The sequence below is a fragment of the Pleurodeles waltl genome, chromosome 6 (assembly GCF_031143425.1).
Source record: "Pleurodeles waltl isolate 20211129_DDA chromosome 6, aPleWal1.hap1.20221129, whole genome shotgun sequence".
Classification (NCBI taxonomy): Eukaryota; Metazoa; Chordata; class Amphibia; order Caudata; family Salamandridae; genus Pleurodeles; species Pleurodeles waltl.
In genome coordinates this window covers 153,173,478-153,317,656 of record NC_090445.1, presented here as the reverse complement: position 1 = coordinate 153,317,656, position 144,179 = coordinate 153,173,478, and the positions used below count along the sequence as shown (strand labels likewise).

General features: G+C 44.9%; 1 long non-coding RNA gene across 1 annotated transcript; it reads left to right on the top strand.

Moving 5' to 3' along the window:
* The first annotated feature begins 39,671 nt into the window (after positions 1–39,671).
* Positions 39,672–99,610, top strand: LOC138301887 (uncharacterized). The gene is made up of 3 exons (XR_011205141.1): positions 39,672–39,798; positions 95,610–95,770; positions 99,406–99,610. It is a non-coding gene; the product is annotated as an uncharacterized lncRNA (long non-coding RNA).
* Positions 99,611–144,179: the final 44,569 nt, after the last annotated feature.

The window sequence follows — 144,179 nt, the reverse complement described above, 5'->3', positions numbered from 1 at the left end:
GATGCTGTCCCACCGCGTTGACCCTGTCCACGATCCGCTGCCATAGCTCCGCCTTCCTAGCTATACTGGTGTGCTGCACCTGCGAGCCGAAGAGCTGGGGTTCCACTCTTAGGATTTCCTCCACCATGACCCGGAGATCTTGGTCCGAAAAGCGTGGGTGCCTTTGGGGTGCCATGGGGTGGTGTGGGTGAGGTGTGGGGTGGTGTATGTGATGATGAGTATGTTGGTGAGTGGTGCTTTGTGCTACTATGTGGTGTGTGTGATGGTGTAGTGTGCCTCAGTGTGTCTTGCTTTGGATTGTCTGCTGTGTCTCTCTCTCCTTCTCTCAGTAATTATGGTCGCAGGGGTTTGTGGGTGATGTGGGTGTGTGTTTTATAGTTGGTTGATTGTGTGGGAGTGGTGTGTGTATGTGTATCAGGTGTGTGTATTTCAAATTGTCCAATGTGGCTGTGTTTTGGTGATGTGTGTGTATTCTGACCGCCGCGGTGTGTACTGCCAATGGAATACCGCGTTTGAATGACCGCCGTGTGGATTCGTGGGTCAGAATGGCATGGGCGTATTTCTGTTGGCGTGACGGTGGAGGTTTGGTCATCTCCAGTTTATCGCTGCCCGCTGATGTGGCGGGCTGCAGTGGAGGACGGAATTTTGGAGGTTTGGCCGTTGTGGGTCAGAATGACCGTGGCGGTTAACCGCGGCGGTGTTATGGCGGTCTTCTGACCGGCGGTAAGGGCCTTTTACCGCCGAGGTCAGAATGACCCCCTTAATATAATAAAATATATATCACAGTTATGAATGCTCAATTCGAGATATAAATAAATAAATATATATATATATGTACAATTCCAGTCCAAAATGTCCTTTTCACTATCTTAGATTGCAAAGGAAAAGTATATACAACGAATACAACCATATGCATGTGAAAGCTATATGAACGAGTTACTTACCTTCGGTAACAACTTTTCTGGTGGATACATTAGCTACCTGTGGATTCCTCACCTCATGAATACTCCCATGGCGCCAGCATTCGACGGAAATCTTCTTACTAGTCTCTGCACGTCGACGAGGACGTCACTGTCTCGCACGCGACGCCGTCTGACGTCATACAGGCAATAAGAGGTCCTCGACGACGTGCAGACGTCAGTACCAATCATTTTTTACGTGCATGAGAACAACCAGGCAATGCAATGAAAGAGCAAGGCAACATCCATTATATTGTAAAAATACACCACATTGTACGAATAACTGTAAATCTTTTTATGTACATATATATATATAACTCTCTCTTTTCAAAATATATACACACACCAAGTATATACATAAAAATATATACACATATACATATATATATATAAATATATTATATATACATCTATTGCACCCTCAAAGACCAAGAGGAGCGCACTCAAGGATTACTTGGCAAGACCATAAAGGCAACGGGGAGGCGGGTGGGACCGTGAGGAATCCACAGGTAGCTAATGTATCCACCAGAAAAGTCGTTACCGAAGGTAAGTAACTCGTTCTTCTGATGGATACAACTACCTGTGGATTCCTCACCTCATGAATAGAGTCCCAAAGCAGTACCACGCCCGGCGGTGGGTGCCTAAATGGTCAAACCAAGAAATCCTGCAGCACTGACCGTGCAAAATGACCGTCCCTTCTAACCTCAGAATCTAAACAGTAATGTTTTGCAAAAGTGTGAAGGGACGACCAAGTTGCGGCCTTGCAGATGTCGACCACAGGTACACCTCTGGCTAAGGCCGAAGTGGCCGACTTAGCTCTGGTGGAATGAGCTCTAATGCCCTCAGGAGGATCCTTCTTTGCCAAAGAGTAACATATTTTAATGCAAAGAACAACCCACCTGGATAGTGTTCTCTTGTGGACTGCCTTTCCTCTCCTCTTGCCCACGTATCCAATAAACAGCTGATCCTCCAGCCTGAAATCCCTTGTTCTATCGATAAAGAAGCTCAACGCTCTCTTTGGGTCCAGACGGTGCAGTCTTTCTTCCTCTTTGGAAGGATGAGGCGGAGGATAGAACGTGGACAAAGTAATTGCCTGAGCCAAATGGAAGGGTGAAACAACCTTCGGGAGGAAAGCAGCCTTGGTCCTCAACACCACCTTATCCCCATAAAAAGTTGTATAAGGGGGTTTTACTGATAAGGCCTGCAACTCACTCACTCTCCTTGCTGATGTTATAGCTATCAGGAAGACTGTTTTTAAAACCAAAAACCTCAAGGGGCAAGAATGCATAGGTTCAAAAGGGGACCCCATAAGGAAAGTCAGGACTAAGGACAAATCCCATTGCGGCATAACGAATGGCTTTGGAGGATATTGATTTAGAAGACCTTTCAAGAATCTGATAACAATAGGGGATTTAAATAAAGATGGTTGGTCTGGAAGACATATGAAGGCTGACAAGGCCGATAAATAACCTTTAATGGTAGCCACTGCACAACCTTTCTGCGCCAGAGATAGAGCAAAAGACAAAACGTCCGATAGATGAGCATGTAAAGGATCAATCTGCCTCTCTCCACACCACGCAACAAATTTAGACCACCTATTAGCGTAGATAGATTTAGTGGAGTGTCGCCTGGCCGCTAATATAACATCCACTACATCAGGCGGGAGAGAGAAGGAACTCAGGTTGCCCCATTCAATCTCCAGGCATGTAGGTGCAGACTCTGGAGGTTGGGGTGTAGAACCTGCCCCTGCGACTGTGAGAGGAGGTCTGCCCTGAAAGGGAGACGGAGCGGCGGGCACGTTGAGAGTTGGAGAAGGTCGGAGTACCACACCCTCCTTGACCAATCCGGAGCTATTAAGATTACTAGAGCCCGGTCTTGGCGAATCTTCCTCAATACTCGAGGAATCAAGGGTATGGGAGGAAACGCGTAAAGCAACTGGCCGCACCAGGTCATTTGAAACGCGTCCCCCAACGCTTCCTGCATCGGATACTGAAGGCTGCAGAACAACGGACAATGCGCGTTCTCTCGAGTGGCGAACAGATCTACCCGAGGAAACCCCCACTTCTGGAAGATTAAACGGACTTGATCTGGATGGAGACGCCACTCGTGGTTTCCCGAGAAGTGGCGACTGAGACTGTCCGCACGCACGTTCAAAACTCCGGCCAGATGGTTTGCTATCAAGCAAATCCGATGGTCCTTTGCCCAGGACCATAGTCGAAGAGCTTCTCTGCAGAGAAGGTACGACCCCACTCCTCCCTGCTTGTTTATGTACCACATCGTGGTAGTATTGTCCGTTAGGACCTGTACCGACTGACCACGAAGGGAAGGGAGGAAGGCCTTGAGAGCCAGACGTACAGCCCGTAACTCTAACAGATTGATGTGAAAAATCTGTTCCTCTGGAGACCAAAGACCTTTGATCTCCAGATCCCCCAGATGAGCTCCCCACCCTAGAGTGGAAGCATCCGTTATGACTGTGGCCACTGGTGGCGACTGCTGGAACGGCTTTCCTTGTGAAAGATTGTTGCTTGCAATCCACCACTTCAAATCCACAGCAGCATCTCTGGAGATCTTGACAGTACCCTCTAGATCCCCTCTGTGTTGAGACCACTGCCTTCGGAGGCACCACTGAAGAGCCCTCATGTGCCAGCGAGCATGCGTGACCAACAGAATGCAGGAGGCAAAAAGACCGAGCAGACGAAGGACCTTGAGGACTGGAACTACCGCTCCATTTCGAAACATTGGAACCAAATCCTGAATATCTTGAATCCGCTGAGGCGGAGGAAAGGCCCGACCCAATGTTGTATCCAGTACTGCCCCTATGAACAGGAGGCGCTGAGAGGGCTCTAGGTGAGATTTGGGCTCGTTCACCGAAAAGCCCAGGTCGAACAACAACTGGGTTGTTGACTGCAGATGACGCAACACAAGCTCCGGGGACTTGGCTTTGATCAACCAATCGTCCAAGTAAGGGAATACTGCTATCCCCTTCCTTCTGAGCTCTGCCGCAACCACCGACATCACCTTCGTGAAGACTCGAGGTGCTGAAGTAAGACCAAACGGAAGGACCGCAAACTGGTAGTGTTGCGATCCCACCACAAACCGGAGATACTTCCTGTGTGACTTGAGTATCGGGATATGAAAGTAAGCATCCTGCAAGTCGACAGACACCATCCAGTCTTCCATGTTCAACGCCAAAAGCACCTGTGCTAGGGTCAGCATCTTGAACTTTTCCTGCTTGAGGAACCAATTCAAGATCCTCAGGTCCAGAATTGGTCTCAAACGACCATCCTTCTTGGGAATTAGGAAATACCTTGAGTAAACTCCTTGACCCCTTTCCTGCTCCGGGACCAACTCCACCGCGCCCTTTAAAAGGAGGACTTCTACCTCCTGTTCTAGCAACAGGAGATGTTCTTGTGAACAATACGAAGGGCGGGGCGGGATGAGGGGCGGAAACTCCCGAAAGGGAAGGGTGTAGCCTTTTCCCACAACACTGAGAACCCAAGTGTCCGACGTAACAGTCTCCCATTTGGTGAGAAAATGCTGTAATCTTCCCCCTACAGGAGAGGAGTGAGTGGGAAATGGTGGAAGCCTAAGGCTGCTTCCCCTGCTGCACCCCGCCAGAGGATGAGGAAGAGGCAGAGTGCTGCTGAGAAGCTCCCCTGGTGCGGACCCTACCCCTCCCCCTAAAAGATCTATAGGGATGGGAAGAGGCAGGTTGCTGATATCTTCCCCGAAAGGAAGAGGAGGAAGAGCCACGCCCAAATCCACGAAACCTCCTGAAGAATCTGGAAGAGGCCGTGGAAGAAGGAGCTTGGAGTCCCAACGACTTAGCCGTGGCCCTGCTCTCCTTAAACCGTTCCAAGGCCGAATCAGCCTTAGCCCCAAACAGTTTGTCCCCATCAAACGGGAGATCCAACAATGTGGACTGTACATCTGCCGAAAAGCCCGAGTTACGGAGCCAGGCCTGTCTCCTTTCCACCACAGTTGTGCCCATTGCTCTGGCTACCGAGTCGGTGGTATCCAGTCCCGTCTGGATAATTTGGGTCGCAGCAGCCTGGGCATCAGAGACAAGATCCAAAAGACCCTGGGGAAGCTCTGTAAACGAAGAGGAGATGTCATCCATCAGAGCATGAATATACCTCCCCAGGATACAGGTTGCATTGGTGGCTTTTAATGCCAGACTGCAGGACGAAAAAATCTTCTTCGACTGCGCCTCCAGCTTTTTTGAATCTCTGTCCCCAGGCACCGTCGGAAAAGAACCAGGCGCTGACTTGGACGAACAGGAGGCCTGCACAACCAAGCTCTCCGGCGTAGGGTGCCTAGATAGGAAACCAGGATCAGTTGGAGCCGTCCGATACCTCCTGGCCACGGCTCTGTGAACTGCTGGGGAAGATGCCGGCTTCTTCCACACCTCTAAAACCGGATCCAGCAGAGCGTCATTAAAAGGTAATAGAGGCTCCGCCGCGGCTGAGGCCGGATGCAACACCTCTGTCAAAAGGTTTTGTTTCGCCTCCACCACCGGCAAAGGCAGGTCCAAAAAACTAGCTGCCTTCCGTACCACTGTATGAAAGGAAGCAGCTTCCTCGGTATATTCCCCCGGGGACGAAAGGTCCCACTCAGGGGAAGTGTCCAGCCCACTGGCCGACTCCAGTCCACGCAGCCCATCACCCGAGTCCTCTAGCTCTCCTTCCTCTAGGGCTCGTTGGTACTCCTGCTCTTCTAGTACCCGGAGAGCACGCCTCCTTGAATGCAGTCGTTGCTCAATCCGCGGAGTCGACAATACCTCCGCCGAAGTCGGAGATCGGCGCCGATCTTCCGAAGCCACCGACGCCGCATCCGGCGCCACAGGTAACTTCGGCGCCGACTGAAGAGCAGTTGAAACGGATGGACCCACCGGAGTCACAGGCCGAAATCTCGACGTCGACGGGATGGAAATCCCTGGGGCCAATCCTTCCGAAGCCACCGGAGCGGCCACCGGCGCCGACACTGGCGCCGAGCCCACGTTCCCAAACGGGAGAAAGGGCATAAAGGGTGCTGGCCGAAGAGGCGCAGGATCACCCAAAGAAAAGGCCAAAGGCCCAGCCGGAGCACCCCCTGGAGCCATCTGTTGGAAGATGGCATACATCGCATTCAAGAATGCGGAACTATCGGCTCCAGGGGTGGGAAAAGCCGGATACTGGGGTGCCTGACTCGGAGGCGACCCCGACGCCGGCCTCGGCGTCTGCGCCGGAGAAAACACTTGAGGCTCCAATACCTCAATCACCGACGCCTGTCCAGGCGAAGTTGGAGACGCCGGAGAGGGCAACGGCGTCGAAGGATGCAGCGTCACCGTGGGGCTGACCTCCCATGTCCTTCGGGGCCGATCCGGAGACCTGGAACGAGCCTCCCTTGAATGACGCCGAGATTCTCTACGGCGCCGGGAGTCTCGATGACGCCGATGTCTTGGAGAAGACTTTTTCTTGTGATGCTTCTCCTTTGACTTGGCCATAAACAGCTTCGCCTCGCGTTCTTTAAGGGCCTTCGGATTCATGTGCTGACATGAATCACAAGTCGAGACGTCGTGGTCGGAGCTCAAACACCAAAGGCAATCGGAATGAGGATCCGTCACCGACATCTTGCCTCCACACTCACGACAAGGCTTAAATCCAGACTTTCTCTGCGACATTATTTCCACAGAGAAAGAGTACGCAGCAAGATATACACTGTAACCGCAAGAGTAACAGTTGCTCCCTCGAAGATAACCGTTTCGAATGCACGGAAAAAAGGGAACTGACGTCTGCACGTCGTCGAGGACCTCTTATTGCCTGTATGACGTCAGACGGCGTCGCGTGCGAGACAGTGACGTCCTCGTCGACGTGCAGAGACTAGTAAGAAGATTTCCGTCGAATGCTGGCGCCATGGGAGTATTCATGAGGTGAGGAATCCACAGGTAGTTGTATCCATCAGAAACATATATATACAAGTCCAAGGATGTGCACCCAAAGAGATCCTGGTTTGACCAGTCAGGCAACGGGGAGGTGGGTGGGACCGTGAGGAATCCACAGGTAGTAACTGTATCCACCAGAAAAAGCGTTACCGAAGGTAAGTAACTTATTCTTCTGATGGATACACCTACCTGTGGATTCCTCACCAAAAGAATAGAGTCCCCAAGCAGTATAACCTCCGGTAGTGGGTGCCCGAATGGTCAAACCAAGAAATCTTGCAGCACCGAGCGAGCAAAATGGCCATCCCTCCTGACCTCAGAGTCCAAACAGTAATGCTTGGCAAAAGTATGGAGGGATGCCCAGGTCGCTGCCCTGCAGATGTCAGCCACAGGAACACCTGTAGCCAAAGCCGATGAAGCTGCTTTGGCCCTGGTGGAATGGGCACGAAGCCCCACAGGTGGATCTCTCTTCGCCAAAGAATAGCAGATCTTAATACATAGAATGACCCACCTGGACAGCGCTCTCTTGTGGACCGCTCTACCTTTCCTCTTCCCCACGTATCCAACGAAGAGCTGTTCATCCTGTCTGAACTCTTTCGTCCTGGCGACGTAGAAGCTCAGTGCTCTTCGCGGATCCAGCCGGTGGAGCCTCTCTTCCTCCTTGGATGGGTGAGGTGGAGGGTAAAAGGAAGAGAGAGTAATTGACTGCCCCAGGTGAAAGGGTGTAACAACCTTCGGTAGGAAAGCCGCCTTGGTCCTCAACACCACTTTGTCCTTGACGAAGGAAAGGAATGGGGTTTCTACAGTTAGAGCCTGAAGCTCACTAACCCTTCTGGCAGATGTTATGGCCACCAGGAAAACAGTTTTAAATACTAGAAACCGTAAAGAACAAGAGTGCATGGGTTCAAACGGGGCCCCCATAAGAAAAGTTAAAACCAAGTTAAGGTACCACTGAGGCATAACGAATGGCGTGGGCGGATACTTATTAGTGAGTCCCTTTAGAAACTTTAAAACAATTGGTGATTTAAAGAAGGATGGTTGATCAGGAAGGCACAGAAAAGCAGATAGTGCAGACAGATAACCCTTAACAGTGGCAACTGAAAAACCTTTCTGTGCCAAATAGAGCGTAAATGACAAAATGTCTGATAAACCAGCTCTTAAAGGATCTAAACTATTCTCTCCACACCAGCTTGTAAACTTAGCCCAACAATTCGCATAGATTGACTTGGTGGAGTGTCGCCTGCCCGATAGAATAACTTCCACCACATCTGGATGGAGAGAAAAGGAACTCAGATTGCCCCATTCAATCTCGAGGCATGAAGATGCAGGCTCTGGAGGTGGGGGTGTAGAATCTGCCCCTGCGACTGCGAGAGGAGGTCCACCCTGCAAGGGAGACGGAGCGGAGGGCACTGAGAGAGTTGGAGTAGGTCCGAATACCACACCCTTCTCGGCCAATCCGGAGCTATTAAGATGACTTGAGCTCGGTCTTGGCGGATTTTCCTGAGAACTCGAGGAATCAAGGGTATGGGGGGAAACGCGTAAAGCAACTGACCCTTCCAGGACATCTGAAACGCGTCCCCCAGAGCTCCTTGCACCGGATACTGGAGGCTGCAAAACAGCGGGCATTGCGCATTCTCTCAAGTTGCAAACAGATCTATTTGTGGATATCCCCACATCCGGAAGATATACAGAACTAGATCTGGATGAAGACGCCACTCGTGGTCGACCGAGAATGTCTGCACGCACATTCAGGACTCCGGCCAAATGATGTGCAATCAAGCAGATCTTGTGGTCCTGAAGCCAGGACCAGAGTCGAAGAGCTTCTCTGCAGAGAAGATACGACCCCACTCCTCCCTGTTTGTTTATATACCACATTGCGGTCGTGTTGTCCGTTAGAACCTGGACTGACTGACCACGAATGGAAGGGAGGAAGGCCTTGAGTGCCAGCCGTACTGCCCGCAATTCTAACAGATTGATGTGTAATTTCTGTTCTACTGGACTGGAGACCAAAGGCCTTTGATCTCCAGGTCCCCCAGATGAGCTCCCCACCCTAGAGTGGAAGCATCTGTTACCACTGAGGCCACTGGTGGGGGTAGCGAGAACGGCCTTCCTTGAGACAGGTTGTCGACCGCTGCCCACCATTGAAGATCCACTGCAGTGTCTCTGGAGATCTTTATCGAGTCCTCGAGATCCCCTTTGTGCTGAAACCACTGCCTGCGGATGCACCACTGGAGAGCCCTCATGTGCCAGCGTGCATGAGTGACCAACAGTATGCAAGAAGCAAACAGACCGAGCAGACGAAGGACTTTGAGGATTGGAACTACCGCTCCATTTCGAAACATCGGAACCAAAGCCTGTATGTCCTGAACCCGCTGTGGCGGAGGAAAGGCCTGATTCAATGTCGTGTCCAATACTGCCCCTATGAACAGGTGAGACTTGGGTACATTGACTGAAAACCCCAGGTCGTACAACAATTGAGTCGTCGACTGGAGATGGCACTGCACGAGCTCTGGAGTACTGGCTTTGATCAACCAATCGTCCAGATAGGGAAACACAGCGATCCCTTTTCTTCTGAGCTCTGCCGCTACCACCGCCATCACCTTCGTGAAGACTCGAGGTGCTGAAGTAAGACCAAACGGGAGGACCGCAAACTGATAATGTTGTGATCCCACCACAAAACGGAGATACTTCCTGTGCGATCTGAGGATCTGAATATGAAAATACGCGTCCTGCAAATCGACCAACATCATCCAGTCTCCTTCGTTCAACGGCAAAAGAACCTGTAAGAGGGACAGCATGTTGAACTTTTCCTGTTTGAGGAACCAATTCAAAATCCTCAAGTCCAAAATCGGTCTCAGTCGACCATCCTTTTTGGGAATCAGAAAGTATCTTGAATAGCACCCCTAACCCCTCTGTTGCTCGGGAACCAACTCTATTGCACCTTTTTGTAATAGGGATAATACCTCCTGCTGTAACAGGAGAAAATGGTCTTCCGAACAGAAGGATGGGCGGGGAGGGAGGGTGGGAGGAAATTCCCGAAAGGGAATGTCGATGACCCAGGAGTCTGATGTTACGACCTCCCACATTGGAAGAAAAAGGGTAAGTCTCCCCCCTACTGGAGACAAATGGACAGGGAATGGTGGAGGACTACGGCTGCTTTCCTTGCTGCACCCCTCCCGAGGAAGAGGAAGAGGCAGAGTGCTGCAAGGTGGCTCCTCTTGTACGGACTCTGCCCCTGCCCCTGAAGGATCTGTAAGGCAGGGTAGAAACAGTTTGTTGTGGTCCTTGCAGTCTTCCTCGAAAGGAACCACGACCAAATCCTTTAAATCTCCGAAAGCCTCTAAAGGTGGATGAGGCCGACGACTGGAGTCCCAAGGATCTAGCTGTCGCTCTGCTCTCTTTAAAACGTTCTAAGGCTGAGTCAGCCTTAGAACCAAAGAGCTTTTCCCCATCAAACGGAAGATCAAGGAGCGTAGCCTGCACGTCCGTCGAGAAGCCCGATGATCTAAGCCAAGACTGCCTCCTAGAGACTATGGTCGTGCCCATAGCCCTAGCAACCGAGTCCGAAGTGTCCAAACCAGACTGGATGACTTGCGTCGCAGCCGCTTGAGCATCCGAAAAGAGTTGCAGCACCTCCTGTGATACATTAGGATGGCCCTTTGCCTCTTCCATGAGGGCATGTATGTAACGTCCCAGTATACATGTGGCGTTAGAAGATTTCAGGGCCATACTGCACAATGAAAAAGTCTTTTTAGCAGTATGGTCCATCTTTTTCGACTCTCTATCAGCAGGAACCCCAGGAAACGAGCCAGGAGAGGATCTGGAGGAACATGATGCTTGGACCACAAGGCTCTCCGGAGTTGGTTGCCTGGAGAGAAACACCGGATCCCCAGGCGCCGTCCTGTAACGCCGAGCCACCGCCCTGTTGACTGCAGCAGTGGATACAGGCTTCATCCCAATATCTTTTATAGGGTCCAGCAGAGCCTCATTGAATGGAAGAAGAGGCTCAGCAGAAGCAGATGTTGGATGGAGGACCTCAGTCAACAAATTTCTCTTAACCTCCGCAGTGGGAAGAGTAATATCCAAAAAGTCTGCAGCTTTACGAATGACCTTATGGAACGTAGCTGCCTCCTCTGTGATCTCTCCAGGAGAAGCTAGATCCCACTCCGGGGTAGTGTACAGGCCGCTAGCTGAGTCTAGACCCTGGAAGTCACCTGAAGGCTCAACAACTTCTCCTTCCTCCAGATGTTGTCTTGCATACTCTTCTTCTTCCAAGAGACGGAGGGCCAGACGCCTTGATCTAAGTCTGGACTCCAAGCCTGGAGTCGACAAGGCGTCAGCCGACGCCGAAGACCTCCGTCAGTGCCGGGCCTCGGATCCGTCCGAAGCCGGAGGCTCTGGCTCCACAGCGATCCTAGACGTTGATGGGGTCCGAGGCAAATCCACCGGCGCCGTAACAGGTGTAGCCATCCTGCCCGACGTCGTAGGCATTGGCGCCGCTTCAGACGCAGTACACATAAACGGGGTGAACGGCGCCGACTTGAAAGACGCCGGAACACCCAAATCGTAGGCCAAAGGACCAGACGGACCTGCGTGACTTCCACCCGGCGCCATGGAAGCAAAGATGTTAAACATAGCGTTCAAAAACGCTGCAGGATCCGATCCCGGAGTCGGGAAAGCCGGGTACTGTTGTTGCTGCACCGGCGCCGGCAAAGCTGCCGAAGAGGGTCCGGGTAACTCCTGGCCAGGAGAACCTTCAGGCCTCTGGAGAGGCTCGACCTCAAAGACCGACCCGGGTGACGTCGGGGGAGGAGGGGTGACGGTCGGGCTTATCTCCCACGTCGGACGACGCCGAGCCGACTGAGAAGCCGATCTAGACCTGGACCGACCCTTGCTCGATCGGCGCCGAGAGCCACTATGATGGTGGCGAGACCTCGAGGATCTCGACGAAGACTCCCTCCTATGACGCCTCTCTTTCTTCTTCTTGGACCGAGCCAAGAATAACTTCGCCTCTCTTTCTTTGAGCACCTTAGGGTTCATGCGCTGGCACGAACCGCACGCCTCGACCTCATGATCTGAACTAAGGCACCAGAGGCAGTTATCGTGGGGGTCGGTAACCGACATCCGACCCCCGCATTGGTTACAAGGTTTAAAGCCGGATTTTCTAGGCTGCGACATCGTAACCGTCAGTTGGTAACAGTAGCTCCCTGTGAGCCTCGAAGAAACAACTGTTATTCGGGCACGGAAAAAAGGGAACTGACGTCTGCACGTCAACGTTGGCTTCTTATTGCCTAGATGACGTCATGTGGCGTCGCGTGGAGTCGGGCGATTGTGACGTCATCGTCGACGTGCAGAGCTAGAAGAAATTTCCGTTGAAGGCTGGCGCGAGGGGAGAATTCTTTTGGTGAGGAATCCACAGGTAGGTGTATCCATCAGAAATTGTAATTATTTAGGAATCTCCTTTGATTCAAATCAAAATTGGGCCACCTATTCAGTTTTAAGATTGCAGTAATTCTTTATGGCAGATGAAGCAGTATTTTGTTTTGCTTTAAAGTTGGGACACACATGTGAAAAAGTTATTACAATTGTAGAAAAGCAAATGTATAGAGGTGAGACTTTATTGGGTTGGAGTCTGATATTCCTAATCCGAAATCCTGCAAATGGTAGAAAACAGACCACTCTCTGTACCCCCCAAGGCACTGCCACCAATATCTGCCACGCTGAGGTAGTGCTTAGCTATTTAGTGGATACTATAAGAACCACACCCCTGAGGTTATGTCTTAAGATATGATGCTCATTGGGGGTGGCTCCTGAAAATCATTCCTAAAGGACTCCATGGCACTATACAAGTGGTTCTCAACCGGTGGTCCAGGGACCAATGGTGGTCCACAAAGCCTCCTCAGGGAGTCCATGACTGCTTAGAAAATGTCACTAATATTAGCAGATTAATAATATAATTAAATTATAAATAAAGTGGCTAAATGCACAACTGAAAAATGTAAAATTTACTGTAAATATCAAGAAATTTGAAATTGAAGGCTGAAAATTAAATTAGTATCCTCAGACTGATTTGTGAGAGCAGTGTATGAGCATCAAACATAATATAGTAGGGACAATCTGTGGCTTCAGTTGAATTTAGAAAAGCACAAACCTTCCTACTATTTTTTTTCAAAATGTATTTGTTTGCAAATTAAATAAAGTGTGTTATGATTTATGTATGTGCTTGATGGAATGCTTGTTTCTATATTTTGTGTGTATTGTTTTGTAGTTCAAATCATCAATAACGTTTAGGCCTGGGTCCCTGCCTTCCTGTAAAGGCACAGTGTGGGTCTCTGAATTCCAATAATAAGTCAGGGGGGGTCCCAGGGTTCTAGTAATGATAAAGTGGGGATCTACAGAAGTCAAAGGGTTGAGAATCATTATGGCTAACATCCCCTGGCTTGCTTATGTAAAACAGGATTTTACAATGCTGGGCATCCTAGAGTTTTCTTCTTAACCTGGAGTCCATTGACAGAAACGCAAAAAAAACAAGTTAGAATCCTGTTTTTTATCATTGCCGTAAGGTTTGTGATACTAACGCACAATGTATGCAGACCGTTGTTGCCTATTATGCTCTGTCTTAAAGTCAAAGTGTGGAGTTATATCTTGTCTCAATCCATAATTCGCAATATAGATTATACCTAACCCAACTACGTTTAAGTCATTTTAAGCCATTTACATTTTCTTTTAGCCTTCCCTCAACAGAGTGCCTGGTTCTCGAATCAGTCAAAATGCCTCATGACAATTTGTCCCCTCAAAGCACTAGCCACTTTCTGCTTTTCTGCACTTTGCGTAGATGGTGGGGCATGCACTTTTTCATTACCGATCTTTCGAGCTACCAACATCAGGAACTATAAAATGGCCATACTCTGTTAACACCGGCTAGGCTCACTCGCAGTCTGTATAGCAGTGATCAATTTTATACGAGGTGCTTTAATTGTGAAGAAAAATTATGAAGTTTCAATATAAATCATATTTTATAATATGGTTAATTCGTAATTGTTGTATTTAATGGCTTGAACAATTTTCGTATGTTTGCTCCCCTACAAATGTTTTTCTGTGTTTTATGAAATAATATGCTTATTTTACGTTATGAATTAGCTAGTTTTTATTGCGAGCCAGCTTAATTATTACGGAGATAAATAATGGTATGATTTTCTTTTATTGCCCGATATGCCCTGTCATTCCTATGTATTTTAAGTCTGTCTTAATTGTCTCATTTATGTTTTACTTTATTATTTTGTTATCTGATTCTATTACTTTTATGGCATACTAGTCGAAGAAAGGAACATTGACTTGACTTACAATGTGTGGCCTAAGGTTTGTGTAGATTTGTTAGAAGTTTGGGTTGATATAATCGGGTTTTATGCAAAACCTAAATTATTCCTTTGTTTAAAGAATGCATCGGAGTTGACATTTGTAAAATAGGAGGGAAATCATTAGTTATCTAAATTAAATATGAGGGGATATTAGTTAATGCTTAGCAATAATTTTGGAGGAGTGTCTAGTAACCATTAACACAGAAGCATCTGTACTAGTTCTGTACACACTCTTCATGCTATATACCATTCTGCCAAAAAAGTATTTAACTAATTCATGTAGCAGCTGACAAATTGTGAGTAGTATGATAACAAAGGGCTTAATTTATATGTTGGCAGTATGTATACTCAGCTGCAACTGTGACGGAGTATACATACCGCTAATATAATGGTCTGCCCACCTGATTTGGATGCAGCGGACCATAGGTTTGTCTGCAGCAGTGTCTACTTTGTCACTGACATAGCCATAGCTCTCAGACGGAGTGAGGACTGTCAGAGAAATGGCTTTATGATACCCTATCCAATCGGGATGCGGGGACATATAGGGGGTTATTCTAACTTTGGAGGAGTGTTAATCCGTCCCAAAAGTGACGGTAAAGTGACGGATATACCACCAGCCGTATTACGAGTTCCATAGGATATAATGGACTCGTAATACGGCTGGTGGTAAATCCGTCACTTTTCCGTCACTTTTGGGACGGATTAACACCTCCTCCAAAGTTAGAATAACCCCCATAATCATTTTTTTTTTTACTGTCCATCACCACCAGGCAAACTATGGCCATGAAGGAGAGTAAAATACAACAGCAAGCGGTTTATTCTCTCAATCAGTCCGGAGGCTTGTGGATGTATGGAATGTGATAAATCCATTCAATGTTGTGTTGCACATAGTAATCTTGTACCAATTTTCCTTTGAAATGTGACCCATTGTCACCGTGGACCTGGAGTGGGACTCCATAGCATAACATTAACAGGTCCAAAGTTTTAATGCAATTGTACTGAGTGGCACGTTTACAGGGGACAGTAATCATGGAACTAGAATAGATGTCCACTACTGTGCAAAGCGTATTGACACCTGCGACTAATCAGTAGTGGCCCAATGTAATCAGTTTGCCATATCTTTCCTGGTAACTTCCCTCTTCCCAACTGACCTTTGTCAGTTTGCAGGAATGATCTCTGTTGTGTGTGTTGATAAATAGGACATTGCAAGATCACAGTTTTTATCAAATCTTGGGGAATGTGCATCCCTCTAATCTCTGCCCACCTGTAAGTGGCTTTCTCTCCCAGGTGTCCACATTTTTGGTGCACCCATCTAGCCATCCCCACCAAGTCAGAATCCTGGGTCACTGCTTCTGAGGTTTTGGCTTTGTCGTCTACAAGGGAATTGAACCAGCGTTCTAGTGAATCAATGGGACAGTGAGCATCTACATGATACACAGTGGTGGTACTTTGCTCAAGCATTTCCCAAATTTCTTGCCACAATTCTTTGCCCCATACCTCCATGGAATGAATTTGCCAGTTATCTGCATGCCATTTGGGAAGCCAGGTGTCTAACCATTGGCACTGGACCAGGAAGCAGTGTAAATATGACAAGTTCCTGGTAATTCCTGCTTTGGTGCTTGATACACAGTGTACAATTCTGCATATTGACTACTCTTTCCTTCTTCCGTAGTAGTTAACAACTTTTTTGGTGACTGGGTTATATGAAACTGCTTTCCAATGTCTTTTAGCCCCCACATATTTGGCTGAATCATTGGTGAATAATGCATGCTACCTATCCTCAGGGGACAAAGATTCAAATGGCTAACCCCATCTCACTTTTGACTCTTTTATGAACGGGGGCTTGTGAAACCTGCTCATGTAGAGCTGCTGTGCCTGCTGGTCCCACTCGGACCATGGCTTGTATGTACCATTTCCAACATATGATACTAGCCTCCTGTGCATGTGCTATGCAGTGAGTTTTAGGTGAACTCATCACCCACTGCATTATTGGAATCTCAGGTCTCAAAATCACATTATGACCTAGGGTAATTTGCTCAGTATCCACTAGATCTCAGTAGCATGCTAGTAACTGTTTCTCAAAGGGAGTATATCGCTCCCCAGCATCAGGTAACTTTTTAGTCCAGAAACCCAGGGCCACCCTCGTTCTTCCCTGTTTTTGCCACATGCTCCATTGTGCATATTGCCCCAGAACGGTTACATGCAACTCAATGTTTCCTTCCTGTACTGGCCATACGTCTAATGCCTGTTGAATTGCCTCCTTTTCCAAATCAAACGCACATTGCTGCTATTTACCCTATTCAAACTCATGCTTCTTTCGTGTTACCTTGTACAAAGGGGCTAGAATCTGACTCAAATGAGGAATACGCTGTCTCCAAAAACCAAACAATCCGATGCATCGCTGTGTCTCCTGCTTAGTGCGGTGAGTGGTAAACTGTAAAATCTTCTGTTTTGCCTGCGGCAACACCTCTCTATGTCCCTGATTCACCTGAATCCCTGAAAAGTTCACATTTTGAGGGGGTCCCTGTGTCTTGTCTGGATTAATCATCCACCCTTTACTTTGCAAGAGTTCAACAACCTGCTCAAACTGAGTCTGCACCTGTTCTTGTGTCTCTTCCTGATTCATCACATCTTCAATGTAATGGGCCAGTTGCCCTCCTGGAATGACAGATACTTCATCATGGTGCTCTGCAACCAGCCGGTCACAGGTGGTGGGGCTATGTAAATGGCCCAAAGGCAAGGATAACCTTTGGAACTGTCTACCAGAATGCGAAAAACAAATTGTTCTTGACATTCAGGGGACAATGGTAGAGAAAAGAAAGCATTAGCAATATCAAAGGTTGCATACCAGGTCCCTGCATGCTTTTGAATTATTTCGATTAAAGTGATGGTGTCTGGGACCACAGCTGTCAATGGGGGTGTATGATTATTCAGCTCGTGGTAATCAATGGTCATTCTATAGCGCCCATCAGGTCGGCGCACAGCCCACATAGGATTGTTCCATTCAGTGGTGGTTGGAACTATTCCATCAGCCTCAAACATTTCTTGCATGGTTTTACTTATTTCATCATGCCCTCCTGGAATGCGATACTGCTTCAAGTGGACTATCTTGGTTGCTGGGGGCACCTTCACCTGGGGTATCTTCAGATGACCCATCCTCATAGTTGCCACTGAAATGTATATCTTTGAGCCAAATAACAACCATCATCCAAATATAAAGTTATCCCCTTTAAAATGTCAATTCCCAGTATATATTCTAGAATGGGCACAATCATTCAATGTATTATCTTTTTGGCGTTCCCCCCATTTCATTTCAACCACTGTCTGCACGGCAGAGGTTTGTTTTCCACCCAACTCTTTGATGGTGTAGTTCTGACCAGTGAACCCTTTGGGATTTCCATAAATTAAAGAGGCCTCTGCTCGTTGTCAACTAATGCTCGGACTCTTTGGACATTTTTGTGTTTCCAGTGTATTTCTAAATCAACATGGGGTCTGTTATCTTTACGAGCCCATCCCTGTACCAGAGCTTGGCTAGTTTCCTTGTCTGATTTAAACCTGTCAACTTTTGCCCAAGTCAGGTCTCGATATATGCTTTCATATCTGCGAGCTGGCTCTTCTCCTTCCCTGCTTTTAACATTTAACCCCTCGCTGCACCAATCTTCCTCCTCTTTCCCTTGTGAAGAGACATTTTTCTCCCTTTCTTTTTCATCCCACTGCTTCTGTGGCTGACTCTGAGTTACACATTTATTATCTTGCTTGTGAACCCGCCTTATACCTCCTTTTCGGTCCAGTCCTCTTTTACAGTACATCTCCCACAGGCTTTTGGTATCTATTCCATCAATCTGCTCCTTACTGACACCATCCTTCAGTAATGCCATGAACATATCTCTCGTAGATACTTGGTTGTTATCTGTGCCACCCTCAGACCTTGAGGCTCTCTCTGAGCCCCAGCTCTCCTAGCTCGCAAACTGCCTCCAGCACCTCTTTTATTCTCTGCACTGTCTGATTAATTAGGAGAGTCATTATTACTTGCTTGTAAGCTGGAGGAGCAAGACAAATGTTTTTATTTTGTACTAAAATGGTCAGCTTAGCCTCTAACAGATTGTGAGCTTCATCTAATAGAATAGCAATTTTCAAACTTTCTTCCCTAATTCTTTGCATAGCATCTCTCAATGTGTACCAAGGCTTATCATTTTGCGGCCAGCCTGATTCAGTATGGTATTTTTGATTACATCCCATGACTGCCAATTGTAATAAATTGGTTGCTCCTTGATTCCCAGAACTCCTGAATTGTTGTTGTATTAGGGGGTCAGTGCTAACAGTACAAAACTAGCTTGAATCTCCTGAATCTAATGTCACCTCTGAAGCACCTGTGTTAAATATCCTAACCATCCACGTAAGCAGTGCTTCCCCGCTTTTCTCTTTAAATCTGTCCATAACATCATTAACTTCTTTTTGAGTGTAATCTTCTAAAGGATGCATTTCAATTCCTCCCGGGTTCTGTGGAGTGCCCTGTATTTTTCATCTACATATGGGCTATGCGTGAACTACTCTTGGCTCATCTAGCTCACACTGGCCCCCACCTTTTTTAACTTCTTCATCACTGGAATTTGAAAAACCAGTACTTTCCCATATATTTGTGTCCCATAAATCCGGATTCCAATCTAATCCTGCTTTGGCAATTGCTAAATGAACTTTCTTTTGATTTATTTTACCTCTGCATTTCCGAAATTTGTTCTGCGCAACTTTGACAGCGGGTTTCTCTGCCATGGACTGATAGGTATCGGCCTTATCTTGCAATAGCTTATTCTGACAAGGCAGCATAGTTACAGTATTTTTAGTTTCAACTAACCGCCTTTTTAATTGCTGATTCTCCTCTTGTAACTGCTTGCACTTTTCATGCATTTTTCTATAAGCAGAGAGAAGTATCCACCCTCGCTGGCCTAAAATAGATAAATCACTACTTAGTTCAAAAGGTGCCTTTTTCAAACATAGAAGCACATTTTGGGGTTCTGCGTCCCCAAGACATTCATCCCAGGATTCAGAAAACCCCCAAAACAAGACCACTCATTTGACAAAACATTAAAGGTTTTTTGATCCACCCTAGAATCTCACCTGCAATATTAGGAATGGTTTGTGAAGCTGCTTTTGACTTCTTGCCAAACATATTTCACTTTTAAATCTTACCCTTTTCAACCTTACCCTCCTTTCTGACTACGCCAAAGTGTTTTGCTATACTTCAGACTGAAGAGAAAATGAAAGGAATGCCAACAATGTATCACTCTTAGTTTGAGTAATGAATTTATTAAGGCACTTCTCAAGGTTTGTACAGGGAAAGCGTTTAGGTCAAATCTAGCAACATAAGTACACTTCTGAAAATAATCACAGCAGTAGCATAATAATTATCATAGAAACAAACAAAGAACATACACTACTTCAACCATGGATAATATATCTATATATAGTGATTATATATTCATGCACAACACAAAGCTAAAAATAAGAATTAAAAATACATCACCATGGGGCTTGATAGTGACATCATCTCTTTGCCAGCTTAAAGTCGCGAACCCAAACAACCATGAAACGAGAGAACTACCCACAATGGGATCCGAGCAAGGCGTCCCCTCCCGGAAATGAGTTCTGTCTAACCCCGGTCGTCAAGCTTCCTTTTTAAATACTTTAAACAAGCTGGAGAGGAGAATTCTAGAAACTCCCCCGTTTCATACAGTAAGTTGTTGTTCAAACGCTGGCTGTACCAGGTTTGTGTTGAAAGAGCACTTTTAGAGATTGGCCACATCCCAAGGTGCGCTCCCAAGACTGAACTGTTCCCTGCCATACCATAAACATTCTCTGGTACATCCTTATCTGTCCCTCACTCCTCCATGTTATGTCCCTGCTTGTGTGAGAAAGAAAGCGAGAGGACCGAAAAACATGTTGCATAAGTTGTGCGTGGAAAAATACCTGCACCACCAATATGACGGTGTGTGAAGCTAAGCTAAGCTTAAAACAGAGTCAGTGGTCAAGATGGAGCTTGAGGTAAAATACAGATAGCATTACAGCAATTAACAAAGCACTGTAGCCTCAGGGAAGATGTGCAGCTATTCCATGAGCAATACTGAAAGAATATCCCCTTTCTCAATCTTATACCCAATATTTGAGAGTATCTAGACGTGCTGGCATAAACCAATCATCATTACCCTCAATATAAGAATTCTGATTAATGTATTTTATGCCTGCAAATGTAAACATTAGCCAATGATTTTTTCTCTTTCTTGCAACATTTTCAAAGAAAGGAATAGCTGCTTAATATGTCTAATTCCATTGATTAAATATAAATGCCACTGTTTTGGTAGTATATTGTTTACAAATGGTTTTAATCAAGCAACTAAATAACCAGTACAGTTATTTAAAGTGGGCTAATGGACTTACTTTTAATGTATGGAAGTATGTGTCAATCTATTATTCTGAATTTGAGTTTTTTGCAGGTGTTTGTAATCCAGACATGCAGTGATCAAATGCTAATAACTGTAGCCAAACAAGAAGTGTTAAACTAATCCAAAAGGCAAGACAGGCGTAAAGTGAATCTAAAATAATGTCACACGGAGTGTTTTAAAAATATTTTCCTGACAAAGAGACCTCTTTAGAAAAGGGTGATAAAACACATATCTACTGGATGAACCCTTTAGGTAAATATCTTCTGCATCACATATTTACAAATGTTTTAAGACAGATTACAAACTGAAAAAAATTATTTGAAAGAAAATGATTTCATAACCCTCTTCCAAATTTATTGTAACCTCTAACACCAATCTGAATCCTAACTCCAGTGATTTTGGAAGGCTATCATATGCCATATTGCAATCTACAAAAAGAGGAGGCACTCCCTCCCAGTTAGGTAGTAAAAGACAGTCATAACTGACAAGCAGGACATGTCACATTCCTGGGAGCACGTGCCACTGCACCTTTTGCAATAGCTATACCACTAAACTTTATCCAAACCTTAACACTAAGGGCCTGATTAAGAGTTTGGTGGCCAGAAAACCCGACCTCCAGACCCATGGTGAGGAGACACGCCGCGGACCTTGGCGGTCTCCCCATGTACCCTATTACAAGTTTTCCACTGGGCTGACCGGCGGAAACCAAGGTTTCTTCTCATCAGCCCAGTGGAAAACGTGCGGCAGCATTGTATTTGGCTCCATGTTGCACAGGGGGAGGCGATCAGCACCCTGGGAATGCCCTCTGTCTCCTCAGCATAGCTCAGCAGACAGTGCGCATTCCCATGGTGCTGGGGTGTGGGCCAGCACTGCCCAGGACAATGTCTTAGGCTGTGCATGGGCCTCCCCTGTGGTCCCCAGCACTTGTTCTCCGCCAGCCTTTTCATGGGAGTTGAATCGCCATGAAAAGGCTGTCAGAGAACATGGTTGTAATCAGCAGGGCAGCACAGGCTTCAGCGCCTCCCTGGCTGATCACAATCAAGACTGCAGTCGGCCTGGCGGAGACGGCGGCCCCCTGGCAGTCCAATCGCCAGGGTTGCAATGTGGCGGTCCGACCACCACCGTAAGTCTGGCGGTCTTGAGACCAGCAGACTCTTGAACAGGCCTTAAGTACTTAAACCTTATTCTATCCTTTAGTTCTATCCTAAACAATAATCTTAACATTTTCCCTTATGTTGCCTTTCAGCCTAATCGTTTCGTTCATTTTTAAATATTTATAACCAATCATGATAAAAATTGTTAACTTTATGAATTTGACAATGTTGTGTTGTTGAAATATTTGTCAAGGCTTCTTTGCACTGATGTAATCCAGTATAGCATTTATTTAACTCAATAGTGAGTGAACAGAAACACTACAGTACAAACATGCAAAGTTCATCATAACTCCACATTCCAGTCATAAATATATCAGAATTAAAAAAAAAAGAAGCAAATATGCCTTCTGACGTACAAAATCTCATCTTGTCCTCCTATCAAACATAAAAAAAAACACTGTGCTAAAAAAAGGGAGCACACTGCCTCACACTCCAGCAAAAAGTTGGCCCCAATGCATCTTGGTAAATGCAGTCAGATTTGTTTCACATTAACAAAAGTAATCAAAGTCTTTCACCTTAGTAGGTGCAGCAAGTGCTGTGTATCTCTGGACACGTGTTTCTGGGTTTCGCCCGTCATCAGCAGAGAGCAGCATATTTTGTGGGGTTGCTTGAAATGCCACCAAACGTCTTCTCAGGTTTATCTACCACTCTGGTGCCCAGGTGCCTCGCCAAGGCTCGTCAGCCCGTTAGCTGAAGGGAGCTGTCATTCGACACAGTGCAAACAAAAGGGAGCACACTGCCTCACACTCTAGCAAAAAGTTGGCCCCAATGCATCTTGGTACATGGAGTCAGATTCGTTTCACATTAACAAAAGTAATCAAAGTCTTTCACCTTAGTAGGTGCAGCAAGTGCTGTGTATCTCTGGACACATGTTTCTGGGTTTCGCCCATCATCAGCAGAGAGCAGCATATTTTGTGGGGTTGCTTGAAATGCCACCAAACGTCTTCTCAGGTTTATGTACCACTCTGGTGCGCAGGTGCCTCACCAAGGCTCGTCAGCCTGTTAGCTCAAGGGAGCCGTCATTCGACACAGTGAAAAAAAAAGGGAGCACACTGCCTCACACTCCAGCAAAAAGTTGACCCCAATGCATCTTGGTAAATGCAGTCAGATTTGTTTTGCATGAACAAAGGTAATCAAAGTCTTTCACCTTAGTAGGTGCAGCAAGTGCTGTGTATCTCTGGACACGTGTTTCTGGGTTTTGCCCGTCATCAGCAGAGAGCAGCATATTTTGTGGGGTTGCTTGAAATGCCACCAAACGTCTTCTCAGGTTTATGTACCACTCTTGTGCGCAGGTGCCTCACCAAGGCTCGTCAGCTCGTTAGCTCAAGGGAGCCGTCATTCGACACAGTGCAAAAAAAAAGGGAGCACACTGCCTCACACTCCAGCAAAAAGTTGTCCCCAATGCATCTTGGTAAATGCAGTCAGATTCGTTTCACATTAACAAAAGTAATCAAAGTCTTTCACCTTAGTAGTTGCAGCAAGTGCTGTCTATCTCTGGACACGTGTTTCTGGGTTTTGCCATGACGAGCACTGGCGATACACCTGTGCGCCTACTGAGTGGTACAAAAACCTGTGAAGACGTTTGGCGGCATTTCAAGCGCCCCTTCAGTTACATATGTTTTCTGCTGATGACAGCCGAAAGCTAGAAACACGTGTCCAGAGATACGGCACTCGCTGCACCTACCTTAGGTGAAAGACTTTCAACAGCGATACAGCACTTGCTGCACATACTTAGGGTGAATACTTTTTTGAAAAATTCTCACTATTTATATTTAAATGACTGTATTTACCATGATGCCTTGGGGCTATTTTCCGCTTGAATGCAAGGCAGTGTGCTCCCTTTTTCTTTTTGGATATCTAAATGACGGCTCCCGTGAGCCTCTTGCTGACGAGCACTGGCGATGCACCTGTGTGCCTACTGAGCAGTACAAAAACCTGTGAAGACGTTTGGCGGCATTTCAAGTGACCCCTTCTGTTACATACGCTCTCTGCTGATGACGGCCGAAAGCCACAAACACGTGTCCAGAGATACGGCACTCGCTGTACCTACCTTAGGTGAAAGACTTTCTACAGCGATACAGCACTTGCTGCACCTACTTAGGGTGAATACTTTTTTGAAAAATTCTCACTATTTATATTTAAATGACTGCATTTACCATGATGCCTTGGGACTATTTTCCGCTTGAATGCAAGGCAGTGTGCTCCCTTTTTCTTTTTGGATGTATAAATGACGGCTCCCGTGAGCCTCTTGCTGACGACCACTGGCGATGCACCTGTGCGCCTACTGAGTGGTACAAAAACCTGTGAAGACGTTTTGCGGCATTTCAAGTGACCCCTTCAGTTACATACGCTCTCTGCTGATGACGGCCGAGAGCCAGAAACACGTGTCCAGAGATACGGCACTCACTGCACCTACCTTAGGTGAAAGACTTTCTACAGCGTTACAGCACTTGCTGCACCTACATAGGGTGAATACTTTTTTGAAAAATTCTCACTATTTATATTTAAATGACTGCATTTACCATGATGCCTTGGGGCTATTTTCCGCTTGAATGCAAGGCAGTGTGCTCCCTTTTTCTTTTTGGATATATAAATGACGGCTCCCGTGAGCCTCTTGCTGACGAGCACTGGCGATGCACCTGTGCACCTACTGAGTGGTACAAAAACCTGTGAAGGCGTTTGGCGGCATTTCAAGTGACCCCTTCAGTTCCACATGCTCTCTGCTGATGACGGCCGAAAGCCAGAAACACGTGTCCACAGATACGGCACTCGCTGCACCTACCTTAGGTGAAAGACTTTCTACAGCAATACAGCACTTGCTGCACCTAGTTAGGGTGAATACTTTTTTGAAAAATTCTCACTATTTATATTTAAATGACTACATTTACCATGATGCCTTGGGGCTATTTTCCGCTTGAATGCAGGGCAGTGTGTTCCCTTTTTCTTTTTGGATGTATAAAAAAAAAACACTGTTTTCAAAGTACAGATCCACCTTCCTTAACCAGTTTTAGGTAAAACCATAACTATCCCGAGTTCAGAAATTTATAAATGTAGTGGAAAAAAAATTCTTTAACCTGTAACACGTTTACCTATGGAGGATTCATCATTAAGCATCAGCACTTCATATATTCTACATTCATGATTTACCCAATGTGGATAGAATAGTATATTTAGATTTCGGCATTTCGGTGAAGTACCTCAACCGATGCTGTTCCAAGCAATGTCTACTTGCTCCCACTGGTGAGAAGGGTCAAATTTTGGTCTGTTTGTATTGTTTATGTGGGCTTTTATGGCATTAACATATACTGCTAAACTATGTTAAAATTAAAACAACAAATCAATCTACTAGATCTGCTGAAGAAAATGTCTTATGCCTGGACTCAAGAGACCCACAAAAGTCACTAAATAAACATGTGCTTAACCATCTGGTAACTTGGCACAAATCAGTCAGGCTTATCTTAAAGGGCTATGTGTAAAGGACTATGCAGTGCTCAAACAGTATAAAGTGAATACACAATACAAGGAAAATCCCAAGCCAATTAAAAAAATATATATAAAGTAAACTGTAATAAATAAAATTACATAAAAATGACAAAAATCCAATAAGTAGAACGTTAGGGATAAATATTTAATGTTTGAAATAAAAATCTCATTGAAGCATTACAAATGGAATAGGAGGGAGCCTGTGGATCAGCCCCTTAAGAAATGAATCACAAAAGGTGATTTGAAAAGATTAGATCTAGTAAATGTAAAAAGACTGAAACAGGCTACAAGTAACCGTTAACTGTCACCAGAGCAAGGTGTTGCTGGGCCAATGATAAACTGAACAAGAGAATATCAGAAGGAGAACCCTGTAAGGGTCGGATATGACGGGAGGAACACCACACCAAAAACCTTCCCCTCAGTCCTGCGTAACAGTTTTGGTGGACAGGCAACTGGCTGCCAGGATAACACCAACTTCTTCACGATTCCTCATGAAAGCCATCAAATGCAGCTGCTCAATCTCCATGCATGGAGGTGTAGGTTGTGCTGGCCTGGGTATAGCACCCAACCTGTTGCTGTGACAGGAGGTCCTCTTGAAGGGGCAGCATGATTTGGGGAGATACACTCATGACCAGAAGTTATGCATTCAACACTCTCCTGCCCCGTTCGGAGCCACTAGGATGACTTGAGCCTGTTCTTTTTTTTTTTCCACTATGAGCAGGAGAGGGAGTGGTGGAATAACGTACATGAGTCCCATGCCCCAGTACAGGGGAAAGGTATCTCGTAATGAAGACTGCCTTCTGTACCGCAATGCACAAATGTCCTGACACCGTGCAACCTCTGTTGTGCGAACAGATAAATACAGGGTTCGCCCCATTGTTGGAAGAGTCCCTGAGGCACCTCCGAACATAATCACTATTTGTGATCCACTAGGCAACGTTGGCTGAGTTTGCCTTCCCTGATGTTTAAAGATCCTGCCAGGTGTTGTACAACCAGGAAGATGCCCTGAGTGTTCGGCCACTTCCAGAGGCGTACAACTTCCTGGCACAGGGTCCACAATACTACGCCACCCTGTTTGCTGCAATACCACATGGTGGTTGTGTTGTCCCATTAGCACCTGTGCCTGTTCTCCATTAATGGCTGGGAGGAATTCTTTCACTGTCAAACGAATTGCTCGCCACTCCAACAAATGGATGTGGAGGGAAGTCTCCGCCTGAGACCAGAGTCCTCTGAGTTCCACCTCTGCCAGGTGATCTCCCCAACTCAGTAACGATGAATATGTCACAACTGTTTTATCTGGGTGGAGTAGGGAGAGTGATCTGCTGCTGATCCAGTTGCAGTCCAGCAAGCCACAATACATGGATAAAATCAGACAGATTTCTTTGGTGCCTAGACCACTGAGACTTTCGGTTCCACTGCAGTGCCAGCATGTGCCACTAGCAGGAAATAAGAGGTCAAGAAGTAGCAGAGCCACTCGCACTGAGACTCAGGCTGCAGGTTGAAACATTTGGATCATAGCCCAAATGCCTGGACTTGTTGAGGTGGAAGGATAGCTTGGAAGACCACTGTATCCATTACAGCTCAGATGAAGTGGAGCCGTTGTCAATGAGTCAGATCGCCACATTGATGGAGAAACTTAAGAATGTCAACAAGTCGGCAGGCGTCTGGAGATAGTTTGCAACTGTTTGAGGCGAGCTCTCCTTCAGTAGCCAGTTGTCGAGGTAAAGGAAGGCTGGTATTCCCAACGTCCAAAGATGGGCTGTGACCACCACCTTCAAGTGTGAGAACAACCAGGTTGGAGAGCACAGAGAACTGAAAGTGCTCCTGGTCCATCTAAGCAACAGCAGACTGCCCAGTATTCTAGAGGAAAACCCGTTTAATTTGTTTTTGACAACTCGGAATTGGCCAGTTGGAGATCGAATCTCCTTTTACCTTCCTGGATGGAGGAGCGTCACTTCAGATCATTGGGTACTCTACATCCTGGAACAAGGTTACCTCCTAGCCTTCCTTTTCCAGCATCCAGATATTTCACCAGTACCACAACATCTCCCTGAGTGCACTTGTCTATATTGCACAGAGAAGTTCTAGTGCTAGAGATGGTGCTGGTTTCAGAAATCGGGACTGGTTGTTAACTCCAGTTTCTTTATGATTCCAAAAAAGGACAGAGGCCTTCATCCAATTCTGGATCTACTCCCTCTGAACTTCTTCTTAAGAAAAGCCAAGTTCATAATGCTTTCAAAAGGTGAGGCATCTAAAGATAGGAGCATCTATCAGATGTGACAACTTTCTAAAAGTGTAATTTACAAAATAGCACTGCAAAATCCGACTTTACCATTAAGTTGGATTTTAAATTACTATTAAAATGGGTCCTTGAATCTTTTTCTAGCTGCTCCCAAAAGGAAATTAAGCATTTATAAATTGTTATGATCTAACCCAAAGTTTTCCTATGGGAGAGCCAGTCTTGCTACAGTGACAACCTGACTACCTTTACTGCCAGGACAAGTAAAGCATTAAATATATATGTCCTGCTTTTTAAATACCATGCAACCTTTCCTAAGGGCAGGAAGGGCCTAACTTAAGAGTGACTTATAATTAATAAAAAGGAGGGTTTAAGCCTGGCAAAAAGTTTATTTTGCCAGGTTGAAATGGCAGTTTAAAACTGCATAACCAGACTACGGGTGGTTGGAATGGAAACATGGTTTATAGTGCTATTTCACTGGGTGGCTCAATAGGTTTTGAAGACTACTAGTAGCATTTACTTTACCGACCTTTGGGTACATATAGTACTATATATCAGGGAATTATAAGTAAATTAAATGTGTCAAATAGGAATATGTAAATTTTACCATGTACTAATGGTGAGCAGGGGTAAAGTGTGCAGAGTCCTATGGCCACCGAAAACGGGTTCAGTTAAAGAAGGCAAATATCTGGAGGAATACCGCACAAAAGATTGTCATTTCCAACAGTAACACTGCAAAATATTTTGCCACAAGGTTACTTTTATATGTGTCAAATGGTATTCAGGGTGTGCCTCCCTGAGACCCTTTCCTACTGTTTAGGTTTGTGAAATGCTTGAGATCGTAATGTCACATGCACGGTCTGACTAGTCGGGTTTTAAGAGGGTGTCGCTTCTTCAAACTGTAGCTTTTCTGATGGGTCTCTTTGATGGGGTATCAAGAATGGAAGAACTTACTCAGCTAAGCATGATCTAGATGGAATCATATGCTTTCCACTTTTCAAGAGCCACATCCATATATGATGAGTTCAATAAACTTCTGGAAACTCGATTTTGCAGGCTAAACTTTAACTGAGATTGCCTAGGAACAAGGTCTGTAGTGAAGAACATTTGAAAAGGTTACTCAATACTACTTCTATTCCCAACAGTCAACTAGAAGTGCTCTGAAGTTACCATAAGACAACATGCAGCACTGTACAAACTACAAGATAATACAAATGAACAATAATCCCCTTAACTTTGCTTAAAGTGATATGTAAAGCTGTCACATTTTTAGGCATCATCTACAGACAACTTTTAGCTTTCTATTGTAGAAGACCTATAGCTAACAATGCCCCTAATCAGAGTGGGCTTTGCTTCAGACCATTGCTTTTAATTTACAGACTTTCTTACTACTCACATTTACTTGTTTCTTATTCAATTATTCCCCTTTCTCTTCTTCTTCTAGTCCCGCCTGTGCAGCATAGTTTTTTTCTCATTCATTTGATTAGAGATCTTGTATCCGTCTATGGCTCACACAAGGGAACTATTTTTTTTTCTTTGTACACTTCATGGGGTTTCTCCTATGTGCTATTTTCACCTCAAATTGCTGCCCGCCTACTCTCTTAGGGGAGCATAAATCCACCTAACGTCACTTTGCTCAGGCCTTTGTCATCCCAAGTGAATTAAAAGACTGCAGACAGCAAAACCATGAAACAATGTAAGGATCACATGAGCCGTGTGAAGGGTCAACAGTCCCATGTCAGGTGACCATATAAAACCCAGTGGATAGCACCACTAGGTAGTAATAGTCAGGAACGAAGTTTCCATAGGAAATGCATTTTTTCTGTTGCTCATAACTTTGGCACAGTTTGACAAATCTCCATGAAACTTTAAAAGTGCTACTTTTTGACTAGTTTGAGCATGAAAAGTTTTGGGGTGATCCATCACGTGGGGGCAAGAAAAAAGGGGAGTCCCAAAATTTATTTTCCATATTCATTTTTCCATAAAAACTTTAGACAAAGCTGCATTGTAAACTGCACGGATTTACATCAGAATTGGCAGAAATCTAGATCTTAGTCCAGAAAGAGTGCTTGTTGTGATTTGGTGTAAATCCGTCCAGTAGTTTTTGAGCAATTAATGCTCAAAAACGTTGTATATTTAGGGATGTGGAGCCTCTACGGATCTGACAAATCTCCTGCCGCAATCCGATTGGCTGCCACCACCTCAACCAGGAAGTGGTGGCAGCCATTTTAGGGCTCGGGACTCAGATCCGAGTTCTTAAAAAAAAAAAAATTAAAAAAGAAAGGACAAAAGGGCGCAGGGTACAGATATCCTGACCGTCCCTATGCCTGTTGGCAGGGCTCCAGGGGGACCCGCCTGGGTTCAAAAATCATTTCTTTTTTTTTATTTTGCAGCATATTTTCCGTGAATCTGCAGCAAAATGTAAAAACTTTTTTTTTTTTTAAATAATGCGGTGTACTAGGCTTCTTTTCTAAAATCCCTGGGACGGGCCAGGGCTCATACTTTACATTTTTCTGGTGAGGTGGGGGAGTGTGGCCCCTCTTCCCAGGCTATTTTCAGCCCTAGGGGTCCCACCCCTCCCTGGGCACGATGTAGTTTTTAGGAGTACGAGGGCATGTGACCCCCCCCACCCCAGGCCGTTTTCAGCCCTAAAGGCCCCATCCCCAGGGGCCGATGTATTTTTCAGGGGGAGGGGGACACATGGCCCTCTCCTGAGGCCGTGTCTGGCCCCGGGGTTCCCATCCCCAGTGACCAATAATTTTTTAGGGGGAGGGGTGCACGCGTCCCGCCCCGCCCCTTGGCCACTTTTGGTCCCGGGGACCGCAGTCCCTGGTCCTAATGTATTGTTTAAGGGGAGGAGGGCCCTCCTCCTGAAGCCTCTAAAGGCCCAGGGACCCCATCCCCGGGGGCATTAAAGTTTTGAAGAGGGAGGGGGCTCACGTGCAGTATCCCATTGAGGCCATCTCCAGACGCAGGCATGGAAACCTATGTTTGCTACTGCCTGGCAGAAGCATTCCTAAAAACTGCCGCACGCAGGAGCAAACATATAAGTCACCCACCTTTACTGATGCGGGTCTTGGGGGAAGGGGCCCCCGGAGCTGGAAATGGCACATGGAGTGGGGCCCCATCTCCTCCCCTTTAATTTTAGTAGTGGCTTTGGAGGATGGGGAACCCGGGGCCTGACAAGGCTCAGGAAAGGGGACTACGTGGACCTGTCCCTTTTAACTGAAAAAAAAAACTGCCTTAAGGGATGGGGTCCCCAGGGCCTAATAAGGGTTGGGAGGGGTCGTCATGTGGCCCCCTTACTCTTTATTAAGAAAAAAGGCCCTGGGAGATGGGGTCTCCAGGTAAGGAGGTTTTTAAGTCTTGGCCCTAGGGTTGAGCTGCCCAGGGCCAACCACCTGCTATTCACAGCTAAAGGATGTGTGCACGTAGGATTGGCTATCTTTGAGGGGGGCGGGTGTTTGGGCACAGGGCAGACCTAGGCCCGACAGCTCAGCTTCAGTTCTCTGGGAACTGTTACTAAGTCACACATGCAATGTGTATTGGGCTGAATGGACTTTAGCCCCCACCTGATCCCCCTCCCCCACTGTCTGCCGTAACCCAGGCTGTGCAGCTTCAGATTCAACATGTCTTCGAAAGACCATTTAAAAGTTAAATAATCTTTTAACCGTTTCACTGCTTCTTATGCTCCCTGCCAGGCGTACAATGCTCATCTGGTTAAAAGGATATACAGCCCTAACAAACCCTGCACCTCTCATATGTCCTACCTTGGGCTGCTGCAGCTTCCATGACAGCCACAATTCTTCAGCTATTGAGTGCTGGGCTGCAGTAGACAGGGGGTATTCATGATACCCTCATACAAAGTATTTTGCAACTCCCTCAGAGGCTGAGTACATAAAATAGGCATGAGAACTGTTATCATGAAGGCAACGAGAACCAGAACAGCGATGTGGCTAAAGAAGAACAAAATATTCTACAACTATTTTGTTGGCTTTTCATTTTCATGTAAATAAATATGAAACACTCACGTTAAATCAAAATAAATGCAAGTTAAGGTAACCAGTTGGAAATGCATTATTTTATGTTATGAAAGCTCAGCTATTTAATGTGATGACTGCAAATGTCTACGTGCTTAACTAGACAGCCATACAACTGAATCCTAATTGATGCACCTGGGAATAATGACGTATTTATAGTGCTACAAGTTCTATTTTAAAATTACATTTCATACAGCTTAAGACCTGCTGCAGCACAATGTGTAAACAAATTTTTAGCAGGATTGACAAAGCTATTTTGAAGTTATATGCTAGTGATTTGCAAGCTCACAAGTTTTGCAACCTCCTAAATTAATTTTTTATGTAGTAAACCCATTTTGCAATTTGGTAACAGGTTACCAAACTGCAAAATGGGTTTGTAAAGGCATAATGAATCGTTATTCAGAATAAGTGATTTAGGGCAACGGTCTCCAACCTATTCTGTAGTGATCAGTGAGAAACACTGTGAGCTACGGAAGGCTAAGCAATGTGTGCATTGTTACCATACACCCCCTAGGCCCAGCTTCATTAGACTTAGAGCCAATGTCCACAGAGCCAGATACCATGGTTTGAAAACTTTGAATGGGGGGACTACAAAAGGGCTGCCAAGTGTGTCACTGAGAGCGTTGTCTTTTGGAATGTATGAGAATGTGTGCATATGAATGGGATATATGTGCACTGGTGACTATGAACTTGTGTCATATGTACTTGTGGCACAGGACATACTTTTCACCATATGTAGCACCATTGCATGTATAACACAAGCATACAACCATTTTTTTTAAGTGGGAGAAATTTAAGGTGCAGAAAAATATTCTGCAAAAAGGTTCTTAATATGGAAAAAAAATCTGCACTTTAAATTTATCCTACTTAAAACAATGGCTGTATTTCTGAGTTATAAATATGGCACTGTGTATACCAGCCACTGGGAGCAAGATATCTACGTTGTTTGAAGGTGACACTTTAAAATGGGAGAAAACTAAACTGAAGAGTTAACTTTATGTTTAAATTGATTCTGTAAAACTCATCATTTACATTTTCTCCCATTTACAAGTGTCATATTTCAAACAGCAGGCATCTTGCCTCTCAATGGCCTGTAGAAACTGTGCCTTGGAGAAGACAAATACAGCCACTTGTTTAAATGGGAGGAATTTAAAGTAAAGAAGCGTGCTTCATGTACTGTTAAGACATGATTGGCTTAAATGAATGTGGAGAAAAACGCAATGGATAAATGTGTCATAGAAATATTTACCTTCAATTTAAATTTCTCCGTTTTAAAAAAACTAGTATAGTTTTCAGTTATAAATATGGCACAGTGTCTACTGGCCACCGGGGGCAACAGACCTGCTGCTTGTAAATGTAACACTCTGAAATGTGAGAAAATTAAAAAAAAGATTTAACTTAACCATTAAGATAACCTTTCACTTTAATTTTCTACCATTCGGAAACATCATTTTGTTCTCACCTCCAATACTGAATTGACAAGGAACTTATTTATTTAAGAGTTAAATACCTCAGTGTGTAAATTCACCACTGTGCCTCAGCCTGGGTCATAAATCTGACTGAGCACTGCTCATTATCAGGCCCTGCTATCTGCAGCCTGATGATAATAATGAAAAAAAAAAGAAATAATTAAAAGCACAGCCTTCCCTTAATTTTAAAAGACAAATATGACCCTGTGCTTATTTAAAAATGAACTCAAGGCTGGTGTCAATGAGCCACTGGTAGCTCGTGATCGACTGGTTGGAAACACCTGGTTTAGGGGTTCCCGTCTAAATAGCGATTTGTTATGGTATGTATCAAACTTTTGCAATCAAAATCGGATCACAAAACAACGAAAAGTTACCAGCTCGTGAGCAAATGTGAATATAAAAAACAAACGTTTGTTGGGGAGCAGGCAATGGCTCAAAGGACCTCTGCCATCTCTCAAATGTTAAAAATGTGTTTCTTTTTTTTAAATGCAGTAAATGCAGTCCTGTTTCCTGTAAGAATAACAGGCAGCGGTAAAAAAGAAACGTTTATTTTATTTAAATGTGACTACAGACATGGTGATCTGCTGATTGCAGGACACCATCATACATTCCTGTGATGGCATCCAATCATAGTGAGCTGCAATTTGCCCCCTACCGCATGAACACTGATGAGGTAGGTCGGATTGTGACCCACAATGATTTATAATTTTGTGAGCACACCTGGTAGTGCATAGATTGGTTCACAAAATTATTTTCCATTCACAAATCGTCAGTGCACAATTTGCAACCACTATTTTTTTTAATGGATACTTAGTACATCAGGCCCTAAGAGTTTAGGATAAAACACACACATATATATATATATATATATATATATATATATATATATATATATATATATATATCAAACCAAGGCCCTTTCAGGGTTAGAGTGATGCATAAATTATGCAAAAAACAAAGGAGAACTCTGGGAAGTTCCCAATTTTAGGTGGAGAGCCGCTCTAGTAAAGAGCACCCTGCAACACCAGCGACACTCTAGATTTGCTCATCTCAAATGTCTGGTTATCTAGCAAAGTTTTTAAATTTAGGATCAGCACAGTGCTATCCTCGCCGAGCTAGATAGTGACAAAGTCTTTTGCCATTTGTACAGCAAAATCTTTGTGCTCCAAGAACTGACCCGCTACCCGAGGAGGGTGGAGCATTAACCGGCGGAGCGTCCCGGCAATAATTCCAAATCCATACACAGGGGTGTGGAATTTATTAAAATATCTACTTGTCCATGGGGCAGGTTACTTCTTAAATCTACTTGTCCTGTAAAAAAAAATCTACTTGTCCATTTGGTGTCATGTAGTGCGACGACAAATTATGGCAGCAATCTCATTATGTAAGAGCTCCGATAATAGCCTCTCTGATTATATCAGGGCTACTACTATAGTAGGGCTTGAATACTTGCAATTTCAATCCCTACTATAGCAATTTCCTTATTTTGCCACCTTTCCGCAGAGCTACATACTGGGGCTGGGGAAAGCAGTAAGCAATAGTTCCAGGGTTGGAATGCCTTTGAGTCTGCAAACCTACTAACTTGCATGTTTAAGGATTTTCACCAGCTCTTCTCTAATCTTTTCCCACAATGAGAAAGGTTGGAAATTTACTCCTGACAAGGGCAGAAGTAGAAGTTCTTCCAGGTTTGGAGGGGGAAAAAAGAGGTTAGAGGGAAAGTGAACTTGTAAACGCTCAATAGATTTTCACATGAACAAATCTACACATGCAAATTTGCTCGTGCTAAAATACAGTTCACAAATATTTTCTAGTAGTACGATTTCCTGGTCTACTTCTGTAAGTGCATGCAAATTCATGAAAGCCACTAATTCAAAGACATAGACCATGGATGTACTTTAGTGACATTCTTTAAGAATTGGGTCCCTAATTAGGTCTGGCGTTAACAATGACATTTTGTTCCAGATTTAAGAAGAGTGGTGCTTAACATCGTAAAGCGCCACTTTTCTTTCGCCCCCCCCTAACGCTACTATTTATGATAGGGTGCACCATGGTGGAAATAGGTACAATAGTGGCAAACTTTTAATGCTATTGTGGCGCTTTGCTCCACTAGTGTCAAAACTTCTGATGGTAGTGGAGAAAATTGCAAGAAGGCCTATTGAATCCAAACGGTGCGTCCTTTTAACGTCTGTTTTAAGCAGGCATTAAAAATGACACATGAAATCTTGTAGACTTCACTGCGCCATTTTTGCAGGCCTCATTGTGCCAGAACACCCCTTTGCATACATTATGCATGGCGCATGCATAACGTGGCACAAATGGTCACAAAGTGGTGCAGTGCATGCATTGTGGCACTTTGTAGAAATGGTGCAGCGTTTTTGGCAAAATAATGCACATTTACGTCAGAAAAATGACGCTAATGTGGCGTTAGATGGCGCAAGGCCATCCTTAAATTTGAGCCTTTGTTTTTAATAAACATCTATTTCCCTATCTATTGGCTGGCTTTACTGTGAGTGATTGCATTCTGCTGTTCCACAAGGAGCATATTGGCACACAAAGTAGTTTTGTGCAGTGCCAGGAACCACTGTGGCAATCAGCTTCGTAATGAAACTGGAGGGGGCCCCCTCCGCAAAGAATATGGAGGGTATCTCCCTCCGGGCTAGCCTTCGGCTGAGGGGGCTCCCTGGAAGGGGGTTGCGGGGCCTTTATTACGCCACTAGTGGCAATGTGCGCTTTTTGAGATCAAAAACGTTTTTTTCTTTTTGCGAGTGTTATTTATTATTTTTGGGCCAGGCAGCTCCCACAACAATAAAGTGTTACAAAAGCCATGTCAAAACAAGACACGCATTGACAAAACCAAAAGACTCACACACAAAAAATGTAAGATTGGTTGGCTTTGCCAGTGCTTGTTTACTTTTATGCTTCTTATAATCTTGTTGAAAATGGTTACAGTGACTTTACATTAGGAATATTTTTTGGAAATACTAGCATGCATCAACACATTTTCATACATGACGCTTCAAAGACATAGCTTCTTTCATAGAAGCAAAACGTTATTTTCCTGCTTGCATTTTTTTCAGAACATTGAATTTTGAAAGAAAAAAATCACTCTTGCTTACAAGCTGCTGCAAACATTTGCATCTAATCAGAGAGCATTCTGGGAGCATCATACTTAGTCTCATACTGTTAAACTTTTCAAACAAGTGTGTTTAAACTGTAGCCACTGCCAGTAGTGCAGTGTGACCTTAAAATGTTTATTTACAGTGCTCACCCTAATAATGAGGGGTTTTAATTAATGAACCATAAATACAAGTTTGAACAGCATTAACTTGTGGACACATATTACCTCAACTGCAGACAATTCCCTTCTCTGTAAACTGGCAGCCAAAGGGTTTGTGCTGCAGGGGGTTGGGCCCACTAGTCCCAAGGACAAAAAAAACATTCAAACTTGTTGCCCTTGACCCCAAACAATATGTACTGGGCTTGGGCACCGCCACCTTGATCACAAATATATTTGGAAAAAAAAAATATATATATATATATATACACACACACAGTAATATACAATCAGACTACCCACAGGGTGTCTTTAGAATATCATTGAAAGCATGGTTGTTGTTATTTTAACATATGCTATTAGGAAACACTCTTTGTAGGACATTCTATGTATTTTGGAGCTTGAATGAATACTTGTTTCCTTTGCATGCTAGAACACCGTTAGTTGGCTTCCGATGTAACTGTGTCATTTCACGGGACAACGGCTCAATGTAGGGTGCTAACAATAAACATTTTATTTGATTTAGACTAAGACAGATTTCTGGCAGAGTAATTAACAGGCAGTAATATTGCCAACTGACTGGCATTCACTTATTCAATCTCAGGATGAATGGAAGGTACCTTAGGAAACAAACCTGAGACTTTCCAGTCATACATCTCGAAATCAGATGTGTTAACTCCCAAGGATCTGAAACCTGTACATGTGGGTGGCCTCAAAGAAGCATAAGATGCAACATCTTCATGAGCTACTTTTTTGAACAACTGATATTTTGAACTCATCGTTGAAAGTGCTTTCGTGAGTGGTAATGAGAAAGGAATTTATGTATAACAAAACATTTGCCCAAGATCACACAATTTAAGTGGGAAAGCTGCAACTTATGAAAGTTTTCTGGTTTCACTTTTTACAAATCAGCCAGAAAATGGGAATCCGTTTGCCATTCCCTATCTCAAGGCTTAGTTTTTACCTATTTGTACACTTTTCAAATAGCGCAAACTCAACCCGAAGCTATTGAAGCTGCTTTAAATAAGCACCAGTAGCATTTAGGGTTGCAACCTCACCGGTTTTCCCCAGTGCCACCAGAATTTTGATGCCCAAGCTTGTACACAAATAAGCAAAATCACCTAAAGCCCACAGTTTTAGCCTTTAATGGTACATACTTCAAAACAGCAAACAGAAATAGAAAGCACTTTTAAATGTGTTTTAGACCTGCGTTAATTATCCCCGACTCATAATTAAAATAAACAAACACAGAATGGCTGTTTCTCCATTAGGGCTCATGGGCTGCACCCCACTGAAATTCCTACACATTCCTGCACAAACACTATTCAAGCCTTTAACACTAAGGCCAAAAACTTGGATTGATTTACGAACAATGTATGTTAAAAAATTAACGCAATGCATGTCAGCGATTTAGTTCCTCTCTTATTTCACGTTTTACTTAACCTTGCATTCCCCAAGAGTGTTGGCTATTTTATCATGTTGTGTTACAGTATCTTTTTCTGTGCATCTTATTACTCTTGAATAGTGCAAACTTTGAGCTGTGCTAGGTGTTTATGAGGGGCTTTGATTGAAAGCTCTGACACTGAGGCTGAAGCCAAAGCAAAGTGCCTGTCAGTGGGTTGGCCTCTCTGCATAGAACACATAACAGTGGTCATTATTCCACTTGCAATTACAATTCTGTGGCAATGCGTGTGAAGGGGGGTACACAGATGCCAAAATATTAACAAGTCAAAAGCAAATAAATAGTTTCAATTTCACTGAGTTCAGTGCATGTTTGGAACTGATGAAGTGAGGGCAATGCAAGGAAGTGCATTTGGGGAAAGAGTGAAAAGAGGGTGCTGAAGCGGAAAGAGAGGTGCTTGAAGATGTGCAGATGCACGTGATATACAGGGAAAAAAGGTATACATATCCAACACAAAGCACGCTTAACTGAAGGCCAAAATCTCCTTCCACAGACCTCAATACTATCTATTTCACAGACTCACAATTTCAGAATTGAAATATTTACAATGTTAATCATTTATAACAAACTGTTGTTATTACTCATTTATCCTAAACAGCTAACAGCCATTGACAAAGCCAATCTTGCTTACGGGTTTTAGGTGTATGACAGTTTTGTCATACATCTGGATGCAATTACATTTCAGACAGAAAATCAAAATACTGGTCGATGGATGTTCCTTTTTAGAAAGCCCTCACCTTTTTCATCCTAAAGAACTGTCTGCGCATATTTCTATATGACCGATTGCGGCTAGCAACTGTGGGCATTGTCCATAGCCTGGTTAGAGCATTTTCTTCCAAAGCAGATGCTGCATGCATTTCAAAACACTGGGAAAGCACACACTTTAAAGGGCTGAAAGTGTTGTGCTGTACAGTACAGTAATTGTTGAACATACTAATACAGTAAGCTATGGACAAGTTTTGAATGTGCGTAATACTTAAGACTATACGTTTCAACTGCTTGATAAGCCTTGCTTTATCACTAAGTTCATTTACTTTAAAATGCATAATTTGTCAATCTTTTTTCTCGTGAGTGGGACCCACGTTGGACAACGTTTGCTCATTAACCTTGCTCGTGCGTCGCTCTCTAAACACAAGTCATACGCGACTTTTACAGCCCACCACTTTCACATTTCACCAGCCGGCAGTGCCTGTTACAAACACATACCTACGAATTTGTTTACTGTCTTATTTTGTATCACGTCCAGGCCTGTGAAGACTTTTAAAGCAACAACTGGCTGGTGTAAGGTGGCAAAATAGTTACATCACATGAATTCTTTTTCGCCACAGATTGTGCTGCACATTCAAAGATGTTGCCGCCAACGCAGAGACCCGAATTTGCTTCGCTGCGTCTAGAGTGGGCAGCTCCAGTCGTAAGGACCCATCTTGTGGTTGAGGGAGAATGGCAGGGAGAAGCCGCATGAAAACGCAGCCCGTTAAGGACTAGAGATTCAGAAGGGCCGCGAACTGAGCAGGGCTCCAGGCTGGAGCCTTTTGAGGCTCGCTCCACCGCTATAGGTGGGGTTGTGCCCTTTCCATCACCTTTCTCTTTGGGTGTGAGATGAGGCGGTCAGAAGCTCATGATAGCAGCGACAGCCCTACTGTTCTGATTTTCTACGTCAAATTGCCCATAGCCATTGGAGAGCATTTAAACACCTATCGTTGTCTCGCGCTGACAGTTGAACATAAGGCACATGGCTAACAAGTGAGGACCGCCCACTTCAACCCCGCCCTCCTTTTCGGGGGTTGGTCAGGGACCGCGTGGCTCCCAAGAGGACGGCTCACACTGTGGCTCCGCCCTTCTCTCAGGTGGTTGGTTGAGGGCGCGTGCCTGGGAAGGAGGCTGCCTTGGCCCCGCCCCATGCCTGTGATTGAGCGGTACGCGCTCTCGCTCGTACGCACAGACTGTCAGGGCGCGCTGCCTGTACTGGAGGATGTGGGGCAGAGCGGAGCTGCCGTGCCCAGGTAAGACCAGGCTGGAGGGAGAGAGGGCAGAGCGCCACTAAAGACTCTACAGATAGTTGTGCTGCCCTAACGGCCCCAGAGCTAACAGTGACGGCAACAGTTCAGTTCCTAGTGATGTCGTCAGACCTGACGCTTACGTGTCTGTGATGTAACCATTATAGTCTGTACTCATATGATGCCGCAGGTGGCACTGCTGCTGTGACGAATTATTTGACAACTCTTCAGTGCCCGTACCTTCGAAAAAACTAACTGTGCTGCTCTGATGTTGCCTGGCTGGGCACTGCGCACGTGATGTCACCCAGGCAGGTACCATTGTAATATGTTTTGCTAAAACGGACTGTGCTGTTTTGAGGCCGTCAGAATTCGAGTTTTGTTTTCCTGTGACGTTACCAGAATTATTTGTACCCAAACAGCATAAGTACATGTGCCAGCGCTCTCATGATTCAGGAATAAATATCGGTGGTGGTGTCGTTTCATCAAAATTGGCTGTGCTGGTGTGGCTGCTGTTTTATGTACTTGTACAGGTTGTGATGGCAGGGGAAATGGAGAATGTTGACATGATATGGGCACAGAGCAGAGGTTGATGGTAACGTTATAACTTCTTACCCTGTGTTGTGTTAGCACAACCAGTGCTAGGGTTTGACATTACAGGTAGCCAGAATTGCTGAGGTTTGTCAGTTCTGAAGTGAACTGGTTATGACTTAGTATTCGGAGTTGTGAGGTCAAAGCAACACTGGAAATTGGTGTGTCATCACTGCGAGAAACCATGCAAAATGTTGGACTTGCTTTCTTTCTGAAGGTGCAGTGTGGCCTGTAGTGTATCAAGGTGGGTTAGCCAGCCTTTTGGTCACAACCTGTACAAAAGTTGCTCCTAGAGCAGGAATGTGACGGCTAGAAAATGCATGGCTCGTGACAGCGCTTATTAGGGTGGACACAGAGCTACGAAATATGCTCACAACGAATTCAGAAATCCTAAAATAAAGGTACATTTACAGATTTATTTTTGGAAACTTATAGCGGGTGAGCTTGAGAGAAAATTAACATCTCGTACCCAACCCAGTGTAATGCCGGGCTTTCACCTGCTTTTTCAGAGTTCCCAATCTTGGCTTCTACAGTGATTGACCCAATTTGCTACATAATTAAACTGAGACCCCGGGATATAAAGTGACTGACCCTCAACCACACAAATTGTAGTAGCATTCTAGTTTACTTTTTTCACAATTTACTAGTTTAATCAATAAAAGTGAGGGGTGCTGACCTTACCTTCCTTAAGAATGGATATAGATGACTGAGGCCTTTGGAATGCTACCAAGAGCTACCATGTTAAATTTAAGGACCCCGAACATCGACATAATAGCCTATAAATGTCTAGTTGGCCTTCCAAACCAAGGACCACAATGTTACCCCAGTACAGTTAATGCATTGCTGACTTAAGTTAACACAACCTTTTCACTGTAAAACAACCTTACCATTACATTACTTCCCGGGCAGTCAGGAAAGCCCTTTGTCAGGAGGGCAAAACTCAGCAGAGCTGAAACCTTGCCTGTGGGAATGGAGTGCGGTAGAGGAACGGGAAAAGGCACAGGTTGTTGGGTAAGAGTTGATTTGCTGTGAAAAGTTTAGAGCTGTTTAAAATATGTCCAAAGAAAATGTGTGTAATTGTGCATGTAGAACAAGTTGAAACAGCAGCACCAATTGCTTGCCACAAGATGTGCTGCCTCTTTTCTTTAACCCAGGTAAGGAAAATAACATTCAAATGGCCTTAAGAAAAAACTAGTACGTCTATAACGTTAGAACTACTTCTACAAATAGTTGTAGATTCACTACTTTTCACAAATCTGACATTTCAGCAGTATGCTTTGAAAGCTGTATCTGTAACACATTTCCAGGAATACTTCTGGAAAAGTCGTAACTTTTTTCAGGTGTAAGCGTTATCCCAAACGGGAACTGTATACACTGATCAATTCCACACTGGGAAAAACAAGCCTGGGTGCACAAATATACTTTTTTCACTTTGGGGAAACACCTTCTCCTACACCCCACAAGGTTTGAGGGTGTGCAGTTCCTTTTCCCACTCAGGAAGTAGAGTTTACTCCAGCCATTAGAGAAGCAGGGATCTGGCCACTTCCAGTGCTCACAGACAGACACGTTTGTAGGCATTACAAAACTCACAAGCAAACTCAAATTTGATCTGGTCACTCCTCACCCATTGCTTAGGGATTACCGTGTAATTGCATGCAGTTGTGGTATACAGTTACAAATTAAAGTATTTCTACCAGCTAGGAATCCTTTTGTGAATGACTACCATGTATGCATGCAAACATTTTCTGCCGCAAAAATACATTTATGACTAATAATGACTTTGTAAATCAGGCCCAATATATTTAATATAAATTGTTTTACATATGCAGATGTTTGCTTGTATTAATAATGGCCGTTATAGTACACTTCAGTATACTGAATTACTTTTGACATGTTGTAGAAGGTGTTATTTATTATCCGTCTTGTTGACCCCAGAAAGAGTAAATGTGTGATTTAGCCTTACAAGTATTGACTTCAGTTGAAATGTGCTTTATAGTGTTTTGTTTGCACATAGTCATAAAACTATTACGCACCCGTTACATAAATGCACAATAACTTATTTAGATTAAACAATGATACAGTAAGTAGTAATCGTTACACTAAACCTAATAGTGTTCCAGACACCCTGATAGGGTTCAAATGTATGCCTTTCTGGTTACCTGCAGATGAGTGCAGCAGGCCCATAACCCACTGAACTACTTTCTGTCATTGTGTGGCTTGGTGTTTGGATGGTTTGGTCTTGCTCGAACCATCCTCGGGATAGGGCTTGTTCTCATGACCTTCTGGCTAGCAAAGGCATTCGAAGGCATTCGTGCTGAGAAAGTGTCTGCCAGGGTAGAGCAGTAACGGTATGCGCATGTTAATGACCTCTTCGTATGCATGCCTATTTGTTAGGTATTTGTATGGCTGAATGAGACAGTGGGGTTGGGAAAGAGTCAGTCACCTGTCAGGCGATGCTTGGCATGTATTGGGCAGTGAATCTGTGCAAGAGTCACTCTGTTGCCAGATTCTTGCCTACAGATCCAGAATCAGTCACCTGTCAGGTTCTTGTTTCCTTGTTTGTCTTGTAGCGCTGTGCCAAGTCCATCTCCTGCCAACCTTTTGTATGCTGGTGGCAGTAGAGTTGGAGTGGAGTCAGTCATATGTTTATCTTACAGAGACTAGTGTGAGGCAGAAAGATTCTGCTAGAGTAAATAACCTATCTGTGAGAGCTCTTATGGCTGTGGTTTCCACCTGTTTGGTGACATGGAGAAGTAGTAGGGCTGGTAGAGAACCAGCCTCGCGTCCGGCTCGGCATCACCGATGACACTCTCCCTAGGTCCTGCCAGCCTTTCGAAAGTTTATCTTACAGAGACTAGTGTGAGGCAGAAAGATTCTGCTAGAGTAAATAACCTATCTGTGAGAGCTCTTATGGCTGTGGTTTCCACCTGTTTGGTGACATGGAGAAGTAGTAGGGCTGGTAGAGAACCAGCCTCGCGTCCGGCTCGGCATCACCGATGACACTCTCCCTAGGTCCTGCCAGCCTTTCGAAGGCCCTTACTCGCTGGGAAATCTCCCAGTTGCTCCGCAGACTAGCCAACCTCTGTGTGCGCCGCCGGATAGCACACAAAACCAGTTAAAAAAATAAAAACACGGGGCCCTAGGGAGGAAGCAATGCTAAGGGGCATGAGGCTTGGTCTCAGGATAAGCCCGAGCGCACGTGAGCTGCAGACTACTTTTGATGTACACCACTGCAGTAATTAGAATTATTATGAATTCACGCTGAAACAGCACTACAGCATCAGACATGCTGCCGTTTAGCTCCGTCTCTTCTCGTCGAGTCACTCAGCATACATGCAGGTTTCGGCCCACCCAATCCTTAGGCCCGAAGGTTCGTAAATTGTATATGTCTCTGTAAAATTACTTATATTTTGTAGTATGTTCGTGTGCCTTAGAGGTGCCTTTTTATGGTGCGATCGTTCGAGGGAGAGGTATGGGGGTGTATTGGAGCACTGGGTTTAGGAGAGCTTTCAGGTACAGACAAGGGGTGCGCAGCGTTTTTTATATCACTGCATTTTGTGTAACATAAGCACACAAACGTGTAATCTATATATAGATTATCTATCATTTATACATGATGTATTAATCCTTTATATGAGGACAATCCACCAACCCTCCCTTATTTTTTTGTATATATTTGTGAGGTTTGAGGGGAAATCCTCATACCGTAACCCTATAAGTACCTTAGCTACTGATCATATCCCTATACATTTCGATTTAATGGAGATTCTGTTTTATATTTCGTGAAATTTTAGATTTAAATCTGTTCCTTCCGAATGTTTATTTCTCCAGTTGAGTTGGTGATATGTTGGGTTTCTTAAATGTGGTTTCACGGTTTTTGTTTTTTCATTACGGCACGTACTGCAGCAGAATGCAATTGCCCGGGTTTTATTCAGGAGCTTAGAAGCAGCGAACTAGGTAATAGTTGCTGCATATAGCTACCTGTAATAGAAACATTGCAAGTGGAATATGCCACTGAAGCGGCCTACTTTTGAAATACTTTTTTTCCTTTCCTAGTTTTTATTCCTCACTCATGCTTCAGCAGAGACAGACACACCCAAGGCTTTGGTGCCTGGAGAGCAGACTTCATATTTGTTAATTTCCCTTGTGAAATGTTCACAGTACTTGCAATAGTATTGCACGGCTCTAGGAACTTGATGAACTGTTAGCTGTGTCAAGAGAAGTGACAAACGTAGGAGTAACCATGGACTTTCTCTGGTATCACGTGCAAATGAGATTATAGAGAGCATCTTTCACACAATAAAAATGATGCAATGCATCTTACAAAACCTTGGATATCAACAGAAATGAAAACCTTCTCACTCTTGTGATCCCCAAGCTCAAATGTGCTAACAGCCTATACTTTGGTGCCCCTTCCATCATTATTCTCAAAATTTAAGAACTCGAAAACACCTTAGCAAGAATCCTCCTCCATCTTCACCCTAGAGAACACACACATGACGCCAGCTCTGCAAACACGTCACTATTTGTAGCTTGATGATCAATGTTCAAAGAACTTTGTGTTGTCCACAGAGCCTCCCAAGGAAAAGACATACTGTACCTACAAATTAAATCTAAACAATACAAACAAAATAGGACACTTCCCTCAAAGTTTCCATCATGGATCACCATATCAGGTGACTATAAGAAATCCATAGGAGGCTCCCCATCCTCAAGAGATGCCAATTCAAGATTCTGATGCATGCCTACAAAGACTTTCACAACCAAGGATCAGCGTTCATCAACCACTGCCTCAGCTTCCACCTACCCTCCAGACTTCTGTACTCCACCTTGCTCTCCCTCGCTTACACCTCTGCATTCTCTGCAGCAAGGGTAAAGGCCGTTCCTTCTCCTACTTTGCTTCAAAAATCATGGAACAGCCTCTGCATCCTTTTTCAGACCTCTCCCTCCATGGGTATAGAAGGAGTCAAGGCCTGCCTTTTCGACTGAAGCTCCAGAGTAGCCTGGACCTAGCGCACTGTTACCCTCACGGGTGATTAGGACACTATACATATGCTGATTGATTGGTTGAGTGATAGGAGGCTCCTCTTTCTCAGTACAAGCTATCATGCTTTGGAACTCATAGCCCGCAAAGATTAGAAGCCAACAGGAACATTTAAGTTCGGATGAGACATGAAAATGATTCCCTAGATAATTACTTCAGAGAGAGAACATAGAACAATACCCATTCTACCACTATAAGCAAAGATGAGCGATAAGGAGCAGTTTTGACTACCCCATTGTAGCCAAGAGGACAAATATTGGCACTCTTCTCTAATTAGGGAGCACCACCCAACCCTAAAATAACCTTACAATGACCTTGGCATACAGATAGAATGTAATAACCATGCTTCTCAAATCAGTACTAGAAGTAGAAGTACCCATTCCTACTCTACACCTGAAGCCTCATGGCCCGTCTAAGGACTGTCAAATAAAAATAAAATCTTAAAGGGCAGGGCTGCGATTATTGGAGCAGGCTGAGGTGCCACAACTAACACTTAAATGCAGTATATTAAGCGTTGGAGCAGGGGCTCAAAGCGCTTGGCTATCTTTTCAGCTAGTATGAAAAGATGGAAAGTCCGTCATAAAAAAACGTCTTTGTCCTGTCGATTCTATTCCACTTTGATATGTACATCGTAAAAGGAACACAAACGTGTACCTGTAACATGAGCAGAACGTTACCGTAGGAAACAGTGCAGCCCTTTCACGGCCAGGAAACGGGTTAATCTTAATGATGGTAAATACAGAACAGCCAGACCAGTTCAGAGCTTTGATTCCGAACAGTTTCATACATAGAAACCATTCGCTGTCAGCGGACAGGACTGAATCGTTAACAAAGGCATTTGTGTGCAGAGCGCTCACCTGATTTCTGTGTATGCTTAGTACTGTACGCAAGAGTTTTTACAGTGAGAGACTGGCAGGACCTGAGTTTGTGCTTGGGCCATGGATTTCGGGAACTGCTTACAGGAGCATATGATAGTCATCTAAACATGTTCAAAGTTCTAGATACAACAGACACAGTGGAACTAATGGGTTAGAGGCCACATAGTATGAAATTGGAGGATAAAAGCTGGGGTGAGACCTCGGAAAAGGTTTTCGATGCAAAGGGTGGTTAAGTGGCCTTTTCTAACCGGCTGGTGGCAAAATTAGGCTTTAGTAATGTCTGGTTATGTTGTTTCTCATCACTGCCAGGAACCAGAAAACTGTTGCTTGTACTGGTTAACGCTAAGAATCCATGGTTTTCTTACTCCCTGGTGGTAGCTGTAGTGAAGCAGTAAAAATGTACCCTGTGTCAGGTAGGGATCTGAACTCTGATAAAAATGTAGCACACGAGTTATCACCAGTGTTTAATCTCAATGTCCAGTCAAAGTTATGTGTTTGAAAAATTAAATTGAAGGCCATGTCACCTAATGGCTATAACTGGGGCACCAGGTTCGAGTCCCAACCCTATCTCAACATTCTGCAATTCGCGACAAAATATGTCACGTCTGGCTCTCATGTAAAGCGCTCTAATGTTCTTGGGCCAAGTTTGTGTTATATAAAATTGCAAAAATAAATAAAAACAAATACTTCAACAGTCGAAAAATGGACCCAGTAATACAGGTCACGAAGGTGTCTAGAAAGTACGGTTGAGAACTTATCACCCCGAATGTTTTTCAGTGCTTTGCCATGGGATAGATGCAACTCAGTATATTGCTATCGGGGCAGGATTTCTGAACGCTTCTCAGTGCATTTTATGACATCACGATTTACTACTGTCATGGTTTCAAATCCCAGTCTCTAACAGATACGCAATTTTGAACAGTAGTATTCTAGTTTATTGCAATAGTCTCAATGTCTGTTTAGAGGAGAGCCGCTCAGTAGGGTTGAGTTCAGCAGCTAAGTCCTGGAAAACAAATTAGTTAAGATCCCAACTAGTAAAATCAGAAAGGGGTGGAGGACCTGGGCTTTTAAATACTGGTTACTGGGCAACATTTTACAAGGGTACAGCAGAGCCTCTGAGCCTCTGTGTACCCATGGATAATATGTTGTAGCTACTGGGTGAAGTGCAGTGGCAGGTCGCATGAAGTGGCTGCGATTGCTCTTTCCTGGTGCCCTCTTGGTACTCGATCGTCATGAGGCAGCATCTCGAAGAAGCCGGTCACAGTCATATCTATACCCTGAGAGTCTGGGATGGCAGTCAAAATATCTGGATCCCAGGAGTCAGGACGTCCTGTTAAACCAATAGGTGACTATATGAAAGTCCAATATCCTATGAACCACTTATAACATTAAAACATCACTGTGCTGGTGATTTCATAGAGGTTGGGGGCTACAGTAAGGGTAAGGTTTCAGGGAGAAAGGAACTTGGAGAAACCAAAAGGGATCCAAACAAGTTCCAAGATTTGGTAACTGGGAGTGCATTAGTCACTTTTGACAGCCTCTTGGCCCATTAGGAAGAAAATCGAGCATAGTCAACTGTCCATTTGGGGCAGCACTAATAGTGACACTGCGGTTGATGATTTGGGTCTCTTCTATTAGAAAATGTGAAGGTTTTGTCGTCTTTATGGGATAAAGCAATCCCACCAAGCACAGTATCTTCTCTCGGTTATCTAATCTATACTTGTTGACACTGAGGTTCTCATAGATTCCTGAAACTTCCTCTGCTGTTCCTTCTCTCTGTAATCGGGCAGTATCCCTGGCCTCTGGAGCAGAACAGACGGGCCTTAATTCTTGCTGGCTCCTCATGGCCATTTCTACCCCAAGCATTCGCTTGGGGGGTGGAAATGGACTGTTGGTGTTTCTGATTCTGACAAGGTAGCAGCAAACAAATACAATATGGAAATATTACATCACAGCTTTCTGATCTGGTAAGTCTTGGGACTTAATATGTGCATAGTTCCACAGAACTGGGAAAGGATTCCAGCTTCCAGTCAGAAGTGGTCATTCCTGTGAAAACCCTGTTTTGTGTCAGTCCATACAAGCCCCCTTTCAGAGGCTTCAGTTGAGCTGGCACTCTATAAATCTGGTTTCTGTTGAAACTGGCTGGTCAGGGTGTTTTGTGAATTCAGTCCTAAAAGCCAGACAGTTGCAAACGGCTCCTTGTAGTGTTGGGTTGTGGTAGATGGGCACTAGCCACAAATAAGACAATTAATTCTTCCAGAGCCTCGAAAGAAGTTTGGCAACCTGAGATACAACACACTAATACCGAAGAGAGCGGGGAACTGCATCTCTGATGAACACATCACTTAAACTGTTGAACTCAAGAATGCTGACATTTCATCTTCCCTACAGACATATACATTGGGTAAGGAAAAATGTTGAGTACTATAGTGACCACACTGGATTTACAAGTTGATGGTACATAAGAAAGGCCGTACCCCAAATATTCCAAATCAGGGTGTTGGCTATCACTTCTTAGAAAAGGTACTTTCTAGCACGCCGACTTTGAGTGCCCATTAATAATGTAATGGCCAACAGTACCTGGTAGCACCTGTGAAATAGCATCTGGGTGTTATTTGGGTAACAGGTAAAACAAATTAAATCGGCGGGAACTGGAAAGAGAAAGGCAACGGTAACCAATCACAGGCTGGTACCGTTGTGAAAGAAAAACTGAACATTCAGCTTCACTGCTGCACATGCTCCACACTTCGGACCAGCATGACTGGTGGAGACCAAAACAAAGAATACATATGCGTTGGTCAGGCACAGTAGAAAGAGGTGCGAGACGGGAGTGTTATGTGCAAAAGAAGAGAGGGAATTGTGAACCAGTCATTTGATAAGGAGAGAGGGAGGACGAACATTTGCAGTTTGGGACTACAGACAGGCAGTGGTAGGACACGACGCGCCAGAAACGTGGAGAATGATGTCTAGAAAGGGCTTCAGTGACTGAGGAGAAGCTGATTAGCAGCTGGAAAAGGGATCTTTACGGCAATCCTCGCTCACTAAACACAAAAGCTCTTCGGTATTCAACTGAATATGTATGAGGTATATTTTTACATACCGTACATGTAAAACGAACATTATTTACATATTAATTGGTTGCCCCACACATCGGGCTCCGAAATCATAGAGCTGGCACCCTGTGATTTATCTAAATGCTTGCGGCTGATTTATGGAAAATATAGAGTGGGCACGAAGGAGGGATCGGGGAGATAAAAGGATAAATACATTATGGGGAGACGTACTAAATTAGTTTAGGAAACCCATCTAATGAAGATTAGGAAAGAAAGGTCTGAGACAGATACTGCGTTTTCTTTGGGAAGGTCAAAGTGCATAATGGGACATGGTCATTGTATGCTCTAGTGGATAAAACATTTACTCTAGAACTAAAACTTGTGAGCTCTAGTCCCAGCTTTCTTATTTGAGGAATAGTGTGTTCCTTGAGAAACCTTTTTAAACTCTGCTTCTCAGATGTTTTTTTTTGCTAAGATTCGACGTGCTTAAATACAGTTTCGACCACCAAGGAAGCACTTCAATTATCTTGCCATTAATCTAGCCTCATTTTCACCCGATAGCAGTCACTGCCACAAAATGAACCAGAAAGTGGTTTAATCACCATGTGGTCTGCAAAGGCTGTTTGTTAATCCGGCAACACTAAGGGTAACTCCTGCTGGATTAAGGATTAAGGTGCTTGTGTGAGACCTCGTGTAAATTTACAGAGCGCTTAAAGGCTGCCCATTGTTACCATTGGTCGGCTTCATGTTCACTCTCATTTGCTTTCTCCTCATTTGTCATTTCACTTGCTCTTGATGTGTTTATCCCTCCCGTGGAGTATGAACACACTACCTATGCCCTTTTTTTCAGGCGCCACTTTTTTTTCTTTTTGTTTAACAAGAGTGCATGTTTTTCGGCTGGCTCCCTCGTCTACTTCTGATGTGTACTGTCTGTGTGGTTTCTCTCAGCCCTCCCACCCACTTCTGTTTTCGGTGTGATTGCCCTCCCCTGTGCGTCCCGCCGACCCTTTAATGTCCATCTGCTTGCCCTCGACCAACCTCTGTTGTTCTTATGCGTGCCTCCCAACCACTATTGTCCGTTGGCATGATCCCTCCATTGTCTGTCTGCTTGCCCCCTCTGACCACCGTCCATTGTCCTCGTGCTCCCTCAACCTCTTTCGTCTGTCCCTCTCTTCCACTCTTCCTCCTTGTTACTTCAAGAGCGCACACTGCTAATATAATAAACAAAAAATTTCTGTGATGCAGCTATCACTGGCTGCGTCATTATTTATTACTTTTAGATATGCTGCACAGAAGCGGCGCTATTGTACAGCCTGGCTACAAAACATTAATAAAGACAAAAGCTCGTAGGTGAGACCTATCGGCTTTGCCAATGCTTCTTTCATTTTACGTCCAGGATAGTGGTACTAGGCTATAGAATGGTTGTTTTGAGTAGCGACCATTGAGTTACATATAGCCCTTTGCCTCAGAAGCTGTGGCCAGTAAACCATAGAAAGGGCTTTTTCCACTTAGGGAAGACTGTAAAGTAAATTGCCCTGCTTTCAGCGGGTCTTACTAAGTAGTGTTACACTCTGGTTGATTGAAGTTATTGTTTCTGTTATAAAAGCATCTATCTTTTGTGATACAGAACTGTAAAATCCCTCGGGTGTCAGACAAAGAGAAAAATTATTGTATGCATTACTAGGATAGTTAAGATACCTTATCCCTCTAAATGCACACATTACACATTCTCCTTCTCTCTCTCCCCATCACCAAGGCCACTGGAAAAACTGGTTTGTGCAATTGCTACTTTCGCCACATGATACATCATCTGCTGCATAATTTACAGATTTTAACCTAGCAAACAAATTCTAGGTAAAACGGCGTAAAGATTATTGAAATTGTTGTAGGCGGGGTACAGTGTCGCAGCAGAAACGTTTCCAGAGTTGCCTACTCACCTTTAGGTGTTTGTTCATTGCTAGAATCACCCATTTAAAGAGGCATTTCAACCGCAGTTTTTGAGGAGAATGTGTGATTGCCCTCGGACAGACGACTTCAGCATTTATATAGTATTCAGTCTGGCAGGTGGACTGGCAGCAGTGTCCGTGGGTTTGCGAGGCCCACTGCCCTTTCACAAGCTGTCTGCCATCACCCAACCAGGATAGAAGGAGAAGAGTGGGTTTTTTTTTGTGTGCATCGTGGCACCTTTGCTGGGTCACTGATTCAGGTTCTGCCTCTTGTGAATCTTAAGTGTATTCTGGTAAGTGCAGTCTTTCCCGTCACATAAGTTTAAAAATTTAAGTAATGGCCCCAACAGTAGCCTCTTGCTTTCTGCGCCCAGTGACATGCGCTACCTCTCACTTTGAGGCCTACACTTGCCTAGGATTGTTTACTGTTGTGGCACAGGCATAGCAGATTGGCTGTGATTGCGTCTTTTGGGGTTTGATTAGACTGGAACATTTTTAGTTTCCTTTCTTGAATAGGCATGGGGAGGCAAAATGGCAGTAACTGCTGTCTGTAATTATTCTCAGTAGCGAGTTGTACATTAATTAATAATATTAGAGATTCTATTCAGTACTGTTTGTATCTTATTATAAAAGAAGCCAGAGTTAGTTGAATACTACTAGGCACGTTGCAATAACCTTTGAGGGCGTCAGCGAGGTGGAATGGGTTGAGGGGCCTATGGGTCAGAGGACAGGTGAGTGGGAGGGGAGCTGGTGAAAGTTTGCTGTCAGCCTTGCACACCATCGAATTATTATTAACTTTATAGAGAGCAACTGTTACCGAAATAATGTCCTGGTTATAAAAACTAAAAGTTTATAGGTTTACCATGAACATGTTTTCCTAGAGTAACGTCAGGAACTGTAATAAATTGAGGATACAAAGAAGGGTTGTTCCATAGCTAAGCAGCCTCGACTGAGAAGGCTCTGCCTCCCATTCGAGTGAGTTTAAACTTTGGTATGTTCAGCAATGCCAGTAAGGAGCAGAATGAATGACTAGGAGGCCCTGGGGAAAGGAGGTTCTGGCCCTGCGTAAATAGTGGTAGTGAGTGGCAGAGAGGTCCAGTATTGAGCAGCAGATGTCTTGAGACCAGTTGGTACGGGGGCAAAAGGGTAGATTGTTGTGGGTAGGTGAAGAGGAGCCGCCTGCCAACATAGAGGATTACGTTGATTTGGGTTACAAGGGGAGGATGGTGGAGCGGCTGGCAAGGCTCCACAGCAGATGCAGATGCCGGAAGAGTTTAATGTGACTCCCTTATCCTGATCTGAAGGGAACGCACAGTCTTGGGCTTCAAGCCTGGGTTCAGCGGTGGATGCAGAGTGTTGCTTGTGGTCTGAGAGATTCATGGGCATGGAAAGGTGCCCAGTAGTTAACCAGGAGGATGAAGTTGGTGTATTACAGGTGACAGTTGAAAAGAATACAGTGAGCGCAAAGCAACAGAAGAGAATGGCTGCTTTGCGGCAAGCTTTGGTGCTGACCCCGACAAGCGCGATGGCAGTGGCAAAGGGCATGGACTTGAGAGTGAGATCAATTAGAGAGGGAGATATAGGGTTCAAAGATGGGGGTGCAGGGAGGCTATGGAAGGGATGCTGTGTGGCAGATAAAGTTATTGGCACAAATGCTTTTATGTTGGTCGAAGGGGGTAGAAGAACAGATGGTGGGGTCGAAGAAGAAAAAGAGCAAGGAGCAAAAACAAAAGAAATTGCTGTACATGAGTTTTACAAAGACCCTAGAGGCGCAACAAGAGAGCAAATTAGGAAGGTAGACTACGTAGAGGTGTTAAAACTTTTATTACAGGGAGGTGAGGGCAAAAGAGTGGTCGAAAGGAGAGGGAGTTGACCAGGAGACCACAGGTGTCTGGTACAACAGAGAACTGGACTGCAGATTTTCTGATCTACGCTAGCGTATGATGAGGAGTTTAGAGCTAGATTGAAAGAATACATGGAAAGATAATGGTAGGAACCGGACATTGACTTATTGATTCAGTGGATAGTGCGGATGAGTCTAGTGCCTATGGCATACAACACTAGCTTGCGTGCTGGTGAGGGCAACAAGAACATTCTGTCGGAGGTTCAGCTTGCCAATGTCTGGGCATTTATTTTGTTTGCAAGCAGAGGAAAAGCCAGGCAGACCTCAGAGCGTGACTAACTTTTTGAAGCATTTCAGTGGAGTATAGATGGAGAATTTGAGGGATGAGACTGAGTGGAGCGTGCAAATTTACTCACATGTAGGGGACAGCATTGGCTTATATTATTAGTAAAACAAGTGATATGCTAAGGTGTGGCCTGAGGATTGGAAATAGGAAGAGCATAGATGTTCTGAAGTTCTTTGTCCTAGTTTTAGCTTTTGGTATTGTGGGGGAAAATATTTTAAAAACATGAGTGTCCTTCAGTGTGGATAACATGGAGGTGGTGAATATTGCGAACTAACAGTCAACCAGAAATGTGCAAGTGCTGAAACTGTTATGCATGTTTGTGTTGGGCTGCCTGGAGTACAACATAATGTTTAGGCCTGGGCATGTGCCTGTAATCGATAATAGGTTGCAGATGTGTTCTCTCTTGTTCACAGTAGAAGAGGTTCCATGGGATTAGTGCCAGAAACACACAAATGCTGGAGAAGTTGTGGCAGCTAGAAATATGAGAGTGATTCAGCTGGTTAAACAGTCCCTAATAAGTTTGATGAGAAATGCATATTGGCAAGCGTGGTGGGTATTTTTTAGTGTCGGGTAGGTTCAGCTTGGTGGCTACAGGTTGAGCAAAGAGGAGACGGGGCGATGTAGTCTCCTTTATTCTTTATGATTGATAAGTTGTTAGCGGTGACTGTGGCAGGTAAAATGGTGGTATTGTGTTTTTATAAGAAGACTGTTGTGCAGTAGGAACTGTGTTATCTGGGGAAATGTGGAAGCATATTGTAAGTTTAGATCAGGGAGTGTTCAACTTTATCCAAATTAGGGAAACTGATTTTGTTGTTTGTGTTGAAGAGCGTATTGGATTTTTGCCACAAATATGTTTCTATGAGAACAAGGTAGCCCTGTTCGTAATGCAAATGCCTTTGTTCTTCTTCGGGCCTTTAAAGTGCCTGAGTTGTTGGGAGGGACAAAAGGTGGGGCTCGGTGAGATTTGTCTGACGTGTGACATGGTTGAGGTGTGGTTGAAGATGGGGAACATGGGTCAGAGAGCTTGTGGAAGAGAGGTTTAGATGTTGGTTTACTCCCTGAGGGATGTTTACCCAATGGAGCACTGGCATTTGTATGTAACAATGGGTTTGGGGTTGGAGCGAGCAGCATTTGATTGTTCAGATAGCACAGCAGTGTAAAAATATTGCATTTTGTGGCACAGTTCAGCCCAAAATTATTTCTGCATTGGAGCAGCAACAGAGTCAAGCGTTAGAGGGGGCAATGAAGAAGATCAGGCAATGGGGGAAATGGAGATTAGGTTGCTGTAGGAGGTATGTCTTGCAAGGGTGGTTATTGCCTGATGTGCGATTACTTGTTTTGTTTTCCATCTCAGTTGCATGGATCAAATGCATTGGTAATGATGGTCTGGCTCTGGGGACATTCTTTTGTTAAGTGAGCAGAGAAGCAGGGTGTCATGGGACCATTTGTAAGGCAGCTTGACATTGATCATATGCAGATTCAGATAAAGTGTCAGGAAAAAGGGGACTTGAGATGGGGGAGTTGCTGTTTTTTCTTGATAAGGTTTTGAAAGCAGGCTGCTGCCTGAATGTTTTGGTTATACACCAGTGAGAAAACGATTTGGTGCAATTGAAGTGTTCGGAACCACTTAAGTACATGAAAAAAGACATTAAAGATTAGGTTTTGAGAAAGGACCTCCAGTGTTTGGACTTGATTGCTAGAAGAGGATCAAACAGCTGGGGTGTAGACTATCTATAGCCCGACGCCCAGAACGTATTGTTTGGGATCAAGGGCAACAAGTTTTCAAGTTTATTTTGTTTTGTCCTTGAGGCAAGTAGGTCCAACCCCCTCTAGCACAAACTCTGGCTGCCAGTTTAGAGGGAGGGAAACTGTCTGCAGTTGAGTTAATTTTTGTGTCCATATGTTGATGCAGTTCAAACTTGTATTCATGGCTCATTAATGCAAAGCCTTTATCATTAGGGTGAGCAATCTAAGTAAACGTTGCAAGTGTACCCTACACTACTGACAGTGGTTACAGTAAAAAACGTGTGTACACACGTTTGAAAAGTTTAACAATATGAGGCTACATATAATGCTCCCAAAATGCTCTCTGATTAGATGCAAATGTTTGCGGAAACTTCTAAGCAAGATTGATGATTCTTTGCTTTCAAAATAAAATGTTCTGAAAAAAAAATGCAAGCAAAAACGTTTTGCTAAATTACTGTGAAATTTTAAGTACTATATTTTGGAAGCATCATTTAGTAAACTGTGTTGATGCATGCTAGAATTTCCAAAAAATATTAATAATGGAAAATCAGTGTGACCATTTTCAACAAGAGTATGGGAAACATGAAAATAAACAAACACTGGCAAAGCCAACCAATCCAACAATAATGATCAATCTTTTGGTTTTGTCAATGCATGTCTTGTTTTTTACATGGCTTTTGTAACACTTTATTGTTGTGGGCGCTGCCATGGCCTAGATAATTTTTTGGTAGGTTTTTGCTCTCAAGGTTAATCTCGCATCTGGTGGAGCAGATCAGATTCATAGAAGGGGTAGGGTGGGTGGGTGAAGTGATGTTATCACACATTCATAAAGTTGATTAAGGGTTGTTGGACAGAAAGATCAGAGTTGTATGAAAAGGGGGGAAATGGTTGAAGAAGCACACATAGAAGATTACATTTAGGTTTAGAGGATGGGCATCATTTGGTAGATTCATATTGAATGTTTAGGGAGATGTGTAAATAATCTGTAAGGCAGTTGTTTATGATGTGATACGACCTGTCATTAATGCAGCCTTTTCCACATAAACAAAGGCGTGGTTCATGCGTTTGCGTCTCTTGCCCGAAGTTCATTTATCTATAGCCTTTTCCCCAATGTTGTGATCGATGATTGATGACAAGTGTTTTTCATCTTTACCTGCTGCACTCTAGTCCTCATATTCCTTTATTCTGTGTTATGGCTACTTATTTTTTTCTCTTTGTATATTTTATTGCTGTGAAGTTTTCGTAAGATGGCAGTCAGTGGTCCACAAAAGTACTAAATATATTTAGAATACGCCCAGTACAGTAAATGGGTAACAGTATCCATCCTGAGATTTAAAGCCTAAGCAGGGCTTTTAATTTGGAAATAGACCTGTTTTCTTCCATGTAACAGAAAGGTGATTTGGGTCCTTTTGCAGTGCTTATTATTTGGAACCATTAGAAGCTCTTGCAAAGGCAAACATCTTACAGGCGCTTTCCTTCTCGCCCCTGTCAAGTCCAGGTATGTCTGTCTCTTGGTATAATAGCTTCATGCAGTGTTCCCTTGAATTGGTAAAAAGTGACACATTTCTTGTTTTCACCGTGTCACGAGTGAACCGAATGTCTCCGCTTTAATAATACTCATTCTTTCCAATGTGGAGATGCCTTTAAAACATGCAGATCTGTTCCTACAGTTCAAAGCCTCATATTCTTGGGAGAAGTAGCTCTCATTCACAGCCATAATTACAGACTATGGTCCAGGTGTTATTAGTGATTGCATCTGTTAAGTATTCCCATATTTTGATGATTTAAATATTTTAATGCCAGTTCTCGGTTATAGTGATGTACACAGGTTGGTCATGTTGGAAAAACAGAAGTAAATAACATTTGATTTAGAAATAACAAAAAATGTGCAGCAATTATTGTTATATTATTTATATGTAGCTTGGATCTCAATACATCAGTAGTAGAGCGATTTTATTTTTTTTATTTAAAAAAAAGAATAACTGTATTGAGTTTTTACAGTGTACAACAAGATATGACCAACATGCACAAGGCAGTGTTCATTAACGTCAACATTGTGACAGTATCATCCTGTCTTAACCACATTGTATATAGCGTAAGGTGAAGCAAAGGGTTGACTTGGTACCTGCACCTGTGAAGGTCATATGTAAAAAGGGTGTGAAAGGGGAAAGAGGGGGAATAGAGGGGTACTCACAATCTGTTAACATTTTCAAGCAAATTGTGCATTAATGGCCGGCCCGCAAGGGAGTTCCCACTGGAACTGTATACCTGAGCTCTGAGTATTCAAGCCACATACCCTGGGTCATTAGACAGAAGCTACATCTGAAGGGGCAGCCAAAATCCTCTGGGCGTGAATGGGGCGGCATCAACTCCCAATAGACTGACAGTTGTTCCTGACAGTACACTGCGTCTTTCACCCAGTCTACTTTACGGGGTACTTGCTTTCTTCCCCAGTTCATAACCACCATGCGCTTCACTAGCAGCAGTCCCACCAATCTCCGGGACGTAGGTTGTATATCTTTCACATAGCCTAAGAGTGCAATCTTGGGGGTACGTGTGGATCTCTTTCCTACCATTTGATCAATTGCGTCCAGCACCTTGCACCTGTAGCCCTGTAACACACTGCAGTTCCATGCTGTGTGCAGAAAGTCTGCATCCAGCATCTGATGCACTTGGCATCCGCTTTAAGACCCATGCGGAAGAGTCGCTGCAGTGTATAGGATATGTGATTTAAGAACTTGAAGTGAATTAAACGCAGTCTATAGTTAGGGGAGATGTTGCGCACATGCATGCAGCAGTATCGCGAGACATCATCTTCAAAAGCCTTCCCAACTCCCACTCCATCCTAGCCTTAGGTTCCACAGAGGGGGCAGTGGCCTGCATGGTTGTGTAGAGACCAGTGACTATCCGGCGGGGCGATTGGGCCTTGTATAGTAATTTAAGTGCATGAAAAGGCTGTGGTGCAGTGAGGAATCCCAGGTAGCTTGCTCTCATCACCACTTTTATCTGAAGGTACATCAGACAATATAATGCTGTATTGTAGGGTTCGCAAAATGCAGCCTCTGAGGAAATGAATAGGCCCTCTTCCTAGGGTTGACACTTTCATATTACTGAGACGCATGCGAACCTCGCGCCATCTGCAGTCCTGGGAGATCTGATATTGGCATTGAAGGTGCATATATCTCAGAGGAACCAGTCCGCCGGAGCAGCGCCTGCCAGGCCAGAGCTGTGCATGCCACTGTGTCGATTCTCGCCCTGGTCCATTTAAGGGGGGGGGGGTGTACTGCACTGGACAGCTTATGCAGCCATATGGCATCATATTCCGGGGTCATATGTGGTAAGTATCTAATGGGTCGGATCCAGAAATTTTAATATAATTCAAGGTCCGGGGGCTACTAGTCTTCCTTGTTCAAAGGGTTGAGTAAGCATTTCCCATGCGATTCTGGGCTGCTTGCCCGCTCAAACTAGCGATTTCTGATGGATACAACTACCTGTGGATTCCTCACCTAATGAATTCTCCCCATGCATAGCATTCGACGGAAACTTCTCTCCAGCTCTGCACGTCGGTGAGGACGTCACAATTGCCCGACTCCACGTGGCTCCGCCTGACGTCATCGTGGCAATAAGAGGCCCTCGCCGGCGTGCTGACGTCAGTTCCCTTTTTTCCATGCCTTCGATAACGGTTACTTTTACAGCTACCTGTATCGTTTGCTGTTCGGAAAGCATACTTTGTGTTTTTTGTCGACATGTCGGCCCCGAAGAAGTCACGTTTCAAGCCCTGTAGAGAATGCGGAGGTCGGATGTCGTTGACTGACCCCCACAACGACTGTCTTTGGTGCCCGAGTTCAGACCACGACGTCCAGCAATGTGGTTCATGCCAAAAAATGAACCCGAAAGCCTTGAAGGGACGTGAGGCTAAGTTGTTCTTAGCCAAGGCTAAGAAGGAGGGAAAACGGCACCACAGATCGTCGGGGAGGTCAACTCACAAGAAGCGGCGTCATCGTGATTCCAGGCGTCGATCCAGTAGCCGGTCGGAGTCGAGGTCTCTGACGACTCGACGCTGTAAGTCCTGGGAGGTCAGCCCGACTGTGTCCCCTCAACCATTGACTCCGCAGACATCCCCGTCGCCGTCGGTCTTTGAGGTTGTGGAGCCTCAGAGTCAACAAGCTTCTCCAGCGCATCCAGGCGCGCAGGAGTCAAGTCCGGCTCCTCAGGACTATCCTGCATTCCCGGCTCCGGGTACGGATCCGGCGGCATTTCTAAATGCCATGTTTGCTATTTTCCAAAACGTGGCTCCGGGAGGAGGTGCGCCGGCTGGCCCCACTGGTCCCCTGGCATTCAACGTAGGCGTTCCGGCTCCGTACAGGCCGACGCCGTTTATGCCGTTCTGTCCAGCAGGAGACACTAGGCCGGTGCCGGCGGTGCAGCCATCAGCGTCAAGGGAGAGGCCTTCAACGCCGTTATCTATTGAGATGGAGCCCCTAAGCCGATGGCGTTGACAAGTGCAGGGCGTATATGCACGGTGCCGATGGATCCATCTACGGCATCGGGAGGTTCCGGAGATCCTGTAATGATGCCTTCTCGGCGCCATTCGCCGATGTCGTTGCACCCCATGCCGACGCCGGGGTTGGAGGCCAAATTGCAGTCCAGAAGGAAGGCCCTTAGATTGTTGGAGGAGAGAGAGTACCAGCAGCAGATCCTTGAGGAAGGGGAGATTGCTGAGCCCCAGAGTGAGTTTCAAGGGTTGGATACGGCCAGTGGACTAGATACTTCCCCGGAATGGGATCTGGCTTCCCCAGGGGAGTATACAGAGGAAGCAGCCACCTTTCATTCCGTCATTAGGAAGGCTGCGGATTTCCTGGAACTTCCCCTGCCTACGGCGCAGGGTAAAACCAACATCCTGACAGAGGTACATCATCCTGCCACGGCCATTGCAGATACTCTGTTGCCATTCAATGAGGCTCTCATGGAGCCAATAGAAGAGGTGTGGAAGAAACCCGTCACTTCGTCGGCTGTGAGCAGGTCGGTGGCCAGACGGTATAGGTCTACACCTGGAGACCCCGAATTTCTATCTAAGCATCCGTCTCCAGAGAGTCTGGTTGTACAGGCATCCTGTTCTTCACGATCTGCTCCTGGCTCCTTTCCGGGAGTACCATCTGACCGGGAGTCCAAGCGTATGGAACAGTCGGCCAAGAAAGTTTTCTCCTCATGTAGCATGCCCTTGAAATCTGCTAATGCTACGTGCATCGTTGGAAGGTACATACACACAATAATGGATGCAGCAAAGACAGCGTTACCGGACATGCCCCAAGACTTGCATGGCCTACTTTCGGGTGCCCAGGCAGCGGCTACGCAAGTCATACAGTCAGGGCTGGATACCAAGGACTCTGTTGCTAGAGCCATGGGGACCTCTATTGCCACCAGGCGCCATGCTTGGTTGTGCACATCTGGATTTTCATCAGATGTTCAGGCCACGCTCTTGGACTTGCCTTTTGATGGGGCTAAATTGTTTGGCTCTAAAGCAGACTCTGCGCTAGAGCGCTTTAAGGAGTGTAGGGCCACTGCTAAGTCCTTGGGCCTGCAAACTGTTTCGACCCCATTTAGATCCTTTAGGCGGCTGCGAGTTTTTGGACGAGGTGCTTCCTTTCGTGGAAGATCGCAGCAGGCAGGACAGCAGTCTTCGAGCCTCCCTTATTGATCATTTAGGAGGTGCGGTAGGGTAGGGTCCGCACTAGATGGCCCCCCCCAACAGCAGCACCCTTCCTCTTCCTCAGGAGGGATGCAAGAGGGAAAGCAGCCCAAGTCCTCTCGCCATCGCGTCCCACGCCTCTCCGGTAGGGGGGAGGTTATCTCTTTTTCTTCCCACGTGGGAGTCCATAACATCAGATTCCTGGGTCATCAGTGTGGTGAGAAAAGGATATGCCCTTCCCTTTCAGGAGATTCCTCTTCCCTTCCCTCCCCGTCCTTCCTTTTCTTCAGAAGATCATCTCCTGTTCCTAGAACAGGAGGTTCTGTCCCTATTGTCTAAAGGTGCAGTGGAGTTGGTTCCCGAGCAGGAGAGTGGTCAGGGATGTTATTCAAGGTACTTTCTGATCCCCAAAAAGGAGGGTCGTCTGAGGCCTACCTTGGACCTGAGGATTTTGAATTGGTTCCTCAAGCAGGAGAAATTCAAAATGCTGACTCTAGCACAGGTACTTACGGCATTGAACAAGGAGGATTGGATGGTGTCGGTCGACTTGCAGGATGCTTATTTCCATATTACCATTCTCAAGTCACACAGGAAGTATCTCCGTTTTGTGGTAGGGTCGCAACACTACTAGTTTGCTGTCCTTCCTTTTGGTCTTACTTCCGCACCTCGAGTCTTCACGAAGGTGATGGCGGTTGTTGCAGCAGACCTCCGAAGGAAGGGGATAGCAGTATTCCCTTACCTGGACGATTGGTTGATCAAAGCCAAGTCTCCGGAGCTTGTGCTGCATCACCTGCGGGTGGCAACCCAGTTGTTGTTCAGTCTGGGCTTGTCAATAAATGTGCCCAAGTCTCACCTGGAGCCCTCTCAATGCCTCCTGTTTATAGGGGCAGTACTGGACACAACATTGAATCGGGCCTTTCCTCCGCTACAGTGGATTCAGGACATTCAGGCGTTGATTCTGATGTTTCAAGAAGGAGCAGTTGTTCCAGTCCTCAAAGTCCTTCGTTTGCTCGGTCTGTTCGCTTCTTGCATTCTGTTGGTCACTCATGCACGCTGGCACATGAGGGCTCTTCAGTGGTGCCTCCGCAGGCAGTGGTTTCAACACAAAGGGGATCTCGAGGAGTCGATAAAGATCCCCAGGGACACTGCTGCGGATCTACAATGGTGGGCTGCGGGGGGCAACCTGTCTCAAGGAAAGCCGTTTTTGCTGCCTCTTCCAGTGACCACAGTGGTAACGGATGCCTCCACTTTGGGGTGGGGAGCTAATCTGGGGGACCTGGAGATCAAGGGTTGTTGGTCTCCAGTGGAGCAGATGTTTCATATCAATCTGCTGGAACTGCGGGCGATTCGTTTGGCCCTCAAGGCCTTCCTCCCTTCCCTTTGCAGTCAGTCGGTTCAAGTCCTAACAGAGAACACGACCGCGATGTGGTACGTCAACAAGCAGGGAGGAGTAGGGTCGTACCTTCTCTGCAGAGAGGCTCTGCGGCTCTGGTCCTGGGCACAGGACCATCGGTTTTGCGTAATAGCAAACCATTTGGCCGGGGTTCTTAACGTGCGTGCGGACAGTCTCAGTCGGTTATTTTCAGGCGATCACGAGTGGCGTCTTCATCCAGATCTAGTTCTTTACATCTTTCGGATGTGGGGTTTTCCCCAGATAGACCTCTTTGCCACTCTGGAGAACGCGCACTGCCCGTTGTTCTGCAGCCTTCAGTATCCGATGCAGGGGGCATTGGGAGACGCGTTTCAGATGTCCTGGTGCGACCAGTTGCTTTACGCGTTTCCCCCCATACCCTTGATTCCTCAGGTTTTGAGGAAGATTTGCAGAGACCGGGCCTGAGTCATTCTTATAGCTCCGGATTGGCCGAGAAGGGTATGGTACGCAGACCTACTCCAACGCTCCCTGCCCTCCGCTCTGTCTCCCTCACAGGGCAGACCTCCTCACGCAGTCGCCTGGGGAGGTTCTACACCCCCACCTCCAGAGTCTGCACATCCATGCCTGGAGATTGAACGGGGCAACCTGAGTGCTTTTTCTCTCCCACCAGAGGTGGTGGACGTTATTTTATCGGCCAGGCGATACTCCACCAAATCTGTCTATGCAAGCAGGTGGGCTAAATTTGTTCATTGGTGTGGAGAGCAACAAATTAATCCCTTAAATTCCCATCTGTCAGATATATTGCTGTTTGCTTTGTTGTTAGCGCGGAGAGGTTGCGCTGTGGCCACTGTCAAAGGCTATCTTTCGGCCCTTTCTGCCTTCTTATGTCTTCCTGATCAACCCTCTTTCTTCAAATCCCCTTTAGTGTTAAGGTTATTGAAGGGGCTTACCAATAGGTTTCCTCCCACTCCGTTTATCATGCCCCAGTGGGATTTAAATCTGGTGTTAACTTTTTTGATGGGCTCTCCCTTTGAGCCACTTCATTCTTGCCCCTTAAGGTTTTTGGTTCTAAAAACGGTGTTGCCGACGGCCATCACGTCGGCTAGACGTGTGGGTGAGCTTCAGGCGCTTTCTGTTCATCCTCCTTTTATTACCTTTCATAAGGACAAAGTGGTTTTGAGGACCAAGGCGGCTTTCCTCCCCAAGGTAGTGACTCCGTTTCATTTGGTACAGTCCATCACTCTCTCTTCATTCTACCCTTCTCCACATCCATCTAAGGAGGAGGAGAGACTCCATCGTCTGGACCCCAGGAGGGCTCTCAGTTTTTACATAGACAGGACGAGAGAGTTCCGCTTGAATGACCAACTCTTTATTGGATACGTGGGGAAGAGGAAGGGGAAGGCCGTCCACAAACGAACGCTATCCAGGTGGGTCGTTCTTTGTATTAAGATATGTTATTCATTGGCGAAGAAGGATCCTCTTGAGGGGATCAGAGCCCATTCCCCCAGGGCCAAGTCGACCACATCGGCCCTGGCCAGAGGTGTTCCAGTGGCGGACATCTGTAAGGCCGCGACTTGGTCTTCCCTCCACACCTTTGTAAAGCATTATTGCTTGGACTCTGAGGTGAGGTGGGATGGCCATTTTGCGCTGCAGGAGTTCTTGGTATGACCAGACAGACGCCCTCCTCGGAGGTGGTACTGCTTTGAGACTCTATTCATTAGGTGAGGAATCCACAGGTAATTGTATCCATCAGAAGAGCAAGTTACTTACCTTCGGTAACGCTTTTTCTGGTGGATACACTAGCTACTTGTGGATTCCTCACGGTCCCTCCCGCCTCCCCGTTGTCTGTCTGGTCATACCGAGATCTCCTCGGGTGTGCATTTGAGTATTTTAGTTGTGTGTGTGTGTGTGTGTGTGTGTGTGTGTGTGTGTGTGTGTGTGTGTGTGTGTGTGTGTGTGTGTGTGTGTGTATATATATATATATATATATATATATATATATATATATATATATATATATATACACACACATAGTTGTATTTCTGTTTATTTGCAAGTTCTGATTTTTGTTCATAATGGTGCAGAACTTTTAGGATGGTGCATGGATATTGTTTCTATTATTGATGGTTGCTTTTTCCATAAAGGTTTATTGGATACAGTTATGAAGTGTTCGGATTATCAATGTTTATCTATTCGTCTCAAAGGCATGTAAAAAATGGCGTAAACTGACGTCAGCACGCTGGCGAGGGCCTCTTATTGCCACGATGACGTAAGGCGGAGCTGCGTGGAGTCGGGCAATTGTGACGTCCTCGCTGACGTGCAGAGCTGGAGAGAAGTTTCCGTTGCATGCTACGCCTGGGGAGAATTCATTAGGTGAGGAATCCACAGGTAGCTAGTGTATCCACAAGAAAAAGCGTTACCGAAGGTAAGTAATTTGCTCATCAGTAGTAATCTGAGTCGCTTTAGAAAGCTAGTTGTAAGAGAAAGAGGTATATTGATAAATAAGTAGAAAAATTTGAGTAAGATGACCATCTTGGCTATTGCTATACGGCCTGTCAATGAGAGTTGGAGAGATCGCCAGGTCGAGACCTTGTCCTCCAGCCATGTATTTGCCCTACCATGATTCTCGGCCCAGAGCTCATCCACAGCTCTACTAAGCCAGATTCATAAATAGCGCACTGGCTCTCTACTAAGCCAGATTCATAAATAGCGCACTGGCTCAGACGCCCAGTGTAATGGGTAGTCTAAGAGGTGTGGGGTTGTAACATCTGACAGCGGGAATGCTACTGATTTGGCTCAATTAATGGTGATGCCGAAAAGATGCCCAAAGCATATGAATTCTTCTATAATGGGGTCCAAGTGGACCTGCAGATCATCGTCTGCATACATCGATACCAGAATTGGATGCTGCTAAAAGGCTATCCTGCGGTTGTTGTGGTGCTGTCTCAGGTGCGCCGCGAGGGGCTCTATTGCCACCGCAAACAGCAGTGGCGAGAGGGGGCACCCCTACCTGGTACCCCTAGCAACCCAGATGGGGTTCGTACTGCTTCTGTTGACTCTCCGTCTGGCTGTAGGGTTTGTATACAGTAACCTGATTAATTGAATACATCTGGGGCTCAGCCCCAACCTGACGAGTAGGTCGAACAAATAAGGCCAAGCAAGGAAGTCAGGTGCCTTTGTGGCATCTAAGAAAATAGCCGCCGCATGGTCCTCTGGATCCACCATCCAGACCGCCACAAAGAATGTACAGAGATAATATAGGGTGGAGCAGCCCGGCACAAACCCGATTGATCCTGGAGCACCAAGGTAGCAGAGGTTGCAGTCTGGATGCTATGTGCTTCACTAGTATCTTATTGTCTACATTTATAAGCGACAGGGGCCTGTATGAGTCACATAGATGTTGATCCTTGCCGGGCTTCAATATAGTGAAAATTAGGGCTTCACGGAGCGAAGGGGGAAGTGTCTCTGCCTCCAAGGACATTTCTAACAGATGTGGCACCAGTATGTCTGCGTACTCTTTATACAAGGCCGCTGTTAAGCTATCTATGCCAGGTGCTTTGCTGCCTAGTAGGTCGCGTATGACCTGGATGACAGCGTCAACCAAGAATAGGGAGTCTAGATATTGTCTCTGGGAGTTCTCCAGCCTGGGTAGGCTGAGGGTGTCAAAGTACTCTGTGTATTTCACAGGGTAGGGTGTTTCAGTAGTGGCATATAAGGAAGTGAAGAAGTCCGTCATCAACCTCTGCTCTTCCACCGTGCCTGGTGTGGGGTTGAGAACCACATTGAAATTTCCGCCCCACAGCAGTCCCGGCGCCCAGTGTACTCACCAGGTGCCAGGCCTCCACAAAGAACTCTGAATCAACATTAGGACCATATATCAACAAGAGTCGGACTTGTCCTGAAGCAACCCCTGCAGCATAACATAGCGACCATTCAGATCGGGGAGTACCTGCACGGTACTCCATGGTAGTCCCTTACGTATAACTATTGCTACCCCACCAATGCCAATATCAGATCTCCCAGCTTGAGTACGTAGCAGCATTGCACTCCCCCATCCAACCTGCATGCAGCCGCAATTTAGTTTGAGGTTAAGTAAATATCCTGTAGCAGGCATACGTCAATTGCATGGCGCTGTAAGTACGCCAACAGTAGTCTAATCTTTCCAGTATCATTCGGACCCCTTATGTTCCATGTACCATAGCGAAATTATCGTGATCTACCATGTAGCCGCCCCCATCACAACCATGCAGCAACACCAGTTGGCGCAGGAGGTAACGGCCTTGAGTGTGAGTACGAGGGGAAGAGGGAAAAAGCTTTCAGGGAAACAAGTGTAAACTTTCCTAACCAACATCTCACGTCCAACCCGCCACCCACGTCGGCCCCCCAATCGCTCCAGACAGCCCTACCCCACCCTAAACATTCCCTTGCGAAACCCCCAACTCCAACACCAATGAACCACCATTCATTTGGACTCATCCAGCTGGGCATTGTGGTGGCCGTAGGACAACCCCCACTAGTGGGTGGGTGAGTAGGAGATAGAACAGTCGGATAAGACAGGTTGGATGGGGGCACCCGTCTTCAAGATGTGGTTGCGCCACCAGTCATAGTGACCCCCTGTGTTATGATACAAAGTCGGCAAGCTCGTTATAAGTTAGTCATTGTCACTAACGCGGTCTCCTCCTTCTCTATTATTAGTGCTCAAGCCTGGGCTAATTTCTTAGGGAGCATTTTAAGGAATTGGCAGCTTGCTTCGGGTCTGTGAAAAAGTGTAGTTTACCATAATGCTGAATTCTTAGCTTGGCTGGGTACATCAGATAATACTTTTACTCCTGCTTGATTCAGAGTGCGCTTGACCGACATGAACGCCCTGCAAGCCACCTGTACCCCAGGGGTTTAATCCAGATAGATGCAGACTGTGTTATTGTTATATATAATAATGGGTCTGTGGTTGCAGGACAGATGTAATACAGCGTCTCCTTAGTTTAGCAGGCGTGCTATGATGTGGCGGGCCGGGGAGCCAGGAGGTGGCCTTGTGCCCCGTGATCTGTGAGCCTGCTCCACCACTAACACCTGGGAGAGCTCACCGGGAAAGAACGAAGTCAGCATTGTCTCTACGTAGTCCTCCATACGGCCCATGTCCGTTGACTCGAGGACTCCCAGGATGCAAATGTTGTTTCTACGTGGGCGGGCCTCAAGGTCTATTCTTGTTGCGAATCAGCTCCAGCACCCGCTCCATCTGGAGAAGACGTTCATCTCCACCACCACCACCACGACCATCCTCTAAGTCAGTGGTGCTGGACTCCACCTGATTCAACCGGGTGTCATGATCATCTACCCTGTCCTTCATGTGGTCCATAAGGTGGTCTAGTTGGGCATCTATGCCTGTCAGGCTCTGCTTCAGATCCATGAACATGGCTTTTATTGTAGATGTCTGGGCCCCAATCTCCTGAGACTGCTCCAGGTCCATCTCCTCTGCTGGCCTGCTCGCTTCACCAGCCTTCTTCGTGCTCTCAAAGGAGAGTTTGGCCTGCTTGTGATCTGATTTCCCCATGTCACCCAAGGGGCTTTAACCAGTCGCCACCCGGATTTTCAAAAACGCTTACCACCACTCAGCCGCAGATCTATTGTGATGGGTGCAAGTCGCGCAAAGTTAAAATTCTTCAACGCTATATTTGTTTGTTTTCCGTTATTTTCTTTAGTCTTCTGCACACTTGTAGCCCCCACTGCACACATGCCTGAAAGGGCCTCCAGCGCTGTATGTTCTTTGGGACAGGCTCCCTCTGACGGTGTCTGGCCCCCAGAACCCTGCTGGCCACACAGGGCCAGGCCCGGCGACCTGAATATGGGTTTTGATGTCTTACAGAAGGCTAGAAAGTTTGAATTTTACCTGTATATTTCTGGGAGGGTATTCCAAGTTGTAGGTGCTTATCAGTTGTAAACCTGACTAAGAGTTTCTGTTTTTTTGGGGGGGAAGGGGTATTAGACCTGACAGCCCTAACATTTTGCCTGCCTCATTCCACTTTTTAGATACTGTTTTTGCTGGTTTCAAGACTGCCCACTTTACCACTGCTAACCAGTGCATATTCTCTCTCCCTTTTAAACATGGTAACATTGGATTATTTAATTTACTTAAAAGTCCCTAGTAAAGTGCACTTTACTATGTGCTCAGGGCCTGTAGATTAAATTCTACTAGTGGGCCTGCAGCACTGATTATGCCACCCACTTAAGTAGCTCCTTAACCTTGTCTCAGGCCTGCTATTGCAAGGCCTGTGTGTGCAGTGTCACCGCCAATTTGACTTGACGTTTAAAAGTACTAGCCAAGCCTAAAACTTTCCTTTTTTTTTTTTACATATGTCACCCCTAAATTATTCCCTGGGTAACCCATAGGGCGGGGTGCTGTTTTGGCAAAAGGCAGGACTTGTACCTATGTAGTTTACATGTCTTGGTAGTGTAAAACTCCTAAATTCGTTTTTACACTGCTGTGAGGCCTGCTCCCTTCATAGGCTAACATTGGGGCTACCCTCATATATTGTTTGAGTGGTAGTTGCTGATCCTAAAGGAGTAGGAAGGCCATATTTAGTATGGCCACAATGGAGATACAAAATCATACTGACTGGTGAAGTAGGACTTAATATTACTATTTTAGAAATGCCATTTTTAGAAAGTGAGCATTTCTCTGCACTTAAATCCTTCTGTGCCTTACAATCCACATCTGGCTGGGTTTAGTTGAGAGCTTCCTTGTGCATTCACTCAGACACACCCCAAACACAGGATACTCAGCCTCACTTGCATACATCTGCATTTTGAATGGGTATTCCTGGGAGGTTGGAGGGCCTGACACTTACATGTCAAAGGACTGTAGCCTGGCCTCACACAAAGGACTGCCACACCCCCTACTGGGGCCCTGGCAGACAGGATTGAACTGAAAGGGGTCCTTGTGCACTTCTAAGCCACCCTTTGAAGTCTCCCCCACTTCAAAGGCACATTTGGGTATTTAAACAGGGCCTCTGCCCCTACCAACTCAGACACTTCCTGGAGAAGAGAACCTCTACCAGAAGAACTGCCTGGCTGCCCAAAGGACTCACCTGACTGCTTTCTGTGAAGGACTGCTGCCTTGCTGCTCTCTGGCTGTGGTGAGAAGTTCTCTCCAAGGGCTTGGATAGAGCTTGCCTCCTGTTCCCTGAAGTCTTAGGACCAAAAAGACTTCATCTCTACAAGAAGGACTCCTTGTGCGTCGCACAGCCTGCACCATGGTGAAAAATTCAATGCATGCCGAACCGGAACGACGCAACCCGACTTTGCAACAAGAAGATCGACGCAGTGCCAGTATAGTGACCGGAAATTCTACTCACTGCCCACTGGATCGATGCACAGCTGAGCGGGAATGACGCAGCCCGACTTCCAGAGAGGAATTGACAAAGCGGCTGCCGTGTGGTAGAAATTTCCACGCAACGCCCACCGGATCGACGCAGCCCCTGTGACTTTGTCCTGTCAGTCCACGGGGCGTCCGAAAACCCAGCAACCCAAAGAGGATCCACGACCGAGCGCCGGAAATCGACACACAGCCGCCCCTGCATGAAAACTAAACGATGCATCGCCGTGTGCGGCCCGAGAAATCGTCGCACACCCCCTTTGTTTCCACGCATCTCCTCCTCAGCGGTTCTTTGCGGATATTTTGCACGCGAACCAGGTACTTTGTGCTTGAAAGAGACACGTTATATCACTTTTACAGTGATATCTCTACTTATACTTATTCTATTTTAATCGTTTTGACTTGCATGTTATCAGATAAATATTATCTAATTTTTTAACACTGTGTGGTGTATTTTTGTGGTGCTATACTGTTATTGCATAATTTATTGCACAAATACTTTACATATTGCCTTCTAAGTTAAGCCTGACTGCTCATTGCCAAGCTACCGGAGAGTGGGCACAGGATAATTTAGATTGTGTGTGACTTACCCTGACAAGACTGAGGGTCCTTGCTTGGACAGGGGGTAACCGGACTGCCAACCAAAGACCCCTTTTCTAACAGGAGGGTTTAAAAAAACATTATATTTTTACTGTAATGTTTCTAATCCCTCCTTTAGTGTGGACTTTGCTTCTTATATCTGAGTGTAGACCTTAGTAAATGGCCTTGTGTGTCAGACAGATTGTTCAAGAAATTAATTGCAGGAAGCAGATCTCTGCTCCCCCAAATACAGACCGTTTTCAGTCCTTTCTTCTACTCTATTTTAGCTTTTGATGAGTAGGCTGTATCTCTAGAACCAGAATTTTCCAGCCCTCTATTCAACCCTTTATTCATAGCCTGTCCAACATAGGTCTATTAGCGCTATAGATCTGCCCTGTATTCAGATTAACCACTGACTATTTACAGGATGCCCCCTTTAAATTGATTGTATGCAGTGCTTGAAATATGGAAGTGCAGGTACTCTGTGTCCAGAATACCTCTTTGCTACCGAGAAGCTCTAGTACTGTCCCTTTCTTCAGGTACTTAGCAACTGGCAATACATTCTCATTTAAAGCACTGATTGCATTTAAAGCAGTTATTGCATGTAAATTTGCCTTGTGACTGCTCAGAAGGCTTAGCATGGATCCAGCCCACCTAGAAAAACATTGGGTAACACTGATACAGACTCCAAAATGTAAGTCTATTTCATAAAGTAATAGAACGGAAAAATCGGAGTGATACTTAATGAGACCAGCAATGACATGCAGCTTTATTTGATTCAGGCACAGGGTATTGTTTTTTTAATGTACTTGTTAAGTAGCACTTCCACGGTGTATAGTTTACCATCTAACACTAGTGTAGCATCATAGCACATTTTGGTAGTCTGAGATACGTTTTTCCAAAATGTTCAATTGCAGACCATTCCCCACATCTGGAAAAACATTTTCTTCGTATGCTTCAAAGCTGATGACTAGTGCAAAATAACTTGAAGTCAGATGGTCACCGATGGAAATGTGTAAGTGTGTCAAACTGAATTTCCAGTTTGCACATTGCCAAGTCTAAAATGGTTTAATTAATCCACCTTCACTGGTTGATTCTCCAATTCGAATGTTAGAGAAAACTGAAACCACTGCTGCTCGTGGCAGTGAGGAAGGTTCTGCTATTCTTGTTCCCTTTTAAGTCCATCCCGATCGCTGGTTTTACTGTTTCTTATTCTTTTAATCTTCTGAACAATGTGTTTGCAGTTTTAGAATTCATTTCAGTGATAACTCCATTGTAGATTGGAGCAGCTCTATACATCTTTGCACCTGTTTAATTTATGGCTATAACTTGGACCTCTGGTATTTCGTGTTTCCAAGAAGATGCCAGATTCCAGTTATTCCACCCCACAGATGGCTCTTTTTCTTCGTTTTTTCAGACACTGGACCCACTGCTACGACCGAGTGTTATGCAAAGTTTAGCAGCTTTAATTGTATTTGGTAATATTGTTCATGAGCGGCGGCTGTGAATTTAGAGGAGTAGTGGGGCAGATACGGATACTCACTTTCACCCATCCACAAGCAGACATATTCACACTCATCCATTCACGAGCACATATGCGCACATACACCCCCCCCTTTTATTTACGAGAACAGATGCACACACATAACCCATCTATTCACAGGCAGACACGTACGCACACACTCGTGCCTACCCATTCACAAGTACATAAACTTGCACTCAATCATTCACAGCATATCCACGCAAATACACACACATTCATACCTATATAAACCATCCAAATATTCATTAAGCACCCACCGGGTTGCTTTGGTGAAGGCAGGACCAGCGGGTGGCATGAGAGAGAAGCACGACTCAGGAAGGAGTTGGAGGCTTCAGTGAAGGAAAAAACAAAATATCATCCTGCCTCCTCTCATTGCCCATGTTATGGTTCAGTAATGAGAGGAGGACCTTACCTAACTCGTCACAGAGTCTTGTGGGGTCAGTGAGGCTTGTGGATCCTATCCCACTCTTTGATGAATTAGGAAAGGGTAGTGTGAGGTATCTTTCATAGTACGCTCTGGACACTGCAGGGATTAGACTTTAGCACCCAGGGACGACTCTTAAATGGGCTTTACAGAGTTAATGGCATCATAGCCCTTAGGACTGTGAGATCTTCAGCCTGTCAAACTTTGGCCCAGTCTGACAGATGTCAGCCAATTAGAACATGTAAAATGCCTGGCTTCCTGTGTGTCAGGCTGAGCAAAGGACATCCTGACAGAAACTCTTCATACTTTGGAAAATGGTTGGGTGTGTGACAGCAGAGCCCTGGTACCCATAGTAACAGGCCATCACTGTTGTTCACTCTTGGTATTCGTCGGCCCTTCCATTATACAGTTTCTCAGTACTTCTGAGACCAAGGTATTGTCCAATTTCCGGTTCAGGGTTTTGACAGTACAGCTGTGAAATAACCCCATTATATGTACAGTAGGATTTTGGACCTCCCATTTTAACTGTTGGCTTACTTCGACCAGCCTCTTTTATCCATTAGCTTGACACTTTGTCAATCACATCTTGGGTCAGCCAGGTTGTGTATTTCTCTTTCACATAACCCTATTGACTGTTTGGGCATGTACTGCAGTCTCTATTAGAATGATTGCATTGAACTACAAAAGGGACTACTTTACATCTGTAGCCCTCTATGCTTCTGCTGGCTCCCTCAAGTGTGTTTTGTTTCTTCCTGCCTCTTCCTCTTTCCCCTGTGCATTCTTTGTCAACCCCCTCCCAGCTGCCACCTTCTTACTTTCCTCTTTTGCACTTCCTCTTTCCATGTGTGATCCCACCCACCCTGCCCACCATCCTCTGGCATTTCTTCATGCCCCCTCCCTCTTTCCTATCTGTTCCTCGCAGCCCCAAACAGTCTGCTACCCTCTCTCATTTCTTCTTCTGCACACCCTTTTTCCCCAAACGCAGCTCGTCAGCCCCAACTCCCTTTCCACCCTTGCATTTCTAGCCCCCCACCTCTTTTCTATTGCACTCCTAGTTGGCTCCAAACAGCCTACCATCCTCTTGTGCTCCTCCTTCCCACCTCCCTCTTTACCTTGCGCGGTTGTCCGTCCTGGCGGCTTCTCATTGGAGCCGCCTGAACTGTGTTTTTTTCCCTTTGTGTTTCTTTAACAAAAGAAAATCGGGAGGCAATGGAATGTTCATTGTAGTCCTTTCTAAGGAAGGATTATTACGAAGGCTCTCTTGCCATCCGACCTTTATTTTAAATAGAGGCAAAAACATATTTGTATTGAAGACAAAGAAGCTTCCAGAGCCTTGTTTCTGTGGCTTTAATGTGCTTATGTTGCATGTTAGCACATTAAAGCCAGACCTATTGTTTTTGTCAATGCTTGATATAGATACCTTCTTCATACAGAGTTCCTGTTCACAACTACTAACTGCTTCTGACAGAATGAGATGAGCAATCTATTTTTGCTTCAATCGCTTCTCGTTTCCTTGCTCTCGATTTTTGTTTTTTCTAATTTAAACAAATAATTCTGGTAGAGATTGTCAGTGCCTGTTTGAAATTGCCCTCGTTTGTCTGTTTTCCTGCATCGATCTCCTTAGTATTTGTATGCATCTTTACTGCTTTTTCTGTCCACTCCCTAACCTTAAGTAGCTGTACCCCAGCATTCCCAATCCTTCACCGACTACTAAACTGTGTGAGTAGAAACTAACCAGTTTTCTATGTTTTGTTACCGCAAGAACCAATAAAGTCAGAATAAAGAACAAATTAGGCAGGCCGTAATGGCCGACAGTTGGATGTTCAGTGTTTGTTTTCTGGTGTTGCATTATTTAAGGTTTTTAGAATGAGAATGTGTTTTTGGGATAAATGTGTATGCAATTGAAGTCAGTTACTTAGTAGTTATTTTGCAAATCTGCCCCTCGTGAAGGACAAAGATTTTGTTCAGTGTTCTATCTTCAGCTGCCAGGAAAGTATGTAGTCCAACTCCAGGCAAGTGAGCATAAAAAGTTGTATTGGACAGCAGGATTTGCTGTGGTGGTTCAGAAGAACCGTACCAGTGTTGTAAGGTTTCCAGGTGGGACACTGCACATTCCATGAGTCGAAACAGACGCCATTTACATAATAAGTGATTACCATGCAATTCATGCATGGATCTGGTCCCCAGGATCAATGTCAGACACCCAGTGTATAACAATGACAACTGGTCATGTGGATTGATGGGCCTTGGCATCAAGGGATGATAAATGGCTTGACTGGATGGCAGGGCCTCAAGACCCTATCTGCTGCCAGTTTCCAAATTTCTCTTCCTTGTGTACAAAATATTTAATGGTGACACAGCAATTTAGCTATCATATCTTTATATTTTACTTTTAAGTGACTTCCTTTGAAGGCTCTAGTTCCTCTTCTCTTTTCGCAGTCTTTCCTCTAATTGCACTACACGCTTGAAACAGTATACCATACCCCACTGGAGTTTTAATCGGGACACTGACAGGGCATTTTTTTCATATCACAGCAAGTACATTAATTCTAATTATCCTTCAGCAGTGTCTGCAAATTCTGTTGTTGTGAACAGCATCAACATGTCATTTCTGCCACCTTCCTCCCCAGCACCATAAGGCATGTGAGATCTATTCGAGACAAGTACAACATCATCGCAAGAAATGTGATACCCAATTATCACCCTACATCAAAGCTTTGAACATATTTTGGAAATATATTCTCTTACAGCATCTTCTAATTCTATCTGCATTGCCAAACTCGATAGCACCTGCCACTATTGTGTCCACGTCTGCCATGTGCGAAATCCAGGACTCTTAGAATGAAGCCTCCCTGCTGCTGAATTTTCAAAATAAGCGATCTTTGCTAGGGTTTCCCAGAAACACCAGAATGCCCCAAATGATCATCTTTCGGTTATTAGTGTTACATAATAATGCTATATGGTGTTTCAATCCAATATGTTTAATTGAGTTAAGCAATACTAGAGATCCTAGAGGATCTTAGGTTTTTCTTTGAAAAGCCATGACTGTATGTCTAGTGCTTTTGGTGACATGAAGTCATGTGATAACCACATACCCATAGCTGGCTCATGCCATCGGCTCATTAGCGATTATAGTTTATCTATAGATAGATGCCAGTGAGTGTTGTGCCAAGGTCCAACAAAGAACAATGGATGTCTCCATTGTCTGAAAATAAATTGGTATGAACTGATTTGGTACTAATTTAATTATCTGTAGTGTCGTAGCAAGGGTGTCCTGTTTCCTGAAGCAAGCAAGGAAGATGTCTGCCCTCTATCTCTGCCTCCAGATGTTCATGTATTCAGACCCCCGTGTCACACTTCATATTAACTTGGGGATTCACATGCGCCCTGTGGTTATTCTTAACATATGAAGTGAGGAGAATAAGGCAGACACACAACACCCAGAGACCAAGAACTCCATGCTATCTCTGGTTGTTATTGAGGCAGTGTGTGCAGGCACTCCACAGTCATCACAGTGCACTGGGCATGCACTGCTTTCCTCATCACAGGACTGGCTTGCAAACGGACCCCTGAGGACCCCGTTGGCCTGCTGCAATATTTTCTACTACTCAGCCCAAAACCATCACGAGAGTAATGCCGGGTATAAAGAGCAAGGGTAGAACGAAGACACTAAGAAGGAATGGCTAAATTGGGCTCCCATGACTCAGGACTATACAGAAGCTGCTCCTGGCACAATGGCAAACTAATTGTCAAACCATCCCATGCATGGTAAGAAATTGAAAATTCAACTGATGTGCACCACACTCCATGATATATTACTTGGCATTGTGCACCCACATAGAAGTGTGTAGATGTGCCCCAACAGACAGAGCCTCTTCTCTTTGTGCTCACGTTTTCAGTTTATCATGCTGATATGTTACCTGAGGAGATGCTCCAGGTGCCAGTAATGGAGTTGTCAAGGTAGTAGGGAGATCAACTTCCTACCTTAATTTCAGGAAAGAGAGCATCTCAAACCTTGTGTATCTTCACCTCCCAAACGAGAAATATCCCTTCATCTTTTGTGCTTCACAAAGTATTAACAGCAAATACAGAATTGTCATAAAGCAGACGATTCTAAGCACAAAGATGAACACACAAAACTTGCATCTGTCCTTACAGAACATCATACCACAGCTTTCACTTGCCTCACAGAGCATTACAAGCTCATACATACTTCAGAGCACCTAAGGTCCTCATTTAGATCCTAGTGGAGGGGGTTATTCCATCACAAACTGACAGATATTCCGTCCACAAAATTATGATTCCCATAGAGTTTAAGGGGATTGCAATACGCCTGACGGAATATCAGTCACGTTTGTGAAGTATTAACCCCCTCCACCAGGGTCTAAATCAGGCCCTAAGTTCCACACCTGCTGCAGAGCTCATTTCTTCTGCAAAGAACCACAACCTTATGCGGGCTGCAAAACACCCCAAGCTCATACTTGTCCAAAGCAAAGCCCACCAATCGCACATCAACTCCTAAAACAGAACGTACCAAGCTCATGTCTGTTCCTAATGCAGCATCATCCAAGTTCACTTATAGCTGAAGCAGCAGGTCCCACTCCTTCATCTCCAAATATTCAGTACAGCTTTTTCCCATACCTGCATCTAGTAGCAGCATGGGTCAGGTTCAGTGCATACCTAAAGCGCTGCACCTCTAGCTCACTTCTGAGCTGAAGGTAGCACAACCCAATTTCACATCTTTTTCGAAAGCATCAAACCCATATCTGGTATGAAGCAGCAAATTGTGTTCTAATTTCTGATTTCAGATCCCTGGGTGACACCTGACCATTGTACATCCCTTTTGCTCCTCTTCCATAAAGCAGCACATCTAAAGTTCATGGATGCTTATAGACAAGTATATTACAAGATTGCACCTTCCATAAAGGAGACAACCCAAGCTCACATCTGCATCCAGTTAGCACTTCTCAAAAGAACACATGCCCCCTAAAACAGCACATCCTGTGCTCCCCTCTGCACCACACCCAGGCTCACATCTGCTCTTCAAGTAGCACACAGCACATTAAAAAAATTACATCCAAGCATTCAAAGCGGTCCGACCTACCTGCATTTTTGCAACCAAAGCAGAATGATCCAAGCTCATGAGTCCACATGCTCATATCTGGTCCCAGAGCAACAACACATTTATTTTAAAGACAGAATGATCCTGTCCCATCCTATTTCTTAACAATAAACTGCTGTTGAACCCAAAGAGACGAGTCAACCAGATGTCAGCCATACCATGTCCCACACCCATCCCTTGACAGATACCTCATTATGAATTACTGTCCCAGAGATCTAGAGCAGGGAGAGCGTTCATTCTGCATAAAGTCAAGAATAAGGAAGCAGTACATATGCTGAAGCATTAGTACCACTGAGTAGACATAAGGAATGGATCATGTGCAGCACTTGATGCACCAGGAGCCAGGCATATATTAAATTTGTGATAAAGATCAGTGTATACAGAGGCCAGCTGGTGATGTGGAGAAAGTAATTAATCACATCCAGTTACAGTCACCTTCTCATTCACCACAAGTTTTTGTCCATCAAGAGAACACTCTCTGTGTGATCTTTGCTACCTTCTTTTTTATATATTTGAGAAATGCAGTTGCAAAGTATTGGCTAAAATAAGTAGAGCAGGGGGCAGAGGTCACTGGAGTGTGTAAAAGTTGCCAGCAGTAATGGCTCTTAGAAGTCTCATATTTCTGATGGATACAACTACCTGTGGATTCCTCCCTCATTGAATTTTCCCCCTGCGCCAACTTCCGACGGAAATTTTCTTCCTAGCTTCCGCATAATGACGAGGACGTCACAATTGCCCACGCAACGCCGTCTGATGTCATACAGGCAATAAGAGGTCCTTGCCGACGTCAGTTCCCTTTTTTCGGTGCCTTCAAACAACGGTTATTCTTCGAGGGAGCTACTGTTTCTACTCTGCGTAGTTACAGTTACTGTTTCCTTCTTCGAGATGTTTCAGCGAAAGTCAGGATTTAAGCCCTGCAGGGAGTGCGGAGGCAAGATGTCGGTGACAGACCCACATGTAGACTGCTTGAGGTGTCTCAGCTCCGACCACGACGTGGAGAAATGTGACTCCTGTCAACGTATGAACCCAAAGGCGTTGAAGGAGCGCGAGGCGAAACTCTTTTTGGCAAAATCCAAGAAGAAGGAGAAGCGGCATCGGCGTAAATCATCATCGCCTAAGTCCCACCGGCGTCACCGTGACTCCCGGCGCCGTCGTGAATCTCGGCGCCGGTCGAGTAGGGAGCGGTCACGCTCGAGGTCACCTTCGGTTCGATGCCGAAAGACATGGGAGGTTAGTCCCACCATCACTCCTCAGCCGCAGACGCCTCCCGCATCACCGACTTCGCCTATGACTCCACCATCTGTTTTTGAAGTTCCTCAACATCAGGAGTTCGCACCTGCTTCTCAGACGCCGGGGCCGGTGCCGTTGTCACCTCGAGCTCAGGCTCCGCAGTATCCGGCTTTCCCGGCTCCAGGTGCTGACAGTGCCGCATTTTTAAATGCGATGTTTGCCATTTTCCAACAAATGGCTCCAGGTGTGGACCGGCTGGTCCTTCGGGGCCATTGGCCTTTAATATGGGTGCTCCGGCTCCTTTATGTCCGGCACCTTTCATGCCCTTCCTTCCTTTGGGAGGTGCTGGTTCGGCACCGGTTCCTTTGGTGTCGACTTCACAGCCTGCAACGCCGAGTAGATCTGCTGTTCCGGTGCCGGAGAGTTCTTCTCCTGTTCACCCTTTGCCTCGGTTGGCGCCGAAGAAGTCCACGGCACCGATAGATCCGGCGTCAGATGGATCGGAGGATCGGCGTCCGGCATCAACGTCGGCTGACGCCCTGTCGATGCCGAGGATTGAAGCCAGACTTCATTCAAGGAGGCTTGCTCTTCGCCTCCTTGAGGAGCAAGAGTATCGGAAGCAGGCCCTGGAGGAAGGGGAGATTTGAAGAACCTCTGGGAGATCTCCAGGGTTTGTATACGGCAAGTGGTTTAGACACCTCTCCAGAGTGGGACTTAACATCTCCTGGAGAATATACAGAGGAGGCTGCTTCTTTCCACTCTGTTATCAGAAAAGCAGCTGACTTTTTAGACCTTCCTTTGCCGGTGTCTGAATCTAAACCCAATATATTGACGGAGGTGTTACATCCTGCTTCGACAGTTGCAGAGCCACTTCTGCCATTTAATGAGGCTCTGCTGGACCCGATTTTAGAGATCTGGAAAAAGCCGGTGTCCGCTTCGGCTGTTAATAGAACAGTGGCACGCAGATATCATGTGGCTCCTGCGGATCCAGGCTTTTTGTCTAGGCACCCGACTCCAGAGAGCCTGGTTGTACAGGCTTCATGTTCATCTTGCACTTCCCCAGGCTCTTTTCCGGGGGTGCCTTCTGACAGGGACTCAAAAAGATGGACCTGTCTTCCAAGAAAGCGTTTTCATCTTGCAGTATGGCTCTCAAGTCTACCAATGCCACATGCATTTTGGGCAGGTACATCTACGCCCTTATGGAAGAGATAAAGTCGTCCCATTCAGAGATGTCTCAGTAGGTGTTGAGCCTTGTTTCTGATGCTCAGGCTGCGGCGACCCAAGTAATCCAGTCAGGGCTGGACACGACTGATTCTGTGGCCAGAGCTATGGGCGCTGCTGTTGTTACAAAGAGACAGGCCTGGCTTCGTTCTTCTGGATTTTCATCTGATGTTCAGTCAGCCCTGCTGGATCTTCCCTTTGATGGGGATAAACCTTTTGGATCTAAGGCAGACTCAGCCCTTGAAAGATTTAAGGAGAGGAGAGCCACAGCGAAATCGTTAGGCTTGCAAGCCTCCTCTTCTGCTTCTTCTAGACTGTTCAGAAGATTTAGGGGGTTTGGTTGTGGCTCCTCCTCCTCCTCCTCCTCCTTTCGGGCAGATTTCGGCAGCAGGCCGCCACTGCCCTCCCCTATAGGTCATACAGGGGGAGGGGTAGGGTCCGAACCAGAGGAGCCGCCCAGCAGCACTCTGCCTCTTCCTCTTCCTCTGGAGGGGTGCAGCATGGGAAGCAGCCTTAGTCATCCACCAATTCCTTAACATACCATTCCTGTAGGGGGGAGGTTAATGAACTTTCTCCACATGTGGGAGGCAATAACATCGGACTCCTGGGTCACCAGTATTGTGGGGGAAGGCTATGCCCTTCCTTTTCAGGAGTTTCCACCCCCCATCCCGCCCCACCCATCCTACTGTTCAGAAGAGCACCTCCTGTTACTAGAACAGGAGGTCCTAGTCCTCCTTTCAAAGGGTGCAGTGGAGTTGGTTCCAGAGCAGGAGAGGGGTCGGGGTTGTTACTCAAGATACTTCCTGATCCCCAAGAAGGATGGTCGGTTGAGACCAATCCTGGACCTGAGGATTTTGAATTGGTACCTCAAACAGGAAAAGTTCAAGATGCTGACCCTAGCTCAGGTGCTTTTGGCGTTGAACGAAGGAGATTGGATGGTGTCTGTCGACTTGCAGGATGCTTACTTTCATATCCCGATACTCAAGTCGCACAGGAAGTATCTCCGGTTTGTGGTGGGATCGCAGCACTATCAGTTTACGGTCCTTCCGTTTGGTCTTACTTCAGCACCTTGAGTCTTCACAAAGGTGATGGCGGTGGTTGCAGCAGAGCTCAGAAGGAAGGGGATAGCAGTATTGCCTTACCTAGACGATTGGTTGATCAAAGCCAAGTCTCCGGAGCTTGTGCTGCGTCACCTGCAGTCGACAACCCAGTTGTTGTTCGATCTGGGTTTTTCGGTGAACGTGCCCAAATCTCACCTGGAGCCCTCTCAGCGCCTCCTGTTCATAGGGGCAGTACTGGACACAACATTGAATCGTGCCTTTCCTCCGCCTCAGCGGATTCAGGACATTCAGGCGTTGGTTCCAATGTTTCAAATTGGAGCGGTCATTCCAGTCCTCAAGGTCCTTCGTCTGCTCGGTCTGTTCGCTTCTTGCATTCTGTTTGGTCACGCATGCTCGCTGGCACATGAGGGCTCTTCAGTGGTGCCTCCGGAAGCAGTGGTCTTAGCACAAAGGAGATCTTGAGGGATCGGTAAAGATCTCCAGAGACGCTGCAGTGGATCTAAGATGGTGGGTTGGGAACGGCAATCTTTCCCAAGGAAGGCCGTTCTCGCTGCCTCCCCCAGTGACCACAGTGATAACGGATGCTTCCACTCTAGGGTGGGGAGCTCATCTGGGGGACCTGGAGGTCAAAGATCATTGGTCTCCATAGAACAGATGTTTCACATAAATCTGTTGGAATTGCGGACAATATGTCTGGCTCTCAAGGCCTTCCTCCCTTCCCTCCGCGGTCAGTCGGTTCAGGTCCTAACGGACAACACTACCGCGATGTGGTATATAAACAAGCAGGGAGGAGTAGGGTCGTACCTTCTCTGCAGAGAAGCTCTGCGGCTATGGTCCTGGGCAAGGGACCATCGGATTTGCTTGGTAGCGAACCATCTGGCCAGAGTCTTGAACGTGCGTGCGGACAGTCTCAGCCGGCACTTCTCGACCGATCACAAGTGGTGTCTTCATCCAGATCTAGTCTGGCAAATCTTCCAGATGTGGGGAATCCCTCGGGTAGATCTTTTTGCCACTCGGGGAAAATACACACTGCCCATTGTTCTGAAGCCTCCAGTATCCGGTGCAAGGAGCTTTGGGGGACGCGTTTCAGATATCCTGGTTCGACCAGTTGCTTTACACGTTTCCCCCCATACTTTTGATTCCTCGGGTTCTGAGGAAAATTCGCCAAGACCGGGCTCAAGTCATCCTAATAGCTCCGGATTGGCCAAGGAGGGCATGGTATTCGGATCTTCTCCAGCTCTCTCTGTGCCCCCCGCTCCGTCTCCCTCACAGGACAGACCTCCTCTCGCAATCGCAGGGGCAGGTTTTACACCCCCACCTCCAGAGCCTGCACCTTCATGCCTGGAGATTGAATGGGGCACCCGGAGTTCCTTTTCCCTCCCACCCGAGGTAGTGGATGTTATTTTATCGGCGACACTCCACTAAATCTATCTACGCTAGCAGGTGGGCTAAATTTGTGAATTGGTGTGGAGAGAAGCAAATTGATCCCTTACGTGCCCACTTATCAGATATCTTGTCTTTTGCATTGTCCCTGGCACAGAGGGGTTGTGCAGTTGCTACAGTTAATGGCTATTTGTCGGCTCTGTCAGCCTTTCTGTGTCTTCCAGACCAGCCTTCTTTATTTAAATCTCCTTTAGTATTGAGGTTTTTAAAAGGCCTCACTAATAAATTTCTTCCCACTCCTTTCATTATGCCTCAGTGGGATTTGAACCTAGTCTTAACTATGGGCTCACCGTTTGAGCCGATGCATTCTTGCCCCATAAGGTTATTGGTGTTAAAGACTGTTTTCCTTGTTGCGATTACTTCTGCTAGAAGAGTGAGTGAGCGGCAGGCTCTTTCTGTTAAGCCCCCCGTATACATCCTTCTATGGGGATAAGGTGGTGTTGAGGACCAAGGCTGCTTTCTTGCCGAAGGTTGTTTCACCCTTCCGCATGGGTCAGTCTATTACTCTCTCCTCTTTTTATCCTCCACCTCATCTTTCGAAAGAGGAAGAAAGACTACATCGTTTGGACCCGAGAAGAGCGCTGAGCTTCTTCGTAGACAGAACGAAGGAGTTTAGATTGGAGGATCAACTCTTCATCGGGTACGTGGGAAAGAGGAGAGGAAGGGCAGTCCACAAGAGAACACTCTCCAGGTGGGTCATTCTTTGCATTAAGCTGTGTTATTCTCTGGCAAAGAAAGAACCCCCTAATGGAATAAGAGCTCATTCCACCAGAGCTAAGTCAGCCTCTTCGGCCTTGGCTAGGGGTGTTCCTGTGGTTGACATCTGCAAGGCCGCAACTTGGTCATCCCTCCACACTTTTGCAAAACATTATTGCTTGGATTCGGAGGTTAGGAGGGATGGCCATTTTGCACGGTCAGTGCTGCGGGATTTCTTGGTTTGACCATTCAGGCACCCTCCACCGAATGCGGTACTGCTTTGGGACTCTATTCAATGAGTGAGGAATCCACAGGTAGTTGTATCCATCAGAAGGAGTTACTTACCTTTGGTAACGCCTTTTCTGGTGGATACACTAGCTACCTGTGGATTCCTCATGGTCCCACCCGCCTCCCTGTTGCCTGTCTGGTCTTACCAAGTTATCCTTGGGTGAGCTCCTGTTGGTATTTTATTATTTTCATATGTATATGTGTATATATTAACATATATAAAAAAAAAAAGAATTTGTGAAGATGCTATACATAGTCTATATGTATATATTTCTGCGTATTTCCATATTTGAGCTGATGTTTTATCTATTTGATTTAATTAAATATTGTTGTATAAGTATTTGTTTCAATTGTATATATATATTTTGCTGCTATTTGCCTGTTTCTCTCAGAGGCACGTAAAAAATGTTGGTACTGACGTCGGCGAGGACCTCTTATTGCCTGTATGACATCAGACGGCATCGCGTGGGCAATTGTGATGTCCTCGTCGACGTGCAGAAGCTAGGAAGAAAATTTCTGTCGGAAGCTGGCGCAGGGGGAAAATTCAATGAGTGAGGAATCCACAGGTAGCCAGTGTATCCACCAGAAAAGGCGTTACCGAAGGTAAGTAACTCGTTCTTATCGGACACAGACATATTCAGGAGTCTGGGATCAGTTGTATTTTTAGCCTTACCAAAGGAATATGCTTGGTCCTAGTCACTGGGGCATAGAAGTAGTACTTGACTCTAAGCATTCCAGAAAGAATTGGGAGTCTGACAGGAAGTGTGATGATTCCAGACTGAGAATATAATAAACTCCACCACAGTCTAACCCAGCCTCTATATCTTATGCCCACTATGGTACTGCAAACGTTGCGGCTCTTACCTACAAGTGCTGAGAGCAGCCTGTCTTCTCTCGATACTATTATTGGACACATGCAGCCAGGCTTTCTCCCCGCTTGGAATTAGTCACTTCGGAATGGAATGACTGACACTGCAGTCGTCCAATACCAAAGTGCCTTGGTGCTCATGACAAGACATAGTCCAATCCCATGTATAGTTTTCAAATGCATTGGTAAAGCTCTGCTTTACCTGAACTGGCGTTGGGGTTGGATCTTTTCTTACTTACTGAGATAGCCTCACCCTTATACCCTGAACAGGCAGAGTTCGGTCCCAGTTAGAAGTCATAGAAGAAATAATCTGAGCACACAGACTATCAAACAAATGCAGCTGCTACATGACAGGTTACCCTCCGCTCCCCCTTTTGCCTTCTGTCTTGGCTGTGGTGCTGCTGCACCACCTGCATCACTGATGCCAGTTGATCTTCCCTACAAGCTTTAAATTCGGTAGAAGGCTGCTGCAGCCCTTCTATAGGGGCTGAGGGGCCACGCACCCTCACCTTTTTCTCAGCTAGGAGAGTGTCTGTCAGGCTGAACAAAGGTCAACCACACAGGCATTCTTCTTGTTCAAGTCGAGCAGCCAGGAGCTAGACATGTGCTTAATCTGCATGCTCCTGGTTGCCTGAACTGAACTTTGCCAGGCTGAGGATTTCCAGGCACTCTGTATGTGACATCCTCTGCCTGGAAAAGTGCCTTGAGGCCTTTCCCCTCGTGACAAGGAGAGTATTACTGATTGCCTCAGGCCTGGGTCCTTCAGTTTTAAGCCCTGAAGTGCTCGGGCCGCGTGTCAATCAGTGACACCTCATCATAGAGTGGTGTGGGAGTCAGAAGTCTCACTGACTGAATCCCACTCTGTGACGAGGGACTGCTGCATTCCCTGACCTAAGGTCAGCCAATGAAGGAAGGCAGCAGTCCCAACCCTCCTGGGACGTCAGAGGCTTCCCTCTCTACAAATAAGGTAAGTTTTATGGTTTTTTTTGTTTGTTTTATGTTGGATATGTGTATTCATGAATGTATTAGTTTTTGTGAGCCAGTGTTGTGTGTGTGTGTGTGTGAGAGAGAGAGAGAGAGAGAGAGACTCTCTCTCTCTCTCTCTCTCTATATATATATATATATATATATATATATATATATATATATATATATATATATATATATATAACCTTAGACACTCCTTCAAACATCAGGAGAACCAGGACACCTCCAATATGAAAATTCAATTTATTTCAGCACAAAATCCAACGCGTTTCGGCCACAGCCTTACTCATGGATACCACATAAATAAATTGCTTCACATATATAGCCCAAGTTAGTCATAAAAATAAAAAACAGACAAAACCTAATGACACCCACTGGAAAACACATATTTGTGGTGGCCATCTATTTCAATGTACATTAAGATATGGAGAGGTGTTAGTTTTTATTATGAATGAAATTTGTATGTTCACTCACTTAGGTTAAGAAGTCATGATGCACTGTTAGGATGAGGCCATTCATGTATAAACATCGGAAATCATATGTCATCCTCCAGGGTAGTTACTTGCAAATGTATATGCCCACTTGGGCAGTACAAGATATGATGGTAGTAATTGAGACATGGGTTTGAGTATTAAATATTTATATGGAATATTCTATGAATTATATTGGACTTCAATTAGAAAATGTATATAGATATTTTACTCAAACGTCAGGAAATGAAATATTTAATAATTTAATAATTTAATTATTTTATAAATTTGCAATTGTGTATTAGATATTTATTTATTATATTTTCTACTAATTGTTTGGAGAGTAACATCATGAGAAATAATTTTGAATAAGTCTTTTGATTTTGAAAACCTTATGGGGGATATCAATGTGATTTAATAACTATTTAAAAACTATTTAATATTTATTATAGTGTATTAAGATTGAATGTGCACTTTAAAGATGGCCACCACAAATATGTGTTTTCCAGTGGGTGTCATTAGGTTTTGTCTGTTTTTTATTTTTATGACTAACTTGGGCTATATATGTGAAGCACTTTATTTATGTGGTATCCATGAGTAAGGCTGTGGCCGAAACGCGTTGGATTTTGTGCTGAAATAAATTGAATTTTCATATTGGAGGTGTCCTGGTTCTCCTGATGTTTGAAGGAGTGTCTAAGGTTATATTGGGGTCTCTCGGAACCCATCCAGGACCGCTGTGTGGAGCACCTGCATTCCGGGACTTGGTTTCGAATTTTATATATATATATATATATATTTATACACGCATGCATAGGGGGGGACAACTTCAAACACCAACTCTTGCCTAGTGTCAAACCACTTGGATTCACTGTGGATACCAACCTCACTCTTAAGGAACACATTTCTGGGGAAGAAAAACAAAGATGGCCTCGTACCTACCCTCTCTTCTAAAGAAAGTCAAACCATTTTCTCTAGAAAGCAACTTCATAACTGTTGTTTAAGCTTGCACTCTCACATCCGTATTTATGCTAATGCTGTATGCCATGACCTATTACTCGCCACACTGTTATCATTTAGGGGCATCCTGCTTGCTACAGCACATCTCATCCAATGCTTGAAGAAATATGATCACATGACCCCCATCCAGAGGGAACTCCATTGGCTCGCGTTGCCGGCCTGCACCATCTTCAAGACCAACTACATCATTTCCAAGCACATTGTAGCCAGCACCCCTGCTTATTTTGCAAACAAGCTCACCATCTCTGGTAGTTCTCGGCACACCAGCAGCCAGGACACCATCAGACTGCAGACTAAGAAGTGTAAAAAAAGGTTTTAAAAAACAATACATGCACCCAGGATATGGAACAAAATCCCAATATCCATCAGGACCACCTCAATGCTGCTCCTTCAGGAAAAAGTTGAAGATGTGCATCACAATGTATTAACAGTCCACAACTGCACTTCCTGTCCTATTACTTATTGACACGAAGCTTGGGTTTGGCCATTTACAGTGCTCAGCTGCCGTTTGGTTAGGTTCATGCTATTGAAATACCAATCACATACATACATACATACATACATACATACATACATACATACATACATTCATTCATAAAGTCTGTACGCTTGATTGGTTCCATTGGAAAAATTATGTCCAATTCCATAGGTCTGACCTGTTTATTATGAAGCGTTACAAAAAAGCCAGCAGCATTGGCTTAAGTCTGACAATAGGCCTTTAAGGGCGCATTTTTAATACATTGTTGTCATATATATGAAGCCTCACCAGTTACTGTATAATAGAAGGCGTTTGGTGTAAGTTACCTCCACTGACGAATCTTGGGAGGAGAAGGCTAGCACTGTGTTAACCATTGTTATGTCACCGCAGGAATGAATGAATGAGTCAGTTCATAAAGCGCAAACAGCTGCCTAAGTAGGTGTCCCACCACTGAGCAGAGAGAGCAAGATCAGCTATTTCATCCTTTACCAAACCTACTGAGAGGAAAACAACCATATTTTTAACAGTTTCCTAAATCTAAATTCATCATCAAGCTCTTGCAGTGATAAGGGAAGATTATGCCATAATTTGGCTGCCAAGTAAGAAAAGGCTTTGCCCCGTTCTCTTTAATCTGAAACAACTTTGCTTTAGTAGGGCTCAAATTTCTAATAGGATTATAGTGCTGAAATCTGTCTCTCAGATATTTTGAGCCAACCTCAAGGTCTATACGATAAACCAGAGTTAAAGATTTACACTGGATGCTCTTACATACAGGCAACAAGAATAACTGACATGACCCAATATCGATCATCTCCTCAGAAACTTTGAGAACACATGCTCTGCTGCATTCTGTACCGCCTGATGTCTGAGGTTTGCTGAGCAAGGTCTTAGAAAGACATAGATAGAAACTGTTGGAGTAATCAATATGCAAAGTGATCAGGGCATGTGCAACTGTTTTCCATGCTTCCAGAGACAAGAGATCTAGAAATGTTTTGATAGTCTCTAGTAAGTCGAAACATATTTTCTGCAATTTGCTTCTAAAATATCAGATGAGGCTCTAGCCATTAATGGAATGAGCTTTGTGTCGTCCACATAAGACAGTACTTTGATCCCAAAGGTTTTAATCAACTCAGCTAAGGGTGCCATGTACACATTAAAAGGCATAGAGGTCAAAGAGAAGCCCTGATGTTACCTGATGAATTCAGGGACAAAGTGACGATTGATATCTACTTCATTAAAAGGTTTGAAAAATGTAAACACCTAGCCATCTACTCCACTACCTCCAGCCTCTGTAGTAGAAGAAGGTTGGTATAATGTATTGAATGCTGCGGAAAAATCTAAAAGAATGAGGGCAACGTTCAAACCTCTATCCAAGGTGATCTTTAGATACTCACTAACTTCTAATAGGGCAGATTCCATTCTGAATTTGGGTCTAAACCCTGACTGTGCGGAGTGCAGGAGTCCTGCCCTTTCCAAGTAATCAGTTGAGCATTCACCAGTTTTCCAACATCCTGGTAAGGAGATGTAGAAATCTGTCTCCAGATTAGCCAAAGTTTTTTTCAATAACCGTTTGATCGTAGCCTATTTCCAGAGTGATGGTGCCATCACTGTCCTCAAGCAATTATTAAACAGCAAATTAACTACAGGATTAAGAATCTCAGTAGCTTTAGTCAACACTGTAGAAGGACATGGATTCACCTGGAATCCGGCCATACATTCTCTAATCGCCTTTTCAGTTGCAAGTAGGCTGAATTCCTTACTTCTTATATTCTTGATTATTCAACTCAGAGACAAATTGCAGATTTCTAACTTTATCCTCTTTGAGCTCTTCCAGCGTTTCGACACTTGACCTCCACGGTGGAAGCTCGACCCTGGCAAGAGGGTGGATGCTTAACCCTTGCGGACCTCTACCCCAGTGAGACCTTTATAGCCTTCGAGGCGGCACAGGATACATTCAGGCTGAACCAGGGACAGTTTGTAACATATGCCAGTATATTTAATATAGCCTGAGAGATATGGCCCACTTACCCAGAGGCCCGCCCTCCTTGGTACTGTTTAGGGTACTCCTCGAATACAAGGGGGGGGGGGGGGCAAACATCTTATATCACACATATATAAGGCAATGTTTGCAGATACGCCTAGGCCTGTTCTTGCTCCCCCAGGGGACCTGTAATGCTGATTCAAACTAATACATTTTAATTACATACATCGCACATATGTCACCCCTGCCTTCCTCCATAGAATTGATCCTAGCAGGGATGACAGCTGCCAATGCTGCAGTGCGCCACCACAACCTTCCTACACTTAGCATGGCATTGTCCCACAGTACAAAGCTTTTAGGGAGGATGTGGTCCAAACTTTGAGGAGTTGGGGGGGGGGGATGAGACTCGAGCGGACCCTCATTCAATACCTTCTGGGAGATGTCAAGAGAAAAAAGGTTAAAAAAAAGAAAATGGAATGGACATTTATGCAGCCGGCCCTGGTGTTAGCCAGGCATAGGGTGGCGATTGCCTGGATGAATACGTGGGGACCCAGCCTACAGGGATGGCGTAACGACATCAAGGAATGGGAAGTGGCAGAAGATATGCGGTTACGGCAGGTTAGAAGGGATGAACACCTTGAGGAGGATATACAGACATGGCAGGAGATACACGAATTAATGAGGTTGGAGAAACTGGGCAGGATGTGTCCCTGGGTACTCGGGAATAGCGGTTGTGCAGGCTATGTTACTAGGAATAGTACTTACACCATTACAGGGATCGCAATGACTCTGTGTATGATGCACACCTCTTGTACCTTCTGAATTTGCGCTAGGGACTACTTCTGAGATGGAATGTCAAGAAGGAGTATGGGGGGGACTGGCCTATATGTGCAAATGTGTTCATGGTGCAATGTTTAGAATGTCCCGAGAGTTGGAAAAAATGAAAAATAAAGTTTTTAATTAAAAAAAACTTTATCCTCAAAGCAGTTTGACAAATTATTAGATAGATCTAGTGAAGGTTTAATATTACAGGCCTTTAGCTTTAAAAAAACGATTTGCAACTCTGAAGCTCTCTCATGACTCATTCTTAGATTTATTAATCTTCAGGGTGAAGAGGTTTGAGTGAATTGTTTTAATTGCCTTCCTATGTGATTTAAGAGCAATTTTATATGCAACTTTATCTTCTACCCTATAATTTCTTCTATATTTCCATTCTAGAATTTTGCACCTTCTCTTTTCCAGACCTAACTGCCTAGAAAACCAGGGAGCCTTATTTACTTTTCTGAGAGTGGTCTGATATACAGGAAGGGCTAGTTTACGTATGGAATTATACAACCATGAGAAAAAGCCTTGTGCGTCAGCTTCCATGTCACCTGTTCTGCAGTTTGTGATTTAAGTCTACTTCATCTGTTTGATTCCAGTTCTGTATGACATGGCCAGCGTCCATTCTTTCTTCTAAATTTCTTCGGCATCTTCCCAAATAAAATGTATTAATCAGTGGTCTGTTCAGGACAATTCCACTAATTCTTCTAATCTTACACTATGTTCTTGATTAGTGGAGAATAGATCTGATGTGTGCCCTGCTGAATATGTCGGTGCTTGAACTAATTGATTCAAATTTAAAGCAAAAATGTATTCAGGAGGGATTGAGCATTAGCATCATTCATATTTTCTCAATGAATAATAAAATCACCAAGCACTCTCGCAGTATTACATTGCACATGGGGTTGGGTAATAACTTTACCAAACTATTCAACAAAATTAGAGGAAAGTCCACAATGTCTATAAATGAACACTCCTGTAAAGGTTCGATGTGTAGTTTTGAGGACTTTCAGCTCCTGATAATCGTGCCAAAGTAAAAGCAGAACACTGAAAGATCTCATGAAAAATGATGACTAATTATCCTCCTTTTTCCCCCCACTCTGTCCAAATGTAAAATACCCCCTCAGGTACAGCATTAGCGATATCTTGAGTAGATGCTTCACTAAGCCATGTCTCAGTAATGAACATATTGTTTAGCTTAATGCCGTTAATCAAATAATTAATAATATGTGCAGAGGAGTTGTATATTGTTTTTACTTGATGATGGTTGCCTTGTTGGAAAGTTTATGTTCAGTACATTAGGCCTAAGTTGGTTATGGTGACAAGTCAATGATGTGATATTATGTTACTATAACTTTATAAAGTGCACTATAGGTTTGTTGGTGCTAGACCAGAAGTTGTGAGAAGTGGTAAAGGTTTTAGCAGGGCACAAAAAGTGGCTTAAATTCTAGCATTTGACAGATTATGTAAAGGAACACAAGATAGCTTCCTGGAGGGTAGCTTGCAGTAGAGAATTCCATAGTTTGGCCGAGCATACCAAAAATCTGCAACATCACTCATGCTTTTATTACAATTTGGAACAAGTAATAGATAGCCACTGATGGGCATAGGGGCAGCTGGGGTTCTATCCCTTGAGACAGTTCCTATTAAAAGTTGTGGGCTTTGCCCTAAAGAGTCGAAAACATTAGTTCCTTAAATTGAATGTTCTCTTTTAGAGGAAGCCAATGGAGGTGGGAGCGTAAAGAGGGTCTTAAGATAATCTAGGGGCTCTAGAAAGCAAGCAGATGGCAGTAATCTAGACAGTTTGAAGTTTGTGTAGTAGTTAGTCTAGGATCTCTAGGTAGAAGGAATTGGTGTAATCAAGGGGTAAGCCAAAAAAAGCTGAAACAGCCAGCCTTTTGCCATCCTCAGTTATGAATAGAATTGATTTCCTAAGCATTCTAAGGTGGAAAGTATAGTCTTAGAGTACAGAAGAAACGTAGCCGGACATGGATAGTTTATTGCCTAATTTAACTGTGAAGCTTTTTACCAATTTTGTTGGCAGAGGAACAGAATCCATCTCGACAGGCCAATAAGTGTGAAATCAAAGGAAGAGTTTTCATTTAAATCACGGTTTTGCTTTTCTCCACATTCTGTTTAGGTCAGTTACTATCAATGGAATTCCATGCAAATGTAATGGCTTTGCTGGAAGGCCAGCCGTGTGGTAGTATTTTCATTGTGGAGAAGTGTGGCTCAATGGTTAGAGCGGCAGACCCTGAAGCAGAGATCTGGCTCAAGACCAGGGTTCAAGTCCCGCTTCGGCAGGTCTTGGGCTCAATTCCCCTTGACCAGATAATTCTCGCCTCGGTGCCTAATCTAATTCATGGCTCCCACTCTGCAACTCTGGGCAATAGCTTGCTTAATCTCCACAACGGCCCCAACAGCGCTTGGATGCCTGGCTTCACCCTGGGGGTGCTCAGGAGTGGGCGCCTCACAGGGAAAAGCCAGGAGGGGTTCCATAGCGGTATGAGAACAGCGCCTTGAGACCCTAACGGGTGAGTAGTGCGCTATACAAGTGCTAATTTACATTTACATTTACATTGAGACGTATCAGAATGTGTATGCATTTGCATGCCTCTATTCAGAAGGGCTTTCACTAAATGGCTCAGATAAATGTTAAATAGGTAAAGGTATAGCGAAGAACCCAAAAACTCCAACATGTACTGGATGTTTTTGTGCATAAATGGGTGATAGCCTAACTGCTTGGGTTCGTTCAGTGCTAAAAGACCTAAGCTACTTTAGTGTGGTGCCGCCAACACCAGTTGATTTAGGGTGATCAAGTAGTACAAACTAGCCTACAATTTAAAGCGCATCTCGCTGGTCCAGCAGGATCAGAGCATTGATTATTCGCTGATCTAGTTTTAGGTCATCCATGATAGAAATATGGGCAGTTTACATGATGTGTGTAGTATGGAAGCTTACTTGAGACTTTTCCAATGAATTGATGTTTTGAAGGTGGTTGGAGTTGCTTGGCAATGTAGTCTTCCAGAATTTTGACATTTGTTGTCAATAATGATATGGGGCAAAAATATTTCAAGATGGAGGGATCAGACCCCTTTTTTTAAGAATTGTGTTACCATGGTATTTAAATGATTGTGGGCCACACCTTGTTTTAGTGAATTTTAGGAGAAACGTAAGAAGTTTTGAAAATAAATATATTGTGCATTGATCCGGGATCTAGAGAGGAGCGTTGTTTTACCTTCAACACTTAAGAGATGATTAAATACCTGCCTATTGTGAGGCTGTGCTGCCATCCAGGAGATCACTGATACCATTATTGGGCCATCTACCAAGAAAACTGCACCTGTAAACCATTGTCTGACCTTTCTATATAAATTGTGGCTGGCACATGTTAAAAAACTGAATTGCAAAACTGTAAATTAGATGGTTTAGAAATTGTATGATAAAAGCTTTGTTATAGCAAGAGAGACATACCATTGCTACTACTTTCAAGCCATGAGAAAGTGGTCTTCTGAAAAACAGTTTTAGAATGTAATAGCTAATATATCATATTTAGGAAACCTTAACTGTTTGGTTTCAACTATTCATCAATAACGATAATTCCAGCAACTCAGTGGATTACAATGGATTTTTTTTAAATCTGGCATAGCTTAATGTATGGCATACCTATATTGGAATTGGTAATACTGATTTTTATGTTGCCTTACTATTATTATTAATCTGATTTTAATTGTGAAATTGCTAAAGAGAGCTCAAACGTTTATAAATTGAAACGGCCTTAAGGATTGACATGTTGGAAACAGGATCATTGGTGGCCAATGTAAATTGACCTTGATAGATCTCCTCTCTCAAGAGGCATATTTTTTCACAAAACAAATGTTTAATTGCTCATGAAGTTCCTGATCAGGAATGTTCCAGTGTGTTATTTGAGACATGTCAGTCTGTTCATTTATTATTTGGAAAACTGCTTTTTGTGGTTTAGTAGCATTAGCGATTTTACTTATGTCATAACCACATTGTAGTTTCTTCTCCAGTTCCATTCTATTTGCTGTAATTTGTTTTTGGCCTCTATCAGTTCCTGGGAATCCTATGGTACTGGTTTAGTATGGTTGGTAAACATTAGACATTGCAGAAAAATGAATGGCAGCTGTTCTGAAGCTAGTTATCATAAGCTGTGCTTTGCAATTCGAGGCACAAGGGTAGAATATAGATGGTATTTTCTAAAGTTGCGATCAACTTTCTGATAATACTTTTTCTATTGTCAGACAAACTCCGTCTTTTTAGGGGCCACCCTTTCTTTTTTAGCAGGGAGAGCGTTTGATAATATGATAATGGGGTGTGTGTCTGGATAAAATGAAGAATTTTGAGTTTATTTCATTGTTAATGGGCTCATATGTTCCAATATATGGCCCTTATAACGGGTTGCATGATGACTGTTTCAAATCATGTTTAGTGAAGTTTATAAGTGTGAAAAATCTGTAGGTTTGAGAGCTGCCAAGTCTGTGTTAACCTAATAGTGGAAATGACAAACAAATGGTCACTTACTTGTAGCAGGAAGCTACTAAAGAACATACCAATTTATAATCCTCAGAAAGAAAGAAAAAAGTTCATGGGGTAATAGGTTGGTAATATTGTGATAGTGAAAAATGTTAAGGTCAATACTAGAATCAGGTTTTGAGTTTTAATGTGGTAATTGCCTGTATTACCATCAGTATGTTGTTTTTATAATAGCTATCACCCCACCTTCAACTTTGATATTTAGTCTCCTTTGTTGGAATATTGGGAACCCCTCAGACATAGCTTCGAGCATGTCAGTAGAGGGAACATTTGACAACCAAGTTTACTTAAGTAAAAGGATATTTAGCTTATCTTTTGAGGGAAATTAACTTGCGTTTTTTTTGTAGTGAATAAGTGTTTAAGCAAAATTTAGTTCATCAAAGCAAGAAGAGGTTAAAATGACACTGGAGCTTAGTGGACTCAGTGGGTTAGGGAAAACATTACTATCATTTTTCCTCATTGACTTGCACAGCAAGGGGTTAGCTGCAGGCCCTGTGCACAACCTCCTGTGGGACACCTACATCCCATGGGCTGACAGCGCTCCACAGATCCAAACCGTACGTTAGCTTTTCACATTTTTGTCTCTGGTGCTGTGGAGCCAGGGTGAGGGGTGTAGGGAAGTGTTGTCTCCCATGAGATCATGACGACCCAAAAAACATTCTTTTACATTATGGGATCCCCACAATGTTTATTTGGTATAACTACCTTTCCCCCCTTACATTGGAATTTTTGGGTATCTCTACCTTTCCCTCTTACATTGTTTTTCAATTCATGTTTTTAGGACTCTTGGACAGAGTCCTTGAGTCTGGTTATGGCGGTAGCAACATTTCACTTCATGTTGTGTCCAGCCAATCAGAGCTCCCCGTTCCACAGGAATCACCAATCACAATGCTTTATTTTTATTTCCAGATCCATGGGACTCCTGCAGGAGTCTTGCAGCACTTGAGATCTCTATTTTTGCCTTAAGTTTTTAAACACGGCTGAACAGGTTTACACCAAATCACAAAGAGCATGCCCTCACAGTAAAGATCTAGTGTTCTGCTAAATCTGTATTATTTTGTTACGCTGTTTTTTCTGTATTGTTGAAAATTTCCTATGGTAATTGCATTATAAAAAAGTATTTTGCAACATCCCCCACCCCCTCTTTTTTCAGCCCAAAACCTTTCAGGAAGAAGCTGAAGAGGATAAACATTTGCTTTGAAGAGGTTCGGGAAGATTTGTAAAACTGTGGCAAAGTTATCATCAAAGGAAAAAAATACATTTTTCCTATGGAATCTAACTTGCGTATAACTGCCAGGTCAAGTGACATTATAGGTAGGTGAAAATATCAGATAAATCATAATGTTTTAAGTGAAATAAAAAATAACCAGTTATAGTTAACTCAAGTAACTATAGCTTTTGTCCCCACCATGCAAAGTATTGTTATCAATGATATCATTTCAGATGTCATCTGGGATGTTATCAATGATGTCATAGAACATGTCCTGAGTGTTGAAATATGTGAGGTCATTAGCAGAGCATAGCCAGAGCACAAGTTGTAGTCACCTAAGTTAAGGATAACTTGTTAAGATTTTTTTTTTTTTTGTAGTTTGTTGTTACGTTTTAACTAACATTTTCATCTAACTCTAACATCATTTTAAACTTTTTTTTATGTGAATTCTTTTTTTTTTACTTAAAGTAAAATATTTCCATACCGAACCATGACATCACTAGTAAATTTCAAGGGGCTTTTAACATTATTTGAGAAATGATTACCACACCTGTGTGTATGTGTCAGTGTATGTGTTCGTTTGTGGGTAGTGTGAATACAGTGGATGTTGGCTGGATGTGTGTTTGTTCAAACGGGTGATGGGTGTTTGTGTGAGTGTGTGTGGGGGAGTGAAGGTGTTAAGTAGGGGTGTGTGTGTGTGTTTTGGGTCTTCGTGTGGATATGCATTGGTGTCTGTTCAGAGTACTGCAGTACCGCTGCACAACATTGCTAGGACAATGCTGAGGGGTGCAGTTGTATTGTGGGACTGCAAAATAAATTATCTCTATTGATTTGAGCACCTAGGGGCGTCCCTCTGTGGACCCTCCCCCTAAACAACACCCAGGGAGACAGGTTACCCTATTTTTTGTTTTTCTGACACAGGAACCAAGTTCCCCGGACCCTACAATTGCAGCTGGAACATTTCTGTTCATTTAGTGGCCAGCCAATCAGACAGCATATTTTCACCTTGTGGTTCTGCAATACTCCAAGGTAGCATTGCACAAACTTGCACCAAAAAAGCATGCTTTTTGAGTAAAGAACTAGCTTTCTGCTTAATATGGTGTGATTTCACCCTGCCGTTTTGGCTGTAGTGCTGTTCAAAAAATAACTATGGCAAAGTGTATGGGAAAGACGTGTTTTGGGACCCCCCACTTTTTCTAGATCCTGCTTGACAGATCACCACAATACTTTCCCCAAAGGAGCTGAAATGGGTGTACCATTTTTTTGGAAAGTTTTATTAAATGTATCAAACATCATCAAAATTAATAGCAATACAAAAAATCAATTTACTTTCAAAATCGGGTCCTAACTATAACTACACAGTGACAACCACCACTGTGTAATTAACATACATAACACACTTTTTGGCTTCCCTTGTTATTTGCCCCTCTTGATTGTCCTGCATGGATTTGAAGTAGAATAAGCTAAATATGCTGTCTACCAAATCTAATGCATGTGCGGGAGACTGTGCTAAAGTGATAAGCAATCATAAAATGCCTTTTCAGCTGTCAAGAAAGGTATCAGGGTCAGCTCTTTCAAGCTTTTCCAGTACCTTGTTGTAACACAGATATTTAAAAAAAAATACGGAACAGATTTACATCAAACCATGAAAATGCTTGTATTCTGAGTAAAGTTGTACATTTATGCTAAGTTTGTCTTAAATCCGTTCAGCACATTTTGCTGTAGAATAAACAAAATTCCAAATGTGAGCCAAAATGTGAAAATACATCTTTTTGACCTTCCTTCCTTAAAATTGTTCTTCACAGGCATAGAATTGTGTGAACACTGGCATACCAGAACTCAGCTGCATGTTAATTGAGCACCAGATTTTGGATGGCTCAGTCCATGGAAACTACAGACCAATCAAAAAATATTTTTGCATTGGCAAGTTGTCCTGAACCCCAGTTAGCTAGTGATGACCACCACTGTACAAGATATAGAAGCTGGAATTAACTGTATCCTTAATAATAAAAAAATAATCTATTAGAATACTCCAGTATATAATTTATTGTTGTAGAGATTATCTTCTGCCTCACAGAAATGTTTATTCAGTTGATATAATTTCTTCACTTCATCTTGGCCTGCTTTTTTACAAGCAAAAATAAAACCGAAAACTGTTGATTCACCCTAAAGAATAAACTTTTAACAACATCGTTGATTCTCCTACAGACAACACGTTTCTCTGGCTGTTAAACTTTCTCAAGGGTTGCAATGTGATGTTCACTAATAATTGCACTTTGAATTCTATGTCAGGACCGGAGGTGAGGATTATGCTCATCTTTCCATCCTTTCTTATTTCCAGTAGTTGTTTAAAGAAGAAAAAAAAATCTTTGCCATAACTACAAAACAGCAACCAATCAACAATGTATACACCTTTGGATATTCTTCTGGATCCTCTAGGTCAGAGTCACCCATAAGTCCTCCGTGGCCTTTTACCTCTCGTGGTTTGGAAGATTACCGGAAGAGATGGATAGTCCCAGGACTCACAAGATGCTGAAAGGTTACTGGCCACGGCTTGGACCGATGGGACCACAAAGCTGTACGAAGATCCCATGGGGTGTGATGTTGTCCCAATCATTAATTTTTTAGCATCCTTGCCATCCAAGGGCATGGTTTATCATACAGATAATTCTTACTGGTCAGTTATATCCACAGTTCATTTCCCAGTTCAAGGGCTCAAGGTGGGAGAACACCTGCTTGTTTTCAAGCTTCTCCGAGGGATTTGCCTTACCTTGCCACTGAAGCCTAAATATTCCAGCTTGTGGGATGTAAATGTAGTCCTGAATCTTTTTCAGTCATGGCAATAGAATGAATATCTTTCACGTAAGGAGTTGTCAGCAAAACATGCAGTGCTTTTATGTCTAATACCTTGTTGCAGGGTCTCAGATGTGAGAGCTCTGGACATCTTGAACTGAGTCTTTAGTCCACAACGAGTAATGTTTTATGTTTCCAGAAGACCCAAAACAGATTCCAGGGTGGTTTCTTACCCGGCCTTTAACAAATCCCCTAAATTATGTGTAGTCCAGCATATGAAAACATGACAGAAGACGTGTGTCCCCCAGGTGAACGTTCGCTTTTGATATCCTTTAAAAAATCTTTCAAGGTGGTCTCATCCCCATCATTGCTCACTGGGTCTGCTGGACCATGCAGGAGGCAGGCATCAGTGTATTGCTCTTTGGATCATATTCGGTCAGAGGAGCTATGGCCTCAAAAGCCTTCTCTTTAGGGGCTAGACTAGAGGATATTATTAACGTGGCTGATTGGTCCTCAGGCTCTATGTTTAAGAAGTTATACTTCAAGCCAGTGATGGATAAGGCATCTTTGGTGGCGGATAAGCTTTAAACGAGCATAATCTTTGCCTCCAGCCCTGACATAGAATGAAAAACTAGCTAACATAATGGAAAGTTTCAGTTCTGTTAAGGACACGGAGGAGGGGATTATTCCACCCTATTCATTTCATGTTTCTCTTCCCTTCCCAACATGATGAAGGCTCATTTCATACAAAAGAGTGAGTATTTTGTTCTTCTTGGATTTTTAATGAGTTTGACTACTGTTTCCTTAAAATGGATGTGATGGTCTATTAGTGCTTGTGTTAATGTTATTGGTGGTTTTTCTTGTCACAGCTGTTGATGGCATATATTTTTGGAACAACCTCTGTTGGACACTTTAGTCAGCTCAGATTTGTTTTCTTTTTCTTCAGGAAATGAATCCACTAAAGGCGAATAATGCGGATGATATTCTTCTGCTGCGTCAAGAAAGAGGAAGTGCCCGAGGAAGGGGTTGCATATATGGACGCTTTATAGACTGTTGATTGTTTTGTAGTTCTGCCCCATGGAGTTATGGGAAAGTTTGTTTTCTCCTTTAAACAACTGCTGGAGTAATAAAGGATGGAAAGATGAGCATAATCCTTGCCTCCGTGTCCTTGTTAGAATTTAAACTTCCCATTATGTTAGCTATGACATTTTGCATTTCACTGTTGATGTTACTGGCTTGTTGAATTTGCTTTCTATGTATTTGTTGGCTTATATAGTGTATTTTACTGATTACTTATTTAGTCACATTGCAGCCTTCAGAAAGCAGAATAACCCATGAAATTTGTGTTGGCTGTGAATAACTGATCGTGAAAGTTTGAATTCACTCATTTTATGTTTGCTTATGAGTAAGAGCATCAAATATTGGACTGAAGCAAGTTTAGCTGAAAAGTTATATTGAACTGTTGTCTGGTAAAACGAATACAATTATTTGGAAATAATACATTTTGGGGCATTCCTTTTGACTGTTTTGATTTTTAAGGAAATAGTCAAGTGTCTTCACTCTTGTGTAAAGTTTGTGTTGCTGGTGTGGAGAGCATTTAGTGCAGGGCCGTTTTTCCTCATTTATCCTGAATGGTTTAAACCCATATATATGTTTATGCCATAGCCATATAAATAAATGTGGCTTAATATTATGGATTATTTCTAGCCACCTCTTCCACACACTTGTCACAACAAAAAGGTCAAATCAAACGTATTACAACAGTACAGAAAAACTGACATGAGTAAAATATGCATACCGTCTCACAGTTGCATGTGGCAATTACTTTGCACAGGTAAGCAATATTCAAATAGTTATGAGACCTCTTCAGATGTGATTTTACCTTACAACTCAAATTTACCCCTTTGAATCCTGATTTTTATTAAATTCCTTTTTATAAGCAAATACACATTAAAAAATCCATGGCATAAACCATGCATACAGGTGCACGGAGTGTAATATGCTCTTTACTATCATGTTTGAGTGAGGGGAGAGAAGGGGCATCACCTCTAGTGACTTATGGCCCCTACCCATCATAATAAATAGCATATTACACTCTCATGTGTGGGTTTGTGTGTGGCAATGGTAGCACCTCTTTTGTAATGGTTATTTCTGATGGATACACCTACCTGTGGATTCCTCACCTAAAGAATCCTCCCCCTCGCGCCAGCTTTGACGGAAATTTTCTTCTAGCTCTGCATGTCGACGATGACGTCACAATTGCCAGACTCCACGCGACGCCGTATGACGTCATCCAGGCAATAAGAAGCCCTCGTCGACGTGCGGGCGTCAGTTCCCTTTTTTCTGTGCCTTCGAGTAACGTTTTTTCCTCGAGGCTAACAGGGAGCTACAGTTGCACTTCGGTGTTACTATGTCACAGCCAAGAAAATCTGGCTTTAAGCCTTGTAACCAGTGTGGGGGTCGGATGTCGGTCACTGACCCCCATGAAAATTGTTTATGGTGCCTTAGTTCCGACCATGAGGTCGAGTCATGCAGTTCGTGTCAACGCATGAACCCTCCGGCACTTAAGGAGAGAGAGGCAAAATTATTCTTAGCCCGTTCTAAGAAAAGGAAGGAAAGGCCTCATCGTAGAGAGTCTTCTTCGAAATCTTCGAAGACTCATCGTCGCCATGGGGACTCTCGGCGTCGTCACGACTCTCGGCGCCGATCAAGCAGGGGCAGGTCCAGGTCCAGATCCAGATCTCCGTCAGCTCGGCGCTGTCTGACGTTGGAGGTTAGCCCGACCATCACTCCTCCGGCTTCTCCGACTTCACCCTTGTCGGTGTTTGAAGTCAAGCCTCAACCGGAACCGGCGGCTTCTCCGGAGCAGGAGATGCCTGGTCCATCATCGGCCTCTCTGCCGGTGCCAGCTCCACAAGCTTATCCTGCTTTCCCGGCGCCGGGTACGGATCCTGCTGCATTTTAAAATGCAATGTTCAATATCTTTTCCACCATGGCACCTGGTGGAGGACATGCGGGTCCGTCAGGCCCTTTGGCTTTTAACTTGGGTGCTCCAGCTCCTTACAAGCCGACACCCTTTATGCCATTTCTGCCCTCTGGAGCCGCTTCGGCGCCGATGCCCTTGGCGTCGCCCAGGAGGCCTGTGACACCTACAATGTCTGCTACCCCGGCGCCAGTGGATTCTCCACGGATCCAGTCTACAGTTAAGTTGCCTGTGGCGCCGGAGGGTCCGGCGTCAGATGGATCCGAAGAGCGGCGCCAGCGAAGATCTTTGGTGTGGCCGATGCCTTATCGACGCCGGGACTCTAGTCCAGGCTCCGATCCAGGAGATTAGCATTACGCCTCCTGGAGGAAGAGGAATACAGCAGACAGCATTTGGAGGAATTCGAGATCTCGGAGCCTTCAGGTGATTTCCAAGGCTTGGACACAGCAAGTGGCATTGACACTTCCCCTGAATGGGATTTAGCTTCCCCAGGGGAGTATACGGAAGAAGCTGCATCTTTTCATGCGGTAATAAGGAAGGCTGCAGATTTTTTGGATCTTCCTCTTCCTGCTGCAGAGATGAAAAGAAACCTTCTGACTGAAGTGCTGCATCCGGCTTCGGTAGTGGCGGAGCCTCTCTTGCCCTTCAATGAGGCTCTCTTAGACCCTATTAAAGATATTTGGAGGAAGCCAGTGACTTCTACAGCTGTCAACAGGGCGGTTAGCGAGATGCTATCGAGCGGCTCCAGGTGACCCGGACTTTCTCTCCAAACATCCAACTCCGGAGAGTTTGGTAGTTCAGGCATCGTGCTCCTTCCGGTCAGCTCCTGGTTCGTTCCCCGGGACACCTGCGGACAGGGAGTCTAAGAAAATGGACCAAGCAGCAAAGAAGGCCTTTTCTTCATGCAGCATGGCCTTGAAATCGACCAGTGCAACTTGCATTTTGGGGCGTTACATTCATGCCCTTATGGAGGAGGCAAAGGGTCATCCTGAATTGCCACAAGAGGTGTTGCATCTATTAACGGATGCTCAGGCGGCGGCGACCCAGGTGATACAGTCTGGGCTGGACACCTCGGACTCCGTGGCAAGAGCTATGGGTACATCCATAGTGTTGAGGCGTCAGGCTTGGCTGCGTTCATCAGGTTTCTCCTTGGATGTGCAAGCTACTCTCCTGGACCTGCCTTTTGACGGAGAAAAGCTCTTTGGGACAAAAACAGATTCTGCCCTTGAGCATTTCAAAGAGAGCAGAGCCACAGCGAGGTCGTTGGGACTTCAGGCAGCCACTTCCTCTACCTTCAGATCCTATAGGAAGTTTAGAGGTTTTGGACGTGGCTCCTCCTTTCGTAGCTGGTTCCAGGCACCACAGCAATCTGCAGGATCCCTGCCTTACAGATCCTTCATGGGCAGGGGTAGAGTACGTACGAGAGGAGCCACCCAGCAGCACTCTGCCTCTTCCTCTTCCTCAGGAGGGGTGCAGCGAGGAAAGCAGCCTTAGTCTTCCACCACTCCCTGTTCACGTGTCTCCGGTAGGGGGGAGACTTGCCCAATTTCTTCACATGTGGGAGTTTATAGCATCAGACTCCTGGGTCATCGACATTGTAAAGAAGGGGTATGCTCTTCCATTTCGGGAGTTCCCTCCTCCCTTCCCTTCCCTCCCCGCCCATCCTTCTGTTCGGAAGACCATCTTCTGTTACTGCAACAGGAGGTGTTATCCCTACTGTCAAAGGGCGCAGTGGAGTTGGTCCCGGAGCAGGAGAGGGGTCAGGGCTGTTATTCAAGATACTTCCTGATCCCAAAAAAAGATGGTCGGTTGAGACCAATCTTGGACCTGAGGATTTTGAATTGGTTCCTCAAGCAGGAAAAGTTCAAGATGCTGACCCTATCACAGGTTCTTTTGGCATTGAACGAAGGAGATTGGATGGTGTCTGTCGATTTGCAGGATGCGTACTTCCATATTCCGATCCTCAAATCGCACATGAAGTATCTCCGGTTTGTGGTGGGGTCGCAGCATTATCAGTTTGCGGTCCTCCCGTTTGGTCTTACTTCAGCACCTTGAGTCTTCACAAAGGTGATGGCAGTGGTTGCGGCAGAGATCAGATGAAGAGGGATAGTGGTGTTTCCCTATCTGGACGATTGGTTGATCAAAGCCAAGACTCCAGGGCTCGTGCGGCGTCACCTGCAGTCGACAACTCAGTTGTTCGACCTGGGATTTTCGATCAATGTGCCCAAATCTCACCTGGAGCCCTCGCAACGCCTCCTGTCCTGTTCATAGGGGCAATACTGGACACAACATTGAATCTGGCCTTTCCTCCGCCCCAGCGGGTTCAGGACATTCAGGCGTTGATTTCAATGTTTCGAAATGGAGCGGTAGTTCCAGTCCTCAAGGTCCTACGTCTGCTCGGTCTTTTTGCTTCTTGCATACTGCTGGTCACTCATGCACGCTGGCACATGAGGGCTCTTCAGTGGTGCGTCCGCAGGCAGTGGTTTCAGCACAAAGGAGATCTCGAATGTTTCGATCAGGATCTCCAGAGACACTGCGGTGGATCTTCAGTGTTGGGCTGCGGTCGGCAACCTGTCGCAAGGAAGGCCGTTCTCGCTGCCTCCGCCAGGGTTGTAACGGATGCTTCCACTCTAGGGTGGGGAGCTCATCTGGGGGACCTGGAGATCAAAGGCCTTTGGTCTCCAGTAGAACAGAGGTTTCACATTAATCTGTTGGAGTTGCGGGCTGTACGTCTGGCACTCAAGGCCTTTCTCCCTTCCCTTCGCAGTCCGTCAGTCCAGGTTCTGACTGACAACACTACTGCGATGTGGTATATAAACAAGCAGGAAGGAGTGGGGTTGTATCTTCTGTGCAGAGAAGCTCTTCGACTCTGGTCCTGGCTTCAGGATCACCAGATTTGCTTGGTAGCAAGTCATTTGGCCGGGATTCTGAATGTACGTGCGAATGTTCTCAGTCGACGCATCTCGGTCAACCACGAGTGGCGTCTTCATCCGGATCTGGTTCTTTACATCTTCCAGATGTGGGGGTGTCTGAGGATAGATCTGTTTGCTACTCAGGAGAATGCGCAGTGCCCATTGTTTTGCAGCCTCCAGTATCCGGTGCAAGGAGCTTTGGGGGATGCGTTTCTGATGTCCTGGAAGGGTCAGTTGCTTTACACGTTTCCTCCCGTACCCCTAATTCCTCAAGTTCTGAGGAAGATCTGACAAGACTGGGCTCTGGTCATCTTGATAGCCCCGGATTGGCAGAGAAGGGTGTGGTATTCGGACCTTCTCCAACTCTCTCTGTGCCCTCCGCTCCGTCTCCCTTACAGGGTAGACCTCCTCTCGCAGTCACAGGGGCAGATTCTACACCCCCACCTCCAGAGTCTGCACCTTCATGCCTGGAGATTGAACGGGCAATCTGAGTGCTTTTTCTCTCCCGCCGAAGTGGTGAATGTTATTTTATCGGCCAGGCGACACTCCACCAAATCGATCTATGCAAGTAGGTGGGCTAGATTTGTATGTTGGTGTGGAGAGAACCAAATTAATCCCTTAAAAGCTCGCTTGTCTGACATATTATTATTTGCTCTTTCCTTGGCACAGAAGGGCTGTGCAGTTGCCACAGTTAAGGGCTATTTATCAGCACTGTCGGCCTTTCTGTACCTCCCAGATCAACCCTCCATGTTTAAATCTCCACTTGTTTTGAGGTTCGTTAAAGGTCTCACTAATAGGTTTCCGCTCACTCAGTTTGTTATGCCACAGTGGGATCTTAACTTGGTATTAACATTTCTAATGGGATCGCCATTTGAGCCAATGCACTCTTGTTCTTTGCGTTTGCTGGTCTTTAAGACTGCATTTCTGGTAGCCATAACATCGGCCAGAAGAGTGAGTGACCTTCAGGCTCTTAGTGTAGAGTCTCCATACCTTTCCTTCTTTAGAGACAAAGTGGTGTTAAGGACCAAGGCGGCTTTCCTCCCGAAGGTTGTTACACCCTTTCACTTGGGGCAGTCTATTACTCTCTTTTCCTTTTACCGTCCGCCTCATCCATCCAAGGAGGAAGAGAGGCTCCACTGACTGGATCCACGAAGAGCATTGAGCTTCTTTGTCGACAGGACGAGGGAGTTCAGGCAAGATGATCAGCTCTTCGTTGGATATGTGGGGAAGAGGAAAGGCAGAGCATTCCACAAGAGAACGCTATCCAGGTGGGTCATTCTCTGTATCAAACTTTGTTATTCCTTAGCGAAAAAGAACCACCTGTGGGGCTTCGTGCTCATTCCACCAGAGCTAAGGCTGCTTCTTCAGCTTTAGCTAGGGGTGTTCCTGTGGTTGACATCTGCAAGGCGACAACTTGGGCATCCCTCCATACTTTTGTCAAACATTATTGTTTGGATTCTGAGGTTAGGAGGGATGGCCATTTTGCACGCTCAGTGCTGCAGGATTTCTTGGTTTGACCATTCAGGCACCCACCTCTGGAGGTAGTACTGCTTTGGGACTCTATTCTTTAGGTGAGGAATCCACAGGTAGGTGTATCCATCAGAAGAATAAGTTACTTACCTTCGATAACGCTTTTTCTGGTGGATACATTAACTACCTGTGGATTCCTCACGGTCCCACCCGCCTCCCCGTTGCCTGACTGGTCCTACCACGAAATCCGTGGGTGAGCACCGTTGTCTTGTATATATGTATATGCTTGGATCATGTATATAGTTATGGCATGTATATATGTATTTCTTTCTCTGGTTTAGATAATTCAAGGAAACATGATTGAACTTGACTGACATATTTGTTTCCATATGGAACAGTTATTGCCATTAGTTTCTTTTTATTTTTATTGTAATAAATGTTGCGTTTTCACTTCATTTGATGTGATTATGTTCTCTTCAAGGTCAATGGTCACCTGTTTGCCTCAAAGGCACGTTAAAAATGTTGATAACTGACATTTGCATGTTGACAAGGGCTTCTTATTGCCTGGATGACCTCCTACGGCGTCGCATGGAGTCTGGCAATTGTGACGTCATCGTCAACGTGCAGACCTAGAAGAAAATTTCCATCGACGGTGGCGCGAGGGGGAGAATTCTTTAGGTGAGGAATCCACAGGTAGTTAATGTATCCACCAGAAAAAGCGTTACCGAAGGTAAGTAACTTATTCGTTAGGGCATTTTTTGTTTTGCTAATAACTTGGGTGTTGGTCAACAAATGTGCATGAACTTTATAAAAAAACATACATGCACTTTGGGTTCTTCCTGGGAATTGTCATGCAGATTTGCCAAACAGGTGGAAAAAACAACAGTGGGGTTCCAAAATTGACATTAACTATTTTAATTCCCATGGGATTATTTTCTTCACGACACAGAAAACAAAAGCTTGAATTGAATTGCATCAAATTTGGGATGAAGTTTGAACTTTTTTTCAAGGAAGTGCCTATGGGAGACATGGTATCAGTCCATTTATTTATTCCATTCTATTTCAAAAGTGTGTTGGGTTCGGTGTGAATATGGTATCAATCCATTTAGTAGTTTTTGAAAAAATTGTATTTCAAAAGTATATTGGGTTTGTCGTGAATTGGTTCAATGTTAGAGATATCTACAAAGCGTCATTTGGAGCAGGGGCGCTGACCCTTTTGTGTACTGTACTGTGCTTTCCTGCCCCGGACTACTGCTGCCAGAATTGTTAGCACCCAGAGGTGCCGACACCAGAAAGAAGGGAGAGGGTCTATCTGTTCCAATGTGCTTATAGCACATTCAAGCCGCCTGCAGTGCCGGACGTGCCCAGGCATGCACCCAGGCCAGGACCGGGCACGTCTTCGCTGGAAGAGGCTGGGCCACCCCTCTTGACTTTGCTGCCACCGAGTATACCGCGGCCCGTTGAGGAGCCTATGTGCATACCTAGGTATAGTGCCATTAACCTTCCTGTAAAGAGTCTCTTACCTGTTCCCATTTTGTCTACTGCCCTTAACGACCTTTTGAGTGAGGCTTTCTACGCCTGCCCAGACGCACTCTCACCACCTCCATTGACAGCTTCTTAGTTTGTGCCATGGATGTTATCTCAAAAGAGATTCAGCTAGCAGAACATAGGCTCTCCCTCACAATGAGGGATTGTTTGATTGTTGACCCTTCTGGGGTGGTGCATGCTTTAGGTAATAACCCTATGGAAGAGTCTCACGAGGAGGAGGAGACAGTGGGGGCTATAGGGCTGCTCATTCCCCGGACCTTGGCTATGCGACTAAACGGAGGAAAGGTTTAGGCAAACCTAAAGGGGGGGCCAGGCCAAAGCTATAAACTCTAGTTAACAACAGCCATCCTCAACTCGTAGCCCATTAAAGTCCCATTCAGCCCCAGGAGACCCTTGGGAAAGTATTTATGGGAGGTTAAGTGACCTGTTGTACCTGAAACTTCACCACCTGCATGAGCATCTCTCAGCCATTGAGGAACACTTGATTATTTTCAAAAAAAAATCTGAGGGATCACCACTGGTTCCTTCTAAGAACCGCCCCTGAGACCAGAGGAGAGTATCACGGTCCTTAACCTTAACTGGAACCATCATTGGCCCTGACGATGTGGGTGCCCAAGAAAGGTGCCATATTAATACCTGGGAGGTGACTATTACTCCTGGTGGTCCACCTAGGCAGGAACCAAGGATATAAAGACAACCAATGGTGGATGACTTCCTATTGGTTGCAGCTGGAGTACAAACTGGCCCGAATCCTCTTCTGGTAATAAACTTGGCCCCTGCCTCTTTCCTGCATGTAGTGGTGGTAGCGAATATTCCCTGCTTACAACCCAGGCTATGGAGTCCACCTCCCATCAGAAAAAAATGGTGGCACACTAGATCTGCAACAACACTGGCTCATCCCGTAACCTTCATGATAAAAATATTTTTGTGCGCAGAGTGGGAGGGATCGGGCCATTACCCAACGTACACAAGTGTGACTGTATAATTGTAAAGATCCGGTGGCTATCAGTTGCGGGATAAATTTTGTTTCAGGCCAGGACAGGTGCACTTAAGTTAGGGGCAATAGATGCTCTTCCTATGGGCTTCTCTTATGGACTTATGGCTTCTCTTATGGACACCTGGCCTTAGGACCCCCTTCCCTCCCCCACCCCAACAGTTGTATATCTGCTCCAGCGTCAACCACTTTGTCACAGCCAGCCTCTGATTGGGAACAGATATGCGGTTCCTGCTAATCTCAAGGATATTGATTGACCAAGAGTATGGTAGTGTGTACCCCACATGGCATTGAACTCAAGGATCACTTTCCACATGGATATCCCTCAAGTGGCACCTGTGTCAACAATGCCACCCAACCCTAGGTAGCCCTTCTGATCTTATTGTTACTTCATCTAAATTAACCCCTGTACCCAGTGATCATAATGAACAATCCGCACAGCATAAGAGGGTATTACAGGGTCTGGTCCCCCATCAACTTGCACCTGGGACTGGCCTGACTGAGCCAATGCCTTCTTCGGCCTGAAAAAAACGATTTTGACGTTAAAACTGTTCTTAAATGTCCTTGTTGAAATATTGCTGGCTTGTCACCCAGATTGTTTATTTATTAGTTGATTGTCCTTGTTAGAGCTTACGATATTGTTCTCTTTCAGGAGACTTGGTCAAGTGAGGATATTTGCTTTGATGGCTATACTTATTTAAACCTTGCTGCCTCTCCTTGTTGTGTGGGTGGGCAAGGGGTGGGCTGGCAGCTTGGTTCAAAGTAGGTGCTGGCTGTAAAGTAATTCAGGTTCCAACGGAAGGAGAGTATTTTCAGGTTTTTGATTTAAGGTGGGGCCCAAAACTTGGCGTTACAATGCTTAACTTCTATAATAATATTTTTTCAGGTAGGAGTAATCTGATTCTGCTTGGGCTATTTAATAGGATAGATGAGTTGGTAGCAAATCATTCTTAATCCCAAGGTCATTTGAATTAATTATTGGCAGGTGATTGTAATGCTAAAGTGGGCAGTTTACCCTCTCTCTCCTTTACAACTTTTATCCCAGAGCTTGGCGAGCAAAACTATATAGCTCAGGATATTATGGACTCAAGAGGGCAATTACTGTATACTTTTCTGCTGTCACTCGATCTGGACAGTGCCGTTTCTGCCTGGGCACCTGATAACTTCTCGATGTGCACTGGATGGGGGCGAGGGTCAGTGATAGATTGTGGTGATAGATTGTGTGTCACGGAGCTTGCAGCCTTTAATATCCGATTGGCAGGTTCTCTCTTCAGTGTACAGTGACCATAATCCCATAGACCTTTCCATTGCTACTGGAAAAAGGGAATGCACCAACGGAGGGAGCACATGTTCATTGGCTAATAAGGATGCTGGCCACAGGATAGTCTGGTGCTCTACAGATAGGAACGAATAATAGAGCAGGTGACTGGAGAATGATGATTTTTGTGGCTGGGTGCACATCAGGGTTGGAAGTTTTATCTAGCTTTACTGACTTAACCCTTTATATCGGTGATTTTCTGATAAAGCCTACAAAAATCAACAATTGTAGCACAAAGTCATGGTTCAATGCAGCATGTAGGACAGCCAACAATAAGTTACGTTGGGCTCTGAAACAATCACCTAGAGATCAGGGTCAGTGGCCCTAGCAAGGCTTATAACCTGGTTCATAAGAATGGAAATTGGAGAAGAAAGGTGGGATAACTTGGTAGTCTCATGCCAGGCCAAGGATGCGCAGGCCTTCTGGAAGTCAATTTGTGCAGCTTTTTCCTTTTGGGGATTTCCCTGACACTGTGACCACCCATATTGGCCCTGAAATTTGTATTGAGCACTTAAGTAAAATATATCAGTCTGTTATCTATTGTGTTGATGATGAGTTGGGGAAGGCATCATTTGTATTGTAGATGAAGTGCTAAAGGCCTTTATTAGTAGTCCTCTAAATAAAGCCCTTGGCCTGGATGCTGAGCCTATGGACTTATTTAGGGCAAATCCAGGGTTATGGTCTCCACTAATTGCTAATATCTTTAATTCTGTGTCAAAGGTTGATGTTCCTCCATCATGGTGTAAGTCTATTATTGTACCTATTTTTAAAAAGGGCAGTAGGCAGGGTCCCAGATGTTTCTGACCAATTTCCCTGCTTGATTCTGCCACAGAAACTGGCGGTGTGTTATACTGGACCACCCTCTGGAGTGAACCTTGGAGAAAAATAATATTTCCCCAACCCAGTACGGGTTTAGGAAAGGTTTGGGTACTATGAGCACTGTTTAAATCTTCACCTACTGGGCTAAGGGCTGTTCTCTGCAGCTGGCATTTATGGATCTCTCAAGTGCCTTTGACTGCGTGAATTGCTCCGAATTGTGGAACATATTATCGTCCATGGGCTTGGAAGCTGGTTTCATTAATGTCTTACAACACATTCATTGGGACCTTAAGGTGTTTGTGAGATATGGGGAAAATGGCGAGTGCTTCCTTCGGTGATGGTTAATCGAGGAGTACATTGGGGGTACGTCCTTGCCTGATACCTTTTCTGCTATATAGAAATGAGCTGGATTCAACTCTCTTCAAAGTGGGGACAGATGTGTCCCTGATTTAAAAAAAAAAAAAAAAAAACACATGCCGGTGCTCCTTTATGCGGACGACGCCATGTTGCTTGCTAGAACTGCAAACGGATTGGAGCTGCTAATCTCTAGTTTTGTGAGTTTTATGGATAAACAACCTACAGACTAATCTCACAAAGATACTTATAATAGTAACTTGCCTCCAAGAATACAAAAACTTGCTCTATACGCATCAGGGGCAACATAATTAAGAGGGTGAGACACTTTCCCTACTTAGGCATGAAGTTTGACAATGCTTGCGTGTGGGCCCCCTGTTTAGGGAACAGAATAAGTTGCTACCTAAGTGTGGTTGGCTCTATCTTTTCACTAGCCACCACTATGGAAAGAAATCCAATTGCACCCATCCTTGAGATCTATAAGAGGGTTTGGGGCTATGGAAATAGGACTAGGATACAAACAGTATAAGGTCTGTAGGCAGATTTTTAGTGTTTCTCCTGCAACCCCTCATTTTGTAGTTCATCAAGAGTTAGGCCTTGAATATGTGGCTGATCAACTAAAATTAGCCCCTTAATTATTATGGTGCTCCATATAGTCAAATGATGAGGCCGGCATAAATCGCAATATTATATTGGATTGGTTTTTTTGTGCGCACGGCCTCAACATCCCCGGGCTTAGGTATATTAGAGAGACTACTCTTGCCTTGGGTTGGCCATACATGTTCAAAAAGCCAGAAAGCATTACAAAGAGGGACTAGGGAAGGATTAAGGGTTTTTATCCTATAGGCGGCCTCAGAGAGAGGGTCAGAAGTAATGAAGCCAACAGTTGGCGAATACTGCCTCCTTCAATCTACGGAAGCAGTAGCCCATCATCTAATCACTGTTAGGAATACTGGGAGCGAAAGTTAATGGCACGTTTTAGAGCTGGCTCCATTAGATGGCTCCTATGCTTTCCTCAAGGCCAATTCGCCGCCTCAGACATATTAACCTGCCCTTGTGATGAGACATCCCTGCAAACTCCACTGCACTTTGCTTTTTTTTTTGTTGTAAATTTTTCTCTCCCCTTTGTCAAAACGTTTTTAATACCATTATGACGGAAATATAAGTTGAGCAAATGCAGAGCGGCACTGATATTTCTACAGCAATTGGAAGGCCCTTTAACCTGAAAGGCAGTTAGGTCCTTTTTAAAGCATCCACTTTATTTAAGGAAATCTGTTTTCTAGGTTATAATGTACTGAGTATTATTTGAAGCACTTCCTCAGCAGTGTTATACTCATCATGGTGGGTGGTTATTATGCCTCTGTGAGTGCTTTTACTAATCTGTTTTTTTGTATTCCTGCAATGTTATTCTGAGTGTATCTTTTATGGTCTCTTTGTATCAAGATCGAATAAAAAATATTTTGAATTTGAGATACCTGTGCAGTTAACTTGCACAATTTGGGGTTGGTTGCATGAGACGGCATGGACACAGTGCGTGGCTGGAGTGAGATGACTCCTTTAGGCAGGTTGGGTGCAGGGCCAAACTGGTGATCAGGCCCTTCGAACAACCGCATTTGTGCACGACCTGAGGATCTGTGAAACAGGAACTTGGCTGCTTGCATGTGGATGAACACATTTCAGCTAACCACACTGCTCACACCAAACTTTCATACCTATACTATCACTTCATCTGATTCATGCCCTCATTATTACTCACTCAACCTTTCACTCACTGACTACCATACTTTCACTCACTGTCTCACTGTCACTCACCACCTCTCATCACGTTTGTCACTCATGTTCTCAGTTATCCTCTCTCTCATGCACTGTCTCCTACATTCTTTCACTTTCACTTTCTGTCTCTGACTCAGTCTTACTTCTTAATGGCGGCCGCAGTGCTGTGAGAGGGTGACTCCACTGACCCCCTGGTCAGCGTCTGATGCCCTCCCTAGCTCCTCCTGCTGCCCCTGCCTTGGGAATGAAGTGAGAGCCTGCCTGACTCAGTTCGAGGCCCTCCTCCACCCACAGACGTCTGCCTGCACCTCATCCCTGGTGGCCTACTGGCTATCTACAAGTAAGTATATTCTGCCTCTCTGCTTTTATACTTCTACCTTTTACCTCTGTTTTACTTCATTTTTCTTTTTTCTGTCTTTTCTCTTATCTTTCGGTCTTTCTGTTCCCCTTTCCCACCTGCACCGCTGCTGCCCCTGCGGCCCCTCCCCCATGAAGCGCTTTTCCTGCCCTCCCAGCTGACCGGATGCCCCACCTCCTTCCCCTTCTTAATGGCGTCTGCGCACAGCAGGTGCACCTTAGGCGCGCCGGTCCGCACCTGGACTGCGCCCAGCACTATGGAACCCTGAATCTCCGATAAGCCATTCCTTGGCCATCCTCCATTATGACGTCAAGACCCTCCACCGGCTTAACACCGGATGTCTCCGCGCCTGCTGCACTGCAACTCCTAAGGACACCCACGGACCTTTTCCTGCCGGAACTGCAACCTCAGTTTCAGCCACAACAAACAACCGGAACAACCCAAACCTGAAACCACCTACGCCTGCCACAACCTCATCAATTGCCTCCTTCTGAATATACACTCCCTCCATAAGCACACCAACAAACTTTGGGACCTGATCGAATCTGCCCGTCTAGGCATCGCATTCCTAACCAAGACCTGGACCAACCCTACCTCCGGACCTGAAATTGCCATTGCAATCCCGGACGGCTACAACATCCTAAGGAAGGACTGTCCCTCCCGTCCGGGTGGAGAACTGGCCATCGTACCAAAGTCCTCACTCTGCATCACGGTCAACACAGAGGAACACAGCACCACAATGGAACACCTACACTTCCTGATCCACGCCACTCACGACTCCTTCCTCTGCGGCACCCTCCGACTACCTCCTCCTGGGCGACTTGAATTACCACCTCGAGAACCGCAACGACTGAAACACCACATCCCTACTCGACAATCTCGCCACCCTCAGTTTCAGACAACTGATCACCGCGCCCACTCACACCGCAGGACGCTCACTAGACCCCATTTTCACCTCAAGCAAGTAGATTACCATCAAGAATATCTCCACCCTGGACTGGACCGACCATCAGTGCCTACACTTCACCATCACCCCACCTAACAGCCGCCACGGCGTCCCCATGTCCCCCGCCACTGACTACCAACTCACCGCAACCCTTGCCAAATCATTTCCCCCTCCCCTGCCACCGACTGAGCCAACGCCGCAGCAAGCAATATTAACATCTGGGTCAATGAATGCACCTAATCCTTAGAACCCACCCCCCGCCCCCCCAATCACCTTTGGTCAAGCGCATCCCAAAAAGAACTAGCTGGTTCACCACCGAACTCCAAGAATCCAAACGCACCTGCAGGCTCCTATAGAAGAAATGGAGAAACAGCAAAACCAGCGAAGACCTCGTCTCCTTCAGAGCCACCATTGCCACCCATCGTCAACACATCAAGAATGCAAAAAAAGCTGCACTCCATGAACGCATCAACACCTCCCTGCACAACACAAGAGAACTTTTCACGGTAGTCAACAAATTCACCAATCCTCCGTCTGAAGCCTCCAACATCGACCCTGGCCCCCTCTCCCCACCCCCCATTGCAAGACCTCTGCGACAAATTGGCATGTTTTCTTCCACAACAAGATTAAGGACATAGATGACAGTTTTCTCCTGCAGAACCCGCCCAGCATCAGAACCTACGACCGACCCAGCCCCCCAGAACCCACCCAAACCATCCACAGTTGGTCCACCCTCACCACAGAAGATACTGAAATCATCATGAACAGCATTCACTCTGGAGTTCCCACAGACCCCTGTCCTCGCTACATCTACAACAGAGCCAGTGCATCCATTGCCCCTGAACTCAACAGCCACCTTCCCTGAAGATTGGAAACACACCAGAGTCAGCCCTGTCCTGAAGAAACCCACAGGTGACCCATCAGAGCTAAAGAATTTCCAGCCCATCTCGCTGCTACCCTACCCAGCCAGAAGTCCTGGAAAAAGCCATATCTCACAGCTGCAACAATCCCTTGAGGACAACAACTCTCTGGATACCTCTGTCTTGCTTCTGCAGCAACCACAGCACGGAGACAGCTCTTCTTGCAGCCACCAATGACATCCGCACACTCCTTCACCACAGCCACACCGCAGCACGCGTACTCCACGACCTCTCAGCAGCCTTCGACACAGCCTCCCACAGCACCTTATGCACTAGACTCCACGACGCAGGAATCCGCGGAAAAGCCCTGCAATGGATTCACTACTTCCTCACCAGAAGGACACAGTCAAGCTCCCACCTTTTATATCTAAACCTACAGAAGTCAGCTGCAGAGTCCCTCAGAAATCCTCCCTAAGCCCAACTCTCTTCAATATGTACATGGCCCCGCTTGCAGCCATCTTCAGAGACCACAGAATGAACATTGTGTCATACGCTGATGACACACAACTCATCAAATCCCTCACTGAAGACCTGGACAAAGCTAAGAGGAACTTTCACACCAGAATGAAAGCTGTCGCCACCTGGATGAGGGGGAGCTGCCTCAAGCTCAACTCAGACAACACCAAGCTCATCATCTTCAGAAACTCCACTTCAGCCTGGGATGATTCCTGGTGGCCCACATCCCTCAGTGCTCTGCCTACTCCGACTGACCACGCCTGCAACCTAGGAATCATCCTCGAATCTTACCTATCAATGACCTGACATGTAAACAAAGTCACTTCTTCCTGCTGGCACACACCCTGACAACTCCGCAAAATCTTCAAATGGATCCCGGTCGACTGCAGCAAGAAAATCACCCACGCCCTAGTCACAAGCAAGCTCGAATACAGCATCGCACTCTACGCCGGCACCACAACGGAGAACATCAGGAAACTACAACTCATTCAAAACACCGCCACCAGACTGAACCTCCCCCGCCAGGATCACATCTCCCAAAACCTTAGGACCCTCCATTGGCTCCCAGTGGAGAAGTGAATCAACTTCAAACTACTCTCCAACACCTACAAGGCCCTTCACAACATCAGACTGGCCTACCTGAACCATTGCATTTCATTTCATAACCCCACCAGACCTCTCCTCTCCGCCCAGCAGGCACCAGCCACCATCCCACGCATTTGTAAAACCAACACCGGAGAAAGATCTTTCGCCTACCTCTCAGCTAAGTGCTGGAACAACCTGCCTATGCACCTCAGACAAAGCTCCTCACTGATCATCTTCTGGAAAAACCACAAGACATGGCTCTTCGAATAATGCCCAGACCCACCACCGGCACCTTGAGACCCTCACGGGTGAGTAAGTTGCGGTTTATAAAAACGCATTGATTGATTAATTTCACTCTCGCTCAGTCAATCACTTACTTTGACACACTCGCACATTTACTGTTTAATTCACATATTCAATTTATCTCCTGCACTTTCACTCACACAACACAAAAACGTATATTGTTATATTTTTTATACCATTAAAGTTAGTTCTTAGAAGAACCAATATTTATGTTTTTCAAAGGCATATATTTTTGTGATTTTTGTTTTGCGGGTAAAACAAAAACAGTCCTAGTTTTAGGTCACCAGTATTTCTGGAAAAGTGCAATAAGTTAACCAGAAATTGGGATAACTGAAGAAAACAAATAGAAAAAAAAACTATTTTTCTAATGTTCTGGAACTTTAAGTGGAACTGCCATGAAAAGGCTGGTGAGGTCGCCCTGGCGGATTACAGTCTCTGCCGCCAACAGGCTGCCGGGATTCATGATCCCAGCAGAGCTGGCAGTCTAACAGCCAGGGTTGTAATGCAGCAGTCAAACCGCTGCATCCGTGGCGGTCCTGACTGCCACCGAGATTGTGGCGTCTTAAGACTGCCACACTCAAAAATGACTCCTTTAGTGTGTATTGTCTTGTTCGAAGTTGCTTAACCACTAGAAGCCCTCATTTCTCCGGTGCTCATGTTGCAATTTCCACTTGCATCTTCCAAGACCTTGAGTGCCAGCTTGAATGTACAGTTGTTCCTGAGTCCTATAGGGTAACACATGCACCACTCAGGTCATGAAATGACCCTGCATTATGGTTGTTATTACGTTTAGAAATCATATGTGTGCTAAACATTTTCTACAGATGCTCAAAAACAGATGATCTTTACACTAGACCATATCATTGAACTACTGTGACCGGCAATTGGCAAATGCTAATGCTCAAGGACTGTTTCCTGGGTTGTCATTTGGACATATACTTCTTTCTCAGCGTGAAATATTTTAAATTTTGCATCTTTTTAGTCTGATTTGTGAACCACCAACACTTATTAGGTGCTTATGTGAAGCCTTGTGACACTTCAAAACTGTAAGCATTCAGAAATGTTAAAACAAAGTGTGATCTAGACTGTTGCAGTGAGTAAAGTGAGCATTGTTCATCAGTGACCATGCCCTGGGAGATGATGGTTTCTTCCTGGTTACCCTGGATCACAGACCACCAACAGGCTCCGAACAGCTGTGTTCTATATATGTCAGGTGCATTGGAATAGGGATATATTGAAATGAGACCGATCTTCAGTCAGAGATTCCTGTGATTACAAATGGTTTAACTTGAAACCTGGCCATTTCACCAAGCAGCCTATTTAGAGAACTGTAGCCATTTGTGGGGACTATGTTAATCTTAGGCCAAAGTTGATCTTTTCTAAAGGTTATTTGCATAAGCCTTCCTTTTCACTCTTTTCCCTCTCTTTCAAAATTGCGGTTTTGACTTTGTTTAAAGAGGGTCTCACTGTGACCCCTTGAATATACTGTTAATACAACAGCTACTGAGGGACCAGCGACCTGTTTTGCTAAACTGGTAGGACTTGAGTATGTTAGGGGCAGGCAAGAGTGAGTAAGTAAAGGAGAGAGTGACACGTGTGTGTGAGGCAGATGTATATTGTGGTGGACAATATTTTTCCACTTACGAGCACTGGTTCTAGGTGAATATACCTCCCTATCATCATACCCATAATAATGGCTCCTTCATTTGCCTGGTGTTATTATGTGTGAGTCGTTGTAGCTCTTCTGGCAGTTTAAGAGCCTGCTAGACACCCATTCATAATGCATCAAATTTGAGTGGTTGCTGTGGCATCATCTGTGGCCACAGTATTTCTCCGAAGACCGCCTGTATGTCATACAGACCTCAGTGGAATTGCGCTTCACTTAATAATGTATGTTATTTTCAGAAATGTAAGTGAAACTTTGAACCAGATGGTGTGGGGATAGAGGCCTGCAGGTCACAGGCCTCCTCACCTATACTGATACCAGTCCAACGATGGCGTTTAGTTCTTTAACTTTTCTAATTTGGCCTACTTTGAGTCAAAGCACAAGTTGTCTCAAACTGCATCATCTAAGCCCACGTGTCACTTTCCCAGTCATTAATGTGCTAGTGGTTATACACTTGAGCCTTTACAGCGATGCTCGCAAGTTGCTAATTGGTTGCTCTTATTTTGATTTTTAGGATTGTTATGGCTGGCCTCCGAAAAGGACAGAGAGAGTGTAACTTAGTGGTGGGTTGCGTTACGCGAATTCTCCCCAGGTTGGAAAAATGGAACAGTTGAAAGGCTTTCATGCAGGAGATTAAAGTTGTGAAGTATTTGAAATGGAAGTAAGTTGTCAATAAGTTGCAAAATGGATGCATCATTGCATCTCTTACATTAATTATATTTTGAATAGGAGGTTGCACAGAATGAGTATTTAGAGTAGTGGCTGGTTTGTTGAAAGAGGCTTTCCAGGATTAGAAAAGATAAACGTTTTAAAGACTTTCACCAGGAAATGAAGATTGAGAAGGATCTGAAGATGTTTAAGAGGCTGGAATTTGCATGGCTAAGCACCTTTCTCATTTGCCTACATGTTGAAATGTGAGTGTGGTGAGATGTCAAAGGTGAAGGAACAGACTGACCATTTAATAAATATATCTGGTTGTTTTGCTATTGAGGTACTAATAAGTTAGAACAACTGGTTTCAGTTTTCTTCTGGCTCTCATATGAAGTCCACATAGTGACCTGGGACCACGTGTTCTTTTCTTCAGATCAACTTCTAGTCTAATGGCAGTATTTTGTACTTTAACCATTTTGTTCAGTTAGTATACTCGAAGGTGGACATTGAGATTTTTGGCATAGTTAGGAGTTTACTGACACTGCCACACTTTTGAGTTTGTGAAGTATGCATCAGTACAATTGCTAGAGCTAGAAACACTTACTACTTCTCATGTTTTCACTGTGTGAACATGCTCCTTATACACAGCTAGATTTCGTTTTACAGATGCTGTGAAGGAGACTGTTTAAGGAGGGAGGGACTGCGAACCATGCATCAGAAAACTTGTAGTAATGTGTAATATTGAGTGGTGTTCTGTGGGTGATAAAACCAGCCCTTTGCATTCATGCTTTGTGTAAGAATGGGGAGACCAAGGATGTTCATCTGGCACTGTAACTGAGCTGATAAGCTCTCGGCTAATTAGGGTATGTTTGTGTTGCTCGTTCATAGGCCTACAGGTAGCACCTCTTTTTTGGCTTCATTAAGTTTGAGGCTGCTTCTTCCCTTCTACATCTCAGTAGTGTCTGAGCTACTGACTACTAAGAGTAGGGGTCTTGGTCTCATAGTAGGTCACATGGGCCATGCATATACTAAGTAGGGTAGAGAAGAAAGGTGAATTTCGGGATACCTCACAAATTCCAAGGAAGGTTCCAATCTGACCTACTTTTTTACTTTCTGTTCTTGGTGAATCAGTCTAGTATGGGTCTTTAGAGTCTTTTGAAGAGTGTGTGGTGGATCACCTTGTCAAAGAAGGGGGAGAGATCAGTAAAGAGAAATATAGTTGGGAATTTGGATTTGTCTTGTACTACAGTATTATCCCAAACAGTAATGTGGGTGGTCCCAGTCATATGTCTGGAATTGTCGTAGTTTGGACTCTTGCTCTGAGCAAGACTGCTGGTTTAGGGATGACAGTACTTTTGTTTGTAGGCGACTATGTCTTTCCTACAACAAGTCCCAACTGTTGTCCCAACCTTACCGGCTCACTAGCAGCACCTCACCAGAAACACAATAGTAAAAGGTGATTTATGGCAGCCGTTTACGCATGGACTCGAAAACAAGATATCTCAGGGAGTGTCGTGGTTAAACGGAGATTACCCTTTTCTCACAGATATATTATGTCTCATACAAACACAGGCAATGACACAGATGCAGTAAAGTTACAACAGTTTTTATTTAACATAACTGCAATTTGCGCTACGTTGCATGGGCTACAATGATTAGGATAATGAATAAAGCAAGAAATAGTATTGTGAAGACGAGAGTCATTATTATAAAGACCCCCACCATCTTGCAATATATAAAAAAGATATGAGATATATTATGCCCTAATACCCTAATGTGAAAAGGCGTACCCTCCTACCTAAAGGAGAGCTGGATTTGTTAAACCTAATCTGCCAATGCCATGTCCATGAGAGGAGCCCCAAACCCTCGTTACCTTGGAATGAGGTCTCTATCTCAGACTCCACAGGGACACGAAGACTGGGTCAGCGTCAAGACGACTGCAGCATCGGTATCAGCGATGGTGGTGATGTCCTCTGGTCGGAATCCCTCTGATTATCTGTCTAAAGTGTGATGTATTTATACAGATCTACAAGGTCCCCTTACGTAGGTGTGTTCCTAAACAATAGATAACATACATGCTTGGGACGGCAATTAATATCAACAATCCCTCAAAAGTATAGAGAGGGAAAATCCCTAAGTGTGAACACCTACTGTTTGTTTGTCTTTGGTGCTTGATCTTTACGCCTTGGCACAGTGACACGGATAATGTTACCCATAACAAGTGGCCTAACTATAAACAAGGCAGCCATCTTAGAAGAAATAAATAATTAAGTGGGCTAAGACAGAGCAAGCTAAGTAGGTTAAAAGTCACTAGGTGACGGGGGCACGAGTCTACAAGCCAGAGGCTAAGCTAACTCCTGTTATCCCATTAAAACGAACTAGGATTCACTACACCCTCCCCATTGCTGTAACAGGTATGACGAAGGAAGAGGAACCCCAATGCTAAAACTTGCTTCTGAACTAAAAGCTAAAAGCAAAAAAACAAGCTAAAAAAGCTATAACATGTGTTAAAAAAATATGTTAAAACAAATATTCTAAAATACATACAGAGATGTTAATGTCAACTATGACAAGCACTGCGTGCAACAATTTCAATTTAAATGCATAAATCGGGAATGGCAATTCAATTCATCAAATTATTTGTTATATGCATTATCTTGAAGAATGTCATCGAAGTCACCAACCTAGGACCTCAACAATGAGTCAACATCATCCGATGTTAAGTCTAGTACTGGGCGGACAAACGGATCCACAGAGCAGAAGTGAGCCATATTTCCTGGTGTATCGTTATCCGTTGCAGTGTCCTCATCCATGGTAGATCTCAAAACGGAAGGCTCCTAGGTGGCTTCGCGGAGCAACCTCAGTCTCAAGGGGCATGAATGTGTATGAACCCTCATCTGGGACATGAGCAGTTCGTGGTCCACGGGAGATGTCGGTGCAACAGCAAGACAGACCATAGGCAGATGTTCAAAGAGACACCATGTGCAGCAGAAGACTGGTTGTACGCACCAGAGAAGGGGCCGGAATGACAATGACCAGTCATGCTCCAGTTCCACCGAAGATCTGAACCATGCGCTCACGGCACAGTGGAGTTGGTGTGAGCGGCTCCATTGCTCCGCGTTGCTGGAAAGAAACAACCACTGCGAATCAGAAGAAATAGCAGTAGTAGTCGACCATTCAAAGCCATATTAATTGGAAAGCCACCAAACACACTTGAAAAGAGAGAATGGATGGCTGATGGGATGACTCCGAAGAGAGTCACAGATACTGGTGTTTACAAGAACTACCTTTTGCAATTCCATGTGCATATCCAGTTTCTTTTTGTAGAACATTAAATATGGCTTCCACGGTACATATGAAGTCTTGCAGCTGACAACATTGTTTTTAGGTGGGCTAACAATGCAGGTTATTACTTTAGCTAGAGCATGATGGTTGGCATTGGGTGTTTTTGTTCGTAGCTTGGTAAGAGCTGGGTGTGCTTCCATTCGACTGGGAGATTGGCAGTGAACCGATAGGATAGTGTAAGTGAATCAGGGTACTTAAGAATGTAGTTAATGGTTTGTGGATGACGTTTGATCCGATGTTACAGAATAGGTTTTAAAAGTGTGGTTGTTCTGTGCATGCAGACTTGAAGAAGAACCTCAGGGAGCTCGGGTCTAGGAAGTGGCTACAGGCAGTAGAATACATTTTGTAGAATATATAGCGTTGCCTGTGAACTTTGGTAGTGCAGCGTTTTTTGGGTATGTAGCTCTGCACAGCGCTGGGCCTCACCAATCTTAGTCAATCAATCAGTATTTGTAGAGCGCTGCACTGTCACCCCTGGGGTAATCTGGGCGCTGGGGTGAGCGGTTTCTGTCAAGGAGCCAGGCCTTGAGTTTCTTCATGAGGTCTGCAAGGGAGGGTGCTGTTCGGAGGAGGGGAAGGTCGTTCCAGGCCTTGGCAGTGGTGTAGGGGAAGGAACGGCCACCGCTGTGGCTGCAACTGATTCAAAGTGTATGCACAAGGGCCAATGAGGAGGAGAGCAGGTGTCTTGCGGGTTGGTGGAAGGTCAATCTTAGTGGTTGATATAGGCCAGCCCTTGATCGTGTAAAGCTTTGTAGGCGTTCGTGCGGAGCTTGAACTGGCATCTCTTCTGGATGGGGAGCAAGTGCAATTTTCTGAGGTGTGGGGTGATGTGGGTTCGTTTGGGAAGGTCCAGGATGAGTCTGGCTGCCACGTTCTGTATGGTCTGAAGCCTTTGAGGAGTTTGGTAGAGATGCCGGCATAGAGTGGGTTGCCATAGTTGAGGCTGCTGGTGGCGAGGGTCTGGATGACGGTTTTCCTGGTGTTGCCTGAGATCCATCTGAAGATTCTGCAGGGCATGCAGAGGGTTTGGAATCAGGAGGAGCCTATGTTGATTTTCTGCTTCATGGTCGTGTCGTGATAATGCTGAATTTGCCTCTGTGGTCTGTTGGCATGGAAGTTGGTCCTAGTTTGGCTGGATACCAGCTTTGGTCCAATATGGACATGTTTCTCCTGAAGATTAGCACTTCTGTTTTGTCGGAGTTGTTTTTTATCCAGGCAGTTACGTTGGTCTTGGTATTGCAGAAGTTTGTTCTGGTGGTAGAGGGGTCTTCGGTGAGCGAGAGGATGAACTGTGTATCATCTGCTTAGGAGATGATATTGAGTTTGTGGGTTCTAACGATGTCAGCCGAGGGGGCGTCATGTAGGATGTAGGTGTTTAACAATGTGGGACTGAGGGATGACCCTTTGGGTACGCTGCATGTGATGTTCTTGGGTTGGAAGTGAAGGGAGGCAGCTGATGCTCTCAGTACCTCCTTTCAGAAAGGAGGCAATCCACTTGAGGGTGTCCTTTTGTATGCCAATGCTGTGGAGTCTTTTGATGAGGGTGTGGTGGAAAACAGTGTTGAATACAGCTGATAGGTCTTGGAGGATCAGGGCAGCGATTTACCCCCCCCCCCCCCCCCACCACCCCCCCACCCTCCTAAAGCCCCCCCCCCATGATCGAGGAGTGCTCTGATGTCATCCATGACTGCGATGAGAGCGGTCTCAGTGCTGTGGTTACAATGGAATCTTGAATGGGAGATATCCAGCAGGTTGTTTTATTCCAGGTATTCGATGAGCTGTTGATTGATGGCCTTCTAGAGTACTTTAGCAAGATCGGAGAGCAGAGCAATAGATATGTAATTTTTTAGATTGCTGGGGTTGGCGGAAGGTTTCTGTAGAAGGGATCTGATTTCTGCGTGGTGGTGGAGGTGTCGAAGATGCTGGTGAGTTCCATGCAAATGCGGTTGTTTCCGAGGTTGAACAGGTGGTAGAAGCATGGGGTCAGTGGGTGCCCTGGAGTGGATGGATGACGATGGCCGAGGTGGATTGTGTGGTGAGGGGTGTACATGTGGTGATTGTTCTGTTGGTGTGCGCTGGGAGGTCAAGATAGCTAAGGCTGAGGATTGTGGGTTGGGGGTCAAAGTTTTTGTAGATGGTGGCGGTCTTCCTGTGAAAGTAGTCCGAGAGGGTGTCACAGAGTTCTTGGGAAGGCTGGATAGTGTCCTCTGTGGCTGTCTGGTTGAAGTATTCTTGGACTGTTCTAAATAATTCTTTCGTGCAGTTGGGTGCTGCGTCGATGCAGGCAGTGATGGTCGCTCTCTTGGCTTCCTCGATTTGCCGTTGATAGTTGCTGAGGGCTACTTTTTGGGCAGCTCTGTTGGAGGGGTTCCTGGTGGGGTAACATTGTTCTTGAGTCAGTAGCAGCTGGGCTTGGTGGTTCTGAGCTATAGGGTGTACCATTAGGCTTGTCCTCAGGTTTTATTGGTTCTGGCTGTCTTCAGTGGGGCAACGGTTGGCAAATTAAGTGATCCAGGTGAAGAAATTCTGTACAGCCTGTTCAAGTTCCGATGAGGCCTTGCGTTGGGAAGTGCTGAGGGCCTGCATCCACTGTGTTTGTTACCTTTCTCCAGTTGTGGCAGTAGGGGCTGTGATACTTGGTGATGGTATTCTGTGCGCCAGAGACAGTGAAGTGGACAATGCTGTGGTCGGTCCAAGTGAGTTCTGTGACATGGCTAAATTTGATTGTCGCTGGAGGTGAAGATGAGGGTCGAGTGTATGTCTGGCTTTGTGTGTGGGTTCAGTGACCAGTTGGGCAAAGCCTGTGTTGCTCATGTTCTTGAGGAGAATGGTGGTGGTGTTGGGTTTGTCAATGTAGAAATTGAGGTTGCCAAGTAGGATGTAGTGGTTGACGTCCATGGCTAGAGGTGTGATGATGTTTGGGAAGAAGGCCATTCGAGGTCCTGGGGTATGTATTCGAGGATGCCTCTTATTTTCTTCTTGGCAATGGTTTGTAGCTGATAATTGAGGTGTTAACGCGTCCCTCTATAATAATTTATTACACATCAGGACTCGTTTTAGGCCAATGAATCTTTTGACCCAGTTGAGAGACACCTTAGGACGAGATAGCTAATCAATATATCAATCAATACGTCAATAATGTCATCAATATTTATTACAACGATGTATTTCACTTTAGTCAAAGACATTAATCAACTCAGGACATCACCATGACCTTGCAGTCATGAATAACCACACCAGTTTAGTCGAATTTTAAGAGTTTTATTCCCTAATAGTTACAATTCTAAAAGCAGATGTGTTAATCTCAAAACCAAGAAACACAATAGCATAATCACAATATGGCAACTCTGATAACACTTCATTAAGGCAAGAATCGCGAACATCAGAACATAACACGACGTACATAGATCAATTTTAGCAGAGTGTCATCAGTGCGTCAGTTCAACAAAGCATAGATTCAGTCGTTTGTCTATTTGCGTCAGTTTAGTGAACACCTGTCCTAACCACTGATTAGCATTTGGCATGTTAGGCTTCATGCAAAACAATTTAGAACACCAATTTGGAAAACATCTAGCTATGGTCTTTGTCAAAAGTAAGCAGTTGGTACCTAGAAAGGAAAAGGAAACAGACAAATCACAATTTCATTGTCATAGTTACCCTCCAAGGTTTAGGTCAGCACTCAGGTTCAGCCTTCGTCTTCAGGACATCAGTCGATTCGCCATCCGTCAAAACTCAGCTCTGGAGCAAAAAGGGGCACTTCCCTCATAAGGAGGCAAAGTGTAAAATGGACAATCTAAGGAAAAGGATGGTTTTAAGTAAACCAATAAGTCACCAAACAGAGTGACAAAGTTTCTGGATAAAATCAATAGCATTCCCTAACCCACCTAAATGGCTCCCCGTGTCATGGGTTTTTATCCCTTTTTCGTTGTACAATCCCCTAAAACTTAATTGGTTGAATATTATACCCCACTATCTCTACCCTATTAGAAAACAGATTGTCATTAATCTTTCACCCCATATTAATTTACAGACATTTTATTGGTCCATATGATTGATGTCTTCAGAGGTAGTACGTCCGGTATGATTTCATCCTTCTGCAATTCTTTGCACATCTTTTGGTCAGTAGCTCCATTGTCTGTACCGGTTTGAACGACCTTGTACATTATACTAATCTACACTGTTGCATTTTAACTAGACATTTCTACAAGCAGGATGAATTTCATGAGAACGGATCCACTATGGTTACATTCAGCTTCTAGTTGAACCAAAAACAAGAGGTCATGTCCTTTTGCGAGTCAGCACACTGCACGTTAGAAAAACACATTTAATATGAGAGCCAGGCAGCTAAGCTTCGGCTCATGCTAACTTAAGGCCTACAAGATTCATTTAGCATAACTGTAATAACATAATCATTAATAATTAGTACAAATCATACTTTAATACCAGAATACACAAGCATTAGTAATTTCTATTAGTCCCTGTATATATTGGTGGCCACTCCCCGTGGTCACATTTCAAGTGCACGTTTAAGCAAAACCCATTAATACAATTTCTAAGCGGCATTATCACACATTAGTTCATAAACATTTCATGTTAATATAGATTATATAAAGTACGCTCTCTCAGTCCCTCCTCTGATGACTCTCGTCATCACACAAAACCTTTCCCTTTCAATCTTTCACTTTCAATTTTTCACCTTGCGCATAATGCGCATTTTAACATCTTGTCCTTTGTGTGAGCTTTCCCAAATATCATTAAACATTTTCTCCCTTTCATTTTCTTCATTCCTCTTGCTTCTTTTTGTCCAATTTCTTCTAATTCTTTCATTAATTTTGCATCCTGCCCATAAACTCAATAAACAAATTAAATCAATTAATAGACCCCTAATATTTTTGCAAGCACCCCGTTCCAAATATTACTAAAGCAACTCCCTACTCTGGCAATTCCTTTTCCAACTTTCTCCCAAACTCCAGGTTCCTTCAAATCTTTCAAATCTGCACTATCTAGTTAGTATGCATACCTCTAATCTTTTTACTATTATCTGGAATAAATGAGCAACAATGACGCTCGTTGAGCATCTTGCAGACTCCCCCGCTCTTTGCTAAAAGAATGTCTAAAGCAAGCCGATTTTGAAGAGTCATAGCTCTTTCCGCAGCAAGTTCAGTATCCATCAGGAGTATAGCCCCTGTGAAGTTTGTCAGCATGTTATCCACAATAGTAGACAACTTTTGAATCTTTATGGAGTTTAAGATAACCCCTACTGAAGGAAATATGGCTCCAAATATGTCACCAACGACAGCAGCCGCTGTCTCTCGTTTTTGTCTAGCATGTTGTAATTCAGACATTTTAGGTATTTGCTTTAAGTCATCAATCTGGTAGATCTTTGGGAAGACTATCCCCAAATAACATGTCCCATACCATCTCTTAGGGAGACGGTAATAAGCATTAAGTCCACAGATATAGTAGATCCCAGGGATCGGTGGATCCTGTCCATTTAACATGAATGTCCACTTACTCTGAAACAAAAACGCATGCCTGCATTCACTCGTTCCCAAAAATAAAGTGTCATGATCAGAATTTGGCCTATATATGCAAAGCCTTCCTACATGTAATGCATCTATAGCTAGTTTGCCTTGCGTCTTTATTGCGGTGTAAGCATAATCATTTGCATATGTGCGTTTTTCTAATCTTTCTTTCAATGCCTTGCGTCTATCATCAGTGTGATCTAAGAAGCTTTTCTCTACAGATGTTAATAAGCAGGTCAGATTGTTGCAGTGTGCATAAGCTGTCCCAAATGTTAGTGTCGGCTCAAAGAAACCTCTAACTAATTTTATACTATGCTCCTTAGCTAACTTATTCAAAAACTCAATCACAGGCACAAAGGAAAACACTCCATCTAAATTTGAATAAAAATATTGCACATGTTCCTGGTCATAGAATCTTGTTAGTAGCAGACTACAGCTTATCCCATAAGTTAAAGGAAGACTATGGTAGGTGACCCCCTCTTGTACTGATGAAGGAATCTTTGTACACACATAACAGTTTCTCGCATCCATGGTATCAACATACTCATTCAGCAAGCAATAGAAGACGTTAGTAGAGAGTTCCCCCTTTTAATTAGTTCCCTCATGCAAGTGTTGTGTATCTTGCTCAAACTTTTCCCACAGTGTTAGTGTAGCAGTCTCAGGTTTTGAAGCATTATTAGTCGCTTTCTTATCCAATCACGGCATTCCCACAATCACACCCACAATTATTATTGCACACACAATACCTAATATAACACTTAACCAACCACACACTTTACCCTTTTTGCTACTACCTCTATTGTAAGCCATGGTCTGTAAAGAATCAGATAGCAGAATAACTCGAAGCAAACAATCAACTTGAGGACGATTTAAAAGCTCTCTTTTTAAAAAAAAAAAATATATGCAAAGTCTCTCTTTCTCTCTGCGTGTATTTATAGCGTTCACTCACCCCAGGACCCTTTTGTCAAATCAGGTTAGCAGCTTGTCATAATAGTTTTTTCAAAGTCAAATCAGGTTTCCGTCACGCCCTCACAGGATTTGTGCGAATCCCTCGCCACTTTCTTCCATCGCAAGATCAGCGACCTCCACGACAGCTTCGGACACCAGACCCAACCAAACACCACCGAACCCGCATCCCCGGCCATCACCCTCAACAACTGGACCCACATCAACACGGAAGAAACCAAATCCATCATGAACTCTATCCACTCCGGCGCCCCTTCGGACCCCTGCCCGCACTTCATCTTTAACAAAGCCGACGACATCATCGCCCCGCACCTCCAGACCGTCATCAACTCTTCTTTTTCTTCTGCTACCTTCCCCGAATGCTGGAAACACGCCGAAGTCAACGCTCTACTAAAGAAACCTACGGCTGACCCGAGCGACATGAAAAACTTCCGCCCCATCTCTCTTCTGCCTTTCCCAGCCAAAGTAATAGAGAAGACTGTCAACAAACAGCTGACCACCTTCCTGGAAGACAACAACCTGCTCGACCCCTCACAAACCGGATTCCGAACCAACCACAGCACTGAAACCGCCCTCATCTCAGTCACAGACGACATCAGAACCCTGATGGACAACGGTGAAACAGTCGCCCTCATTCTCCTCGACCTCTCGGCTGCCTTTGACACCGTCTGTCACCGCACCCTAATCACCCGCCTCCGCTCCACTGGGATCCAAGGCCAGGCCCTGGACTGGATCGCCTCCTTCCTTGCAAACCGTTCCCAAAGAGTTTACCTCCCTCCGTTTCGCTCAGAACCCACCGAGATCATCTGCGGCGTACCTCAAGGCTCATCGCTCAGCCCGACACTCTTCAATGTCTACATGAGCCCCCTCGCCAACATCGTATGCAAGCACGACATCATCATCACCTCCTACGCCGACGACACCCAACTTATACTCTCCAGCGCCAAGACCAACCTACAAGAGGGTATGAAGGACGTCGCAGATTGGATGAGGCTCAGCCGCCTAAAGCTGAACTCTGAAAAAACGGAAGTCCTCATCCTCGGCAACACCCCGTCCGCCTGGGACGACTCCTGGTGGCCCACGGCCCTCGGCACCGCACCGACCCCCACAGACCACGCCCGCAACCTCGGCTTCATCTTGGACCCTCTTCTCACCATGACCAAGCAAGTCAACTCCGTGTCCTCCGCCTGCTTCCTCACCCTCCGCATGCTCCGCAAGATCTTCCGCTGGATCCCCGCCGACACCAGAAAAACCGTGACCCACGCCCTCATCACGAGCCGCCTGGACTACGGCAACACCCTCTACGCCGGGACCACAGCCAAACTCCAAAATCGCCTGCAACGCATTCAAAACGCCTCGGCCCGCCTCATCCTCGACGTACCCCGCAGCAGCCACATCTCCGCACACCTGAGACACCTGCATTGGCTCCCAGTCAGCAAAAGGATCACCTTCCGACTTCTCACCCACGCACACAAAGCCCTCCACGACAAGGGACCGGAATACCTCAACAGACGCCTCCGCTTCTACGTCCCCACCCGCCTCCCCCGCTTCTCTGGCCTCGCACTCGCTGCTGTCCCTCGCATCCGCCGCTCCACGGCGGGTGGGAGATCTTTCTCCTTCCTGGCGGCCAAGACCTGGAACTCCCTCCCCACCAGCCTCAGGACCACCCAGGACCACTCCGCTTTCTGGAGACTCCTAAAGACCTGGCTGTTCGAGCAGCGATAACCCCCCCTTTTTCCCCTAGCGCCTTGAGACCCGCACGGGTGAGTAGCGCGCTTTATAAATGTTAATGATTTGATTTGATTTGATTTCGAATGTCATATCCGGTAATACATAAGTCTCTTTTCTCACCTCTTTAGCTTTCAATTTCATCTCTCAACTTTAACACAGTCTCTTTCTCAGGTGAAATTCAGGTACCGTAGTATTGACCTGGTACTTCTCGATCAAAGCAAAACGCTAAGAATTCTTGTTGCCACTCAGATGCCCATTCAGGACCTGCGTACCTTCTATTTGCAACTTTTTCTTTTCAGCCTGCGTCCACTCTGCAGCTGTCCTTCACTTAGATCCTCCTTTCTGGTTGTGTCAATTTCTTCCTCAATTGTCTCATCTGGGACGATCTTTTCCCTTGCAGCTTGTTTGTTTGGCCAGTTATCACCTTTATGAGTTTTCTTCCTGCTTGGCCTTTCAGGACGCTAAACAGCACCCTCCTCTTGCGCTATGGTGTTTTCTCTTGACGGACCTGCAACTAGCTCGGGAGATGCCGGTGTGCTTTGACCTTCCTCTATTATTTCCCCTTCTTCCTCTGGGTCTGTAACGGGTTCAAGCTCTAACCCGTATCCGTCTACTTCTGGGAGAACCTCTCCTTGACTTAGTTCTCCTCCTGCCTCTACTGAGATAGGCTCACTGTCACCTCTCTCGAACTTGTTTACTGCTTGAGGGACTAGGCCGTCCTTAGTGGGCTCTCCTGCAGTCTCAGTTCCCCTTTGACTGTTCTCCGGCCCTGAGACTTCCTTCTCCGGAATTGCTGAGTCGGAAACTTCAAGTTCCTCATCAGTTGGACATGTCACCTTCGTGTGAACTGCATGTATCCAGTTTGGAACGCCTGCACATTTCACAGCAGTGGTTGTTGTCAGTATTACTTGATATGGCCCCTTCCAGCGCGGCTCCAAACACGACTTCCTTACGTGCTTCTTGACAACCACCCAGTCACCGGTTTGCAGGTTGTGACCTGGATCACTGATCGGTGGCAATGTGTTGGCCTCTACCTGGTGGGAAAAAGAGCGGACCACATCAGCCAAACCTTTGCAGTAGTTCAACACCATATCATCCGTGATATTCACAAGAGCATTTGCAGGTGCTGCGGGTAACCTCATAGCTCTGCCCATCAATATCTAGTGGGGAGATAGTCCTGTCTTCTTATCAGGTGTATTTCTCATTGACATCCGCACTAAAGGCAATGCATCTGGCCATTTCATAATGGTAGCTGCACACATTTTTGCCATCCTCGACTTCAAGGTACCATTCATCTGTTCCACTAGTCCTGATGCTTCGGGGCGGTAGCTACAATGCAGCTTCTGTTCAATGTCTAATGCAGCACACAAGAGCTTTATCACCTCATTGTCGAAGTGTCTGCCCCTATCTGATTCTAAAGAGACCGGAAATCCGAACCTTGGTATTAACTCCCTAAGCAACAGCTTTGCAACTGTTAGACTGTCATTTCTACGTGTAGGGTAGGCTTCAATCCAGTGACTGAAAACGCACACATTTACCAACACGTACCTCAGGCCTCCACATACAGGCATCTCAATAAAATCCATCTGCATCTTGCTGAACGGACCTCCAGCTCTCCCTATGTGGCTCAAAGTCACCACAGTTCCCTTTCCGGCATTCATCTGTTGACAGATGATGCACCTGTGACAGTTAACCTCTGCAGCTTGTCTGAATTTCGGATTGAACCAATCAATTTTGAACAATCTGATCATTGCGTCTCTTCCAAGGTGTGTCTGACCATGGTAAAGTCTTGCAAACTGTGATAAAGGACTGTTTGGCAAAACTAGTTTCCCCTCCTCTGAGACCCGCAAGTTGTCAGCTCTTTGTACACATTGCATTCTCTGCCCGGAGCGTTTCTCTTCCCTGCTAGCATGACCCTGCAGTGATTTTAGCTCATCTAATGTGTCAACAACTCTTAATGCAAAGTTCAGACATGTCTCATTTTCAGTTTGCGGTAACAATACCCACTGATCCTTGAACGATATACAGTTCAATGCGCAAAACCTTGCGACTTGATCTGCGTAGCCGTTTCCCATTGACACAAAGTCCTGCGACTCAACATGAGCATTGCATTTCACCACAGCAATTTCAAGAGGTAACTTAATCACATGCAACAAATCCTTAATTTGTTCGCCATTTTTCACTGGAGAACCAGAAGAGGTCATGAAACCCCTCTGTGACCACAATTGGCCAAAATCATGTACAATGCTGAACCCGTATCTGCTGTCAGTATAGATAGTGACTTTCAGATTTTCAGCTGCGTGGCATGCCTTAGTAAGGGCAATTAACTCAGCCACTTGTGTGGAATACACTCTTTCGAGCCAGGAGGCTTCTATAATGCCAGTGATTGTACACACAGCATATCCAGTTCTTAGTATTCCGACTGAGTCTCTCAAACATGATCCATCAACAAACATAATGCAGTCATTTTCCTTTAACTGCGTATCTTTAATGTCCGGTCTGGGTTTGGTGCATAGTTCTGTTACCTCAAGACAGTCATGCTCCACCTCCTCCGAATTACTAATCTCAGTGTTTTCAACAAGAAGTAGGGTTGCCGTGTTCAATACAGTACATCGCTTTAAGGAGACATTAGGAGACCCCAAAATAATTATCTCATATCGGGTAAGTCGGGCATTTGTCATGTGCTGAGTCTTAGTTCGGGTCAACAGAATTTCAACTGAATGCGGAACCATTACTGTTAAGGGATGTCCCATCACTATGCCTTCACACTGTGTGAGGCTCTGACCAACTGCAGCAACTGCGCGCAGACAACCCGGTAAGGCTGCTGCAACTGGGTCCAAGGTAGCTGAAAAATATGCTACAGGGCGGTTTGCACCTTCATGGACCTGTGTTAAGACAGACAAAGAACAAGCATCGCGTTCATAACAAAACAGTAGAAAAGGTTTCGTGTAATCAGGCATACCTAAGGCTGGTGCCCTACACATGCACTCTCTCAATTCCATGAATGACTCAAAGCTATGGTATACGGTTCATCCTTAGTTGCTTTGCCTGTCAGCTTTATCAATGGTTTTGAGATAATCGAAAAATTGGGAATCCACTGACGACAGTAACCCACCATTCCTAAAAAAATTCTGACATCTCTCTTTGTTGTCGGGGGGTTCATCTGTAGTATGGCTGTCACCCTCTCCTTTGATATTCTCCTGGACCCCTTTTCAATCAAGTGTCCTAAGTACTTCACCTCTTTCTGATAGTACTGCAGCTTCTTTGGGGACACTTTATGTCCGTTCTTTCCCAAATGGTTCAGTAAGGCAATTGTGTCATACCTACAGTTGTCTTTTGTTCTGGACGCAATCAGCAAGTCATCAATGTACTGCACTAGAGTCGAACTGAAAGGTAATTCTAGCGACACCAAGTCCTTCTTTAATATCTGATTGAAGATGGATGGTGACTCAGAAAACCCTTGAGGAATTCTGCACCAACTGTACACCTTGTCCAGGAATTTGAAACTGAATAAAAATTGACTGTCCTCATGAAGAGGCACCGAAAAGAACACTTGTGACAAATCCACAACTGTGAACCACTCTGCATCACACAGAACCTGAAACATGATTACTGCTGGATTTGGCACTATGGGGAAACATTTTACCACAATCTCGTTTTATTTTCCTTAAATCCTGCACAATTCGATCTTTCCCACAAGGCTTTTTCAAACCCATTATTGGTGAATTACATGAGCTGCTCAATACCTCCTTCAGAACTCCTTGCTTTACAAAATCCGCAATTATCTGCGACACCTGAATAAGGACATCTTGTGCCATGTGGTACTGCGGCACCTGAGGAAACACTGCATTTGGCTTCACCAGTACTTTGACCGGTTCAACTCCTTTTATCAATCCCACTTCCTTTCCTGTCAGGTCCCACACTTTCTCTGTCACTGTCCCTTGCAACTCAGCTGGCACGTCAGTAACTGTAAGCATCGGAGATAGGGTTATCAAAGGGTAATCTTAATTTGCAGTCTGTTTCTGATTCTGTAAACTGCCCATCATCCCCCTCATCATCACTGTTTGTCTGCACCTCAATTCCATCATTAGAACAGGTAATCGAACATTTCGTCTTGCACAGTAAGTCTCTTCCCAGTTGGGATACAGGACTCGAATCGCAGACTACAAACTTATCTAGTCCCTGGAAGTTGCCAATCTCAACTTGTACCGGATCGGTAATCGGGTTGGTCAAATACTGATTTGCTACTCCTCCCACTCTTATGGTACGCCCTGAAAGTGGCAGCTTCGGGACCTCTGCACTTCTGACTGTAGAGCGTGTAGCTCCCGTGTCAACCAAGAATAAAACCTTGTGACCCATCACCTTTCCCTCTACATATGGTCCCCTCTGATCTACTTCTAGGGACGCTGTGAGCCTGCACTCTTCACTGTCTGAACTGTCATCCGACCATTCATCATTCATTCCATCTTCACCACGCAGTGGGAACTGCCGTACTGTATTATTTTGACTCATCATTTGGCCTGCGACCTGCTGAGGAAGCATCACCTGTTGCTGTCCCATTGGAGCTAATGGTAATTGCATGTGCTGTCTAGGTACCATGGGAAACTGCTGTTGTACTTGCTGCATTTGTGCTGGTTGAACACGTGGCATTTGCATTTGCTGCATGGGCTGTAACCCCTCCATCTGAACCATGTTATTCTGGAAGTTCTGATTTTGACCTCTCAATTTTGGACCCCTCACATTTTGAAATGTACCGACATCAGTGCTTTGTTGAACGACACCATCATGCACCGCATTCTGGCATTCCTGCTTCCAATGCCCCACACCCCCGCACGTGTGTCATGGTGACATCTTTTTCATCCCTTGCGCATCATTTTGAACCACAACAGTATTCAAGTCTGGACCGCGATTCACAAAACCTCGACCTCGGCCTCTCGGTTGTGCCTGAAACGCGCTATTCCCTTGCGGTTGCTGCTGTACCATCTGCTGGATTCCATTCCCTTGCATACCTGCCTGCGCTGCCCTTATCTGCATCACCATCACCTTAAATTTTCTCTGCTTCAGCTCAATCTCATCACTACAGTATTTCGCATACTGCAACACCTCATCAATCGGCTTCGCTTGCCAACAGATCAAATGATTCTTAATCATCTGGCCAACCTCTGATCTTAGCCCTTCAACAAATCTGAGCACAAGATGGTTCATTTCTTTCAGCTCTATAGTCTCAGTACCACTGTAATGCTTGAACGCTTTCAACAACCTCTCATAATAGGCATGGATAGACTCTTTAACCTCCTGTGAGGTCCGGTCGATTTTCTGCCAATCAGTCACTTTCGGCGACACTTTCTGCTTTAAGAACTCAATCACTTTATGATAATACTTCATTACCTCCTCAGATGGTGCTCCAGTCACCTTATCCCTTGCCGGGTTCCTGCGTCGGCCAGCCTACACCTCTCTTGCACTCAAGCCATAAATCAGGTGGAGCAATGATCTCAAACAAAGTATTCAAGTCCTCCCAGAGACACTTTGCGAGTTTCACAAACCTGTCTGTCTGCTGATACCTCTCTATCGGTTTCTCCCTCAACCTGGGGTAATCATTTGTAAAAGACAGAATGTCTCTCCTACTCCACGGTACATAGACTAAAACCCCTCCAGCTGTTTCTCTCATCGGTAACATCTTTACTGTCTCAGTGTCCGGTGAAGCTTTAGTCGGACGTGATCCTGGACTGTCACCTTTCTCCTTATCTCTTTTCTTTGCCCATCTGCCTTCCCACTTTTCTAAGGCTCCCCAGATCTGCGCACTTTGCAATATTTCTTTTAGATGCGCTTTTATTCCGGCCGACCTCATGTGATCAAAGTCTTTAGAGTCGAAGTCTAGTCTGTAACTTCCTTTCAAATGTTTAGTGTTCTCAATATCAATATTATATTTGTCTGCCAGGTTCGCCAACCTCTAATTCACCTTGCCCACTTCTTTTGTGATTTTGGGGCACAGGTACCTCAATTCTGCTTCTGTGTATGATTCTAATCTGTTAACCCCTATTGTCCCTTCCACCAGTTCAGCAGCTTCCACACCCAGTCTTACAAAATTTAGGTAGTCGTCTCTTTCAGATTTTTCTGCGGTCACTGCTGTAGTTTGCGAAACATGAGTCTTTTCTAACCACTCTTTCAACTGTTGCACAGTATAACCTTGCAGTGAAATATTCCCTGCATGCATCATTGGCGACTGTGAGGCATTCGTACTTATGGTCTGTGGAGTTAGCACCCCTAGCCCTGCCTGTCTCATTGCCTCTAAAGGTGTTTCAGCCGGACTAAGGTCTAACAAGGACCTGGGTCCTTCAACTGATTGCTCTCCCGGAGCCATTAACTGGGGAGTTCCTATGGACCCTCCTCTTATTGCATCTTGGGTCATTACTCCCTGATCACACATACCAGGCTTACCCTGCGCATACAATGGCACTGGTGGGCCAACAGTAATCGGTAATGATATGGCGGCTGGTGTCTGACCTGGTCTCAAACCCCGCGGAGCAGTAACTCCTAAGGCTTGATTCACTGAGGCTGGGGCAGGTACTACCGGAGGTCCTGCTGCTGGACTATACCCTGGAATCAGCTGTTGCTGCAGCAGCAATTGTGGAGTTGGCTCAATCTGCACTAACCTCGATTTTGTGCATATCGGATCAGGCGGCACTATCAGATTCGTAGTAGTCTCTAGTACTGGGACGTCTGGATAGATTCTCTGTATCTGTGGTGGAGGTTGCAACTGTATCTGCATGTCTGGCGCAGTGGGTACACTGACACCATTCTGTATCAAACCCGTATCACTAGTCTGTGCTGTATCTGTAACTCCCTTCTCCTGCGTCTGGTTCCCAGGACCCGCACTAGTGCTCAGGGCATTGTCGTCCACTGCATAAGGTGGCGGGCGATCATGTAACAACTGATTAAGAAACCCTTCATCATCTGAGTTGTCTTCCTCTATCCAAGACCTCTTAGTTTCCTTTGGTTTACTAGAGTCTTTATCTGTCTTACAAGTGGCTTTCTTTCCCTGTGTCTCGTCTCCCTGTGTTATTGCTGGGAACAATTTAAGTCCATCAGCTATTCCCCTTCTCCACATTTTGCTCTCATTGTCCCATCTAGCCTCAGCTAAGGTCTTTTCTGCCCTTCTCATTCTCCTCTCGAATTTCTGTTGTCTTTGTTTAATAGCCATTAAATCCCAGACTGCTAATGCCTCGTACTGAGCTGGCCTTGGAGGTGGCTTTTGTACACTTAACATCCACCTCAAATTCTCTAAAATTCTTGTATTGAACGTTCCATGTTCCGGAAACCCCAAACATCCCTCTTTTCCTGTCAACTTGCGCCACTGTTTCATCCATAAGCAAGGCGCTACTTGCTTCTCCTCCATTACTATATAAGCTGGAGTACCCTCAGGCGGTGTAGGCTCCCCTTCACTCGCCATAATGTATGCGTCTCCTTTCAGAGTGCTTCTAAAAGCTTTGATAAAATTCATTTTTGCGTCTTTTCTTTGTTTGTATTTAATCAGGAAGTGACTTTAATTCCCAGGACACTCTTCACCCACCTTTCTCAACCTATTGCCCCTCACAGACGGCTGCCAATCCGTGCGCAACCCCTCTCGACAACTGACCTATCCCAGCGCGACACCACTGACGTCACACACACTGCAGCTGACAAAGTCTTGCGGCTTGTCCGCCCCTCACTGGATTCGTACCAAACTAATGCAAATTACTGCAAGCACCTTTTAACAACCACAACAACTCAAATTTGTCGGTTTACTACAGGAAGGGTACACAATCGCTTCAGAACTTTACAGAGATTTCGCTTGAAGCCTCAGCCGCTATATTCTCCTTCTCAGTTCCCGCATACGCAAGCAGAATTCGACCTGCAAATCCTACTCTCGACTTGTCAATGGTTCGTTCTAGTGCACTTTAGAACTTGCCAAATCTCCATCGAAGGTTTCATCCACACATTTAGACTCAAACTCGTCTTGTCAACCACGCCCAATTGACCTATTAAACCGCACAAATTACAACATAAACCCAAGTGTCTCCTACACTTGTCAATATACTCCGGAGTCTTAGACCACGACGGGTCCGTACATTACCAACCAACCACGTGGATAATTTTTTAACACAAAGCGCCACACTCATATGAAGTACGCCGACTTCCCTACTCTCATACTTTGGAGTACGCCCACTCCTACTAAAACAACATTACCTGGCCTAAACACACATAATCGTCACAAATCACCTGCAGAATGCATAAGCTGAGCAAGCGCAAAATCTATACCACACATGCTAAGATGCCGAGAACATTCCCAACTCACTTAGGCAGGCTCCGAGATCCCGGGAAAGTCATGGGGAATTTAGAAACACATCATATTTCCAATTTGTATTATCTCAGAACAACAATCTAAACAATAATTCTCCGTCCTAGGGCCCCAAAGGGCCAAACCGTCGCTCTGCTACCAGAACTGTTAACGCGTCCCTCTATGATAATTTATTACACATCAGGACTTGTTTTAGGCCAATGAATCTTTTGAGCCAGTTGAGAGACACCTTAGGACGAGATAGCTAATCAAAATATCAATCAATACATCAATAATGTCATCAATATTTATTACAACAATGCATTTCACTTTAGTCAAAGACATTAATCAACTCAAGACACCACCATGACCTTGCAGTCATGAATAACCACACCAGTTTAGTCGAATTTTAAGAGTTTTATTCCCTAATAGTTACAATTCTGAAAGCAGATGTGTTAATCTCAAAACCAAGAAACACAATAGCATAATCACAATATGGCAACTCTCATAAGATTTCATTAAGGCAAGAATCGCGAACATCCGAACATAACACGGCGTGTACATAGATCAATTTTAGCAGAGTGTCATCAGTGCGTCAGTTCAACAAAGCATAGATTTAGTTGTTTGTCTATTTGCGTCAGTTTAGTGAACACCTGTCATAACCACTGATTAGCATTAGCATGTTGGGCTTCATGCAAAACAATTTAGAACACCAATTTGGAAAACATCTAGCTATGGTCTCTGTCAAAAGTAAGCAGTTGGTACCTAGAAAGGAAAAGCAAACAGACAAACCACAATTTCATTGTCATAGTTACCCTCCAAGGTTTAGGTCAGCACTCAGGTTCAGCCTTCGTCTTCAGGACATCAGTCGATTCGCCATCCGTCAAAACTCAGCTCTGGGGCAAAAAGGGGCACTTCCCTCATAAGGAGGCAAAGTGTAAAATGGACAGTCTAAGGAAAAGGATGGTTTTAAGTAAACCAATAAGTCACCAAACAGAGTGACAAAGTTTTTGGATAAAATCAATAGCATCCCGTAACCCACCTAAATGGCTCCCCGTGTCATGGGTTTTTATCCCTTTTTCGTTGTACAATCCCCTAAAACTTAATTGGTTGAATATTATACCCCACTATCTCTACCCTATTAGAAAACAGATTGTCATTAATCTTTCACCCCATATTAATTTACAGACATTTTATTGGTCCATATGATTGACGTCTTCAGAGGTAGTACGTCCGGTATCATTTCATCCTTCTGTAATTCTTTGCACATCTTTTGGTCAGTAGCTCCATTGTCCGTACCGGTTTGAACGACCTTGTACATTATACTAATCTACACTGTTGAATTTTAACTAGACATTTCTACAAGCAGGATGAATTGCATGAGAACGGATCCACTATGGTTACATTCAGCTTCTAGTTGAAGAAAAAACAAGAGGTAATGTCCTTTTGCGACTCAGCACACTGCACGTTAGAAAAACACATTTAATATGAGAGCCAGGCAGCTAAGCTTCAGCTCCTGCTAACTTAAGGCCTACAAGATTCATTTAGCATAACTGTAATAACATAATCATTAATAATTAGTACAAATCATACTTTAATACCAGAATACACAAGCATTAGTAATTTCTATTAGTCCCCGTATACATTGGCGGCCACTCCCCGTGGTCACATTTCAAGTGCACGTTTAAGCAAAACCCATTAATACAGTTTCTAAGCGGCATTATCACACATTAGTTCATAAACATTTCATGTTAATATAGATTATATAAACTACGCTCTCTCAGAGGTGTTCCATGAGGGGTGTAGGGTTGTATTTGTGGCGGTGCATTGGATGGTGTTCTTGAAGATGATACTGATGCCTCTGCCGTGTTGGTTGGTGCTGTCTCGGTATATCATATTAGCCGATGTAGCTGTCTGGTGTTACGGTGGCCATGTCGCAGTTCAAGGAGGGGTTTAGCCAGGTTGTGGTGATGAAGGTTATGTCAAAGGACAGTGAGATGATGGTGTCCCAGATTTCCGTGACAGTTTTATAGCGCTTACTACCCCTGACGAGGCATTGAAGCTGACAACATACAGCAGAGACAAAAAAAACATATTTTTGCTGCCTTTTATTGTTGGCCTTCTGCTATTGGACATAAATCAGGCACTTTTGATTGGATACCCAGACTGTATGTGAGTTCTTGTAAAGAGCTACCCTAGCTGTAAAGTGAAACTCTACAATAGCAAGGATGTGTGATTCTTTAGTCGGGGTAGAAGTACATCTTCGTTACTGGTGGCAGATCCGGTGGTTGTTGTTACCTGCAGATGAGGTGTTCCTCAAAAAGCTGTGTATTGAGCTGCTCTTTAAAATGTCATAGTGTATATGGATCTGTGTTAGGTTGGATATTTAGATCCTTGGGGCTTAGCAGCACAAGGTCTGCCTCTGGGCATTCTCCTCCTTCCTCTCTTTGGTTTCAGTGAAACCTGGCATTCCAATGCAAAACTTCATTTTGTAAGGCACAAACGCTATTATGTTTTATTTCCACCTTTCCCAAAGTCGATTTACAATAGCATGAGGCCATCCTGCCCCTTAGTATCAAGAAAAAAAGGTAACTTCAAGATGACAAATAAATGGAGTCTATCCTACCTCCTCCACGTCAAAAAGGGTACCTTTAAGTGGACAAATAGTTGTAGGGACTGCTAAATAGGAATTACTATTGCAGCCAAACATCAGATTTTAGCCAACTCATACAGGTAGCCTATTACCTGCAAAAATCTAGCTGAGCCTGATAAAATCGTTAGAAGTTGTCTTGAGTGACTGTCACAAGATGCTTCAGAATGGAGTTGCACTTTTTTCTCGAGTGGTTGCTCCAGGACAGTTCAGAACAGGGTTGCAGTTTTTTGATGCACTCAGTGTGTATATTGTCTTTGGTGAGTATTGTTCTCTTTTTGACAATCTCACCCTTTGGAGTAACCTCTTATCTGCTGGGCCCCACCCAGTGCTGAGCCCTTTTTTGGCTATTTGGGGTAGTTCGCACTTAGGCCTTCATAACTTTTTGTCCGCATAAGCTATCCACGACAAATTTGCGTCCTTTTTTCCAACATCCTAGGGATTCTAAAGGTACCCTGAATTTGTGGGTTCCCCTGGAGGAGACCAAGAAATGTGCCAAAATACAGCTAAATGTTTTTTTTTTTTTTCAAAAAATGGGGAAAAAGCGCTGCTGAAGAATGCTTTTGTTTTTTTCCCTTAAAATGTCATCAACAAAGAGTTTGAGGTGCTAAAATCACCATCTTCCCAGCTTTCAGGAATAGGCAGACTTGAATCAGAAAACCACATTTTTCAACACAATTTTGGCATTTTACTGGGACATACCCCATTTTTACTATTTTTGTGCTTTCAGCCTACTTCTAGTTAGTGACAGAAATGGGTGTGAAACCAATGCTGGATCCTGGAAAGCTAAGTATTTTTGAAAAATAACCAAAATTCTGAATTCAGCAAAGGGTCATTTGTGTAGATCCTACAAGGTTTTCCTACAGAAAATAACAGCTGAAATACAAAAATATTGACATTGAGGTGAAAAAAGCAGCCATTTTTCTCCACATTTTAATCTGTAACTTTTTCCTGCTATGTCAGATTTTTGAAAGCAATATACTGTTACGTCTGCTGTACTCTTCTCGTTGCGAGGATATATAGGGCTTGTAGGTTCATCAAGAACCCTAGGTACCCAGAGCCAATAAAGGAACTGCACCTTGCAATAAGTTTTCATTCTATACCGGGTATACAGCAATTCATTTGCTGAATTATAAAGAGTGAAAAATAGGTATCAAGAAAACCTTTGTATTTCCAAAATGGGCACAAGATAAGGTGTTGAGAAGCAGTGGTTAGTTGCACATCTCTGAATTCCGGGGTGCCCATACTAGCATGTGAATTACAGGGCATGTCTCAAATATACATCTTTTGTTTTACACACTGTTTTACATTTGGAAGGTAAAAATGTAGAGAAAGACAAGGGGCAATAACACTTGTTTTGCTATTCTGTGTTCCCCCAAGTCTCCCGATAAAAATGGTACCTCACTTGCGTGCTTAGCCCTACTGTTCGCGACAGAAAACACCCCAAAAAGCAACATGGACACATCACATTTTTACATTTAAATCTGACATGTTTTTTGCAAAGTGCCTAGCTGGAGATTTTGGCCTCTAGCTCAGCCGGCACCGAGGGAAACCTACCAAACCTGCACATTTCTGAAAACTAGACACCTAGGGGAATCCAGGATGGGGTGACTTTTGGGGCTCTCACCAGGTTCTGTTACCCAGAATCCTTTGCAAACCTCAAAATTTGGTAACAAAAAAACACTTTATCCTCACATTTCAGTGACAGAAAGTTCTGGAATCTGAGAGGAGCCACGAATTTCCTCCTACACAGTGTTCCCTCAAGTCTCCCGATAAAAATGGTACCTCACTTGTGTGGGTAGGCCTAGTGCCCGCGACAGGAAATGCCCCAAAACACAACATGGACACGTCACATTTTCTGAAAGAAAACTGACGTGTTTTTTGTGCCTAACTGTGCATTTTAGCCTCTAGCCCCGCCAGCATCTATGGAAACCTAACATACCTGTACATTTTTTTTTAAACTAGACACCTAGGGGAATCCAAGATGGGGTGACTTGTGGGACTCTACCAAGTTCTGTTACACAGAATCCTGTGCAAACCTCAAAATTTGGCAAAAAAAACACGTTTTCCTCACATTTCACTGACTGAAAGTTCTGGAATCCGACAGGAGCCACAATTTCCTCCTACCCAGCGTTCCCCCAGGTCTCCCAATAAAAATGGTACCTCACTTGTGTGGGTAGGCTAGTGCCCACGACCGGAATGGATCACACAAGAGTCAATGGTAGTCCTTGTATGAGGGCTACTGTTAACCCTGGAGTGATCCATTCCTGATGCAGGCACACAAGTGGGGTTGTGTTTTTATCAGGACAAGTGGAGAAACACTGGGTGGTAGGAATTTTGAGGATCCCTGCACATTTCCGTAGTTTCTGTGATGAAAAAGAAAGGAAAAATTGTGTTTTTTTTTATCAACGTTTCACTTTTGCAGGGTATTCTGGGTAAGAAAAGTTTGTAAAATCCAAACACGCCACACTTCCGTGGACTGCCTTAGGTGTCTAGTTTTCAGAAATGTCTGGGTTTGGTAGGTTTCCCTATATGGATGCCGAGCCCAGGACCAAATGCTCAGGTGTCTGTCTTACAAAATGAGGCTGTTTTGTGGTAGGAAATTTTGATGTCTCCACAATCCGTTTTAGGTACTTACCTCTTGTGGTCACTTGCCCACTCACTAAAGTGAGGCAGTTTTTCGCTGGAGACTTAGTGGAACGCTGAGTGGTAGAAAATTTGTGGCTGCCTGCAGATCCCTGGACTTCTGCTCATTGAAATGCAAGGCAAAAGTGTTTTTAAGCAAACTTTGTGATTTCAAGGGGATTCTGGGTGAAGGAAAACTGGTGAGAGCCATGCAAGTTCTGCACCCTTGGACTCCCCTGGTACTAGTTTGTTACAGTTAACCCACCACTCTTGTTGTTTTTAGCACCTCCAGAAATTATGGTTTCAAAGCATGAATACTTATCAAACTATCTGAATATTGAAACCAAGCCTTCTGAAGGTGGGCCATAAAGCCACGTCCAGGCACCAACCTGTTTATGGTCCATTCACACACACCATTCACGCACAACAAACTACCCTTTCATACCGCTGGCCACGGGCCCAATGCAACCAATCACTGCACTCACATTAACTTACCGCTGCTACA